Below are 144,179 nucleotides of genomic sequence, written 5' to 3'. Positions count from 1 at the left end.
CACTGTTCGGGAGGCAGACACACTCTGTCAGTTTAAATCTAGATTAAAGACCCATCTCTTTAGCCTGGCTTACACATAACACATTAATACGCTTCTATTATTCAAATCCGTTAAAGGATTGTTAGGCTGCATTAATTAGATCAACCGGAACCGGGAACACTCCCCATAACACACGATGTACTCGTTACATCGTAAGTAGAATGGCATCTGCGCTAATGTTTGTCTGTTTTTTCCTAGTCTGTTTCTCGGTCCGTGTCCGATCAGATGGTGGGTCGGCGCCGAGGTGACGTCTGCGGCCCTGATCGTCGGCGGAGACCAGGACGCCCGGATGACCCCAGAGATATATCCCCAGATATATCAACCAAAAATAACAAAATAACTAAAATATAATAAAATACCTAACTACATAATACTACTATTGTTAGAAATTGCAACAAAATTAAAATAGAAATAGAAACTTTTGAACTGCGGGTTTCGTCTGGTCAGAGGAGAACTGACCCCGACTGAGCCTGGTTTCTCCCAAGGTTTTTCTCCATTATGTCTCAGAGGAGTTTTGGTTCCTTGCCGCTGTCGCCTCTGGCTTGCTCAGTTGGGGACACTTAATTTCTAGCGATTATCGCCGATTTGATTGCACAGATACTATTTAAACTAAACTGAGCTAGACAATGACATCTCTGAATTCAATAATGAAATGCCTTTAACTGAAAATTGAGTGTTTAATCTTATCATTATACATTACTGACACTCTATCCTCCAATTTGATACTGTTAAGTGCTTTGACACAATCTGTATTGTAAAAGCGCTATATAAATAAAGGTGACTTGACTTGACTTGACGTCACAGTTACGTCACTCGCAGCTGCGTGCGCATTGTGGTGGCAGAAACACACGGTAACAAGCGGAGTGAAACGGGGAAAATCCACAGAATCAGAGATAAAATGTACTGTTGTGCCTTTGGATGTCAGAATCGGAATGCAAATATTTTTTTATAGAATACTGTCGTCAAAAACGCCATTTGAAGCTAAACGCAGATGTTTAAACGGACAGACTAATGAATGAAACCTGCTATGATTACTCTACTTTTAAAGCATAAATTTGATTTAAACAATTGCTCAACATAATATTCACATATACAGTTCATAGGGAATATATTATATTTGTCCTACATTTACAGTATGAAATAGTATTTAAACCTATACCAATTTACATCATGTTACCTATTTTATCCCACAATTCTTTTTTGAGAATTTTTTTTTTTTCAACTTTATATTTCGTATTTCGGACTTTATACCTAGATTTAACTCAACAATAGCGAGTTTGTCCATTCTGAGGGGAAAAAAGCCAGATGTGTGGGATAAACTCAAAAGAGAGAATGACCAGTTGATTTTTCTTATCAGACTTGCGAGATATAATCTTGAAATTTCAAGGATAAAGTCAGAATTTTGAAATATTGAAATTTAAATTTGAACGCTGCTGCCACTGCCAGACAAAATAAATAAATAAATAATGAATTTTAAAAAATAAATAAACGACGACAGCTGTGGTTAAACGAGATAAAGAGCGGACTGGACAGAAACAATCATCAGAAAAGCTCACGTTTGCAGGCGCACATTTCTTATCGGAAAAGGTTCAATAAAGTATTGTCTTTAGTTGTTATGAGCGCGTCTAAAGATTTCTTATGGATCTCAGTACAATGTCGTGAATGAAATAATGTCTGCGTGCATGTGTGTAAAACAACAAACTGACGATTTATATGCTTAATCATGTGTAATTGTATATACGTTATGAGTAATTGTGGCTGGAATAATAATGTAGCTGTAAAAATAGTTGCCTGCTGAAATTGAAATATATATTACATCTTCATAGATACACGGTGAGTTTGTCTTTACTATACAAGTTAGTTGTGATCACTCGAGCGGAGGTAATCCTATCAGATCGTCCATGCTTTGAGTGAGTACAGGTCGACCAATTTCGTCCGTTAAAGTTAAACTTTTTAAATAACGCGGACAGTATGCAGGTATGCAGCCCTTACATATGCAGGTAAAATCTGAATTTCTCAAGTTATTGTTAAAAAAACAAGCTAACAGACTTCATAGCTAGCGTTAGTGAAGTGGTCAGGGGGATCTTTCTGCCACCACCGAAGCTCCGCCCACATAAAAACATCACAATGTTTACTAACAGGAAATCGGTCTATAGTTTATGATCCAGGCAGAGCCAATGCAGAGTGGTGAGGAGGAGTTTCAGGAGAACGCTTCTTCTGGCGCTGCTTTTTTTTTTAATTTGCACGAGCATCACCAAAGCATTACGCTTTAGACACGTCAGTGTGCAGTACCGCCACCTACTGACTGGAGGATGTCAACAGTGCCATTTGAATGTAAACCAATCTCATACAATTTAACTAATTGGATCTGAATTGTTTCAGAGCTAGCTTTATTTAAATCCTATTCATAATCTTTAACTGATTAAATCTAATAGTTTTGACAGTTAATGGATTTATATTGATTCTAAGTAATTAGAGTACATACATTAAAAAAAAAAAAAAAAAAAAGCGTATTTAAAAGCGTCTCCGGAGCCCCAGAATCAGACGCGCTGACAGAGTGATGGTCTGAATAAACACTTCAACCCTGCTACAGCTACAGATGCGTATGTTTGAGACATGTTTACCGTCTCAGATTTGAGACATATGGGCATATCTAGGTCATCAAAGATCAGGTTATAACAAAGATGTTTTGAGCTCTACAGTTGTGTCTGCTTCATGACATGCTAATATGAACTACAATATAATTTTGTTTTCAAGGACAAGAAGAAATCTGAATGAATTCTTCAAATTAATTTCTCAATTGCAGGCCAGGATGTCTGAGTTCGACCGACAATACACTAATTAACATTCAGGTTTTCTTCCTTTTTTACATGAACATCTTTGGTATTAATTTTCAGTTTTAGATGGTTATTTCAGCTGATCCAGAGTTATGCTGGCACGAGATATGAGTGGTTATGCTTTTCTTGTACGTGTTGTTTGATGAGCACCTTATATGTCTTTAATTTTATCCAATAGCTTCTGGTGTATGAAATCAATAAATAGTACATTTTGTAACAGTCACTGTCTGTCACAGTAATGTTCATACTGGCCACTAGGGGGACACATGTTCCCCCTGTATTGAATAAAAACAGAAAGTAGTAGAGTAAGTGTGAGGTTCTGTTTGAAGCTGCCTCATGGTTACCTGTGACCTACTTCCTAATCATGTTTGAGAAACCTTTGTGTTTCCTGCTCAAACAGGATTATTTATTCTGTAGCTCTTGCATTACTAAATTGCTGAAGTAACTCCTCAAGTGCATATGGAATGAAGTCTTCATGCTGACCAGTCATCCAAGTTTAGGACATCATCATCAGCCCTCCTAATTCTATTCATCTACAGATAAGACTGGTTTTCATTACTTTATGAACTGTTTATGGTCTCAACCTCCAGTGGACTGTGTTGACCATTTTGACTCCTCTCACAGACACACACACACACAGGAACTCATATGCGGGTCAGATTTATTGAATTGTCTGTATATATATGTATAAAGACTTACAGTATTTGGGGTTTGTATTTCACTAAGTGTATATATTGTTTGAAAACATGCTGAAAGAAACACAATTTTTGCGTGTATGAGTTTATTTTTTGGTAGAACATCAGACTATTGCTAATTACTGCAAATACGGTGACCCCCCCCCCCCCCTTTTTTTTTTTCTTGTAGCTCAACCAGTGCAAAGTAACTGGGATGGTTATAATTTTTGTTTAACGTAAATATTGCTAATATACCCAGTTTCAGGGTTAAATAGCTTAAACACATTTTCACCATCATTTGTAGACCAAAAAAAAAAAAACAACAACAATGTTTTCAAATTGTGAATTTATATTTATACTTACAATACTTAACATAAAATCATGTTGAACTATGTTGTGGGTGAGGAATACAATCCTTCATGTATTTGCTTATTTAGGGTTGAGAGGAAACATAAGTAAGGATTTGTCTCTGCATTGAAAGGATATGTAAACAACATAATAATAATAATAAACTGTTAATATATCATCTGATAAATGAACTGGACTATTAAAACATTTAAAATATTTTTGTCAAAGTTTAATTTTAAAGCTAAAAGTAAAATTATAATTATGATATCTGTGTTAATAACCATACATGTTTATTAATGTACATGTCATGCTTTGATGATGACTGTATTTAATATCATATTAAAGCAGTCTGTACAGTACGCAGTACTGGAAAATGACATTCAGAGCTGTATTCAAATATCTATAATATCCATAAACATTAAAATAAATCTTGCTGTAATCTTTATATGATGTTTATAGAAGGTGTTTCATTGTAATACTGTAGACATCTCTATTTCCGTCGGGTGGTGAGAGGTCTTCCTTCCTAAATAAATAAATAAAAATAAATAATTGTACTGATCTTCTTTGCACTGTAATGATTCAGATTGTTAGAGATCGATGTGAATCCTCAGGTTCTGTGATGTTCAAAACTCACCAGCTCTTCTCACACAGATGATCTGAAGAAGAATCACAGTAGGAGCAGCAAACACTGCGATCTCAACAATAATCACAATCACTGCAGGACAGAACAGAGAGAGAGAAGAGAAGGAATCTGTGAACCTGTGAATTGCTTATTAACAATGAACAATTATTGCCTTGATAGTTTCAGTGCATGTAAAGCCAACATACCTCTGATTAATGATCCAGCACAGACTACAGTTTCTGATATGACAGCTGTATCTGTGGATCAATATTAGTTCAAACATAATGTGACATTAATAAGACATGCAAAGCTGAAGCTGAGCATCTGAAGTCATCTCAGTGTTTGGGGTAATGATCCATTTATCTATATAGGCATTTTAGAGATGCAAGAACCATAGACATAAAGATTAATTTTATCCCCATTGGCTAAACTGCATTATTTAATTATAAAAGAGAAGTGAGAGACTGATGAAGTGTGTCAGAGATCATGTACCTTGTGTTGAGTTTGAGCTGCTGACTGAATCCTTTAGACCTGCAGAAGATGAACGTTCAGGACATAATTAATTATTATTATTATTATTATTATTATTATTATTTTCCCAGACATACAGTAACAGCTGTGAGTAAGACTCAGGCAGCTGTAGCTCACATAAACAAGGAGGAGAAACGCAGTCAGATATAAATGTATAAATGTGAGCTTAGATGATGTTTATTTGTCATGCATTAAATTTGAAAAATTAGCCAATATTTTGCAATTTTTCAAAGGCACGTTTTTTCAGACATGTTTGTTATCTATTTAAAGTAATTAAGGTGTAGATGAGACAAGTGTATCTATGAAGGCATCACTGATGATCTTTGATAATGGAAGTAAGACTTTACTGAGGAACCCTTTTGATCAGAAACAGCGCTGATTACAATATAAATACATGACGTTATTTATACATCATTTATATGAGACTGAAACACAGTGCGCTGCAGACCATAAACCTTCAGTTTGTCTATAAAGTGCAGTATTCAAACTTAAATTGTTATAATTCATGAACGCTTTTGAATACAGACCTAAGGTTGGTCTCTTTTTTAAAGAAGACAATCAGCAGAACAAAAATGAAAGTATAAAAAAGTTAGAAGTTTAAATTTACTGTAAAGAAAATGTACTATACTGTTTTTATTTTATATAAAATAAATATTTTTACAAAATAGGTTTTAATCAAAAACTGATATAAAATTAAAGCCATGTGTCTAAATAAGTAGCTTTTTTCTTTTTTTTCAAATTTGAAGTTGATATAAAATAAATAAATAAATTGAGGTTACGATGTAATTTTGTTTAGGCGTTATCCATAGGTTCCATGTGACGCCATTTTTGTGTCCGAGTCACAGCTGCGCGACCTGTCAGTCTGTGGTCACAGCAGCCAGAACTACCAGATGAAGATCAACGAAACACTCCCAGAAGGTTCACAAGGTTACAGTACACCCGGGAAATGTTGTGCTGTAACAACAGTCGTCAGAAAAACCCTGAACTACAATTTTATTCGATCCCAAAGAGGTTAGATCGGCGGAGTAAATTGTTGGCTTGAATCAGAAGGCACCACTGGCAGCTGACGTACGGTTGCCAACTTCAGAAAAGGATAATAATTGGCTATTGTGATTCTTTATAGGAGAATAAAGGACGTTAAAATAGTTGTATTGTACCACATAGGTTATGTCATTTCCGTGGACGCTCAGTAAAGCATTTTTTTTCTTACAATGGCAAAATTTTGAACTAAATTGTTATTGCAGCCATGTAGCCTATTGTGGCAGGTGACATCTAGGGAGTAAAGTCATGAAATAAGAGGGTGTGGTTAGCTATGTTTGAAGATCAGCGGTAGGAACGAGAGCGGGAGGTGCAATTGACCTATAGGTAAGCCCCGCCCCCCTTAGTTACTGTTGCTCCCTCGGACAAACAAATGGAGTTGCTCACTGTCTTACAATGACAGCTGCAGTGAAAACCTTGTCCCACGATATTTTTGCACAATTTTGGACACAGAAGGCCACCGAATGGGAATTAAATATTCCATGGAGGGATTTATAAAATATTTAAAAATAAATACGGTGGTAACTAGAAGCGAGGGTTTACAGATCACAATGCAAGCGGGAGAAGTCTCATATTACGGTCGGTCATCACGATCGCGGATGACAACATGCAGGATCAACACTGTTCATGTATCGCAGGGTATGATTAAATTAATGTACATTTAATCAGTTTAATATGGAGAGGCACTGAAATGTAGACCTTCGTTTATGTGTTTTTGACCTACACTATAAGACGCAAGAACGGTCCGCTATTTAGGATTGTATGTTATCACTAACTTTAACGTTAGCTAGTTTTAGCCAGAGATACCTTGCTAAAGCACAAGATAACATTAATGCTTGAGCAGATGAAAATTGTAACTTAATGAGTGTATGACAACCAGAAAATGAACATTTTTGTCTTCATTTGTATTGGGGTGAATACTTAGGGACATTTTGCTCTGTTTTGTTTGAATTCAGGAAATGTAATGAAATAAGTGATATTGCCCATCCTCTGAGGATACCTGGTATCAATGTTACAAGTACCCCAGGCACGGCACTTTTCCATTTTTGAAGCATAAACCCCATGAAACCGATGCAAGCTTCGGATCTTCCAATGTTTCTCTCTGTGGCGCTGAAACCTACAGAGTTCCTCTCCCCGTTCAACTGAAACTCGACTGCCATTGGCTAGTCTTACCAATAGGTCAATTGTTTCTTCGATTGACTCTTTTACTGTTTGTTTGTGAGCGGTTCGCAGGTGGATTTTCTTGGATCTTGAAGATAGCTCTATGAAGCCAATTGTTTCGTATGCGAGGGGTTCGCATACGCCGTCTTTTGGATCTTTGACACAGCTCTTGTTGTATTTGAGTTTGTTTATTTTTTTTGGTTTGAATATTTGGTTTTGGGTTTATTGTCTAGTCCGCCCGGGTACTTGAATCGATAATTGGGCCGAAAGAAATGGGAACGGCCCTTTGGGCTGACTAGTTTCTTTTTGGTTTTGTATTTTGTTTGTTTCCCCCATTGTTTATATATACTTTACAAAGAGGACGCTATGCCTAGTGTTTAAGCAGAGTTGAGCTATTTTTGCATGTCATTTACTTTTGATGAATTGTGTGAATCACAAGGTTTATTTGTGTGTTATATTTACTTAATGGGTTTTTTCTGTGATTCTTCGCTTTCTTGTATGGTTTGATGCTCAACTCTTGCTGGCTTAACTCGTGTGTAAGATGTCCTGTGTAATAAGAAAAACTCTGTAAAGCCATCAATAAATCTTGGGGATGTATTTAAACGAACCTGAGTTGTTGATGTTTATTTAGAGGGGGGCCTTGTTAAATGAAAATGCATATCTTTAATTAAAGCGAACTTAGTGTGGGCTGCTTTTGGTGCCTGAATTTGTGCTTCAGTAATGAAATCCAGGTTTAAGAATACACTAGAAATGAAAGACGTCTTCCCTCAGGTAGATTGCATGTTTTCTTGGCTTGCTGGATGTTGGACTCATGATTAGTAATCACGTTGTTTGCATTCACCAAAACTGACTTGCTGAAATCAAAACGCGGACTGAGAAGGGAACCGCCGAGTCTCGCTCGCTGTGAAGCAGGAGCGACCAGCCAGGAGAGGATTCTTAAAGCTCTTGAAGTCTTCAGCAAGCAGCTACCTTCGCAATTCAAACAGTAATGTGTCCAGAAAGAATGAATAATTATAAATTGTGCTAATATTAGCTAACTTGACATTATTCAGATTGTGTAGTAAGCTAGCTAATTAACATTATCTATTAAATCTCATACGGATGTGCTGGTTGTCACATCAGACACAAATATGGCGGCGAGCATAGCGGAAGTGAGGTCTTTGGTACCCATGGATACCACAAATAGCCATCAGGTGCCATCCAAACTCCATGGCTGTATCCGAAATCGCCCCCTATACCCCTTAATGCACTGTGAGAGTCGCGCGCAGAGTGAATTCCGCGTCTCGCCAGAAGATGCCGCCCGCAGCTGAATCATCCATTCATTTATTTTAGAAGCGCTCATCCACGGCGTAATACACAACACAGGTACAAACTGTAAATTGACTATTAGGGTTTATACATAATTTCCATGACAGAGTTCAAGATTAATCCTTCAATCTTACTACTGGAGCTGCCCGTTTAAAATGATTATTAAACAGCAAACAAACTATACAAAAGCAGCAGTCCTTCCGGTAGAGGTCTGCGCGGGACTGTTTTTTAAGTCCCGCTCCCGCGAGGTTATATCCCGCACCCGCCCGCTCCCGCGATATATTTACTCTTTGTTCACCCGCTGTCCGCTTTGAATAATTTTCTTCCAGACCCAAACGTTCAAGCTAAATTTAGATCTCGTTTCCAGAATCACACATTTAAATTTCCTCTACTGAAAGAAAGACAGATAGGCTAACAAATAAAAGTGTAGTCTGCACAAAATTGTATTTGTTATTTTATTCGTCGTCAAGAGTCTTTTATTGACAGCAAAATGTTAAACGAATTTTGTGTCTTAAGACACGAAATTAGTTTAACATTTTGCTGCCAACACAGTAGGGGAAAAAAAAGTGTCACAGAGAAAATAAAAATGTACAAAAATTGTATTCCTTATTTTTATTCGTCTTGTCAGGATACAATTCGTTTAACCTTTACAACACAATAGGAACAAGTGTCGCAGAGAAAAAAAAAAATGTATGTAGGTTGTACAAAAATGGCCTATTATAATTTTATTCGTCTTGTCAAAATACTAAATTCGTTTAACATCTTGCTGTAAACACAGTAGCTAGCCTAGGAAAAGTGTCGCGGAAGAAAAATAAATAAATAAATTCGACATCTGTCATTTAAAATGATAGGCTAAGCAAAATATAAACAAAACCGAGTTGAGCGTTCTTCAAGGACAGCGCATCCACACTTTGCTCCATCTTTATTCTGCTCTGTCACTCATCGACAACCTGCCTGTTCTGTCTGCGGGCCGTATATTCACCACTGGTAGCCTGCCCCTGAGCATCCTTATGCGTATGCTGCGCACAGACACTCGCAAATAAAACGAAGCACTGTTTCATGCGTGCAGCACGTGCATAACAGTCGCCTGCAGGCTGTACCGGTGCTTGAATAAAGCTTAGATATGTTGTTCTGAAAAGACGTCAGGAACGGGATATTGCTAGACCGCCCGCTCCCGTTCAAATTGCACCAGAGTTACCGACCGCAACCGCGTTTTATTCGGGAATTTAATCCCGCGTCGCAAGAAATCTGCCGCGGAATGGAATGCAGACCTCTACCTTCCGGTGCACTCGATGACTGAATTCACTCACTCGTTTTCATTCACTCCTTCAGGTGAACTGTAAGAGTGGACTAATGTAGGGAATAGTGAATGAGGTGATTGTACCAATGACTTGTACATACACTATATGGACTAGTGATGTTACGTTCGTGAACGAATCGTTCTTTTTGAACGAATTTTTTAAGTGAATGAATCGTTCTCGTTCACGTAATCCATTGACTCATATTTCTCGTTCACTGAAATTCCTCTGTCTGCAGCAGCGAGGCGCTATTAGCAGCGCATGCGCACATCAGTGAACCGGGTAGTAGTTGCTGTTTCACCCTGTCAAAGAATGACTAAACCTCGAGCCAATAGCCTTCGAGTATGAGATGTGACGGAGCATGTGATTTGTTGAATGTGCTAGTGAACAAATACGCCCATCACTGACCGAGTCGCTGTTTTGAGTCTGAACGAGAGAGAGATCTCATTCATGAACGAATTGAACGAACTGGTACATGACATGTCGTTCGTGAATGAATGTGTACCGGGTAGGTCGGTCATTTTAGCATGTGAGTAAGTTATGGAGTGAAAACAGTATCAAAACCTCCTACAAATGCACGCGAGAGATCCACACGCGTGCACACGAATCCACAAATGCACACGCGAGAGATCCAAACACATGGCGATCCACAAACACAGGAATCCACACACACGCACGCGAGAGATCCATACACACACACACACACACACACACGCACACACACACACACAAATATACACATACATATCCACACATATCCACACACGCGCGCACCAGAGATCCACACACACGTGCGCGCACACATGAATCCACAAATGTAAGCAAGATCCACACAGGGCAATCCAGACATAGCAAATATGTACATTGCTTCTTTGCTCACAGTATACACAACAAATAGCAAGTCCTTTGCAGTAGTGTTCTGCCTTAAGAATGTCTGTGAATATGCGGTTTTGTATTTGTGGATTGTTTTGAGACTGTCATTCCGCAGTTTAAACTCACAAATGCACACAGGCCTATCTGTACCGGGTGTGTCTCACTCGTCTTTACAAGTGAAGCTGCGGGCTCTTTGATCGCCCCCTGGTGGCTGGCTGCAGTTCAGGTCATAAACCCCGCCCTCTCCATGTAAACGAATGGGACTTCAGTCAAAATAAAAAAAATAAATTACACTTCCAATACAATTTTCATAAAATAGGAGAAATAGAAATAGGAGAACAATAGAGTGAACTTTATAGTTACTTACACGATGTGTATTTGATATTAATAAAACACGTCTGAAACTTATATTTGAATGGATTGTTATTGCTGCTTCCATAAACATCTGAGTGTATTTTACGAACTCTAAATGTAATGTTTTACTAGTACTTATGTGTATTTAAATGTCTAAAGCACAAAATAAACATTATGTGGTTAAAAACACTTCATAGGTGTGATTATATGACAAGTGCAGCGGCATCTCAGCGTCAGACAAAGCACGAAAATGTAGTTTGAATTTGGCAGTTATGCGACGTCACCGAACGTACGTAAATGTCAAATAAAATGTCCTGAAACTTCATCATGTATTGTTTAGTAGGCCTACACCAAACTGTAAATTGAATGAGAATATAAAAAGCAGTGAATGCAAAACATAGTTTGAAGTCAGTTGTATATAAATAAAACAACATGATATACTATTCTATAATATAACATATAATATCATATCATATAATATCATATGAGGCATGAATATAATTTCACATGTAAACACAATTAAACACACAACATGAGCTTTATGTTATGCATTTTAAAAATATATTTTCTAAATGTATTTCAATATATTTAACAGTGTTTCACATGTATGTGAATATATTACCTTTCTGTATGGGAAAACATTGGTGTTTTACTCAAAACTATTGAAATGGATTTTAAATGTGGGTCAAGATCGGCAATACATATGTGGCCCACATATCTACATTTGACATCTGGCCCATGTCTTGTGTGCCATCTTAAACCCGGTACCATCTCTGCCAAACCCTGGCCATGTTTGGCCCACATGCTGTATGCCAGTGCCGGATGAATGCCAGCTGTGCCAGATGCATGCCAAATCTGGGCCAAATTTGTTTGCTGACTGGGCAGGGGGCGATCAAAGAGCCCGCAGCTTCACTTGTAAAGACGAGTGAGACACACCCGGTACAGATAGGCCTGTGTGCATTTGTGAGTTTAAACTGCGGAATGACAGTCTCAAAAGAATCCACAAATACAAAACCGCATATTCACGGACATTCTTAAGGCAGAACACTACTGCAAAGGACTTGCTATTTGTTGTGTATACTGTGAGCAAAGAAGCAATGCACATATTGCCTTTGTCTGGATTGCCCTGTGTGGATCTTGCTTTCATTTGTGGATTCATGTGCGTGTGTGTGTATGGATGGATCTCTCGCGCGCATGTGTGGATTTGTATGTGTGTGTGTGGATCGCTGTGTGTATGGATTGGTATGTGTGTGTATGGATCTCGCACGTGTGTGGATTCGTGTGTGTGTGTGTATGGATCTCTGGCGCGCATGTGTGGATTGGTATGTGTGTGGACTGGTATGTGTGTGTATGGATCTCTCTCGTGTGCGTGTGCGTGTGCGTGCGTGCGTGCGTGTGTCTGTGTGTGTGGATCTCTCGCGCCCGCGTGTGTGGATCGCTGTGTATGGATCTCTCGCTTGTGGATTTGTGTACGCGCATGTGGATCTCTCGCGTGCATTGTAGATTCGTGTGCACGCATGTGCATCTCTCGCGTGCATTTGTAGGAGGTTTTGATACTGTTTTCACTCCATAGTCAGTCTCGTTCAGCAATCAGCAGAAAGTGGATGCAAAGCGCAGCAGGTACTGTGGTACTGTGCACATATACGCTTATTTATATATATTCATATTTAACAAAGGCTACAGAACATAACTCCACGATTTATGAATGTGTAAAAGTCCGACCAAACAATTAAAAATTTAATTATGCAAGAAAACCTTATGTTTTGGTCACCTGAACCTTATTTTATTTATTTAATGAGTAGATTACACATTTTAATAAAGTCAAATCAGTTTTTTGCAACAAGTGGTAATGCGGTACAATCGTTGACTTTAGACATGACACATAAGACACTCTTTTTTCGCTCCCTGCTGGTGTATATATGTAATTTGAAGAAATGGTTACTGAACGAATCTGAACAAATCATTTTGGTGAACGAACTGAAAATGAACGAATCCCTGGAAAGAATCAAAATTTCCATCACTAATATGGACAAACGTATTGGGACACCCCCTTCTTTAGAACAGAAAAAGGCACTTCCAAAACTGTGGCAACAAAGATGGAAACATAAATCATGTATTTAAAAATTTTATTTCCATCTCTGTTGCAACAGTTTTGGAAGTGTCTAAAATGACTGTATCCCATATGAACAAATCATTGGTGTTTGGTAAAGAGTTTCTGGCTCAAGATCTGCATTTAAAGTCACACCAGAGGTGTTCAGCTTGGATTAGGACTTGGCTTTCTGCAGACCAGTCAAGTTCTTCCACACTGACTAAATCAATCATTTCTTTTTGAACCTTGCCTTATACACGGAGGCATTGTCATGTTAGAATAGAAAAGGGTCCTGTCCAAACTGTTGCCTTAAAATTAGAAGCACACAATTCCCTAGAATATCATTATATGCTTAAACATTAAGATTTGTACTCATGGAAATTACTAAAGTAGTCAAACCTGTTCATTAGAAGGGGGTGCCAATACTTTTGGCAAAATAGTGTATGTTTTGAGGTACACTCTTGTCATAAATAAATCTATTACTGATCATAATTTTTAATAACAAACATTGGCAAAATATCTATTTAGGAGTCTTAGACCTTTCCAACAATATATAGTTTGTTTTGATTAGATTAGGATTTAATTGTAATATACAGTATTGAAGTAAACTTGTGACAGTTAAGGGGTTAAATAAATGTAGTTTCTGATCTGAATACTTGTCCGTGTGTCTGACTGAGATCTTCAGTTATCAGTAAACATTCATCTTAACAGCTGATTATGTACCTGGTTGTGTAGGAGCTGCAGCTGATGTAGAGCTGGTGACTGGAGACGGTGACTTTGTTTCGGTCGGAGCTGAAGATGAATGTTCAGATACATCATAGACTACAATCATATTTAAATGACTGATAATTAATTGTTATAAATAATTTACCTGAATACTTGACAGTATATGTGGCTGAGGTCTTCAGCTGGTTTCTCTGTGTAACCTGACATCTCCACTCTCTGTTGTGATCTTCATTCAGGAGTGTTGTAGTCAGAGAGATGAGACACTGTTCTGAGGAGAATATCTGAAATCTGGAGTCTGTCTGCAGATTCACACCAGCCTGATTCACCCAGATCAGATCAATTCCCTCAGAACGAACCAAAGTATCACAAGAGACTCGATCATTATATAACTGACAGGAGAGAGTCACAGAGCGGCCTGATCTGATCTCAGACTGTGAGGATGATGAAGAGACTGAAACAGAAATCAGACAGAGATTACACGACTGATTCCAGTCTTTTCAGGGACAACAATATTACTGTTTAATTCAACATATAATCATAATATTCACAGAAACACTGACCGTGAAGAACATGCAGATAAACACGTGCATCAGTTCCTTTTTGTTCTCCATTCACATATTGTCGGCAGGAGTACAATCCACGATCTTCTTTTGTGACTTTCTTGATGTTCAGAGAGCAGTCAGAGTCCAGACTCAGTCTCTCATGTGTCTCTGTGTATGTCTTCTTTATTCCTCCAGCAATCAGTTCAACTGTCTCTGAACGTCTGTCATAGTTCCATGTAGTTGATGTGCAGCCAGAAAGAGCATTATTACAGGACAGACAGACATTTTCACCAGAACTGCAGAACACATGAGTCACTTCTGCTCCACTGGTATCTACAAATAACAACAACAATACTAATAATAATAATACTAATGTGGGTTAATGACTTGATTATGAAATACAGTTTAAATAAACTCTTTGTGTCCTGTGTTAAGCACAAAATGAACCAAGCAGAGTAAACTGATATTGAACACATGCGTTAACTCAATAACTGAATAACCCAAACCTTATTTCTTTCATCAGTGTTATTAATATGAAAACATTGTATTGCTTATTTGATGTTAAATATATATAAAAAAATAAAATTAAAATAAAAAACCTTAATGGTAATATTGCAGTAAACACACACACACACACACATATACATATATATATATATGTGCCATTTATCTTCCAAATTTGTTATCACATGAGATGTATGAATTTTTTATTATTATGGTAGAAATTACAGAGAATATTCAGTTGAAAAAATCCTTTTGAATGCAGATCCATATTGTGTGAGATGAGAATAAAATAGAGTAAAATCAAATAAACATTGCTTTATGTTACAATTGTGTACAATTATAATTAAAATACATTGTACAATATATATGCCAGATAGCAAGAACGTTTGGGCCAAATGTGGATGATAGCTTTACATTTACATTTACATTTATGCATTTAGCAGACGCTTTTATCCAAAGCGACTTACATTGCATTCAAGTTACAGTTTTTACATTTTATCAGCTCTTGCTTTCCCTGGGAATCGAACCCATGATCTTGGCGTTGCTAGCGCCATGCTCTACTATTTGAGCTACAGGAAAGCCTGTATGTGATAGCTGTCACATTTGGCCTAGGTAGGGCATGGCTGAGCACAGATGGGCCAAACTTTCCCCATACTGTATATGTGTTGCCATAGCTTTAGAATTGGAGGGAATTTTCTTTTGGATGACAATATGTTTTGAGGTATATGGTCCAGATGACAGCACACAAACGAGAGCCATACATGGCTTGGCTATGGCACACCATGTAATGTGTTAACTTATGCTTAACATTTGGCTTTTATTTGGAATAACACATATAAACTGCTATAGTCATGTGTGGCAGGTTAGTGGCAGTCCACATATCAGCCCATTCAACAGTGCTATTGGTTGCTTTGTGTCTTCACTTATTCCTATTGGTGGATTACTGAAATTTTGAAAATGTATCCGTTATTTCCCACCCTGCATCCTCTTTCAACCGCCGTGAAAAATATGACGAAAAAGCTCCCTATTTACAACAACAGCCTTCGCCCAGACACATATTATTCAGGTAAGTGCAGTTTTGGTGTTTTAAATGTTTTCTAGGGGTGTATTGGTACACTTATTCGTACAGAAAATTGTCCGGAACAACTACAGTGTCATTTTAGCCACTGCACGAGCGGAACTTAATCCGTTTCAGTTCATATCCGTGAATAAATCCTCACTATACATTATTACTAGGCTATACATTACATCATGTAATCGCAAGGTTTGTGTTTTGTTCTGTTCGATAAGAAACAAAAATTATGTCTATTTTATCAGGAAATTCAACCCATAAATGCAGTTTTGACGCTCTTTGATATGGCGTAGCAGTGAGCGCGATCATCCTTTCCTTTTAATTCTCTTTTCTACTAGTTACAACCGGTTATAACGCGCAATAAACACGCTCATGTCACTTAATCTCAATCAGTTTTGCAACCGCAGAAAAATGCAAATAAAACAGAAATACCTTTACCTCAGGCAAGTCATTCAGTGTCTACAGCTTGTTGCTAGAAAATTGCAATGTGCAAACTATTTGTTTGCATATTTTGTTTTTGTAGTGTTGGTCATTGTATCTAAAATATTTGAATTTAATAGATTGGGCTCTGTTGTTAATTGCAGCCTTTAATATTTTAGTTATGTGCTCTAATAGGGCTCCCTATTGTATAGCATTATAGCTGAGATAGAATTTTTTATCCTTAAGAAAATTTTAATTGAGTTCATTTAAAAGCAGAGACACAAATTGTTCAGTAAACCACCGTTTAAAAAAAAAAAAAACAATTTTATGTTTTCTCCCCCTGCTGTACCAAAACTGTTTGAAACGGTGACTTCAAAGCTGAGGTACCATTACACCCCTAATGTTTTCATTAATATTATGTATATTATTATTATTATGTCTAAAAATAGCCTGTTATTAAAGTAACTACATTTTTTAAATTTAGAAAAATTAAATTTAAAAAGGGACTTCACAGTAGCACTCATGTCTTGGGTGCAGTGCTGATTTACAGTCATTTATGTGCTTGTCTTCATATAATATCTAATGCATGATACTAATTATGATATACTAATTATGATATACAAATGTTATTTTTTCTCTTCTTTTTTCCTGACAGACTGTGAGTGAGAAAGACTGGCGAGACTTACTAAAAATATCAATTTTTGCACATTTATTCACTCATCTGACTTTTACAAAATAGCACACTTCTGTTATGTTATATGTTCTGTATTGTAAAACTGTTATTAAAATACTATAAACATTTTTTAAAAATGAGTGTGAATCCATTTTTGTGTTTAAGATGTGTTTAAGATTTACTGTGTAATCGGTATTTTAAATAAAAAAGATAGGTGTGGTGTAAATATGGTTGAATAATGGCTTTTGGTGTATCAGCCACATGTGGGCCACATAAGAGCCATCAGCCCTTTACAGAACTCATCCATATAAGAATACCATATAAGGTCCATATATCAGCCACGTCTGTTTTTATTATTTGGCTCACTCTGGGTTGGGTTATGGCACTGTTTTGGCTCAGTTCTGGCTAAAAAGATATGGACCAGATTTGGGCCGGCGAACACAAACTAATCTGGACCACACTTTAGCTGTTGATATGGGCCAGATCTGCGCCAAAGGAAATTTGCTGACTGGGACATATATGGAAATATATATATATATATATACACACACACACACACATATAGTCTCGCGTAGCCAGACCTTCAGACTGATGGCTAAAGGTCTGGAATCTATGGCAGCTTTAATTGGCCAAGGTCATGATGCCGTTTGACCGTCATGTCAAACAACCAATCACAGTTTGTTACATTCAGAGTCACGTTTCGGGGCGTGCAAATGTCGCCACGATAGCAGTGTGTAAAACTCTTGGACGTATTTTAAAGATTCTATACCGCAAACTTTAAATATTTCACTTACTTTTGAAAATCCAGCGTTTATTTGATCCTGATAAGTGTTTGTCGTCACAGTTGTAAACACTACAGCTTTCTTCTTTCGTGAGGAGTTTGAACATTAAACGCAACACATACTTCTCCTGGAAATCCTATATAATTCAACGACGACTTCAAAAGTCTGAGGCTTAGACTAATATTTATATATATATATATATATATAATGTGTGACATCGGTCACGTCAACTGGGCCCTCATTAACAGCGGACGCATGTGCTCAATACCCATTTGAATCAAATGTTGGGTCAATAGCCTATTAGACAAGGACTTGATCGTCCTGTAAGTGTAACAGCAGCAATTACCAGGCCTTTGGCTCCCTTTGCAGGCATTTGTAATAACATGTAATGTTGATTAAAAACAAACAAAAAATAAACATCACAAAATTTGTAATGGTTGTACTGGTTATTGTAATTGGTCACCTTCTAAATCCTAATGGAAAATGTCCCAAAACACATTACAGAATGTTTTTTAATGGTTAAAAGTTGATGGTTTGTAATGTTTGTAATGGTATTTGTGATTCATTTTTTTCAACAGGGTTGCCTCATTGTTTTTATATAATGCATTATAAGTAATTTTAAAGGCTGTTGTTGGCTTAGGTTTGTTTTTATAACCACAAAAATATTATCTTAATACTTCTTTGTATATTATTATTTGAAGTAACAAAACCATGGTTAATTTGCGGTTCCCATGGCTACAAGAACCATGATTTAAAAAAAAAAAAAAAAAAGATTCCTGTTAAAACCATGGCTAACTTTTGTAAGTGAACATGGAAACTGGGTGGTGAAATTATTACCGACATTAAAACACGTTATTGACCTCAACACCCAAAAAAGTTTCACAGGATTTTGAATGTAGCGTACGTGAAAGTGACGCACGGGCTTCGTTTTCATCTTTTTTTCCTTCTCCTGGCGCCAGATTGCTGATGTCTTTTCACGGGCATAGTTATCCATCAATTATGATAATTTGCATTCAGCTGCAAACGTGAGGTGTGAGCTGTTGCGGGTGCAGGAATGGCGCGTAATTTTTTTTTTTTTTGAGCAACTGGGATTGTGTCCTACGCAAACTGCGTACTCTGCGTATAGGGAGCGGCGGTACTGTCAATACCTCTAAGGTAAACTCATCCCAGAACCAGTTGTGTTCACAGAATGGGTTGCTATGGCTACATACAGTTATTTCAGTTTTTTGAGACAAAAGTTGAATGATCTGATCTCTTAAACTAACCTTGGCATGTCACATGCACAGCAGTATATGCACAATTATAAACGTGCATTAAAGAATGAAGGAGTATTTACACCACATGACTCTGAAATAACAACTTAATGACTTTACGAATTTCATCTAAATAAAATTGTGCATATATTCAAACTCCAGACACTATTCCAGAGTAATTCAACTAAATTGTTTGGATAGATGGTTTTTCACATCACACAAATCTTATACACACATTTTTTATAGATCATAACCAGATTTCTTTACCTGAGAGAAGTGCAGAGAGAGTGATCAGTCCCAGCAGACACATGTGACTCTTATCAGACATTTTCTGTTTCTGTCCGTCTTTCTTTTCATTCTATATTTACAGCTCTTTATTTAAACATCATCAGCTCATCCTGTGGGTGTTAACTTCCTCTGATCTGAAACAACTGACCGTTTAGCTGCATTTCACTCACTATACTGATGAAGAAAAGACATTTCTATCAAATATACTGTATATAGCAGTTAGGTGTTTTTTTAAGTGACCACTGAAACTCAACACTATTATTAAGTGCATGAAATAACTTGATACGGTATAACTGTATCTATTAAAAACATGAAATCAAACATGCTGTTAACACAATGTATCTACATCAATAACTCATCCATCCATCCAAACACACAAAATGACTACAAAAAAACAACACACATTCAGGTTTAACAATTTCTTATGAGCAATATTTTTTGTCTATTAAGGAGTTTCAAATGTTGCCTTATTTATTTATTTGTTTCCCCTTTTTTCCTTATCACTGTAATGGCAGTCTTTTGTCCTCTTCACTTTGTGGCATGCTAGTTCTAGTTGTTGTTGTTGTTTTTTAAGCTGTGAGCTGCTGAAGTTTGGAAACACATTACTACAGAGTGTGAGATCTCAGTTAGTTTGCCCACATTTGTACAAACCACAGTGAACAGTACGATAATCTCTGAAGCCAGTTTGTACTGATGGCTGTGCATTCTCATATGTCTGTTGCCAGTTCCTCTTCTTTGAGTGGTTTTCCTTCCGTATTGTTGTAGTTGCTACAAACCTTTTCCAAACGACTGCCAGTTTCAATGGTGCAATGCATCAAATGCTTAGTTCAAGTTGGATCCAACAAGCTAAAAGGCTCAAATTAGTTGATTGAGGTCTGTTTATTAGAGTTGAAATTAAACTCTGCAGTACAGTGTCTCAGGATCAGGAATGATGAACCTGATGTAAAGCGTGATTTTGTGCATGTTTTGCCAATAGTGCTTGAATGTGTCCTTTAAATGAAACAACCTTTTCAGCTCTTGGAGTGTTTATTAATGAGCTGATGACATGACTCAAGTGTGTTCAGTGAGAGACACAGAGTGTATACACTGTTGTGGAGGATCCAGAAACAAGTTCGGAAAACAAAAACGCCCAAGGGTGGGGTAAAATGACAAAGCAATTTGCTTTAAACATTTACAGCAAATTCAGAGAACAGAAAGCTTTTGCTTAAAATTAAAAATAATATAATCAGTAATTCTGAATTACGAAATTGTAATAGCCTATTTGGAAAAATGTGTTTGCTGATGCTAATTGGCTTGCTAACTAGCAGAGGTGTAACGATTCATCGATACGATGTCTGACGATACGATGCATCGATGCCACACGTAAAATATCAATATCTGTAGTATAGGATAGACTGAGTACAGTAGAGACACTTTCTGCTTTTTTCATCACTACACAAAAACTAGATGCTGAAATGAAGTCATTTTTCACGTTTATTTTGCTTGTGTAGTAAAATATCATAAATTGATAATAGCCATAAGTAGTTTATATTTTCCACAATTAGCTAATAACCATGAGGTGCATTTTTGAGACACCCATTCTTAATGCTCTAAAGCTGGCTAAGCATTTATAGCAAATGTAATAAATTACAATATTACAGTTTTAAATAATTACATTTTAAAAATAAATTCATTTATTTGCTTTATTTAATTGAGATTCAGTTAAACAAAATAGGAACAAATATTTAACACTAGGAAATATATGGCAACCAGTACAAATGTAAATATAAAAATAACAATATACATACCCGTATATTCTATAACCCTAAACCTACACATCACTCGAAACTTTCTGCATTTTTACATTTTCAATCATTCTGTATGATTTAGAAGCTTGTTTCATCATGGGGACCTACAAATATTTCCATAAGGTTAGAATTTACTGGTATTACTATACTCGTGGGGACATTTGGTCCCCATAATGTACAAACCCGATTGCAAAAAAGTTGGGACACTGTACAAATTGTGAATAAAAACAGAATGCAATGATGTGGAAGTTTCAAATTTCAATATTTTATTCAGAATACAACATAGATGATATATCAAATCTTTAAACTGAGAAAATGTATCATTTTAAGGGAAAAATAAGTTGATTTTAAATTTCATGGCATCAACACATCTCAAAAAAGTTGGGACAAGGCCATGTTTACCACTGTGTGGCATCCCCTCTTCTTTTTATAACAGTCTGCAAACGTCTGGGGACTGAGGAGACAAGTTGCTCAAGTTTAGGAATAGGAATGTTGTCCCATTCTTGTCTAACACAGGCTTCTAGTTGCTCAACTGTCTTAGGTCTTCTTTGTGGCATCTTCCTCTTTATGATGCGCCAAATGTTTTCTATGGGTGAAAGATCTGGACTGCAGGCTGGCCATTTCAGTACCCGGATCCTTCTTCTACGCAGCCATGATGTTGTAATTGATGCAGTATGTGGTCTGGCATTGTCATGTTGGAAAATGCAAGGTCTTCCCTGAAAGAGATGACGTCTGGATGGGAGCATATGTTGTTCTAGAACTTGGATATACCTTTCAGCATTGATGGTGCCTTTCCAGATGATTAAGCTGTCCATGCCACACACAATCATGCAACCCCATACCATCAGAGATGCAGGCTTCTGAACTGAGCGCTGATAACAACTTGGGTTGTCCTTGTCCTCTTTAGTCCGGATGACATGCCGTCCCAGTTTTCCAAAAAGAACTTCAAATTTTGATTCGTCTGACCACAGAACAGTGTTCCACTTTGCCACAGTCTATTTTAACCCTTTAAAACCTAAGGGTAAAATAGGTCATTTTCACACATTTTGTTTGACTGTAAAATTCTAACAGAATGTGCTATTTTCAAGTGCAAGGTGTCATTTTTTTCAGAAAACAAATGGCTTTCAAAAAAGTACAGTTTTTGACCATTAATCTTGTTTTGAGTTTGTAAACAATTTAAATAGACAAAAATAAAAAAAACTGAATATTTGTTTTTATTTTTATTTAGAAAAAAAAGAGAAAAATCATGATCGAAATAATCCAACACTTCTTACTTCAAAATTCAACTATAATACATATATACAAGTAGTTTTGGGACACTGGGTTGCACAGTTTTCATTCAGGAGGCTTTTTTGTTCATACACGCACACATTTACACATGCATGTACATGCATACACCCATTCATTTACATGCACAGACTCATTATAGCGACGCACACACCACATGTGAAAAAGTCTCACTCAGCCTGCTCCCAAAGTCTCATCAAAAATCATCCTAATCGACTCTTATGCTGTTTACTCTTCCTTGACCATGTTTTTGTTCATTTTGTTTATTAATTTATGCAATAACAAACTCCGCGCTCCCTATCTCTCCATTCAAATTCTCCCTTCCCGCTCTCCCGGAAATCTGCCGTCATTTGTTGACGGAGCGCAAGAAATTACCGTAATAAGCCATATATTGCCGAAAAGCACATATTGTCTGCTGTCAGGAGCAATTAGAATTATTTTGATAGTGCAAACGGTAGAAGAGTTATGGTAACATGAATACAGCTTGGTCTGATGTGTCGGCGCCGACACAGCCGGTTTAAAAGGAATAAATGAGCCTTGGCCCAGAGAAAATGCCTGCGCTTCTGGATCATGTTTAGCCGGCAATGGCAAATGGCACGGTGGATTGTGTTCACCGACAATGTTTTCTGGAAGTATTCCTGAGCCCATGTTGTGATTTCCATTACCGTAGCATTCCTATATGTGATGCAGTGCCGTCTAAGGGCCCGAAGATCACGGGCATCCAGTATGGTTTTCCGGCCTTGACCCTTACGCACAGAGATTGTTCCAGATTCTCTGAATCTTTGGATGATATTATGCACTGTAGATGATGATAACTTCAAACTCTTTGCAATTTTTCTCTGAGAAACTCCTTTCTGATATTGCTCCACTATTTTTTGCCGCAGCATTGGGAGAATTGGTGATCCTCTTCCCATCTTGACTTCTGAGAGACACTGCCACTCTGAGAGGCTCTTTTTATACCCAATCATGTTGTCAATTGACCTAATAAGTTGCAAATTGGTCCTCCAGCTGTTCCTTATATGTACATTTAACTTTTCCGGCCTCTTATTGCTACCTGTCCCAACTTTTTTGGAATGTGTAGCTCTCATGAAATCCAAAATGAGCCAATATTTGGCATGACATTTCAAAATGTCTCACTTTCAACATTTGATATGTTATCTATATTCTATTGTGAATAAAATATAAGTTAATGAGATTTGTAAATTATTGCATTCCTTTTTTATTCACAATTTGTACAGTGTCACAACTTTTTTGGAATCGGGTTTGTAGGTAATACCAGTACACAAACACGCAGCCTCTGTATGCATTTTATTTTCTATGATTGAACTGTTACTGTATACAGTACATAGCAACCTATAAAGGGTGTCTCAACTCTACCCACTTTTCCACCTTGTATATTGCTTAAAATGCCATGAAATCCTTTTACCATCAAACACACCTGAACAAGCTAATCAAGGTCTTCAGAATTTCTAGGGCTACAGGCAGGTGAGGTTTTTTTTCAGGGTTTCATCAAATTCTCCAAAACTGTTCCCCAAGTTTAAGATTAAATTTCATATTTGAAATCACCAATGAAATCAGACAACAACTTCCTCATAAATGTTGTCCCTTATGCTCCAATAGCCTTAAAAGAAAGCTTATATTTCAGGCTAGATCAGCCAGTGCGCATGCACAGTCCTAAACACATGTTTCAGAACGCTGATTGTTTTCATAGCAACATGGACGCTTCTAACAGTGACCCGCTGACTTTACAGATTAGCGATTGGCTCTTTTACTCAGGGGCTGGGCTTCCTTCGATAGCGCGGACATATTGAGTGTTGCATTTTTCCCCATTCAAAACTTTACAAGTGACACGTCTTGGGTATTCTATAGTCTTTGGTTTTACATACATTCTAGTTAATACAAATGTATATGTTTGTTTAAAATAGGTATATAATAATAATAATAATAATAATAATAATATACTCCTGTATCAAATCGAATTGTAATCGTATCATATAATTTTTTGAGGTATCAGCAAATATCGTATTGCTGGGTATGAGAATCGATATGATGTCGTGACGAAACACCCGATTTACACCCCTACACTGTAAACCCTAATAAGTTGAGACTATTCAAATTATTTGAGGAAAGTGATTGCCTCAGTTCCTTTGAGTAATGGAAAATTGACAATTTAATTTAGTTGACCAAATGTGATCTCTTCATTGAATTAACTTAAATGTTTAAGTACAGATAACTTAAAAGGGCAAATAGACTAAACTCAAAATTTCCAGTTTATATATTGTTTACTTGTATTGAATAATTAAAAAAAAAAAAAACATTGAAACAAGTATTGTTTTTCACATCAACCACTTTATTAGGTTTATACTACATTTACATTAATTTAACAGAAACATTGCTCTTAACAGTAAGTTCCTATAACAGTAAGCTCACATTTTTAAGACATGAACAAAATCATAAGTTAATTTTTATTAGTAAACTCCTATTTTTGACTAAGTTCACATTTTTAAAAGACACACAAACTACAAAATAGTAAGCTCATTTTTAACAGTAAACAGCTATTTTTAACTGTAAGCTCATATTTTTAAATCACATTTTTAAAAGACACATGATCAACAAAATGGTAAGGTCATTTTTAACTGTAAGCTCACATTTTTAGTCATATTTTCAAAACAAATATGAACACATGAACAACAAAACCTTAAACTCATAGTTTTAGTGTGAGACATGCCAGTTCCTTGCAATGTGTGTTGTAAATACCATGGTATTAATCTGGTACTGCCACAGTGTTTTGTAAGGGAGGTTTGTGGTCATTCCACAGAATCATGCGACAAATTTGAGTTTCCTGTCATCGAATGCGACCACACTACGCCCCCATGCAAGAAAAAGACGTTTCCACTCTGCTGGTTAAAGTCTTACTGGCTGCGTCCGAAACCGCCTACTTCTCAACTATATAGTAGGGGAAAAGCAGTAGGCGAGCAAATAGGTATGTCCGAAACCTCAATATTCATAAAAGAGTAGTCGAGAAGTTCCCGGATGTTCTACTGCTTCTGCCCAGATTCTTGAGTACTCATCAATGGATACTTTTCAATCCCAGAAGGCCACGGGAGATCAATACGTCATCAGAGAACGTGATGGAGAACAGCGACGAGGGTATTTACAAATGTGAGTATTACAAACCAAAAACACGGTTCCTTGTGTTAAAATCGTATTTGTTGAGCTACTGTATAGTAAACTGTACAGATTTGCTGAAGGTGTAAAGACGCTAGACAGTAATGTTACAGTATATTTGTGATGTTGCTGTAAAAACACATTTTATTACGTAGCCTATAGCGAACAGCGGAGCTCCAGTAAACACATGCACGTCTCCAGAGTGCATTTACTTAAACCATACATCTTAAAGATGATTACTAAATGCTTATTTAATATGAGACAGGAACATTTTCTAAACAAATTACAGATGAGCACATCACAACATGAACACATCTGAGTGAGTGATGTAACGTTATGTGTGTTATGCAGAATTCACTGTCAACACTGATTTAGATGAATGTAAGTAATGCAAATAAACAATTCTACATGTAGTAACTAAACATAAGTTATCTAGTTCATTAGTATTGTTGATAAATTGAGGAACATTTGTGTTGGATAAAAAGTGAGTTAACGCATAAGCATCTACCTCAGCATGTAAATAAATGCAGTATTGATCAGATAAATCACAGAGGTGACTGAATCTTAAGTTGTAGTTTATTTTAATTACTGTAATTTCAAACAGAGCTATTACAGCACTTTTCTGATTCTTGATTTCTGTGCATTTGATTCAGAGCTTTTGTGGTGGAACATGGTGAAAAAGACGTAGTATTAAATGTATTAAAAATATACTTGAAATTCAAGTAGTATGTTTATAATACATTTGTATTCCCAACATGCTTATTTGAAGTGCATTACAAATATATTGAATTACATTTTAATATATTTCTAAAAAGTATACTAGAAGTACTTTTGTATTAAATATATGCTTAGTTATACTTTTAAGGAATATGCTAAACACAAGCACACTATTACTATATGTCTAAAAAGTATAGTAGAAATACTATGTTAATAAATATATTCTTAGTTACACTTTTAAGGAATATACTAAACACACTTTAGTGAAGGTGTAGAGTATTTACAGAAAATATAGGCTATGTTACCCTTAAAGTATATGTACTTTGTGTAAGAACATAAAATGCTTACATTTTTAGTAGGTTTTTAATGTACTTTACTGTATATTGCAGTAGGACTACACATGGTTATATTTTAAATAGCCTATTTATGTATTTATAATTTTAATATTTGGAAAAGTACAATATTTTGAAAAACATTTTTAACATTTACAATGTACAAACCTTTGTCAAATATTATTAACCATTGCAATATTTAAAATATGTTGTTTAATATGGGTTATGCTACTTTGGTTGATTAGGCTGTTGTTCAGTATGATACATTAATTGTTATAAGCTAGGTGTTTATAAATTTGTTCAAGCTTGGTGCCTTTATTTTCTAATATATATTTCTGAAATTCTCACAAGGATTTCAACATCATATCTGAAAAACAAAAAACAAACAAACAAACAAAAAAAAAAGTTATTTGTGTTTAAATTCAAACAACACAGACTAAACCTGATTGGTTCCAGAGCCATTAAACGGCTCTGATTGGTTCGTATGATAATGAGCTCGCAGCAGAGAGCTTTATAAATCAAATATGATGTGCGAGCAAATGTCCCTTGAATGTGCATACAAGTCTAAATTTAAACAGTATTCTATAGAGCGATCGTGTCTCTTTAGGGCGCTTGGAGGAAACCACGCAATTCATATGGATTAATTTGGAGATGTTTTTTCGCGATGAACTTTTTGAAACGTGAACATCTTTGATGAATCTTTTCATCAGAGGAACATAAATCTCTCAGATTTCATTAAAAGATCTCCACTTTTCTTTCGAAGATGAACGAAAGTCTTAGATGGTTTAGAGCATCTTAAGGGTGTGATGACATAATTCAAATTGTTTTGGGGAAACTATGAAATTAATTGGAAAATATGTAAGGGATAATCAACGGCTAGCTGTGCATTAAAGGATTTGAATGCACCACGTGGAGGCGAAGAACCACCCGACGCGCAGCGGAGTGCATTCAAATCCTTTAATGCACAGCTAGCCGTTGATTATCCCGTTTATGCCATGGTCATTTGCCAGCATTCACATATTAAAGATGTTAATCATATTTGGGCTGCAATATTTGACCGGAACGATACAAATGACGGTTATTTTCGTCTGTATTACTATTCAACTGTAACTGTATGTTACTATGGTTACCAATGTTTATAGGAAGCGCATTAATATAGAACGTGAGTAAACTGACCTGGAACTACCTGTGCAGTTCAACGAATTTAATCAACACCTGCCAGCTAATCAGAATCGAGTATTCAGACAGACCATGGCATAAAGCAGTATGTTCTTATTTTTGCCAGCTTCTGCAAGCGTGTATGGTGTCTGGCTGTTGGAACCTCACTGTGACTTCAGGTAAGATTTGTATTTAATTAACGTTATTTGTCTGTACCAGTCATGTTTTTGACAAATGCATTGGCAGAAAAAATAAATTAAATAAAATTAGTCGTTATAACATACAACATTAACAGTTTTTATTTGCAACATGAAGTGTATTTATTTCTGATTTCCTGAACAATTTGGCTTCATTGTAATCAGTTTAATGATCTTTGAAAAACCATGATTATGAACATACAGTTACTTTGTCTTGAGCTGATCACCCAACTGTGGTAGTGTTGGTTGATTGGTGTTTATATTTGTTCAAGCTTGACAACCTTATCGACTTTATTTTCTAATATATAGTTCTCATTACAGATAAGAACAAAGATTAAATTGTAAGAAGAGCTGCTTGTAAGAGCATACAGTACATCTGAAACTGCTGAGGCTGGGAAGGTTTTTGACTATATTTCCGACCAGGTACATTGTTCTGTCATTCTTAAATAGAAAACAAATCATCAATCATCATTTGACTTTTTTTTTGTGCGTGTGAGAAATATTAACATTTGTTGTTTTTCAGATCAGCTGCTATAGAAGACACACTGAAATCTGAGTGCAGAGACAAGCAAATGAATAGTAAGTATATTTGGTAACACTTTATTTTGATGGTCCCTTTTGAACATTCTGTTGACACTAAGTAATGTTGCAATTACATTTCAACAAACTCTCATAAGAGTATTAGTAGACTGTCTGCTTCATATCTACTAACTCCTTATTGTGTTGGTCTCCCAACAGATATTCTACTGACTATATGTAACTTTGCAAGAACGTGTCAACTTAATCTAACCCTAACCCTACCAGTCAACTAATACACTACTAACAATCTAATGAGAGTCAGTAGAAATGTAGGTGCAACAATACTTATAGTCAATAGAATGTGTTAAAGGGACCATCAAAATAAAGTGAAACCGTATATTTTATTATCGTATCACCTCTGTTATAGAGATTTTTGAATCAGGCCTAATGGAGGATGATTCGGCCAATCTTGGAAGAAAAATGTTAGCAATGTGTCCATTCCAGGTGGCTAATTTGTGCTTCCTTTCAGTCATTCATGTAAAAATCCATTATCTAATTTTGTTTCTGTTTTGTTTTTTCTAAAGCTGCAAGGCACTTGTGCAAAATATTGTATGTCAGGACGACTAGGCTGCGCCCAGGTCTCCGGAACCTGCGACGACACTCAGGTCCATCGGCCCTCCATCTACATCTTGGCTCCTTCCTCCCTCGTCTCCTCCGTGTATTGTCAGCACTGGGATGCTCTGGGTCTGTGCCATGTGCCAAACTCCATCTAAGCCGCCAGGGCATCATCATCACCTTTGCCTCTCAACATTCCTACACCATCTCCTCGTCCACCTCCAAAACCCCCTCCATCCCTCCCTATTCTGTTGCTTGAACTTTATCATATTCAGTCTTTGCACACACATCTATTCACTTCTGCACTTAGTTTTATGTAAATTTTTATGTTTGTTTTTTTTTTCTTCAGAAAATTGCATTGTAATTTTTATTTATTCATTGATGTAAAATTCTTAACTTTTCAGTAATAGAGGTATAACTGAAATGTTCAAGTGGATAAGATAGCTTTTCCATATCATTTGTCTTTTTTTTTCATTTATTATAATGTTTTTTGTATAATGTTTTAAAATGTACTTGAGTATGTTTGTAGTAATACAAATATACTATAAACATACTTGTATTTCCAGTACATTTGTAATACATTTAATAGTATGTTTTTTGTTTTTCACCACAGTATATATGCTGCTGTACTTTTTTTAATGTACTTATGAATGTATGAATTTGAATAATGTACTTATGAATACTGTATGAATATTTGTAATGTACACAATATGTAATAGATTAAAGTTTTCTACATATCAAAGTGTACGTGTGTATATACTGAAAAATATAATACTAATAAATATAATATAATATACTAGTAGTGTAATGCTAATGCATTTCTAATGAGCTGAAATAAAATTGAAATGTACTTGAAGCACATTAAAACGATGCTTCAAATATATTCTACCTGTAGTTCGTGAAGTATTAAAAGTACATTTTAAATGTATTTTAAGAAATACACTTAAATTGCACTAAATATACTTAGTGGTTCCAATTTAACACAATTTCAATATATTAAATATATTACAAATAGATTAAAATTGAACTTAAACATATCTTGAAATACACTTAATATACTTAAAGTTGTTTCAAAACAACACATTTAATATGCACTTAGTATAGTATAATATAAATATAGTAAGTGTGTCTGAAAAAGCACAATTTAAATTTATTTATTTTTCACCTGGGGTGACAGTGGCATTTGTGAAAAGAAAAACTTAAAACAAAAATATAAAGTAAGAAAAAGTACGAAATCAGTTTGTTACTTCGGTAACACTTTACAATAAGGTTCATTAGTTAACAACATTAGTAAACATGAACTAAGAATGAACAATACTTCTACAGCATTTATTAATCTTAGTTAATGTTAATTTCAGCATTTACTAATGCAAGTTGTGTTTGTTAACATTAGTTAATGCACTGTGAACTAACATGAATAAACAATGAACAACTGTATTTTCATTAACTAACATTAACAAAGCATGCAATAAATGCATTGTTCATTGTTTGTTCATGTAAGTTAATACATTAACTAATGTTAACAAATGACACCTTATTGTAAAGTGTTACCATTACTTCTAATACAGAAATCAAATGACACCGTGCTGCTTTTGTTTTGTGTTTGTGCATTTTTGTGGGTCGTGATGGACAGCAGGGACAGGTGAAGGTGGGCTCAGTGGTCAGCTCCTTCATCAGAATAAAGCTGCAGAACTGGCTCAGCTGTGTTGAGATGGCAGTAGGTTTTGGGTTCACCGTCTGTAAATACATGATTGTCAGAACAAAATGTTTGAATAAAGCTTTGTTTCATGTGTCCTTGACTTGTATTTATTTATTGTCATGATTACTTTTATTTATTCTTTTACTCATGTTTCCTATTTTTTTCAGTAAATAAAATATAATTGTTTCATTAACATGCATTAATTCATTACTCGACTGAAAACTGAGATGTATTCACCTTGGCTGAATTTGTCTAGTGTGTAGTCATGCATAGCTATGGCCAACCCATTCTCACTCCCAAGGCTTCTAAAAACTGAAGCATGGTCAAACGCCTTTCGCATCACTATGAAGACGCCAAAAGTGCCCCTAGGCGTCAGTATATGACAAAATAGGAGCTCCATTGCTTTGAATTGCTTTTCTAAAAAATATAAATAATTTTATATAAATTTATACTTTTATTGGAGCACCTAACCCCACCCCTACCCCAAACCTACCCACTTCTGAACAAAATAAAACACGTGACAGGCAAATATAAGTGCAGTCACAGGTATTTATTGCAAAAACTGACCATAAACAAGCAGCATAAAAGCATTACAAGTCGTGTTGCATTCCAAGTCTTCTGAAGCCATACGAAGTCTTTATGAGAAGAAGAGAGCAAAACATAAGGTTGTAATCGCTGAAAATGATCCCGCTCCGCTAACGTGCTCACATCTCATTCAAAAGATACTCCCGTCCCATAGCATGACGCAATCGGTCACAAGACACACAAGAGCCAATAGTATTTCACAACCAAGGCTGACGTAAGGCTTCTTCTGGCGGCATTTTTTGAATTTGCGCACTAGTGATGGAAATTTTGATTCTTTCCAGGGATTCGTTCATTTTCAGTTCATTCACCAAAATGATTCGTTCAGATTCGTTCACTGATTCGTTCAGTAACCATTTCTTCAAATTACATATACGCCAGCAGGGGGCGAGAAAGAATGTCTTATGTGTCATGTCTAAAGTAAACGACTGTACTGCATTACTACTTGTTGCAAAAAACTGATTTGACTTTATTAAAATGTGTAATCTACTCATTAAATAAATAAAATGGGTTCAGATGACCAAAACATAAGGTTTTCTTGCATAATTATTTTTAAAATTGTTTGGTCGGACTTTTACACATTCATAAATCGTGGAGTTGTTCTGTAGCCTATGTTAAATATGAATATATGTAAACAAGCGTATGTGCACATTACCACAGTACCTGCTGCGCTTTGCATCCACTTTCAGCTGATTGCTGAACGAGACTGACTCACATGCTAAAATGACCGACCTACCCGGTACACATTCATTCACGAACGACATGTCATGACTCATGTACCAGTTCGTTCAATTCGTTCACGAACAAGGGGTGTTTCTCAAACAGAAGGCTGGATCCTACAGAGGCTGCGTCATTCCTAGTTCAGTCCTTCAGAGTCTTGTAGGCTAGACTCCTCATCGGCATATAAACGCTAGAATGAGATGCTCTAGTAAGTGCGCGTGGCTAAGTCACATATGTTCCCGTCCTTACCGTCACGGCACAAAAACACTTATAAAACTTAGTTTTGGAAAAAAAACCTTTGTATTACAAATCTTTATATTATTTGGCTTTCTATTAATGCAATACAATGAAAAACCGCCATCTATGATCTCCCTGTGGCATAATGGCAGTTTAGCGTTTAGTAAGTAATTTACACCAAAACAAAAGATAACATCTATCCTTTCATGTCCGAAAACATTATTTTTGTCTTAGATTTCATAATAAATTCAGACAAGCTCAGTACTGACTAGTTTTTCGTCAGTTTATTTTCATGAAATGGAATGGGTACAAATGATTGTGGGTGATTTAAGGTCACGGAGGATACAACCCATGCATCCTTCAAATTCAGCTGAAAGAAGGACGCGAAACGAAGGCTGTCTTCCAAGGATCCTTCCGATTGAGATGGCCTTCAGCGACGTTTGATGATGTGGCAACCGAGATGTGCAACCTTTGTAGGATGCAGCTGTTGTGAACTTTTATCTTCTAAAGTTTAGGCAACTCAGAAGTGAAGACCATGGAGACTTGGTTGTATCTTCAGCAGGATTCTTTTATTGAGAACACAAGCTGTTGGTAGCTGTAGTCATCGAAAATCTCAACTGAAGCAGTGATACATTGTAGTTTAAATACATTTAGGGGGCAGTGCTTAGGAATGGAAACAAAGCACCTGGGTGAGGACCTTAAAGCATGCAAATGAGGTATTCAGGTATAGCATCCTGCCCCATTTAACCACTCCTAATCTAATCAGCCTAACTGCCCAAAGATTGGGGCAGGGACATCAAGAGCAATTACAAACAAAAGGCAAGAGTCTCCGTCGTCTGGCTCATTTCACTTACAATAAGAGAACAGGAACTGGCAGGGACCTCTTGAATCGTTCATCTGATGTTATCATCTTCACCATAAATGCTAAATAAAATGTATATAACTTCTTCAGTTTGTACACTATTACATTGGAATCTAAATTAAACATTTAAATAAATTTGTAATCCCACTCAGCCTTCCGTTTGAGAAACACCCGAGATCTCTCTCCCATTCAGACTCAAAACAGCGACTCGGTCAGTGATGGGCGTATTCGTTCACTACATTCAACAAATCACATGCTCCGTCACATCTCATATTCGCAGGCTATTGGCTCGAGGTTTAGTCATTCTTTGACAGGGTGAAACAGTCCACACAACTACCCGGTTCACTGATGTGCGCACGCGCTGCTAATAGCGCCGCGCTGCTGCGGACGGAGGAATTTCAGTGAACGAGAAATATGAGTCAATGGATTACGTAAACGAGAACGAGAATGATTCGTTCAATAAAGATTCGTTCAAAAAGAACGATTCGTTCACGAACGTAACATCACTATCGCGCACAGACTGCAGCACACAGGATGAGCTTGACGGCGCACAGAGACAGCGACCGCGTCTATTCCTCTCACAAATCAATCGTTTTGCCTCGGAAGACATGCAATATTAATATTTTTTAAGTGAATTATGACGGTAGTTGTATCTGCCTGTTATATCTTGTGTTTTATTGACAAATTGTAGGTTTATATAGGGGCAGTGGTTGGGTTATGTGCTCATAAAGGCTTCCTGACCACTGTGAGGGGGGTGATTTTTTTTATAACTCATCCGTTTAAATTATATTAAGCCTTAAGTTCTGCATAATTAAGGGTGCGACCACTTGAGTGACAGGTGGACTGCCGCTCGGCTCCAGAGTGTGAAACTCGCTAGAGTGTGAAACTTAGAAAACTAGCTTTAAAGATTTGTATTTGTACAGAGAAAATAATTATAGGTGGGACACTGGGAATCTGGCAATTAGATGTTTTAATCGTTCCCAGCAGGCACGCAACGTCAGAAGACGTCAATATTTGGTTAGATTTAGGTCGCGACGTCAGGTAACCAAAATTCAATGTCAAGCCAACGTCTAATGACAACGTTACTGTGACGTCCAATACCGACGTCAGCTGACGTTGATATTTTGTTGTTTTTAGGTTGTGTTGTAAAGTAACCAAAATCCAACGTCGAGTCAACGTCTCAAGCCAATGTCACATTGACGTCAAATACTGATATTTAGTCGTCAAGTATGGCAACCAAAACCCAACGTCTCCTAGACGTCATTATGGTAACGTCCACACAACGTCAAATTCTAACATCATTAGACGTTGATCTTTAGTTAGTTTTAGGTGGGGGAATTAACTAACCAAAATCCAATGTCGAGCCAACGTCTCAAGCCAACGTCACATTGACGTCAAATACTGATATTTAGTCATCAGGTATGGCAACCAAAACCCAACGTCTCGTAGACGTCATATTGGTAACGTCCACACAACGTCCAACTCTAACATCATTAGACGTTGATCTTTTGTTAGTTTTAGGTTGTGGCATTAACTAACCAAAATCCAATGTCAAGTCAACGTCACATTGACGTCAAACACTGACATTTTGTGGTCTGGTATGGCAACCAAATCCAACGTCTACTAGACGTCATAATGGTAGCGTCCACTCGACGTCAAACTCTAACATCATTAGACGTTGAAATTTAGTTAGGTTTAGGTTGGGGCATTAACTAACCAAAATCCAACGTCAAGGCAACGTCTTAAGCCAAAGTCATATTGATGTCAAATACTGACATTTAGTCCTCAGGTATGGCGACCAAAACCTGAAATTTAGTCGTCAGGTATGGCAACCAAAACCCAACTTCTCCTAGACGTCATAATGGAAATGTCCACACAATGTCAAATTCTAACATCATTAGACGTTGATATTTAGTTAGATTTAGCTTGGGGCATTAACTAACCAAAATCCAACGTTGAGCCAACGTCTCAAGCCAACGTCACATTGACGTCAAATACTGATATTTAGTCGTCAGGTATGGCAACCAAAACCAAACATCTCCTAGACGTCATAATGGTAACGTCCACACAACATCAAATTCTAACATCATTAGACGTTGATATTTAGTTAGATTTAGGTTGGGGCATTAACCAACCAAAATCCAACGTCAAGCCAACGTCTTACCCAACGTCACATTGACGTCAAATACTGACATTTTGTGGTCTGGTATGGCAACCAAAACCCAACATCTCCTAGACGTCATAATGGTAACGTCCACACAACGTCAAATTCTAACATCATTAGACGTTGATATTTAGCTAGGTTTAGGTTGGGGCATTAACTAACCAAAATCCAACGTCAAGCCAACGTCTTAAGCCAACGTCACATTGACGTCAAATACTGACATTTACTCATCTGGTATGGCGACCAAAACCCAACATCTCGTAGACGTCATATTGGTAACGTCCACTCAATGTCCAACTCTAACATCATTAGACATTGATCTTTTGTTAGTTTTAGGTTGTGGCATTAACAACCTAAGCATTAACAACATTAAAATCCAACGTCAAGCCAACGCCACATTGACGTCAAACACTGACATTTTGTGGTCTGGTATTGCAACCAAAATCCAACGTCTCCTAGACGTCATATTGGTAACGTCCACACAACGTCCAACTCTAACATCATTAGACATTGATCTTTTGTTAGTTTTAGGTTGTGGCATTAACTAACCAAAATCCAATGTCGAGTCAACGTCTTAAGCCAACGTCATATTGATGTCAAATACTGACATTTTGTGGTCTGGTATGGCAACCAAAACCCAATGTCTACTAGACGTCATACTGGTAACATCCACTCAACGTCAAACTCTAACATCATTAGACGTTGATATTTAGTTAGTTTTAGGTTGGGGCATTAACTAACCAAAATCCAATGTCGAGCCAACGTCTCAAGCCAACGTCACATTGAGGTCAAATACTGATATTTAGTCATCAGGTATGGCAACCAAAACCCAACGTCTCGTAGACGTCATATTGGTAACGTCCACACAACGTCCAACTCTAACATCATTAGACGTTGATCTTTTGTTAGTTTTAGGTTGTGGCATTAACTAACCAAAATCCAACGTCAAGTCAACGTCACATTGATGTCAACCACTGACATTTTGTGGTCTGGTAACCAAAACCCAACATCTCGTAGATGTCATATTGGTAACGTCCACACAACGTCAAATTCTAACATCATTAGACGTTGATATTTAGTTAGATTTAGGTTGGGGCATTAACTACTGAAAATCCAACGTCAAGCCAACGTCTTAAGTCAACGTCACATTGACGTCAAACACTGACATTTTGTGGTCTGGTAACCAAAACCCAACGTCTCGTAGACGTCATATTGGTAACGTCCACACAACGTCCAACTCTAACATCATTAGACATTGATCTTTTGTTAGTTTTAGGTTGTGGAATTAACTAACCGAAATCCAACGTCGAGTCAATGTCTTAAGCCAACGTCATATTGATGTCAAATACTGACATTTAGTCGTCAGGTATGGCGACCAAAACCCAACGTCTCGTAGACGTCATATTGGTAACGTCCACACAACGTCCAACTCTAACATCATTAGACGTTGATCTTTTGTTAGTTTTAGGTTGTGGCATTAACTAACCAAAATCCAATGTCGAGTCAACGTCTTAAGCCAACGTCATATTGATGTCAAATACTGACATTTTGTGGTCTGGTATGGCAACCAAAACCCAATGTCTACTAGACGTCATACTGGTAGCGTCCACTCAACATCAAACTCTAACATCATTAGACGTTGATATTTAGTTAGGTTTAGGTTGGGGCATTAACTAACCAAAATCCAACGTCAAGCCAACGTCTTAAGCCAACGTCATATTGATGTCAAATACTGACATTTAGTCATCAGGTATGGCGACCAAAACCCAACATCTCGTAGACGTCATAATGGTAACGTCCACACAACGTCAAATTCTAACATCATTAGACGTTGATATTTAGTTAGGTTTAGGTAGGGGCATTAACTAACCAAAATCCAACGTCAAGCCAACGTCTTAAGCCAACGTCACATTGACGTCAAATACTGACATTTAGTCATCAGGTATGGCGACCAAAACCCAACATCTCGTAGACGTCATATTGGTAACGTCCACACAACGTCCAACTCTAACATCATTAGACATTGATCTTTTGTTAGTTTTAGGTTGTGGCATTAACTAACCAAAATCCAACGTCAAGCCAACGTCACATTGACGTCAAACACTGACATTTTGTGGTCTGGTATGGCAACCAAAATCCAACGTCTTGTAGACGTCATATTGGTAACGTCCACACAACGTCCAACTCTAACATCATTTGACATTGATCTTTTGTTAGTTTTAGGTTGTGGAATTGACTAACCGAAATCCAACGTCGAGTCAACGTCTTAAGCCAACGTCATATTGATGTCAAATACTGACATTTAGTCGTCAGGTATGGCGACCAAAACCCAACGTCTCGTAGACGTCATATTGGTAACGCCCACACAACGTCCAACTCTAACATCATTAGACGTTGATCTTTTGTTAGTTTTAGGTTGTGGCATTAACTAACCAAAATCCAACGTCGAGCCAGCGTCTCAAGCCAACGTCACATTGACGTCAAACACTGACATTTTGTGGTCTGGTATGGCAACCAAAACCCAACGTCTCGTAGACGCGTCATATTGGTAACGCCCACACAACGCCCAACTCTAACATCATTTGACATTGATCTTTTGTTAGTTTTAGGTTGTGGAATTGACTAACCAAAATCCAACGTCGAGTCAACGCCTTAAGCCAACGTCATATTGATGTCAAACACTGACATTTTGTGGTCTGGTATGGCAACCAAAATCCAACGCCTTGTAGACGTCATATTGGTAACGCCCACACAACGTCCAACTCTAACATCATTTGACATTGATCTTTTGTTAGTTTTAGGTTGTGGAATTGACTAACCGAAATCCAACGTCGAGTCAACGTCTTAAGCCAACGTCACATTGACGCCAAACACTGACATTTAGTCGTCAGGTATGGCGACCAAAACCCAACGTCTCGTAGACGTCATATTGGTAACGTCCACACAACGTCCAACTCTAACATCATTAGACATTGATCTTTAGTTAGTTTCATGTTGTGGCATTAACTAAACAAATTCCAACGTTGAGCAAACGTCTTAAGCTAACGTCATACTGATGTCAAATTCTGACATTTAGTCATGAGGTACACTGTAAAAAAAAAAAAAAAAAAATCTATTTTACGGAATATAACTGTACATATTTACAGTATTTTTCTGTTATTTTAAATTATAAGTAAAATTCTGTAAAACAACATCTATAAATTAAAAATTTGACTGTTATTTTAAGTAAGCTATTATATCTTTAATGACAAATTATAGTAGTTCTCATTTTTTTAACACAGGAAAATTGCTGTATTATTTATACTGTATTTTTTCTGTATTCTTAAATTGCATATAATTTAAATGTGAAATTACACAAATAATCTGTAATATGTAGCTCATTATATTAAAGGTTTATGCCCATACTAGCTGTTTAGCATTTTTCTTTGTAATTTTAAAGTACATCATATTAGTTTTATATTTAGGTGTTTTTACATTTAACAATTCTGAACACAAATATAGCTGACTTACATCAAATAATGCATAGTCTGTTTTTAAAGAGTAAAGCTGCACTACTCTCCAGGTTGAAACTTTCAGGCCTCTGCCCACACACCAGTTGATCCAAATTACTTTGCAAAGGAAATTGTGAACAGAGAAGAGTACACATAATCTTTAAAAGCTCAAACTCTCTCAAAAAAAAAAAAAAAAATCCATTGATTTTCACAAACATGGCATACAGCCATTGTAAATTATTGGTATGTTATCTGATCAGAATGTGCATTTGTTATTTGTGTGAGAGAAAACCTATACCTACGGAGAAATTTGAAATTAGAAAAAAACAGAGCATGGAGAAAAGGGTCTGAAAGGACTGGAATGCATACCATAAAATTTTGAATCCTCGATTTGTCAAATGTGCATATCTGCATTATGGAAACACCATAATTTACCATAGTTTACATTTTCCCATACCATGAATGCTGTAACAGTATTACCACTGCAGTCAACAGTTTAATCTGTAGACTAATGTTGCAATTATGACAGTATTTGCAGTAAGTGTTACTGTGGACAAAGGAATAAACCTAAACCAACAGGTGGTGTAACACTGTCTGCAATACAGCAAAGGGTCAGATACAGAAAATGCCACAGTTGTATGCACAGCTGCATTTAGGCATAAGAGTGGTTATACAGTTGAGACAAGGGTATTTGCTAAAGTTCAAAAGGGTCATTATTGGTCATGTGAATGTAACTGTAATTTGTGAGTATAGACAGACATGTACACACTGTCTGTACTCCTAAACCTAACCCTATTTTAACTCTAAATTCATAGGGAAATTATAGGTGAATAGTGAATAGCACACATAGACTTGTAAGCATAAGTGAAAACACCTTATTTACCAATTAATTACATGTAACAGCCTAAAAAAATACAAATCAATATACATACATATTTTCTATATTTTGTTTAAAACTAGTTTTTTCTACAGTTGCAATGCTATTTGATGTCTCTCTTTGTTGCTTTGGTCGTGATTGGTTAATCTAAACGTCATCCAGGAATCTGGCCAATGACAACTGGGCACGCCTCTTACCGCTCAAATTTGAATTTACACACCAGTCCGTTGCTGCTCTGTTTATCTGCAGTCATGCTCCGTTCAGTGCAGTAGTAATGGCTTTTACATGGATTATCACATATCTGACAGATGAATTCTTATTTTGACCGATTTTGAGTTATGCGGTGCAGATTGAGAACGAAAAAGCGTGAATATGAACACAGACACAATGGCTAATGGACACATATTGCAAACGGCAGAAGGTAAATACCATTTATAATTTTTCTACTGTTACTGTTAAAGTGATATGCTAATCGCGATGACATAATCTGTTACTGTTTTGATATTATGTTTTAATAAAGATAAGGCTGTGTGTAATGACCATGTTGTGGCCATGATTTAAAGTGACTACTTTGTGTTTTTAAATATTTGTTTATATCGCGGAATGTAAATATATCTAAGTAACATAGTGCTATGAGTTACTGACGTTTTAATAGAGAAACATGCATGAATGACAGAATAAATAGCGGGACATGTATGATGTTAATACAGAAGGCCGCCGTTTACTGATCTTATTTTTAATAACAGTATGAAATAGTAAAAATAAATCAAGCATTCTGCGTTAGTTCAGGCAGGCTTAGTAGTCAAGCTCTGCTATTAGCTGATGGGAGAAATCAAACCCGGCCCCTATCAGCTGATCCAACTCAAGCTCTCAATTGGCAAATCTCAAACAGGGCGCCTTACTTAAACACTGCTTCTGTCTGCTTGCTTTGCTGCTTCCTTCGTACGCTGCCTGCAACCCACCTCCTCCCCATCTCCTCCTTTAACTTATGTGTAACTTAAAACAATGTAATTCTGTTTTCATTGTTGCTTGCTCTGTTCTGGGGGGTTTTGTCCTACTCTTCCATTCTTAAAATAGGAGGGTTGCCCCTGAAGCGGCTGCTGTTTCCCTGTCTTGGCTTTCATGGAGCTCATGAAAAGGACAAGGAACTTGGAACAGAGCCATACCGCCAAATGTAACTTAGTAAATATGCCAATAAAAAAGTTGACTTAAAGGCTCGTCTATGGTATTTCTTTTGACTTAAGAGGTCCTGACTGAACTAACGTTATATTGTTATTTTATTGTAAAATAAAATGTCTCACGGTGGAACATGAAAAACACATGGCATATACACTTGTTCAACAGAGAGGACATGAAACCACCACTCTTGGACTCTGAAGAATACTATGCAAACCATGCTTTTGGATCTACTGTTAAGTTTTTGTAATAAAGCTGGTGAGTAGGCTAAATTTCTGTAAGCCCATGTCTCTGTCAGTAAGTCAACAATATTGTTCTATTAAATCTGTTACTATTCATTTGTGTGTGTGTGTGTTTTCCCTCTCATGGTCCAGAGGTTTTGGGATTGAAAATCTTCTGCCACATGATCTTCCGTAAAAGTGAGTATACATGTCATGCTAACATTAATTCTTTAAATGATCATGTGCTATTATATGTGCTGAAATGTGAACACAGCAAAGCAGGTAAACTCTGCACCAAGGCACCACTCTGATTCAAAGTTCATTCCTGAGTTTAGCTCACTCAACATGAAAACTCCCTCATCATTTTCTCACCCTCATGTCTTTTTTGATCTTCTTTTGTGTTCCACAGAAAAAAGTCAGTTATGCAGATTGGAAAAGATATGGGTGAGTAAATGATGACATATCCACCTTATTCTTCACATAAAAATGGGCCATTTTTAGATTTTAGGGGTCTTTCTTCCGGTCTCTTTTACTTCCAAATATTTGTAGCTGTACAGAACCATAGTTTTGCTGCTTGATATTGCAAATTGGTGTGTCTTACCATGTTATTTTAGTGTATTAGCTTAATTATGAACACACTGGTTTGTAATGCAAACAGTTTTACCGTTTACTGCATGTTGTTATTCTTGTCGTTGTTTCCCTATAGCGGCTAATGAACTGGAAGTCTCGCCCATAGGCTTACTTCTGTGTTTAGGAATAAGGTGGATAAGTATGATATCTTGAGTAATTTAATGATCTCCTCAAGTAGATTTGTTAGACATTTCACCCCCTTGTGATAGAAAAACAGTGTAAACCGATTAATAATTATATTAGTTATAAATATAAAGGTATTAGCATATTAGCAATTGATACAAATATTAATTATTTTTATTTTTTGGTGTACTAATTGGCATTTTTCTGGGTACAAAATTTATTTACTTTGATACATCTGAGAAAAGTTGTTCATTGTTGTGAATACTAATTTCTTTATAACTACCATCTCAAAGTAGAGTAGACACACAGCAGTGAGTAAAGAACACACACCCAGAGCAGTAGTCAGCCATTTTTATTGTGCGGCCCGTGTGGGTAACGTGCCTTACTCAAGGGCACCTCAGGCCCCGTTTACACTAGTGCATTTTTTAAAAGAGCGCTGTTCATTCACTCATCTACATTTCCTGCCAGTATTGAGACTCGAACCCATGACCTTCAGGTTACAAGTCTGACTCTCTAACCATTAGGTCACAACTAGATCATTAAATTAGCCAGAATGTCTCATAATGTCAAATGTTGTTTATAGAAAAGGTACACAAATGAAGTCCTTTTCAATAAATCTCTTTTTTTATTTTATTTTTTATTTAACCCCCAGATGCAGCTGATTACTTCAGATTTGATGGACTGCTCTTTATCTGCTGTGACTGTCACTTCTGGTGCAGAATCATGGACCTTTATTTGTATGTTTTGATTTGACTTATTACACTTGTGTAGCTAGTATTCAGGATTAAAATACAATGTAATTTTTGTCCACATATATTATCAGAGCTATATGGAATCCAATAGGGTCAGTCAAATATTGAGAAAAAACACTATAAACCTGATTGGGAAAATACAAGCTAAAATACAGTTCCCTCCGCAATCTTTTTCAAAGAAAAAATCATGATACTATAACCCTAACTTGTAAGATAAAAATTTAATTTTTAGTTTTTCAATTGCTCCTCAAGAATTCCTCCTTAGGAATTTGTTTACATAAATTTACATCTAAATAATGAAACAGTTTTAAGCATGGAATACACTATACGACTTCTGAACAGATTTTTAAAACAGATTTTTGACTTACTGACTTTGTAAATAATGACAAAGGAAAGCTGGGCATCATATACTTAAGCCTGGAATACACTACACAATTTTTGCCCTGATTTTCTGCCAATTTACAGTCAGGAGAAGTTGACGCTAGTTGCCGAAAGTCAGAGCCAGTCTGCAGATTTGAGATGACAGATTCCATAGAAAATTGCATAGTGTATGATAGTCACAGACTCCGGTTTTTTAAGCTTCAGACTCTGATTCTATCCAGTCGGAGGATATCAAACGTTTGATATTTTCAGACGATTTTACAATGCATATTGTTTTCATTTGTCATGCGTCTCCTAGCAACAAGGCTCATGTTTCTGAGTGAGTTTGTTGTGATCGGAACAACTTTAAAGTCTGGTAGTGTGTAATCCTCAGTCATATAGTGTATGAAGCCCAGTTTTCCTTTATCGCTATTTACAAAGTCAGTATATGTATGATGCCTAGTGTTTTAAAAATCTGTTCAGATTTTAAAAGTCATGTAGTGTATTCCAGCCTTTAGAATTAACAGTCATTTGAAACAGTGGCAATCTTGTAGATGTTTTGTATTTCTTCTTTTGAGAATATTTAATTCAACTTCTGATCAAACTGTTCTGTTAATTTGTACAGTATTGTAAATGTTGAAATGTATTTCCTTTCAAATATGTACTTTTTTTTTTCTTCAAAAACTGAATGATTACATTTTCAGTTTTGTACAGTATATGTACAGACTTTGTATTTTGTCTTTCAAAATAAAACTTTTAAATTTACAATCTTGAGCATGCTTTAACACTTTCATTTTTTTGTTTGTTTTTTTAATGACCTGTAAAATAGCAAGTGTTTCTCTGCAGAACTTTTGGGCTAGTGCTTTCAGCACTTTATTGAATGCGTTTCATCAAAATAATCTTGGAAAAATCTGTAAAATAATAGTGTTCCTCTGTACAGTGTTTAGTTATGTCACTTTATTGAATTTGTCAGTAATAATCTAAGACAAATCCATAAAATAACAGTTTTGCACTGTAACAAAAAAGAAGAAGAAAGAGTCCAATGACTGGCAGTAGCGGCTGCCAAACAAAAACCATAAAACTGAAGTAATTTTTTTTTTAAATGGGACAAACCACGCTCATATAATGGTGGAATACCATTCATAGGCCTTAAATACGGGACAATTCTATGTTAATGTCAAGCCCTGTTTGCAAATATGTGCTAATATTGCCAACTTCTTGGAAAATTATGGCAGACTGCTGATATTACTGAACTCATAGTGTGAAATATCCCAAAACATTGCTTTTGGTACCATATACAGGTGCTGGTCATATAATTAGAATATCATCAAAAAGTTGATTTATTTCACTAATTCCATTCAAAATGTGAAACTTGTATATTATATTCATTCATTACACACAGACTGATATATTTCAAATGTTTATTTCTTTTAATTTTGATGATTAGAGCTTACAGCTCATGAAAGTCAAAAATCAGTATCTCAAAAGAATATTACTTAAGACCAATACAAAGAAAGGATTTTTAGAAATCTTGGCCAACTGAAAAGTATGAAAATGAAAAGTATGAGCATGTACAGCACTCAATACTTAGTTGTGGCTCCTTTTGCCTGAATTACTGCAGCAATGCGGCGTGGCATGGAGTCGATCAGTCTGTGGCACTGCTCAGGTGTTATGAGAGCCCAGGTTGCTCTGATAGTGGCCTTCAGCTCATCTGCATTGTTGAGTCTGGTGTCTCTTATCTTCCTCTTGAGAATACCCCATAGATTCTCTATGGGGTTCAGGTCAGGCAAGTTTGCTGGCCAATCAAGCACAGTGACACTATGGTCATTGAACCAGCTTTTGGTACCTTTGGCACTGTGTGCAGGTGCCAAGTCCTGTTGGAAAATGAAATCAGCATCTCCATAAAGCTTGTCAACAGAAGGAAGCATGAAGTGCTCTAAAATTTCCTGGTAGATGGCTGCGTTGACTGTGGACTTCAGAAAACACAGTGGACCAACACCAGCAGATGACATGGCAGCCCAAATCATCACTGACTGTGCAAACTTCACACTGGACTTCAAGCAACATGGATTCTGTGCCTCTCCACTCTTCCTTCAGACTCTGGGACCTTGATTTCCAAATGAAATGTAAAATTTACTTTCATCTGAAAAGAGGACTTTGGACCACTGAGCAACAGTCCAGTTCTTTTTCTCCACAGCCCAGTTAAGATGCTTCTGACGTTGTCTCTGGTTCAGAAGTGGCTTGGTAGCCCTTTTCCTGAAGACGTCTGAGCGTGGTGACTCTTGATGCACTGACTCCAGCTTCAGTTCTCTCCTTGTGAAGCTCTCACAAGTGTTTGAATCGGCTTTGCTTGACTGTATTCTCAAGCTTGCAGTCATCCCTGTTGCTTGTGCACCTTTTCCTACCCAAATACTTCCTTCCAGTCAAATTTGCATTTAATATGCTTTGATACAGCACTCTGTAAACAGCCACACCTTTCAGTAATGACCTTCTGTGACTTGTTCAATGTCCGTCTTCTGGATCATTGCCAAGTCAGCAGTCTTCCCCACTATTGTGGTTTCAAAGAATAAGAGATACCCAGAATTTATACTGTAGGGATGGTCATTTATTCAAACTCAAATGTAAATATTCTAATATTTTGAGATACTGATTTTTGACTTTCATGAGCTGTAAGCTCTAATCATCAAAATTAAAAGAAATAAACATTTGAAATATATCAGTCTGTGTGTAATGAATGAATCTAATATACAAGTTTCACTTTTTGAATGGAATTAGTGAAATAAATAAACTTTTTGATGATATTCTAATTATATGACCAGCACCTGTAATAGTTATAATTTGCTCAGTCAGTTGTTCTTTGTTCTCTCTTTTGTGTACATGCAACAGACCCAAGTAAATGTTAAGAGATGTGTTCACATCCTCACTGCCTTTTAGCATCAACATCAGGAAGGTTTTAGGTTTAGAAATTGCGTGATATCAGTTGTGTCTCCAGAAGATAAAAACCTAGCAGTTTGGGTGGGCCCATGATCTTCCGTCTAGCACCACAGTAGAACCAATGTGACTTCTACATTAGATATGACAAACTTGACACAAACTATAACAAGCGGTTCATAATGTGTAATGTATAATCAATTATTTGGACATTTAACTCCTCTTCCTTTTGTGTTCACAGGTTGACAAATGTGGTAATGGCCAGTTTCAATAGGGATGTAATGCAATGTCTGTCCAACGTTGAAATCAATTTAACTTTGGTTTCTGACGTCAACCCGATTTTCATTTTCAACCAAAATACAACGTCTCTCCGACGTTGGAGTCCAACGTCAACCTGACGTTATATTGACATCCGGTGCCTGCTGGGGACACTGCACTTATTCGCGATCGCAAAAATACATTATTTGCATACAAGCCTTGCCAGTTAAATATTTCGTTCGCGCGCTGGTCAGACGTGCGCTTTTAAAGAGCGCATACACCATGAGCACGCGCGCTAAAAAGCCTGTCTAACAGCGCCTGATTACTGAACTAAGTTATCTCTTGCACTAATACTGTCAAAACACACAAGGTTTACAGTTGGTTATGTCTAAAATTAAAGTAAACAGACGATAGAGAAACTGATGCGTGCTGTATATTACAGTAGATGCGTTCAGGGTCTTAAAGGGACAGCCGACTGTCATTAAAGGGATAGTTCACCCTAAAATTTAATTTCTGTCATTATTTACTCACTCACATGTTGTCCCAAACCTGTATTAATTTATTTCTTGTGCTGAACACAAAAGAAGATATTTTGAAGAATGTGGTTAACCAACCTGTTGCTGGTCCACATTGACTTTGATAGAAGGAAAAAAACAAATCATATGTAAGTCACTGTGGAGCAGCAACTGTTTGGTTTTCCCACGTTCTTCAAAATAGCATTTATGTCCAGCAGAAGAAAGAAACTCACTCAGGTTTAAAACTAATTTTGAGTAAATGATGGTATAAAAATAAAACACTTTGACAGAATTGACAGACAGATGACAGAATTGTTGTTTTTGCGTGAACTATTCCTTTATCGTTAATAAAACAACAAAATGCAAAGAGAAAAATCACTCACTACTCCTGACTGAAACACTTTAATACATTGCTTTAGGAATCAGTCTATATAGTGTTTTATTTTATATTTGTTCATTCATGCTAAATACACCTTTTGTACCTGAAAATAAAGCACTGTTTGTTTTATTTGTATTCTATGTGTATTTGTAATGTGTATATTTGTTCTTATTTTTTTAATAAGAAAGATAATATAATGAAAAAGATTTTTATCTTCACCCACTTTGGCCTAAATATCTACCATTCTTTTTTTTCTTCTTTTTTTTTTTTTTTTTGTTACTTTGAAAGGCTTTGTCTTTATAATAGGGAAATTAGTTTGGCTGTAATGCTCAGATAACTTGCAAAATAGTAAAACCGACATGACAAAGAATCGTGATTAAATCGTGAACCGTGATATTTCTAAAAAAAAAAAATTGTGATATGATATTTTTTTCCATATCGCCCACCCCTAGACTGCAGCCATTAACATTTTGTCAGAACTTCTAGTAAATTACATTTTATTTTTAGTTGTCTGTTCAGAATCGTGATTTCTGAAACTAAAAAAATTGGAATTCTCTATGCATCCAGAATCATGCAGCTCTAACTTATGTCGTCATTTAATCACCCTCAAGTTGCTCCAAACCTGTATGAATTTCATTATTCTGCTCAACACAAAAGCTATTTTGAAAACGGTTGTGGGGTACCATGGACGTCATATTATTTTTTTCAAACTGTGGTGGTCAATGGTGCCTCACAAAAAAAATAAAAAATAAAAATAAAAAAACGTATTATGCATTATTTTGTCGATCTATTCCGTCCATGTCAGATAATCTGAACACGAGAAACTACCTAACAGAAAAATATCTAAATTGCATATGCATACATTATAAGCTGATTTTGTGATTACAAATTGAAATCAGAATTGTCTGAATAAATAAACAGTAATTATCTGTTAATTTGCCCTTCCAGTAATATTCCAATACATTGACCATTCCAATTGAAGTTTTTTCTTATCCTATGTATAAGTTATTTCATATACCATATATTTATATATACATATATTTATGGTAAGTAGCATAATATTTCACGTTTACTAAACACATCCTAAAAAAGTTGAATGGCATAAACACTTTGGTTTTTACTCTGTTGTTTTCCTTACTGTAGGGGAGGGCAGCATCCTCATACATCATCTTCCTGAAAAATGTTAAAATATCCTTTCTTTTTTTTAAATCATTTTAGCATAACCATGATTCAGCTAAGCACAAAAGTGCTAATTTAATGTTATCTTGTATAGCTGTATATCTAAAAAATAATAATAAATATGTGTTTTGCAGAGGCTCTTTAGAAGACTGCACTGATGTCAAAGGTCAACCGGCAAGAAGCTGAGGGGGAACTCTCAAAATTGGTACAAGAGACAGAGGAGGACTGAGGGTGTCTAGAATGCACAAATGTCTGTCTGCAGTGTAAGCAGTATTGAAAAATGTATAGTTGCTGCTGCTTCTAACTGTCCCCAGTTTTTTATTTTTTTTTTTTTCTTGTGCAAATGTTCAAAGCTTTCAGTAAACACTGGTTCAAATACAGGTTCAAAATGTGTGTTAACTTTAACAGTTACATTAATTTTAACAATTAGGTATCAGAATATAGCATAATATGATGGGTAGTTTCAATAAATTTGAAATTAAGCATATTGTCTTGTTGGGCCCGCCCTAACACCCAGATAGGTTTTGCATATGATCCCTAGTTGGGCCCCACCTAAAACCCAGTGAAATCCTGCATAAAACCCACATGGATAAGTTGCATGGGGCCAAAATGGAACCCGTGGACAAACCCACTTACAACCCATATTTCAGCCCATGTAGTAACTCTGTAGTACGCCCATAAAATATAAAGCTGGGGCCAAGATGGGTCTTGTGCATGTTGCCCAGTTGGGGCCCACCTGTTGGCAAGTACAATCCCACATGAAATCCATGTGGGCAATTGGCATTGGGCCATTATGGAACCCACGGACAATCCCATTTTGGGCCCACTTTTTCAGCCCATGTAAAACCTACATGGGCCCCACATACAAATGTTGGCTGGGATAAGGTGGATAACATTAAATAAATATTTTTTTTCATCGGGTTAGACATTGATTGTTTATCACTCACTTGTTTATTTCTCTACCTGTCCGTCGGTCACGCATATCTGCCATGGTTGTAGTTTTTTAACACTTTATACGTGTTTGTAGTTCTGATTGAATCCGCGTCCACAGCGCAATGTGTTGTGGGCAATATTAGCCGTTAGAGTGTGCATCGATCTGCACTTCGAATTCTAACCGGAAGTAGTAGACCATCCGGGAATCTTTGGCATACTTTTTTAAACATACTATGATTTGGGACATACTAATTATATTTTCGAATACTATTTAGGACGTATAGTATGTAGTCTGACGCATCTTGCTCTTCTTCTTCTTTGGGGTTTCATGGCAGTTGGCGTCGCACTATACTGCCACCCTCTGGATGTAATAATTTTTTTACTTAACATAAATAGTTTGTGTTCAGACAACGTGTTAGGATTTTGCACAGGTAAGTTGAGACATAATTACGTGGACCTTAAAAAAAAAAAAAAAAAAAACATTTCAAGTCAACAAAGACAATTATTATAAGTAAACTGAATATAAATATAGTATGTAAAGTGCACAACCTTCCTTGTTATTTTTTTTTTGAGTGTTATACTAGTAGTGTAATGCTAATGCATTTCTAATGAGCTGAAATACAATTTAAATGTACTTGAAGTACATTAAAATGATGCTTCAAATTTACCCTAACTGTAGTTCATGAAGTATTAAAAGTACATTTTAAATGTATTAAGAAATACACTTAAATTGCACTAAATATACTTAAAGTGGTTCCATTTTAACACAATATATGAAATATATTGCAAATAGATTAAAATCGAACTTAAACATATCTTGAAATACACTTAATATACTTAAAGTTGTTTCAAAATAATACATTTAATATGCACTTAATATAGTATAGTTTAAATATATTACGTGTATTTCAAAAAGCACAATTTAAATATATTTATTTTTCACCTGGGTAGTTTCTATAAATAAAGTTGTGTTCATTGACATTTAATAGGTAATAAAGTTTAATAGGCAATGAGTACAGTTATACCTGTTTAAATTAAGTTGCTTTCTAAATCTAGTGTTAAAGTAAGAAATGATTTTCTAAAATATGTATGTTTCTATCTGCTTGAGAGGACTTCAGATCAGTCGCGTAGTTACGGGTGGCCCGGGCCCACCCACTTTCATCTGTGGCCCACCCAATGAGAAGTTTGTAATTTTCCAAATGGATATAATTTTTTAAACAATACTAATAAACGTCTTATTTCACTGTAACTTTATTTATTAACAATATTAAACGCTTGTTTTCATGATCAATTACAGGTCGTTTCTTAGTTCCTACTTCCTATAGGTGCATATCATACGCTTGTCAAAATGATGATTCGTCTGTTTCTGTTAGTCCCACCCACAATGTTATGTTTACGACCCATGTTTATGACGTAAGGATATAATAGTAAAATGCGCGCGTTTGTGAAGTTAAATTTGAAAATAGCCTAGTGAAGCAAACATAAATCAGATAAATTATTTTAAAAAGTAAAAGTATTAGCAATAAATCCGGACCGTCTACAAATGAAACCCGACAGACCACCTGAGGGCGCTGGATTTATCGATCGGAAACTTCTGAACCAAGTGTGTTTGAAACATCATAGCATAGGTACAGTTTGATCCGCTAAACAGATGTGTCCTCTGAGGAAAGAAACACATAACTGTGCTAGATCCTGGTCGCCACAACAAACTGCATAATTTGCAGCTGCGCACATTTCTGCGGTCCTCGATGCGCGTGAACTGACAGAGACGCTTGATTATGAAATCATCAGCGAAGCCCCGTTTTTTCTCACTGAGGTAATGATTTTTAATAAACTTCCTTTAGTTAATGTTAGTTAATGCATTAACTTACATTAGCAGTACATTTGTTACCGTGATTATTCATCTTTGTTAACCAGCTCAGGCAAATGTTAACAGATACAACTTCTAATTTTAATAATGTCCTATTAGTAAATTTTGAAATGAACATTAATATAACAAATTACTAATGTTAATGCATGCTTTAGAAGTACTGTGTAATGAACCTTGGTGCTGTATTTTTTGTTGGCAATTTGACATGCAGTTTTCATATACACACCTGGCCCACCCAGTTTTATGTAGGCCCACCCACTTAAACATTTCTGGCTACGCTAGTGCTTTAGATGAAGCTGACTCTTACTCTGAATAAACATACAAGACTGCTAAATTTTCATTGAATTGTAATCAACATGATCAAATCACGTAACCATTGCTTTAATTTATTCATTATTTCTGAACTCATGATATTAATTAACTGCATGATTTGTAAAGCCTAATTTTAGAACACTTCTGCCATATGAGCATTACTTTGACACAGTTACACCTGTTAACAGAACTCTTATTTGTAATGTAGAAACATTCATTTTCTGTAAAACTGCTTTGAAACAATGTTTGTAATAAAAAGTGCTATACAAATAAATGTGAATTGAACAAAACTTGATGCATAATTTTTTTTTTCTCCTCTCCAGGTCAGTAGAAAAACCATACATTCACACTCCTTTCTGTGAGTGACTGGAGCGCTCCCATGCAGCACAGCAAACTATAGTGGAGACTGTTCAAGGACAGCATGCGTTATAGTACGTAAATAAGTGCATAACAAAAGTTAACATACATAAAATATATGATTAAATGGGTAAAACTGTTTTAAGTAATTTTAAATTTGAATATACTACAAATATATATTTATGTATTAATAACGGAGGGGTGAACAAGAATCAAAAACATTAAAAGAGATTAATTCCCACTTAATCTTAAAATATCTTCACTTATTTGGAATGGATTTTCAAAGACAACAAACTTAACATTCACCATGAGATTAATAAAACGACAATGAACATTAAGCTGTGATTGCACTTGACTAACATAAAAGTTGTTAGAAAACACACACACACACACACAACTATATTTATACAGAGAGGCTGAAGTTACCTTGGTAAAAGACCACGATGTTGTTTATATAGCAAACATGGACTTTTACCATGGTAACGTCAGCCTAAAATATGTTAACATGGCAGGTAAGGATAGCTGACCACATTAATCCTCAAATATTAGCGGATTTTATCTTTTAAAAGCAATACTGATACAGCTACATACACTACGTATACATTATTTTATAAATAATGTAAATAAAGTATTTTATTGTCTACTAATTACCAAAAATCGCAGTTCTGTCTCTCTAACTCAATGCATTCCAATCGCCCGCTATTAACTTCCTGGAACTATTGAGGTCTACGCAGGGGCTGACTTAGCAATTTGGGGGCCCTAAGCAAATTCCAGGTATGGGGCCCCCATACAATAATTATGTGTCCTTTTATGCTTAACCCCTATTTTGCTTGCTCGCTCTAGTTTTTAGTTTATCCCTTTACAACCAGTAATTAGTCAACTTGCTGCTGTTCTAAAGCCAAATTAGGTTACCTTATTTTTTTTTCGGATCAAAAAATAAATAAAGAAAGAAAGAAAGAAAAGAAAAATGCGTGCACTTGTCCATTTAATAAATCGAAAACAATTTCAATCTTTTTATAAACATAAAACTATCCCATGCAACTCATTCCATATTCCAAGTGTTTATAACCCTCATTTTGCTCACTCGCTCTAGTTTATAGTTTATTTGTACCGTCACAACCAGTAATTTGTCAACCTGATGCTGTTCTAAAGCCAAATTTGGCTACCTTATTTTCTGAGATTACAAATGAAGACAGTAGCCAAAAAAAAAAAAAAAAAAATAAACCTTGCACTTGTCCATTTAATAAATTAAACCTTTCCAATATTTCTACACACATAAAATTGTCCCAGGCAACTCATTATATATTCCAAGTGTTCTGAAGGCATACTGTAGGCTTTGCCGAGAAACAAATCTAAAATCAAACCTATTATTAAGGGGAAATCTCCAGTCATTGCATTCATGTATTTATACGAGTACGCGGCAGTTCGCTGATGTTTTGAAACATCAAGATAAATAAAATTGTGACTTGAAATACAGTACTTTCTTTACTGAGGTGAATATCTCTGTTCTGAAACAGTCAGACAGCCTAGCATGCGTGCAAATTGCGCTCCCTCATAGCTGTCTCTCACTTCAATTCATTGCGATCTCAAGACGTTCTCAAGCTCTACACTGCACATTGAATCTCTTATTTACATCGTATCTACATTTTGTTATAATGAGATGTTCCCCGAACTTGCAGAACTCTGCACATGACAAAAACTCTGCATTTTGATCGGTAAGTGGATTCTAACTTAAACACTTCTGGTTTAAACACATCAGCGCACATGTCTGTGAACGGCTACATTGCTCAATGCTGCAAATATGTTTCGCCAATATCAGATGGGGCCCCCTGATTCCCCGGGGCCCTAAGCGGCAGCTTACCTCGCTTATTGGTTAAGTCTGCCCCTGGGTCTACGTGAATCACGTGATGATCCTTCCGTTGTCGCAACTCTGTCTCTCTATGCTCTGGTCGGAGCCAGCTGCAAATGGGTGGGACTTAAGCTGCAAGTGGGCTGTACAAACCAACAGAAGATTTTGATTGGTTTGTTTAATGTCAAGGGGGTTGTAGTATCGGTTCGGGCTCCTGGTGGCGGTAGTGGGCGAATTTTTTGCGATCCGTCAAAAAAACGAAGAAGACGGCGGCACGGTAGATGAGTGGAAGAGTGTTTGTTTTGTTTGGTAAAAAATATTACAAGCTGTGAAAAGTGCATTTGAATACTATTGAAATATAGTATTCAAATATTGATCCACTACTATTTCTTTAGGCATACACCTTTCCTTTTTGTTTATTTCAAAACGCAAAGATCTACCATTGGCATTTGGAACAGCCAAGGGGGTATTATTGGTATTGCTACCGTTGGGCTTATTTTTATATCATTAATTCCTATCTTCTTAGCATCTGCATCGGCATTCCATCCAAAACTACTATAATTTACACACTCATATTCCCAACATTTTTGTAATACATCTTTGACTGGATGGGTTTCTATGCCCCCTAACAGAACACCAGTATGCCATCTTTAACTTAAGTCTCCGGAGGTCTAAAGGCAACTCCGCCATTTCCACCTGCATCACTGAGACTGGCGATGTTCTAAACGCCCCACTTCCTATTCTTAGTGCTTGAGATTGAATACCACTTACTTTCTTTAACATAGATATTGATGCCGAACTATATACTATGCTGCCATAATCAATCATAGGTCTAATCATGATTTGCTGGATAAAATCTATGAATGAGCTTATAAGAAACTTCTTTAATCTTATTTCTAAGAAAATATTTCTGTGGTAACAACCACACTTTTCTCCAGCAAATCAATTTTCCATTTAATAAAGAGGTCCAATGAGACAAAACATAAGGTACAGTAACAATTTATCTTTGGAAAAGAGTACGAATAGCTCTATTATTACTCTTGGGATTTAATGAAAAACAATTTTTTACCAATATAATATTTAGTAACATCAAGAGAAGCTGAATCAGGAGAATGGTCTTTATTAATACCTCTACATAACATGTGAGTGCATGAAGAGATTGAACAAATAACAATTGAGTAATTGGTATTTTACAATAAAAAACAATTTAATATTGTTCTCAAAATAAACTTTGCTTTAAAATGCTTGGCAAGATCTCCTAAGTGAAGATCACATGATCACAAACGGAAATCACTTCCGTAAAGTGACCATGGCATGTTCCCTTCACTAACGGACTTCTGGAATAAGTCCGTTAGTGAAGGAAATCAGTTGCTCACTTTCGTTTGGAACGTCCCTACAAATGGCGTCCCCTTCCTGGCACAAAAAGCCGTTTGGAATTCACCCTATGTCTGCAGCCAGACCCTCTTGCAATCTTTGCGCGTGTGTAGTCTGACACGTCTTGCTCTTCTTCTTCTTTGGGGTTTCATGGCAGTTGGCGTCGCACTATACTGCCACCCTCTGGATGTAAGATTTTTTTACTTAACATAAACGGTTTGTGTTCAGACAACGCGTTAGGATTTTGTACAGTTAAGTTGAGACATAATTACGTGGACCTTAAAAAAAACATGTCAAGTCAACAAAGACAATTATTATAAGTAAACTGAATATAAATATATTATGTAAAGTGCACAACCTTCCTTGTTCATTTTTATGAGTGATATACTAGTAGTGTAATGCTAATGCATTTCTAATGAGCTGAAATACAATTGAAATGTACTTGAATTACATTAAAAGGATGCTTCAAATTTACCCTAACTGTAGTTCATGAATTATTAATAGTACATTTTAAATGTATTAAGAAATACACTTAAATTGCACTAAATATACTTAAAGTGATTCCATTTTAACACAATATATGAAATATATTGCAAATGGATTAAAATCGAACTAAAACATATCTTGAAATACACTTAATATACTTAAAGTTGTTTCAAAATAATACATTTAATATGCACTTAATATAGTATAGTTTAAATATATTAAGTGTGTCTGAAAAAGCACAATTTAAATATTTATTTTTCAAACGCAGGCCGCTTCTCAATATACATTCTTGCCTGTTCTTGTGTACTTGTGAAACGTCATCAGTCGCCGCCCAAGTACTTTTCCAATTCAGAGTTCACATCTAGCCAAGTACAGTCCAAATCCTCGAGGATGCATCAAGATGTGACTTGTGCGAACTTGAGGCAGCCTGATATCCGAGAATGCATTTTGCACCAACCAGCAAGCGTTAATGTCATAATTGACAGGAGAAAACCTGCATAATTTTCAAAACCTCACTGTTATTGTGTCATGAAATGTAGTTTGAAGACAATTTCAGGCGAGAATGTTATTGTTTAAAACTCTAATATGCAATCTATTTATAAAGATGAAAATTTGCTTCACTGATTTAGGAGACGTGAGCTCCAGGCGATCACCGGGCGCTCAGTGCTCATGTTTCCCGCTGAGAGCAGCCTCACCTCGGCTACAGCTTCTGATATTTGCCGCTGGCTCTGACGTCTCTAGTGGTTAAACATGGGATAACAATTGTTTTGGGATATCTAACACAAACTTATGTTTCATAACTCTATATATTTAATTGCTTAACTTAATTGTAGTACAGTGCTGACTTTGTTGACTGAATTGTTTGCTTTTGTCTTTATTTATTTTTTTTATAATGGCGATTATTGTTCATTAAAACTGACTTTTAAAAAAAAAAAAGAGTTGTACTTTGTCATATTTCATTTTATTACAGTGAAGATAATCAGAGTATATGTGGACATATTTCATAAGAAACAAATTAATATGTTCTATATTTTTAAAATGAAAACGAAATGTTTTCATTTTAAAATTACACGCATGATTTTGAATAATTATGGCAAATAAACATTTCTGTATTTCTCATATGTTTTGCTATATTTCTGTTCTTTACCCTCTACCCTATTCACAACAACATTATGGTTTCATCTCTGCTTACTTGATTGCTTGTTTGAGCCTATTATATGATGATATCACCATTCTCTCTTTTGTTTGTTTGTGTGTGTGTGTGTGTGTGTGTGACTGACTGATGTTTGTAAACTGCTGCTGTCATTTGAAAACTAGAAATTAGCCACAGTGATATCATATTTCATCTTATTGTAATTATACATGTTATACATACTGTGAGGATAAAAAAGCAGCCAAGGAGAGTTGACTGACTTTATCAAGTACGCTGCTGTTCCATTTGAAGAATTACCCGACCGCACTCCCGAGTCAAACTTGTGAAGTCCAAACTTGCACACTTGGTACTGAGAAATGGCTTCATGCAAATTGAAAAAAATAAAAAATAAATAAATAAAACACCAACGATTTAAGAAAATATCTTTATCAGACACTTTTAACAACACATGTGCTGCAAATACTCACAACACAACCAAATACATAAATATGCTGCAAATTCTTGCAACACAATCAAACAGAGAATGGGATCATGATGTCAGCAACGCAATGCATTATGGGTCTTTAGGACACCAATAGGCTAGAGACTGGGTAATAGTGGAGGTAGATGTTCAAATTTATATTAAAACACATTTGAATGGAGAAAGCTTGCTGTGTTATGAACGGCCATATCGGCTCTAATGATCGGAGTGGAAAACGGATCTGAAATGAAGTGCTATTTCCTGCTTTTTAGCTTAGAAACAACACAATAATGAAAGTGGTGAAAGTATAGCTCAATGAAAATAAATAATTGGGCCAAAATTTGGGGATCCGCTTGAATTTGGAAGTGTTCACACCATGAATAAAGTACAAAAACACGTTTGGAAATGTTTTGTGTGATATAGTTCATAGAGCAATATGCTCCTTTTGATTAATTGTTAAGGTGGCCATATGTGCCATTTATACGGGACACATCCTGACCAGGATTTTTATATTGCCTAAAACATCTAAAGTAGTTTGACCAATAACCAGTGGTGTAATGTAATACTTCATTACAATACTTAAGTATTTTTTGGGAGTATCTGTACTTTACTTGAGTTTTTATATTTCAGCCAACTTTTACTTTTACTCCACTACATTTCCTAATTAAAATGTGTACTTTTACTCTGATACATTTCCACGAAGCACATTCGTTACTTATAACAAAATACACTGTGTGCAGAATTATTAGGCAAGTTGATATTCTGGTCATATTTTTTTTTTCCAAGAACATTTTACCAATTCCAAACCACATCAATCTTAATAACTACTATTGATTTTGTATTTAATAATTTATAAGTGATATATAATTGTCCATGAAGGCTGATAGTCAGAAACTTCTTATTTCAGGTGTGCAGAATTATTAGGCAGGTTTTCCTTTACAGATAAAATGAGCCAAAAAAGATTGAACTCAAGAATAAAAGTTCAAAAAATTATTAAATGCCCATGAGAAGGATGCAATACTAATGCAATAATAGAATTAGCAAAGTTAAGGCATGACCATTGGGCAGCAAAATGCTCATTGGGTCAGCACGGTCAGAAAAAACAGGTGGAGAGGAAAAGACACATACAGGCAAAACAAGAGTGGTGCAAGAATTGAGCCTTGTGGGACTCCGCATGTCATGGACATCCACTTAGACTTATGCTCTCCTATACTCACATAATAACCTCTCCCTTTTAAGTATGACCTGAACCATTTGAGTACCATCCCAGAAAGCTCGACCCAGTTTTCCAGTCTCTCTAGAAGTATGTTATGATCAACAGTGTCAAATGCAACACTAAGATCTAGTCGTACCAGCACTGGTATTTTGCCAGAATCAGAACTGAAGCGAATATCATTTATTATCTTAATAAGCGCTGTCTCTGTGCTGTGATGCACTCAGAAACCAGATTGAAAATTGTCCAGGTATCCATTTGAGTTTAAATAGTTGTTCAGCTGATTATAAACTACCTTTTCAATAATCTTACCAATGAAAGGAAGATTTGATATTGGTCTATAGTTGCTCAATATGGTGTTATCAAGATTGCACTTTTTCAGAAGGGGTTAAACAGCTGCAGTTTTCAGGGAGTTTGGAAAAGTCCCAGAAATAAGTGAGGCGTTCACTCAAATTATAGACGGCTAAACACTTCTGTATGCTTTTTTATATTTATATAATTTAATATAGTTAACTTAATCTATATCACAAAAAGAGTACAATTTTTCTGCAGATATCAGCATAACACATTTTATAATCATTTTATACAAGTTCAGTAAAGAAATAAGTGACTTACATTTTAGACATAATATTGCTTGTTTTTGCTCAATTTTGCCAATTAAAATATTTTTAAACAAAGATCACAGCACTGTTTTGAGTCTCTGAGCAATGGACGGTGTTAACTTATTGAATGAATCAGCTTTTTGAACGAATCAGTTGATACAAATGATTCAGTGATTCACTCATTGACACATACCCTGCATCCCAATGTGCATATTATCCACCCTATCTGCCCTAAATAGTATTGAAAATTACTACTATCACAGATAATTTAGGATGGATAGTATGCACATTGGGATGCAGGCAGTCAAATGCTGTGTTTCTGAATGAATCAGCCGTTTGAATGAATTGGTTGAATCTCAATGATTCACTAATTAACAGTCACTTGCTGACACCTACTGGTGTCAATTTTTAATTTGACATTTCGGCTGTTTTTTTTTCATGTCTAAATATTTAAAATATCAGTATTCAAACTTTTAAGTTAAAAAAATTATGCATCTGTAACTGCAGTTTAAATGCATCCAAGTCCCTCTGAGATACATTTAACTGTGTAAATACATATAAATGTTATTTCAGATACAAATTCCAGAAATGTTTTCTTATGTTGGAATGAAAGACACTAAGAACGTGATGAAGTGCTTATTCTTACCCAAAAATACAAAATGGAAGAAAGAGTTTTACATATATATATATATATATATATGCTTCTTTTCCATTTTGCATTTACTTGTACTTTTACTTTCAATACTTAAGTACATTTAAGATTTAAGTACAATAAATATCACATACTTTAAGACTTTTACTCAAGTAATATTCTAAACGGTGACTTCAACTTCTACCAAGTCATTTTCTGGTAAGATATCTGTACTTTTACTTAAGTACGGCTTTCAGGTACTTTATACACCACTGCCATTAACATGCAGGCATTGTACACAATTGACCAATCGTGGCACGTTGAATCTATAAGGTGGGATCTGCAGAGAAAGATCAAAGTGATGCAAATATGAGCACATCAGGTGTGTTTGTTTGACTTGAAGCAGTGCTGTGCAGACCGATTTTGCATGACATCAAAGAACCATGAGAGCGATTCAAAAGCATAAGGAGCTGTCTGTTCTGTTCTCTATAGCTCTCGCGAATGTCGTACAATAATCCACCCTGCTGGTGATAAAGGCATGAACAAGTTTCTCCAAGTCTTGACTGGAAACAAAACATCTAATTCTTGCAATGTTTTTGAGATGATAGTATGCTGATTTAGTTACTGCTTTGACATGACTACTAAAACTAAGGTCTGTCTCCAGAATCACCCCAAGATTTGTGTGTGTGTGTGTGTGTGTGTGTGTGTGTGTGTGTGTGTGTGTGTGTGTGTGTGTGTGTGTGTGTGTGTGTGTGTGTGTGTGTGTGTGTGTGTGTGTGTGTGTGTGTGTGTGTGTGTGTGTGTGTGTGTGTGTGTGTGTGTGTGTGTGTGTGTGTGTGTGTGTGTGTGTGTGTGTGTGTGTGTGTGTGTGTGTGTGTGTGTGTGTGTGTGTGTGTGTGTGTGTGTGTGTGTGTGTGTGACTGACTGATGTTTGTAAACTGCTGCTGTCATTTGAAAACTAGAAATTAGCCACAGTGATATCATATTTCATCTTATTGTAATTATACATGTTATACATACTGTGAGGATAAAAAGCAGCCAAGGAGAGTTGACTGACTTTATCAAGTACGCTGCTGTTCCATTTGAAGAATTACCCGACCGCACTCCCGAGTCAAACTTGTGAAGTTCAAACTTGCACACTTGGTACTGAGAAATGGCTTCATGCAAATTGAAAAAAATAAAAAATAAATAAATAAAATACCAACGATTTAAGAAAAGATCTTTATCAGACACTTTTAACAACACATGTGCTGCAAATACTCACAACACAACCAAATACATAAATATGCTGCAAATTCTTGCAACACAATCAAACAGAGAATGGGATCATGATGTCAGCAACGCAATGCATTATGGGTCTTTAGGACACCAATAGGCTAGAGACTGGGTAATAGTGGAGGTAGATGTTCAAATTTATATTATAGAGTTAAAACACATTTGAATGGAGAACGTTTGCTGTGTTATGAACGGCCATATCGGCTCTAATGACCGGAGTGGAAAACGGATCTGAAATGTTGAAAGTGTTATTTCCTGCTTTTTAGCTTAGAAACAACACAATAATGAAAGTGGTGAAAGTATAGCTCAATGAAAATAAATAATTGGGCCAAAATTTGGGGATCCGCTTGAATTTGGAAGTGTTCACACCATGAATAAAGTACAAAAACACGTTTGGAAATGTTTTGTGTGATATAGTTCATAGAGCAATATGCTCCTTTTGATTCATTGTTAAGGTGGCCATATGTGCCATTTATACGGGACACATCCTGACCAGGATTTTTATATTGCCTAAAACATCTAAAGGTGTTTGACCAATAACCAGTGGTGTAATGTAATACTTCATTACAATACTTAAGTATTTTTTGGGAGTATCTGTACTTTACTTGAGTTTTTATATTTCAGCCAACTTTTACTTTTACTCCACTACATTTCCTAATTAAAATGTGTACTTTTACTCTGATACATTTCCCCGAAGCACATTCGTTACTTATAACAAAATACACTGTGTGCAGAATTATTAGGCAAGTTGATATTCTGGTCATATTTTTTTTCCAAGAACATTTTACCAATTCCAAACCACATCAATCTTAAGAACTACTATTGATTTTGTATTTAATAATTTATAAGTGATATATAATTGTCCATGAAGGCTGATAGTCAGAAACTTCTTATTTCAGGTGTGCAGAATTATTAGGCAGGTTTTCCTTTACAGATAAAATGAGCCAAAAAAAAGATTGAACTCAAGAATAAAAGTTCAAAAAAATTATTAAATGCCCATGAGAAGGATGCAATACTAATGCAATAATAGAATTAGCAAAGTTAAGGCATGACCATTGGGCAGCAAAATGCTCATTGGGTCAGCACGGTCAGAAAAAACAGGTGGAGAGGAAAAGACACATACAGGCAAAACAAGAGTGGTGCAAGAATTGAGCCTTGTGGGACTCCGCATGTCATGGACATCCACTTAGACTTATGCACTCCTATACTCACATAATAACCTCTCCCTTTTAAGTATGACCTGAACCATTTGAGTACCATCCCAGAAAGCTCGACTCAGTTTTCCAGTCTCTCTAGAAGTATGTTATGATCAACAGTGTCAAACACAGCACTAAGATCTAGTAGAACCAGCACTGATATTTTGCCAGAATCAGAACTGAAGCGAATATCATTTATTATCTTAATAAGCGCTGTCTCTGTGCTGTGATGCACTCAGAAACCAGATTGAAAATTGTCCAGGTATCCATTTGAGTTTAAATAGTTGTTCAGCTGATTATAAACTACCTTTTCAATAATCTTACCAATGAAAGGAAGATTTGATATTGGTCTATAGTTGCTCAATATGGTGTTATCAAGATTGTGCTTTTTCAGAAGGGGCTTAACAGCTGCAGTTTTCAGGGAGTTTGGAAAAGTCCCAGAAATAAGTGAGGCGTTCACTCAAATTATAGACGGCTAAACACTTCTGTATGCTTTTTATATTTATATAATTTAATATAGTTAACTTAATCTATATCACAAAAAGTGTACCATTTTTCTGCAGATATCAGCATAGCACATTTAATAATCATTTTATACAAGTTCAGTAAAGCAATAAGTGACTTACATTTTAGACATAATATTGCTTGTTTTTGCTAAATTTTGCCAATTAAAATATTTCTAAACAAAGATCACAGCACTGTTTTGAGTCTCTGAGCAATGGACGGTGTTAACTTATTGAATGAATCAGCTTTTTGAACGAAAATGATTCAGTGATTCACTCATTGACACATACCCTGCATCCCAATGTGCATATTATCCACCCTATCTGCCCTAAATAGTATTGAAAATTACTACTATCACAGATAATTTAGGATGGATAGTATGCACATTGGGATGCAGGCAGTCAAATGCTGTGTTTCTGAATGAATCAGCCGTTTGAATGAATTGGTTGAATCTCAATGATTCACTAATTAACAGTCACTTGCTGACACCTACTGGTGTCAATTTTTAATTTGACATTTCGGCTGTTTTTTTTTCATGTCTAAATATTTAAAATATCAGTATTCAAACTTTTAAGTTAAAAAAAAAAAAATTATGCATCTGTAACTGCAGTTTAAATGCATCCAAGTCCCCTCTGAGATACATTTAACTGTGTAAATACATATAAATGTTATTTCAGATACAAATTCCAGAAATGTTTTCTTATGTTGGAATGAAAGACACTAAGAACGTGATGAAGTGCTTATTCTTACCCAAAAATACAAAATGGAAGAAAGAGTTTTACATATATATATATATATATATGCTTCTTTTCCATTTTGCATTTACTTGTACTTTTACTTTCAATACTTAAGTACATTTAAGATTTAAGTACAATAAATATCACATACTTTAAGACTTTTACTCAAGTAATATTCTAAACGGTGACTTCAACTTCTACCGAAGTCATTTTCTGGTAAGATATCTGTACTTTTACTTAAGTACGGCTTTCAGGTACTTTATACACCACTGCCATTAACATGCAGGCATTGTACACAATTGACCAATCGTGGCACGTTGAATCTATAAGGTGGGATCTGCAGAGAAAGATCAAAGTGATGCAAATATGAGCACATCAGGTGTGTTTGTTTGACTTGAAGCAGTGCTGTGCAGACCGATTTTTGCATGACATCAAAGAACCATGAGAGCGATTCAAAAGCATAAGGAGCTGTCTGTTCTGTTCTCTATAGCTCTCGCGAATGTCGTACAATAATCGATCTGCAAAGTGCAAACACCCAAAACTTGGATATTTGTAAAAATGGGCCATATAGTCATCCTATTCATGCTCAGCAACTCTTGGTAAGAAATTGTGTATTTGTTCCATTTAAGTCCAGTAAAAGATGAAGATGAAGTCAGAAGTCAGAAAGAGCTTTATTACCAATTATGTTTACACACACAAGGAATTTGACTTGGCGACAGAAGCTTACAGTGTAGAAAGAAAATATGGACATAGTGAAAACATAAATATTTTTAGGATAGTCTGGGCCTAATGGTTAGAGAGTCAGACGTGTAACCCGAAGATTGCAGGTCCAAATCTCAGGTCCTGCAGGTCCTGAATTGTAGTGGAGGGAGTGAATTACCAGTGCTATCTTCCACCCTAGATATCACAACTGAGGTGAGACCCTTGTAGGGGAATTTACAGTTAAACCCAAGGACCAGGTGTGTTGAATGAAGACCAAGATTTAGAGATGCGATCAATTAAATAAAAATGTACTGAAGAAAATAGTTAGCAGTTTCATCAGCAGAAGCCAGCTTCATGACTCGCGATGGAGTTTGTAGGCCGTTTTGCGTACATGTTCAAGACACCAGTAATTATACTCTAACAGAGGTCACTAATTACGTCAATACATAGGTAAGCAAGATTCTGGTTGGTCGAAACATAGATAAACTAAGAAAATCTCCACACATGGACATAAAACTCAAAGCATATCTTCTAGTGATTCATTTGGTGACAAATGATTAGAGGTCAGATGCAATAGGTCTCTCCAGAGACGTATATCTGTTACCCTGGACATCAGGGTGACGGCAAATGACAGTTTCGTCCTAGGGCTCTCTCTGCATCTAGCTGCAAAGATAGACATTCACACACATACACAGAGAACATTTATCTGTACTTCAAGGTTGCCAGGTTCTGCCCTGAATCTTATCAAATATGGTTAACTACACAAACACACAATGTGTGACCCTACCATAGACAGCAACGTAATGAACACGATCAATGTCCAGAAACATAGCAAGGAGATCGGTAAAATAATCCATGTGACATCAGGGGTTTTGGAGAGTATCCACTGAACGGAAACAGTGTACGCTGTTCTGTGTCAGCCACACCACATGGACATGCTGTTTTCGTTCAAATCAAAGCGTAAGTGACGTAGAAAATGTGTCCATGTGGTGTGGCTGACACAGAACAGCGTACCCTGTTTGCGTAGGGTCACACACGCATCAGAATGCATCAAAAATATCTTTATTTGTGTTCCGAAGATGTACAGAGGTCTTACAGGTTTGGAATGACATGAAGGTGAGTAATTAATGACCAAATTTTCATTTTGGGGTGGAGTAACCCTTTAACACTAGTGCCCTATGACTATGTGTGCATGGGCTACCACGCCAGCCAGATTATCGCTAGTGGCCTATGGCTATGTGAGCCTGGGCTACCACACCGACCGGCTTAACAATAGTGGCCTATGGCTTACCTCTCTTGTCAAGCCCCTTTGGATACTGTTGCTGTCAACTGACCCTTGCCCGTTTTGGATGACTCTTTGCCTTGCCTGTGATATACCCGTTTGCCACTGCTTGACCCTTGCTTGTTTTCCGACCACGCCTTTGTAATAAAGCTCACACATGGATCCGCATGTCTCACGTCTCGTTGGCTACGTTACAGACATAATGGATATCATTGCATGTATCAGAATTAGGCTACCTATTTGCTCACGCACGAGCAGCTCCGTTTCCTCTCTGGAGACGTGTTCATTCTTGGTGCAAAATTCCACCGTGTAAATAACGAATCTGAATTGTTGAAGGGAATGGTTTACCCAAAACACACCCTTTAATCATTAAGAGAATAGGGATAACCATTTTAGACCATGCGCACCGACCATTTTTCCAGTCGTTATACTAGCAAAAGTGGATTCGGACCCGCTCTAAGTGCACCTGCGCCGTGCGCTTTAGACTATGTGCTTAGATCATTGAAATAGGGCCCCTAGAGTTTCATGCTAGAACTTTGGAATTAAACCATGGTCCCCTTGTAACATTTCCATTGTGTTCTGTGCTCCTTGCAGTGCTTTTCTGTATTTGGTTGTGTTGTGAGTAATGCTCTCAATTTGCTGGTGTTTTTTTTTCTATTTGCATATGTTTTCTTAAGTTGTAGTTTGGCATGTACAGGACATTCTGTTCCCAGGCCTAACTGAGTCAACAAAGGTGGTGCTGGCAAATAACATTTAAAGAGCTGTGAAGTAGCAGCTTACTGTGGCCTTTCCATGTTTTGTTGTTTTACAGCACACACACGGATTTACTGTAATTTGGCAACATTTATGCCATCATCATGATATCTCAGGTATTTTTTATTTATTTTTTATTTTTTACATACAATTAGTAAATTCACAAATTGTAAATGTGACATAAGCAATGCACATCGTACCTCAATGAACAGTATATGACATCAACCAAAGCAGATTTCAGCTGAGGTTAAAAATTGATTATCTGAAATAGACAGGGACAAGATAGACATGTATTTTCAATAATGAAATGTTTTATTTAAAATTAATAAAAATGTATCATATCCATGTCACATCTTGTTTTGAGGAATGAGACAAGGACTCAGGTGCAGGGCATATCGGGCTTTTATTAAACAACAACTACCCCATGATAATAAGTTACATTTATATAGCGCTTTTCTGGGTACTCAACACACTTTACATGGAAGGGTGTGCAGCATCCACCATCCTACCCCCCAAAAAATATGGGCACGAGAGAAGGGGAAACACAAGAGACAGGATGACAGGACTGACATTATGAACTATAAAGCAAATTGATTCTTTGCAGTTGTTGACACTGCAGTAATTATTATTATTTTTTTTTTATTAAACATAATTTACAGTGTAACTTTTTTTGTAATTATTGTGATTCAGTACCTCCGTGCAGGTATAAGGGAATGATATGCTAAGTTTGGGGAATAAAGGGGTAATAACCTGTAAAATTAAATATATATATACTGTAAATATTTAGAAACTAAGTGTCACGGCCCTGCTGGTGTGCCCCGGTTGGCCACCAGATGTCACTGTGTGTGTTAGCACATGGCTTATTGTTTGTTGTTTGTGCCATGTGCTTTCCTGTCTATTGTCTCACCCCACCCTCCTTGTTATCTCATTATTGTTTCATTTACTTCACCTGTGTCCTCCTCGTTTGGCTCCCCATATAGTCTCCTGGTGTCTGCAGTCCTGTGATGTTTCGTTGTTTAATGTCGGATGGTTCATGTCGTGTGTGAGTTCGTGTACATGTACTGTGGTCTCTGCCTGCCTGCCTGTTTTTCCCCTTCGGGGTGGTTTTTGTTCTTTTTTGTTTCTCTTTTATTAAAAAGACCCATTTTCTCCTGCACTTGAGTCCTCGCCTCATCTCTCGACCCATCCCGTGACACTAAGGGGTACCTATTCTAATATTATGTGGTATGTACTGTATGACCTAACAACAATCTTATATTTGCAAGCGATTTAGCAAAAACATACACTGTGTAATTTTTTATAGCCTACAAATATAAAACACGCTAGTAATTGTTTCAATCCAAACGCTTTGTTGAGACTGCTGGGTTAGGAAGCTGACTTGATTTGACCTAATTTGGGTTGATATCAGTAATAAGTAACCCGACGGTCCTGGGTTAGGAATGTAGAGGACGTGAAAGAGAGCATGCAGCAAGTTTTTGTATTTTTATTTTCTATTTTAAAGATAAAAATAAAATTGTAATTATGATATCTGTGTAAATAACCATACATGTTTATTAAGGTGCCTGTCTCGCTTTGATGATGACTGTATTTAATATCATATTAAAGCAGTCTGTACAGTATGCAGTACTGGAAAATGCTGTACATTCAAAGCTGTAGCAAATATCTATAATATCCATAAACATTAAAATAAATCTTGCTGTAATCTTTATATTATATTTATAGAAGGTATTTCATTGTAATACTGTAGACATCTCTATTTCCGTCGGGTGGTGAGAGGTCTTCCTTCCTAAATAAATAAAAATAAATAATTGTACTGATCTTCTTTGCACTGTAATGATTCAGATTGTTAGAGATCGATGTGAATCCTCAGGTTCTGTGATGTTCAAAACTCACCAGCTCTTCTCACACAGATGATCTGAAGAAGAATCACAGTAGGAGCAGCAAACACTGCGATCTCAACAATAATCACAATCACTGCAGGACAGAACAGAGAGAGAGAAGAGAAGGAATCTGTGAACCTGTGAATTGCTTATTAACAATGAACAATTATTGCCTTGATAGTTTCAGTGCATGCAAAGCCATTCCATACCTCTGATTAATGATCCAACAGTCATAGAGGACACAGTTTCTGATGCTGCTTCTGTGGATCATGAATATCAGTTCAGTTCAAACATAACGTGACATTAATAAGACATGCAAAGCTGAAGCTGAGCAGCTGAAGTCATCTCAGTGTTTGGGGTAATGATCCGTAGGTATTTTAGAGATACAAAAACCATACAAGACATACAGATTAATTGTATCCCCATTTGGCTAAACTGCATTATTTAATTATAAAAAGACTGATGAAGTGTGTCAGAGATCATGTACCTTGTGTTGTAGGAGCTGCTGTAGTTTGGCTTGATTTCTCAGAGTTTGAGCTGCTGACTGGAATCAGTGTTGAATCCTTTACACCTGCAGAAGATGAATGTTCAGAGCTTAATTAATTATTATTATTATTATTATTTCCCCAAATATACAATCTGAATGTAAGCTGTGACTAAGACTCAGGCAGCTGTAGCTCACACAAGGAGGAGAAACACAGTCAGCCAAATGTATAAATGTGAGGTGAGATGATATCACTGATGATCTTTGATAATGGAAGTAACAATTTGCTGAGGAACCCTTTTGATCAGAAACGTGAATAATAAACACATGAAGGTATTTATACCTCATGTATATGAGAGTGAAACACAGTGAGCTGCAGACCATAAACCTTCAGTTTCTCCTGAATCAATGACATATATTCTCCTGAAATTGATTAACCTCTTAACTGCCCCCTCCTTTTTTTTTTTTTTTTTTTTTTTTGAACATAGACAATAAAGTGCAGTACTCAAACTTAAATTGTTATAATTCATGAACGCTTTGGAACACAGACCTAAGGTTGGTCTCTTTTTTAAAGACGACAATCAGCAGAACAAAAATTAAAGTTTAAATTGAAATAAAAGTTATAGAAGTTTAAATTTACTGTAAAGACAATGCACTGTACTATTTCTATTTTATAAAAAAATAATATTTTTGGACAAAATAGGTTTTAATCAAAAACTGATATAAAATTAAAGCCATGTGTCTAAATAAGAACTTGTGTGTGTGTGTGTCTTTCAAATTTGAAGTTTATATTAAATAAATAAATAAATAAATTGAGGTTATGATGTAATTTTGTTTAGGCATTACACCACAAATAGCCACTGGGTGCCATTCAAACTCCATTGATTTATTTATGCCTTTTTCTGTCACAAATGTATAAATTTCTCTCTAAACATTACTTCTATCAAAAAATAACCACCAAATATGGAATGTTGAGACTCAGATCTTTCCAACGATATTTATTTTGTCAAGATTATAAAAGTTTTGATTCTGAAAGACAGCAATACATTTTGTAATATGACACTAAGGAGGAGGAGCCTGCTAGAAGATTTTAAAGTACCGTTTCCAGGGTAATGCAATGTCCCATTTGAAAATAGTTTTTGCAGGCTGAATTTTGAGGTTTTAAGCTTTCAAATTATATATAATTTATGATGATTACTAAAACATGTGATAGGCAAAAAAGTAAACTCTTGTCATAAATGAATCTATTACTGTTCCTACAGTTTTTTTTTTTTTAATAACAAACGGTGGCAACATATCCATTTAGGAGTCTTAGACCTTTCCAATGATATATAGTTTGTCTTGATTCGATTAGGATTTAATCGTAATATATTGAAGTAAACTTGTGACAGTTAAGGGCTTAAAGAAATGTAGTTTCTTACCTGAATACTTGACAGTATATGTGGCTGAGGTCTTCAGCTGGTTTCTCTGTGTAACCTGACATCTCCACTCTCTGTTGTGATCTTCATTCAGGAGTGTTGTAGTCAGAGAGCTGAGACACTGTTCTGAGGAGAATATCTGAAATCTGGAGTCTGTCTGCAGATTCACACCAGCCTGATTCACCCAGATCAGATCAATTCCCTCAGAACGAACCAAATAATCACAAGTGAATATATCATAATATAACTGACAGGAGAGAGTCACAGAGCGGCCTGATCTGATCTCAGACTGTGAGGATGATGAAGAGACTGAAACAGAAATCAGACAGAGATTACACGACTGATTCCAGTCTTTTCAGGAACAACAATATTACTGTTTAATTCAACATATAATCATAATATTCACAGAAACACTGACCATGAAGAACATGCAGATAAACATATGAACCAGGTCCTTGTTGTACTTCCTTCACATATTGTTGGCAGGAATACAATCCACAATCTTCTTTTGTGACTTTCTTGATGTTCAGAGAGCAGTCAGAGCCCAGACTCAGTCTCTCATGTCTCTCTGTGTCTTTCTTCTTTATTCCTCCAGCAATCAGTTCAACTGTCTCAGAATGTCTGCTATAGATCCATGTAGTTGATGTGCAGCCAGAAAGAGCATTATTACAGGACAGACGGACATTTTCACCAGAACTGCAGAACACATGAGTCTCATTCACTCCACTGATACCTACAAATAATAATATAATATTAATAATAATAATAATAATAATAATGTGGGTTAATGACTTGATTATGAAATACAGTTTAAATAAACTCTTTGTGTCCTGTTTTAAGCACAAAATGAACCAAGCAGAGTGTAGCGTCAGAACGAGTCAGACAAAACTAAGATTCATTCAGAACATCGAAACATGAGGAGCTGAAATTCCAGGAGAACAGGACAACATCGTAAAGATTCCTATCTCCGATTTCTGGAGCAAGCCTAACCAACAAGCCTCTTCCAGAACAGCTTGCAACATTTAAGACAAAAGAACACTTATTGATAAGTCCAACGTAGGAAGGAGATCGTCAAATTTGGGGTAAATAATCAAGATTAATGGTCAAAGAGATGGCCATCACATGTGTTCCACAAGAGAAATCACAAGCTTCCTTAGATTGACTTTTCCCCCACACATAGAAGACAAAGAACCAGACTGAAATTCCTCTGTCCAAAGAACATGTCTTTTGGTCTCCACAGAACTATACAGAGACTTTCTTTTCATATGCACATAAAACCATCCTAAAGGACATTGCTAGACATAACACTATATTATGTATGTAACCACACATTAGACTATCATGTTTTAAGCACATATTATGTATGTCTTTTTAATAACTATTGAATGACTTTAAGGTTTATTCATGTTTGGTATGTATGAGCTTGACAATTCTAGCTTGAAACGTTTCTTCCAACTGATTCTTTGTCAAATGTATCATATTCTGGTTATAGAAATCACATCCGAAATTATACTTTGCAAGAGTGTGAAAAGTCAGACCATATGACCAGATAACATGCTGATTTATGATGGAAGGAACAACCCTAGCTAAGATAATAGCCTATCTAATTGGTCAAGACACCAGATGGGATGTGTCCAAAAAGCCGAGTTTAAAACCTCAGGACACCATCAAATCGCCCCTTCTTCCCTTCTTCCTTCTGCCCTTCTCCTCTTCTTCTTCTCGCCACCGCGTTTTGACGCTGTTTTAGCGCTCTTTGAGCGTGCTCTGGCCTACAGGCCAGTTGCTACTAACACCATGATGAGAGGAAAACCACCTAGTCTCGTTACTCATTTTATTCTTTTACTTTAGTTTCTTTTCTTTCCGTTGAGTCTCGTGTTCAAAAGTTAAGTTTGCCGCAAAGTCCAGCTCCGACTGCACCCGCTTCAAACTTCAACCAGCAACTGACTCAAGACCATCCTCAGCCAACGCCCAACCATTGGCTTCCCAAGACATCACTTCAAAGACTACTGAACTTCCAGCCAATCACCAACTCGGAAAACCCCTTTCCTGCAACGACGACGAAGACAGAAGGGAATCCCTGTAACACAAGGCAACGCAAGTAAAACAACTCCAGATTCTAACTGAACTGGTGCATTTAATATAAATTTTAGCCTCATTGAGAAACTCAATGCGAGGTTAATTACGTGATTGATGGTTTGTTCAGGTCTATGCAATAGCACATATTGCTATAAACTTGGGATTTCACATTCTCATTCTCTTAAACTCATCCTTTCTCTCTATCTGCAACGTGTGAATGTGTGAATGCGTGTGTTCATGTTAGATTAGCTTATGTCTTAGGTTTATATAAATAAAGTCTTATTTATATTCAAAGAGAAGTATCTTGTGTTTTGTGCTTACAAGTTAATGTCTTAATCTGCCGATCTTGTTACTGTGCTTATTAATAGTGTTTTCACTATATTTTGGATTTTAATATCCAGTGCAGAGTTGATGTTATACGGCTCGTTCAGTGAATCGCTGCCGACTCAGTGATCAGCCGCAGAACAGTGATTCTGTTCAAATTACCTATAAAATCATAAATGATTCCCTTTGAGCTAAATTAAAATTATATTTATGTATCAAACCCTACACAGAGTAAACTGATATTGAACACATGAGTTAACTCACTCACACAAACCCTGAAATCTCTGCTGAATAACACAAACCTTATTTCTTTCATCAGTTGTATTACTATGAAAACATTGTATTGTTTATTTGATGCTAAATATATAAAGTAAAGAAAGACTGATTGAATAAAATAAAATAAAAAATAAATAAAAACCTTAATGGCAATATTGCCATAAACACACACACACACACACATTTGTAAGGAATAATTGATGACGGGCCATTGAATTATTAGAAAAATAATGCACACCCGAGGTGGTGATGCGGTCACGATACAAAGCGGAGTGGCCGTTACACCTCGGGTGTGCATTATTTTTCTAATAATTCAATGGCCCGGAGTTAATTATTCTGCTTATACTATGGTTACCACACCTCAAGACATCGATCAGATGATATCTTTAAAGGGATTCGTCCGGTTTTTCTACTTAAATCGCTATTGTGAGTAGGATTATTTCCCTTTCGAGGGAACTTCGAACTGTGTCCTCTAGGGGTCGCTATGGGGAACGCCGTCAGCGTGACCCGTGTCTGAAACATATATACAAAAACACCACATGTTGGCCGGCGACAGCCTATGACATCACTACCTGCACGACCACAGTATAAAGGGGCGTCGGGAAAATACGTCATTCTCTTCTTCGTCTACAATGACTGTTTTATTTGAAGCGTGCATTCTACTGGTAAGAAAGATTTTCTATTGTTAACTATGGGGAGCACTAGCAAGGTGTTTAAGAGATGTGTGCATCCGTGTCCTCGTTATTTGACACCCGATGACACACACGATCTTTGCGTCTTTTGTTTGGGCGAGGAGCACGCACGCGATTTCCTCGAGGGGGCAATCTGCGTGCACTGTGAGCTTTTTTCTATGAGAAAGCTCCGCTCTCGTCTGTCTCTCTATTCAAGGAAGGAGGGACAGCTGTCTGCTTCCCGCAGCTCAAGACACACTGTTGCCGAGGCATGATGGAGAATGAGCTTGTGGGGATTGCAGGTGGATCTGGCCGGTGAGTTAGAGAGGGGGCTTTCCTTCTCGCCCTCGTCGGCCGCGAACGAGGGTGAGTCGCTGGATGACGATGATGCAATCTCTCTGACATCGTCTGATCCAGCGGCTAGTGCTCTGCTGGGTTATGCCCAGGAAGAGCAGGAGATGTCTGAGGGCGATGAAGTTTAGACTGAGCCTCTCAATCCTCCTGCCCGGCGTATGACGAACTGTTGGAGTTTATGGAACGCGCCCCCCCAGCTCGAGTGAGCCTCCCATTTCTTCCTGATCTCCATGCGGAGGTTGAGAGAGAATGGAAAAAGCCGTTTTCCTCTCGCATTCATAGGTTTCAGCATACCAGTTATGCTAACATTGAGGGGATGCGTGAAAACGGCTATGAGGGGATGCCCCCAGTGGAAGAACCTTTTGGGTTGCTCTCCCTGTTGGTAGAGCTAGCATTGCTCCCCTTATCATAGAGGGTCACCTATGAGCATGCCACTCCCATCTGAGCGTCTGAGTTCCTTCTCATGCTGAGAGTTGGGTTCTACGCTCCTCTAGAGCTCTGTGACCTCTGCTCTTCAGCAGTGGTTTTCAAACCCTGGGTCTTGACCCTCGGGTGAGTCGCGAGACTTAAAAAATGGGTCGCCAGGATGATTTAAGGAAAACGTATGTAACCAGTTCAAGACTCAGGAAAGAAGCAATTAAATAACATAAACAACAAAACAAAAGTAACCGGCAGCCGCCTCAGGTCAGAATCAAATGTGTATTTGTGTTTGCGCTCTGTTTTTGGAGCGTTGTACATTGTAGCAAATCAGAGACATATCTGTTGAACGCAATGGCCAATCAGAGGAGCTTTAGTGAGTCAGAATCCACTCACCGCTCAGAACGCGAGTGTTCTGTTCAGTCCAGAGATTATAATAAACAAAGTGTAGGTGATGTAAATAAGAGATTAACTGTGCTGTGTTTACAGATTCCTTGATTATAGCGGAATTAGAGATCGCGATAAACTGAAATGTGACCGCTTTTTAAGGAAGCACACTTTGCATTTTTTTTTTTTTGTTGTATTCAGAATTTGAATAAAAGTTTGTTTTTTCATGCTGATAAGAGGACCAATGTGGCGTACTAAGTTGCAACAAACTTTCGGAAGTGACATCCACATATTCTCTCGAAATCGCAATGACATTGTGATAATCATAACTATGGACTGCACAAAATATGATATGTCAGAATAGATGTGCATGAAGGCAAGCACCTTCACTAATTGCAGAAGCACCGACAGTGATTTGATTTTGGAACAGAACATCCTTCCGGAGCTCTACTGTGGGACTCGAGATCGGTCTGTAGCGCAGTTGTCTTTGCTTCCTTCCTTCCTTCTTTCTTTCTATATAAATATATATACATATATATATATATATATACACTGTATATATATATATATATATATATATATATATATATATATGGGTCGCGTCAATTTAAAAAGACAAAAATAGGGTCGCTCTGAAAAAAGTTTGAAAACCACTGCTCTACAGAACAATCCATGTTATGGTAAGTGGGCACGCTAGTCTCTGTGCACTTTCTGAAAGCCACGTTGTGGTAAGATCGCACACTAAGTGTTTTGCGGTCTTTCTAAAATCCTGTATGGTATGGGTTACGCGCTGCGGCTTCGTGCCCTTTTTTGGAGTCGGTCAGGCCCCGGTTTCACCTTGGACCCCACTCTACTTATGTATCCCCAGTGATACTGACTTGAACAGGGTGTTGCTACCAAGGATCTGTTGAGACAGTTCCTTCAGCAAGCTCATGCAGAGCAAGCAGTAGCCCCTGGGTGACAGGCCAAGACCGAGTTACTATCCTATGTGCTTGGTCATATCCCCTTAAAGGAATCTCTGCTTCTGATTCCAAGCCCTTGAGCTCTGCCCTGGGTCCAGGAGGCCCGGCCCCTAACAGGTAAGTTCTGGAGTACCCCTAGAAGACACAGTGTCTCGTTCCCTACTCAGGGAACCATGGTTACATATGTAACCTGAGACGTTCTTCCGCATCTCATCCAACGCCTCTTTTGCTAGTTCCAAAATGTCATTTTAAACCATAACGGAGGCTTGAGCCGTTGATAGCAGACTAATGCAGTTAATAATGAAGTTATTAGAAAGAGAGCGAGAGAGACAGCGACACACAGAGAAAGAGAAAGAAAGAAAAAGAGAGAGAGAGAGATTTTTTTTTTTTTAATTTTAAGTTCACCTTTATTTTTACAATTAGTTTACATTATATGATAACATTTCTTTTTTTTCAAAACATCAAAACAAACTCATCATCATGCAATGTACATAATACTTAATTTATTCCCCATAATTCCATAAACTTTGTCAATTAATCTATCAGCTTTTAGTATGCATACTCCACTCTCAATCGAGATGCTACAAGCCCCAAAAACATGGGTACAACACTTACTGCTCCTTGCCCCAACAATTTATTGTTCCTTGTCTTCCAAATGGCTAATTTTGCAGTACCAGATAAAAAAAAAATCATTAAAACCAACACATTTTTCTTTCTCTCACTTGTGGATGTTTAATACGCCACATATCTAAAAGTTCTCTCTCTTTAATTATTTTTGATAATTGAGATGAAGATTGCAAATGAGGTTCTTCATTGATACGGTCAATGGTAAATTCTTCAGTACAATTCCAGTCACCTCCCATAATTATGTTGCCATCATTCGAACACTGTTTAAGAACATTACTCAACATACTGAAAAAAATACTCGCTCCTGCCCCACATTGGGTGCATAAACTGACCTGCTGTAAAATGGTGCTGTTAAAATCACTGACATCAAGGTTCATCGTTGACTGCATGTTTATTTTCAGTATTTGAATCTTCTTTGCTGCAGGGATTGAAATAATCAAATCAGTCATTTGCAACAGTGGCCACTGTAGTAGGATCACGTAAACAACAGCAAACAAAGAGGTTTTCTTACCAGTGCCACAGAGAAATTTGAGTTTCTTTGAACATGATACATCAGCCCATAGATTATATAGCAAATCCAGTTGCGCACAATATTCAACTCCCCGTCCATTATTGGGTTCGTGGGTCCCCCAAGCCGTGAATACAGAGCTACTCTGATCTGACCACTTCCAGCTGTCTCTGTATAAACCCATGAAAGCTGATTCCTCGTTACTGTTGAGCAGCAGCTGCTTTAGTTTTGTGTTCTCAGCTTGGTTTTCTATTGTAGCCAGATCCGTGTGAAACAGTCTGCAGTAGTTTAAAGCGTCTCTCCAACTTTTCTTCTCTCGGATGAAGACAGTTTTATTGCTTGTGGCTGAGGACATATAGTTAATTTAGATATTCTGTTTATTTAGTTATATATGAATATCCAAAATACAGCAAAAAATAATAACATTTGGACATATTTTTACTATTTCAAATAGCTGTTTTCTATTAAAATACATTTTAAAATGTAATTTATTCCTGTGATTTCAAAGCTGAATTGTAAGCATCATCACTTCAGTCACATGATCCTTCAGAAAACACTTTAATATTCTGATTTGCTGCAAAAAAAACACACTTGAAATATTAATATTTTGTAACATAATAAATATATTTATCATCACTTTCGATCAATTTAATGCATTTTTGCTAAATAAAAGTGTTAATTTTTGTTTTTGTTTTTTTTAAATGGCTCCAAACATGTGAATGTTATAATGTATAATGTTACAAAAGCTTTTTATGTCAGATAAATGCTGGTCTTCGGATCTTTCTATTCATCAAATAATCCCGAGGAAAAAAAAAGCAAAAAAAAAAAACAATGTACATAACTGTTTTAAATGATGATGATGATGATACAACAACTACTACTACTACTACACGATACTTGAGCAGCAAATCAGCATATTAGAATGATTTCTGAAGGATCATGTGACACTGAAGACTGGAGTAATAAGGCTGAATATTTAGCTTTGACAACAGAAATCAATTACAGTTTAGCAGCTATTCAAATATAAAGCAACTTTTTTAAACAGTAAAAAAAAAAAAAAAAATATATATATATATATATATATATGTGTGTGTGTGTGTGTGTGTGTGACCCTGGACCACGAAACCAGTTTTAAGTTGCTGGGGTACATTTAGCAATAGCCAAAAAAACATTGTATGGGTCAAAATTATATTTTTTTATTTTATGCCAAAAATCATTAGGATAATAAGTAAAGATCATGTTCCATGAATATATTTTGTACATTTCTTACCAATAAATGTATCAAAACTTCATTTTGATTAGTAATATGCATTGCTAAGAACTTTATTTGGACAACTTTAAAGGTGATTTTCTCAATATTTAGATTTTATGCACCCTCAGATTACATATTTTCAAATAGTTGTATCTCGGCCAAATTTTATCAGATTCTAAATATCTCATATTTATCATAAATAAATCTCAATTTTGAAAAATTGACACTTAAGACTGGTTTTGTGGTCCAGGGTCAGAGAGAATTATTATATTATTATTATATTGACTAGTAGTGCACATATAATTAGTGAAGTTAGAAAAGAAAATTTAATTACCATTGTAGCACAAGAAATCAGAGAGAGGTTCACATTTCTGATCAATCCAAAATCCTGTATTAGATAAACCAGCACAAGCCTCTTTTGATTGATAGCTGTCCGGTTCGTTTTGTGCCCAGTTGGTGTATGTCATGTGTTTTTCACCATTGGACCATCTCCAGCTGTAGCGGTCATCATACATTCCTATCCAAACGTTGTCAGCGTAACCCTCTCTCACCAGAGTTTGAACGATTTGGTTGTGTTCCTCTTTGTTGTCAAATGTTGCTAAATCATAGTAGTATGTCCTGCAGTGATCCTGAGCCTCAGTCCAGTTCTTTAACTCATCGATGAAGTATATATTATATAATATATGCCATATTCTTTTTTGACGCGATCAACCAGGGTTCGAATCTGCCTTTTTTAAATATCGTGTCTATCACATCGGAAAGGCATTTATTTTGAATCAAAATAAAGGAAATAATTGAAAAGCTGAAAATAAAGTATCGGCTAGGGATAGGGTAGGTGCAGGGAGGGCTTTAATGAGGTGGCATCCTTTTAATAATTTGAATTAAAATTATAATTTGCACTCAATACTACAATACTGAGGTGCAAATAATTACCACTATTTGCAATAAGTATAAATAGCAGAAAATCCTGCTATTTTAACATAGCGTAAATATAATATACAGCTATTTGCACTTAGTGTAAATAGCATCTATCGCAAAACTAGTGAAAATGTGGATTTTCATTTAATTTGAGTTTTTCACACACACAAAAAAAAAGAGTTCATTAAGCCCTCATCTAGCGATCCCAATGCTCCAAATACACTGCGTGCATACGTTGATATTCTGATTATTTTTTTGTTCTTTCAAAGCACATTTTATCAATTCCAAACCACATCAATCTTAATAACTACTATTGATTTTGAATTTAATCATTTATAAGTGATATATAATTGTCCATGAAGGCTGGAAGTGAAAACAACTCCTTAGGTGTGCAGAGTTATTAGGCAGGTTTTCTATTACTGATAAAATGAGCCAAAAAAGACATTTAACTCAGACTGAGATGTTATCCCATTGAGAAATATTCACAACTAATGCCATACAGAAATTGCAAAGTTAAGGCATGACCATTGGACAGCAAAATGCTCATTAGGTCAGCGGGGTCAGAAAACAACAGGTGGAGAGGAAAAGACACGTTAACTGCAAAAATCACTCTGTCACTGTCGGCATCTTCTCTGACTGGGGCGGTGAAATAATCAATAATATAGTCACATCACTGTTTTTACTGGGTGTTTATAGGAAATATTAGCATTTATTCAGCAAAGATTGGATTAGTCACTCATGTGCTGGACTGTCATGATTTTGGCTAATGCAAGACACTACTGAATGATGAACATTAGAAGGGATTTAGAAATGGCTATACGCAATGCTGACTTTATTTATTTATTTAGAGGTGGGTATATGGGTATATATCATATATACCCTGCACTACACCATTGAGTGTTGTAATTTGTGACCCTGGAGCACAAAGCAAGTCATAAGGGTCTTCTTTTTTTTTTTTTTTTTTAATTGAGATTTATAAAGGTGAATAAATAAGCTTTTGATGTATAGTTTGTTAGGATAGGACAATATTTGGCTGATATACAACTATTTGAAAAATCTGGAATCTGAGGGTGTAAAAAAATCCAAATATTGAGAAAATCACCTTTAAAGTTGTCCAAATGAAGTTCTTAGCAATGCATATTACAAATCAAAAATGAAGTTTTGATATATTTAAGGTAGGACATTTATACAATATTTCCATGGAACATGATCTTTATTTAATATCCTAATGATTTTTGGCATACAAAGAAAAATCTATAATTTTGACCCATACAATGCATTTTTAGCTATTGCTACAAATATACCTGTGCTACTTATGACTGCTTTTGTGCTCCAGGGTCACATTTTGTAATGATATCTTCCAGGGACTGCAGATGCAAGCTTCATAGCTAACTCTGGCACAACACTTGTGCTGTGCATGGTCCCTGTTAAATAAATGAAATAAACTAAACTAAAATCTGATGCCCTCTGCCAGAAAGCTGTCAATGGGAAGAAGGTTTACCTTCCAACATGACAATGACCCAAAGCACGCAGCAAAACTGAGCACACAATGGTTGAAGGAGAAAAAGGTGAATGTCCTTGCATGGCCTAGTCAGAGCCCAGACTTCGGGTGTTTTCACACTTGGTCCTTTTCAGGGGTCTGAGCGCAGTTCACGTGATTTTCTGGCCCATATGTAAACAGTCCAAACGATCTCAAACCCCTCAGAAGCTAACCGAACTGAGACCATCTCGGGACGTGGGCTGAGTACGGTTCCCTTTCGGCTAAAGGTATGGTTCGCTAAAAAACGTCCCCGACTCATTTGTGAATAAGAAATAGGCCATCAGATGTCTCCATACAAATCAGCTGTTCATAATTGCTGCTTCTTCTGCAGATCACTACAAGTTATTCGCTCAACGTACACTCGTTTATTTTAATTTCAACTGCTTCCAAACTGTGTAAGAGACACGCGGCTGTGCGCCTGGCCAGTTTAAACTTCTTGACATACGAGTGCGCATCCCAGCTAAACTTACTCCAGAGTTTATTGTGTTTCAACTGTCAAAAACACTCATGGTTCACATAAACAGTTGGTTTTGTCTCAATCGCATGAAAACATCTGAGAAAAAATTGCATGTGTATCAATACTAGTTCTAGTACAGCAGCCTAATATGAGAATCAGTAGAATCTACCAATATTATTCATACTATTATAATATGCTATTTATTTATTTATTTTCATTTGATTAGTACATTTCTTAATTACATGGTGCATTTAATGATACCTGTCAGACTACTGTACCTGAACTGTATTAAATAAAGAAATAAATAAATAACACCGTTTCTAATCATGTTGTGACATGGGTCTTCAGCTTTTAGACATGGCTGATGACAGCACAACAAATCAACCAACCCAGTATTGTGTGATAATTGTGATCATGTAAAAAGTTCATACATTTACCATATTTTTACCATAGTAACTGTTGCTCGACCATGTCATGTGTAGTCAATACACATTAACTACAACATATACCATGTCTCTCATCACCGTAACTGTAGTTTTACTGTGGTATTTGTAGTTAAAACTCAATAACCACAACATGTATTATGAGTTTACCACAGTAACCGTAGTTTTACTGTGGTATTTAAAGCACAATAACCACAACACTTACTATGAGTTTACAACACTACAGTAGCCGTTGTTTTACTGTGGTATTTGTAGATAAAGCATAGTTTTACTGTGGCATTTGTAGTTAAAGCACAATAACCACAACAACATGCTTTTACCACAGTAACTGCACTGTATACTATTTGTAAAGCAGTAACCACAATGCTTGCCACGCCTTTAATATGTTTTTTGTGAAGACATAGATCAGAGAGAGAGAGAGAGACACACACACACACACACACACAACATTGAATTTTCAATTGTTCATGGAATTCTAAAATGTTGATTTGTTCTACTTTTTAAATGTATCTACATGCATGTTTTTGTTGCATATATATCTGTTCTAGATTCAATGTAAACACTACGCTTTGGCAATACATTGTAACAATTGTCATGCCAATAAAGCACATATTGAATTAAATTGAATTGAGAGAGAGAGAGAGAGAGAGAGAGAGAGAAAGAGAGAGAGAGATGGCTTCTTAAAAGAGCTGCTGGAGTATGTGATCTGGCGTTAACTGCAAGACAGAAAAAAAATATTGAATTACTTCTCAAAAAACATATTAAAGGCATGGCAAGCATTGTGGTTACTGCTTTACAAATAGTATACAGTGCAGTTACTGTGGTAAAAGCATGGTGTTGTGGTTATTGTGCTTTACCTACAAATACCACAGTAAAACTACGGTTACTGTGGTAAACTCATACGTGTTGTGGTTATTCTGCTTTACCTACAAATACCACAGTAAAACTACGGTTATTGTGGTAAACTCATAGTACGTGTTGTGGTTATTGTGCTTTAACTACAAATACCACAGTAAAACTATGCTTTATCTACAAATACCACAGTAAAACAACGGCTACTGTAGTGTTGTAAACTCATAGTACGTGTTGTGGATATTGTGCTTTAAATACCACAGTGAAACTACGGTTACTGTGGTAAACTCATAGTATGTGTTGTGGTTATTGAGTTTTAACTACAAATACCACAGTAAAACTACGCTTACTGTGGTAAACTCATAGTACGTGTTGTGGTTATTGTGCTTTAACTACAAATACCACAGTAAAACTACAGTTACTGTGTTAAACCCATACAAAGAGTAGACAGTAAACACAGTTACTTTACTATGGTAAAATCATGAAAAGATGTTGTGGTTACCATACCTACAAAAAATACCACAGTAAAACTACAGTTACGGTGATGAGAGGCATGGTATATGTTGTAGTTACTGTGTATTGACTACACATGACATGGTCGAGCAACAGTTACTATGGTAAAAATATGGTAAATGTATGAACTTTTTACATGATCACAATTATCACACAATACTGGGTTGGTTGATTTGTTGTGCTGTCATCAGCCATGTCTAAAAGCTGAAGACCCATGTCACAACATGATTAGAAACGGTTTTATTTATTTATTTAAAACTGCAACAGGTCTATAATATACAGTAGAAGTTAGCTTAGGCTAATGTCAATGGCAGGCTACCAGTGATAGCAAAACTTTTAGATGAATTACCACTATAACCCTATAAAGCTACTGTATCATATTTGATACACACATTTATCTAAAATAAATTTAATATTAAATTCGATAAACAAAATGATAAACAAGAATAAAGAAACCAAGACATTCATATAAAGAATAATAAGTTGTACAAACAAATCAGACAATATTTATTCAAGACACATAATTACAAGACATGCCTGCTACATCTTCAAGAAAGAGTGGACTAGAAACCACAGAAACTAAATCAGAAAATGTGCAGCTGTAACAATCTCAATAACTATTTATGTTTTGGCAAAATGGTGGCTAATTCTATGAATTCAAATTAAAATTGAAAGTGAAAATGAAACTCGTATAAACTAATTCATAACTTTCCGAACTGAGATAGTATTATTATTATTATTATTATTATTATATATCTGGTGACCAGACATGAGTCTCAAACAGTCTCGAAGCCTCCAGATGTTTGTGCTTCAAGCCGCCCAAAACAGCAGCTGTACGAAACACTACACACGCCCTTCACTGATGATCATTTCATTATATTCACTTTCAAACTGTTTCTGAAACACAAAGAGGACGATTTTAATCTTTTATCGACTTTTACACTTAAACAAGGCATTAGATTTACACGCGGCTGTGTTCCGTGGCTGATGCTCGGCTTGAGTTTGGTCTGACCGGGGCAAAACAAACATCTCCTCGCCGCGTATTTTAGTCTCCACAGAAAGCCAAGAAGCTCTGCCTGGTGTTCACTGTGTTTCTGCTGCGCTAAACTATTTTAGCACTCGAGTTTAGTCCTTAAATGTAGGAGAAGAAAACACACGCGCGAGGGGCTCGCGGAGGCGCGCAGACACCGAGCGGCGGGTTGAGTCTGTAAGGTTCTCATGTGTTGTTTAAGAGCGCGGCGCCGCGCGAGCGACAGACACTCATTGAAGTCAGTGTTTGAAAGCCTGTAAATCCGCTCCGAGAAATGGCAGAAACCGCTCCAGCTGCTGCCGCTCCGCCGGCCAAAGCGCCCAAGAAGAAGTCCTCCGCCAAAGCCAAGAAAGCAGGTCCAGGCGTCGGTGAGCTGATCGTCAAAGCCGTGTCCGCGTCCAAGGAGAGGAGCGGCGTGTCCCTCGCCGCGCTGAAGAAAGCTCTCGCCGCCGGCGGCTACGACGTGGAGAAGAACAACTCCCGCGTCAAGCTCGCCATCAAGAGCCTGGTGACTAAAGGCACCCTGCTGCAGGTCAAAGGGACCGGCGCCTCCGGCTCCTTCAAGATCAGCAAGAAGCAAGCCGAGACCAAGAAGAAAGCGGCTCCTAAAGCCAAGAAGCCCGCGGCCAAGAAACCCGCTGCTGCCAAGAAGCCCAAGAGCGCAGCGGCGAAGAAGCCCGCCGCGAAGAAATCGCCCAAGAAACCCGCCGCAGCCGCCGCTAAGAAGGCGACGAAGAGCCCCAAGAAGGCGAAGAAGCCAGCGGCGCCCAAGAAAGCAGCCAAGAGCCCCAAAAAGGCCAAGACTGCCAAACCCAAGACGGCGAAGCCTAAAGCTGCAAAGCCTAAAGCTGCAAAGCCTAAAGCCGCTAAACCTAAAGCTGCTAAACCTAAAAAAGCAGCTCCCAAGAAGAAATAAACATCTTCTGTTTTATTCCCCAACGGCTCTTTTAAGAGCCACACACAAACTCTAAAGAAAGAGCAAAATAAAGACCTGCAGTTTGACTCTTAGTGGAAGTGAAAAACAAAACAAATATATATATATATATATATAAATATAAAAGCTTCTCTTATCTTTGTATTCTATCTGTTTGTATTCTTATACAATTTTACAAAAGCAAATAAAATAACACTAGCTTGCTCTATTATTTTTTTTTTCTATTATATCATTTTTTTTTCTTTTTTATAAAAATAAATACCTTGCTATGTATACTAACAGACTTGTGATAGCACTTGCATATTATTGCTCTTTTGTTGATTTTGATTGCTTCCATTGTCCTCATTTGTAACTCGCTTTGGATAAAAATTATCTGCTAAATGACAATGCAAATGTAAGTAAATTATTATAAGACTGTATCTGAGTTTACCTCGACTGGTAATGTTTTACATGTTGATCTTGCACCTGCATTGGTGTTATATTTTGCTTAGACTATACATTGTTTAACAATATTGTACAGCAACTGTATTTATTACCATTGTTCTTCATTGCTGCTGTTCATACTGTACATATAACCCTACACAGCTCTCATATTCATTTTCTGTACATACTCTGCTTAATTTTGTATATAACTCCACTGTACATACTATAAGACAAGTTATAGCTTCACTTACTCTGCACTTATCTGTGTATAAAATACTATATTCTTGCACTTCTGGTTAGATTCTAAGTGCGTTTCATTAGCTCTGTACGTTACTTGTAATGACAATACAGTTTAATCTAATTTAGAAAAAAAAAATACTTATTCATGTCTATTGATATAAACAGCTTTAATGGGTCACCGATCTAAATTGAATTAGTTCATTTATATATATATATATATATATATATATATAAACTTATTCAGCACCCCATCCCAATTTATTTAATATTATCTGTCATGTGTGTTTAGTCTAAATGCAGCACACTCCGGGTCGCAGCTGTGGAGGCGTGGCTTTGGCGGATTGTGTTGGAGGGAAGTTCAGTGATTGGTTTAAATTTTACAAGGCTCTAAACCAATGAGCGACTGGCACGCTCTTTTAAATATAGCGATAACAGAAATCTCGTTTTTAATTATTTCCTCTTTACAGACGTAATAATATTATCTAATCGACAATGAGTGGCAGAGGAAAAACCGGCGGCAAAGCGAGAGCGAAGGCCAAGACTCGGTCGTCCAGGGCAGGGCTGCAGTTCCCCGTCGGTCGCGTTCACAGGCTTCTCCGCAAAGGTAACTACGGAGAGCGCGTCGGTGCCGGTGCTCCCGTCTATCTGGCGGCTGTGCTCGAGTATCTCACCGCTGAGATCCTGGAGCTGGCTGGAAACGCCGCGAGGGACAACAAGAAGACCCGCATCATCCCCCGTCACCTGCAGCTGGCGGTGCGCAACGACGAGGAGCTGAACAAACTCCTGGGCGGAGTGACCATCGCTCAGGGCGGCGTGCTGCCCAACATCCAGGCCGTGCTGCTGCCCAAGAAGACCGAGAAACCCGCCAAAGCCAAGTAAACGAGTCCGGTCTGCTTCTCCAACACAAAGGCTCTTTTCAGAGCCACCCATTACATCTGATAGAGAGCGCTTTTCTATTAAATTAACTTAACATTGACAAACTCTTAAATAAGAAAAAAAGATCAACCGAATAATTACACCGATAATAATGTGGGGAGCTACACAAAATCAACGGCTGGAAATTTTTACACAAAATAAATTTTCATAACTAATGAATAAAACGTTAGTGGGAAACTTGTAAGGAGTCTTTAAGTAACGTTATGTGTTTGTGGCCTAAAAGTTTGACTGCGTGACAAATATTAATGTTGGAGTTGACTGTTGCTGTACAGGTAAGTTATCCTTCATGTATGCTTCTGGGGTTTGGGCTTCGATTCTGAAAGCAAAACACTAGACAACCAAACAACATATGTAGGCTTTTACTTGAGTTTCTGACAATGTTTTATTTAATGTCATAAAATGATCCATTTATAAAGGTCTAAAATGCCATCTAGTCTTTAAAATATTTATTAATTTAAATGAATTATGTAAAAATCATTTTAAATAATTGAATGAAGACTTGTTTTTATCCAACATTTCTGACATCAAACACATAATGGCATGAAACACAAAGTATAATCTTTATTAGAAGCGTAACATTAGTTCTAAAAGTCAATTACTGGTTTTGATTGTGGCTGCCACAACATCAGTCTATACCCAGACTATACGATTGTATCCCAATGATTTCATTATTATTTCATGTTTGCAATACTGTGAAGCTGTTTCAGACACAAAGCTTGCATAATGAGCTGCTCTTTCTGGATCAGAGACTGTGCGAAAGCAGGTTTATTTTCAAATATGATTGTGATTTCAAAGGTTTAATAGACATGGCGGGTATGATCATTCAGGAATAAGATTGAGTTTGAATAGATATCGCGTGCATACACATGTAGCCTATGTCATATTTGTACAGACCTCAAAAGTAACCCGGGCCCAGGCTCAAAAGTGATCCATGTGCTCAGGCAAATATGTTGCTGTTTGGATCAGATAAAGATAAACCTTTATAGACCATATTGCACATTTTTATACTGCTGCCTTGTGGATTAAGTTTAAAAAAGAGCCTACATGAGCTTTATGTTGCTCACAGTGACTGTATGAGGATCCTGATGGAGCATCTGTTCTGTAAGACAAAAGTACAGTGAGTTCAGGCTTTAATGAGAAGTTTTATGAATGAATGACTGAATTAATAAACAGAACAAAGCATTTTGAGCGGGAAACACAAACCGCTCGTTTGAAAACAGAAGCTGCGCAGTCATTGGCTAGCAGTCATGAGCAGACGTTACACATCAGCCAATCACAAGCCAAACCTCTATGACATCATAAGCTCGTGACCCTATGAGGGTTTAAAAGCAGACGCGGAATAAAGAGCAGTATATTCTCTACGTACTCGCAGCAGAGGAAGAGGTTAATCTTCGCGATGGCAAGAACCAAGCAGACGGCTCGTAAATCCACCGGCGGCAAAGCCCCGAGGAAGCAGCTCGCTACTAAAGCCGCCCGGAAGAGCGCCCCAGCCACCGGCGGCGTCAAGAAGCCCCACCGTTACAGGCCCGGGACCGTGGCTCTCCGAGAGATCCGCCGTTATCAGAAGTCCACCGAGCTGCTGATCCGCAAACTGCCTTTCCAGCGCTTGGTGCGAGAAATCGCGCAGGATTTCAAGACGGACCTGCGCTTCCAGAGCTCCGCCGTCATGGCCCTGCAGGAGGCCAGCGAGGCTTATTTGGTCGGTCTGTTTGAGGACACCAACCTGTGCGCCATCCACGCCAAGAGAGTCACCATCATGCCCAAAGACATCCAGCTGGCGCGCCGCATCCGCGGAGAGCGCGCTTAAACCCGCCGCTGCAGCCGCACCCCAAAGGCTCTTTTAAGAGCCACCAACACCGCACTGAACGAGACCGTTTCCACTGTATCTGAACCCAAATATAACTTATAGCAAGTACAATTGTGCTCACGAGCTTAATGAATGTAGTCTGGGTCTTATCTTGTGCCATTTTATTTATTTTAGTTCCTTATCACAAAGGTTATGTGTGTGTGCGTGTGTGTGTGTGTGTGTGTATTAGATGTGCTCAAATGTATTCATACCCTTGGTTTGGCAAATATAAACAATGGCTGTGAAAGTAAATCTACCATTATTTAAAACTAAACCACTTTGGTCATGAATATTCATACCCTTTTATTCAATAATTTCTGCAATCTCCTTTTGCTAAAATAACAGCTGAGTTTTCTCTTTAATGTCTGATGAGTTCAGAGAACAGGAGACCCTTCCTTCATCCAGAATCTCTCCAGATCCTTCATATTCACAGCTGTATGCTGCTGCTTCTCTTCAGTTCGCTCCACTCGTCTCAGGTCATCAGGCTCATCGTATTAATATTCATAAGAACAGTTTTAATGTGTTATATTTACTTATTTGTGGTTATAGCTTTTATGAGTAGGATGATTTATAACACCGTGAACATGTTGCATCCACTTGTTACAATGGATTACATTTCTCGTAATTTTATTGTATTATAAGTCTCATATCTTGCCATCGTTCTTATGCTATTTTACTTAAAGCAATCAAAGACCACTTATAAGTATAGTAATAATAATAGTAATATTTTTATTCTCTCAAACAGCCATAAGATCAGATCAGATGAATGTGTGAAAGTATTTTTACTATAATTTGTTATTATGATTATTTATAAAACGATAAGTTTTTTAAATTTATTTTTTTTTTTTATAATGCATTACACATTCATTATAATGCCTTAAGAATACCATCATAATGTATTATAAAAATGTTCTTCATAGAAAGTGTTATCATGGAGAGTCATGGAAAGCTTTTATTGGTATTTAATAGAATGAAGCCATGAGTCTGAACAAGATATCCAGGATCTCTGCAGAAAAATAGGCCCACAACATTACAGATCCAGCTGTGTATTTCATCGTACAGATGGGGTAACTGTTAAAAAAGCGCTTTTTACTGTAAAAAAACGCATAGACTGTAAACAACATGGACTTAGTGTCCGTGACGTCACTCGTAGGTTTCTGAAGAGCATTTTTGAAGCCTAAAGTGGGCGGAGCCGACCGCCGCCATCTTTGCAGCGCGTCACCGAGCGTCACTCCCGGATACTCGAAAATGGGCAAAAAGGCGGGACGTGGGTGAAGCTGAGGTGCCTGGTTGCAGTGCTGCCATGCAAAGACAAAACACCATAACTTCGTTTTTGGTCTAAAATGAGTCATTGATCATTTTGGGACGTTATGACCTCCTTTAACATGTGTATATAAGTATCATGGGGAAAAGGCAAATGCCGTGACAGCGTATCACACGTAAAATCAATAACTGTTTGCAATTAAATCCTTTTTCTATCTTTTCTTGTAACTCGTGAATTTTAAAATCTATTGCAATGAACTTCATCGGAGATGTTTAATTCACAATAATTCTGAGCACTTTAAGTCATTTTAATTCAGTTTGATGTAAAAACAAGGCTATCTTGCATCCTTTAATGTTAGTTAGCGAACATTGCAAATAAATCGGTTCCAAACTGGTATCCACTCGTGTTTAACTTTTTGTCTGGTTGTTATGGTCAGAAAAAAAACAAGAAAAAAAGAATCACATTACTAGATGTTATAGTAATGTTATATGCCAGTGATCACTAGATTTTATCCAGATGTTACTATAATGATTCTGTAAATGGTGATCAGAACCCAAATATTGTTTATAATGTGGAAGTTACTGCCTTTTGCCTTGGCGTGACATCTCACTTTCTGCAGACAGTGCAGAGTACAATATCAATATAGGCTATAGCGGTAAAAATCAAGTTTGAGATCATTTTCATTAAAACATCTCATTTCCAGATTCCCAGTATCCTAATTCATTTTTCTGTACAAATACAAATCTTTAAAGCCAGTTTTATGAAGTTTCACGCTCTGGAATCAGGAAGCCAAGGCTGGATAACTTCATGTTCCTACTAGCCCCCTTAAAATAAAATAATAAAATAAAATATTTGTTTTTTAACCCTGGAGAACCCAAGAAACAAAGCGTCGAAAGTAAACCAGTGGCGTGTCTGTCGTGTCATCCTGGTTAGAGGTCTGCAAGCCCGTCGGGTCCCGACACGCCGAGTCCATTCGGGCCGGGCTCGGGCCATTTTTTTTTTTTACAGGTCGGGCTCGGGCTCATTTAGCTTCTTTCCTTTTATTGTGCCCATATACGCGCAGAGCACACATGGCTAATTAAATACTGATTATTTTATAAATATTATACATCGCCTAAGCAATACGCAACGCATACGCACACATTAGCATACAAGTGACCATGCAGAGCATCAGGGAGAAGTTGGAGCGTGGAATTACAAAAAGTTCCCAATGCTTCAGGAAAAGCTGCATTTTTGATCAGCCATGCATTTGATGATGATCCACGCCATCTCCTCACTGGATGTGCCTTTAGAGAGAAATGCATCTTTAGGGATTTTATAATGAAAGAGTTTTTGTTTTCGATTCAAATTATTTCGTTTTAAAGTAGTTATTCAAAGCTTTCTATAGATACTATATTTATCAAGTCAGTGAGGCAAGTATATGCTGTGTTTCGGTTTTTCAGAAGCGCTCCGATTGCTCAAAACCGAAACTGTTTTTTTTTTTTTTTTTTATGAAAGCACGTTTTGTTGATATTGTGAGTGCAGGCAAATAAAAGTAGACCCTTTACGGTTCCGAACAACGTAGCCTTTTACTCTTACGTTTATGAGCAAACATGACAGCTTATTTCGAAATGTTTCCAAAGCAAGTGATCGCTCTGGCGCGTCCAGTAAAGCGCGCTTCAGCTTCCATTCTCTGCACACACTACTGGATATGCATCAGTGCACATTAATCTAGCTCAAGCGTTTAAACTAACATTGTGGAGCTGTTTTATAATTATAGATTTAATTTTAGAGAAGTCGTGATGATTTGAGAAAGCTAAATTTATCAAACGTATGCTATGATCAATTCGCTGTCTGCCGCTGGTCGCTTGGTCGTAACTTTAAAAAACAAAAACTTACATTTAACGAATAAAAAAAAAAAATGCTCCAAACGTTTTTCTAAATTAACTTAATAAAATAACTAAACGAATTACAATCACTTTGCCATTTCATACAAAACTGAACTATTTTAATAGCTGAAACGGTAGTAGATAAGCTGTTTTGGGAGAAGGGGGAAAAGAGACGGGCTCGGGTCGGACTCGGGCCGAGAATTCTGATGAGCTGTCGGACACGGGCCGGGCTAGGGCCTCAGCGTCTCGGGCCAGGGCCGGGCTAGGGCCTAAATTTTAGGCCCGTGCAGGGCTCTAATCCTGGTACGACTCAAACTGTTCACCTTGAAAGTTCACGTCAGGCAACTCACAGCCTTTCTTTCGCCAACTGTAAATTTTTGCGGCACGATTTGGCTCCATCTGTGGGCTAGCAGTCTCGGCAGACGGCACATCTTCATCGCTGGAGGAGTCATTGGACGAGTCACTGTCTTGGGCAGAAGATTCACCGCCATCCCTTTCATGCGGTTTAAACAATTCATCAGAATCGCTATCGCTGTCCAATTCAGGGCCAAAGTCACTATCATCAGCTTCAAGTTGCTCCAATACTTGTCTTACAGTGATCTTTCTCTGTTGCTTTCCCTGTCCTGAAAAGGGAGCGGCCATACTCCCTGAAAAGATATACTACTTTATTAGTCTCTGGCCCTGTACTACTGAGGTAACTTAGTAAAATATATTATACAAATTAATTTATTTCAAGGCTTTAGCCAAATACAGGACTGTCACCATTATCCAATGAAGTCACTCAAAGAACCAAAGGGTCATTTTTGACCCAGTTTTTTAACCCATACACCCAGAGGGTCATTTTTGGCCCATAGTTTTTTTTAACTAGCTCAGAGTTGCTAATTTATCCAAAAATTATATAAAACGTACTTCTAGGCATTCTGCAAGCTAATACTAAATAGATTAACAAAAATACACAATTTTACCAACCGCTGGTTTGCTGAGAAGACGATTTTGTTTGGGTAGGTTTCCAGCTCAACAAAACAGCATGTGGTCAGCCATCTTGTTACTACTACTTTGGCACTTGTGAGTTCAATATTCATCCACTAGGTGTCTCTATGCAGGGGCCAGAAGTGGCACTTTTAAATTTGACAAAATTTTTAATTTTTTTTTATTTTGGGTAGCAGCAATTAACAGCGGCCAAATTTGACCCCGTGGGTTCTCCAGGGTTAAATGAAATATCAAATGGATAAACAATGCAGATTTATTTTCACAGTCTTCTTTGATCACATTTACGAAGGGTATGGATAATTTTGAGCACAACTGTATACATATACACACAAAATGCTGGTGAATATTATAACAGTAAATGCACGTAATTGCTTGTGGTTCTAGACAAAGATAATGATGATCTGCAAGTCGCTGGTCTGTCAAAGGCGTACATTTAAATATTATTTAGATATTATGCAATAAAGTATATTTGTCAAATGAATCTTATAAAACATGCATTTTAATACGAAACAATGCACAAACATTGTTAGATCAGGGTTGGGGTTAAACCACATTTCGTGCTGGAACTAGCGGGGGAGGGGCGAGTCATGTGACGCGGAGCTGGTTTCAGTTAGGTCCTGTAAGCAACTCTAAAAGGCCTCCCTGGAGCACTTGCGCCTTATTCTTATTCGTCGCTTAGATTGAAACAAGAAGCATCTGAATCATGTCTGGAAGAGGCAAAGGCGGGAAAGGACTCGGGAAAGGAGGCGCTAAGCGTCACCGGAAAGTGCTGCGCGATAACATCCAGGGAATCACCAAACCCGCCATTCGTCGTCTGGCGCGCCGCGGCGGCGTCAAGCGCATCTCCGGTCTGATCTACGAGGAGACCCGCGGGGTGTTGAAGGTGTTCCTGGAGAACGTTATCCGCGACGCCGTCACCTACACCGAGCACGCCAAGAGAAAGACCGTCACCGCCATGGACGTCGTGTACGCGCTCAAACGACAGGGACGCACCTTGTACGGCTTCGGAGGATAAACGCCTTCAATCAGAACAAACCCAACGGCTCTTTTAAGAGCCACCCACACCGACACAGAAAGAGCTCATGTTGCTGGTTTATGCTGGAGATAGAAATAAAAACGACACGCAACGCTTGTGCATAAACGGTGTTAGTAATTTAGTTACTGTAATATTACTTTTTGCAGTAAATAGTGTTAAGTGCTAATAAGATTACTTTACATAAAACAGCTTACTAACTTCTGATGCATAAAATCTAACAATCAAATAATTTCTAGGTTGATTTTCATAATTTGCACATGTATGTGATGTCTCCAGTGCAGCAGATGAACTAAAATTAGCTCCTAAAACTTGCTGCCAAATTCTAGAAGATGCATTCTTCAAACAGTGATAAAAGAGGATGTGATGCTGGTCCTTCAAGAGTCATTCTCAACTTATCTGTCCATAAAGCCTATAAAAAAATCAGTCTTCGTGTATTTCACAACACTTCAGCATGTTATTCTTATTAAGTGAGGGCCATTTAAAATAATTTTTTACCCAAGCAAAGTCTCGGAGAACCTGACACATTGCACTTCTGGAGACTCCAGGAAGGTTGCAGTTCTGTAAAATGATGGTGCTGGAGACTAAATGGTTCTTGATGGTTTCTAACCTAATTCTTCACCTTAATTCTTGTGCAGTTAACGTGTCTTTTCCTCTCCACCTGTTTTTTCTGACTGTGCTGACCTAATGAGCATTTCGCTGCCCAATGGTCATGCCTTAACTTTGCTAATTCTATTATTGCATTAGTATTGCATCCTTCTCATGGGGATTTAATAATTGTTTTACTTTTATTCTTGAGTTCAATCTCATTTTTGGCTCATTTTATCTGTAAAAGAAAACCTGCCTGAAACCTGCCTAATAATTCTGCACACCTGAAATAATGAGTTTTTAACTTTCAGCCTTCATGGGCAATTATATATCACTTATAAATGATTAAATACAAAATCAATAGTAGTTATTAAGATTGATGTGGTTTGGAATTGGTAAAATGTTCTTGGAAAAAAAAAATATGACCAGAATATCAACTTGCCTAATAATTCTGCACACAGTGTACATTATTTGAGTAACTTGCCTAACACTGTATATAAACCTGTTATAGAAAGTGAAACTAGTTTAATGTTGGTGTGTGTGTTGTACCGAGAATATCCGTGTTTTCATAATGTTCAGCCGGAACTGATGTTTATTTTTAAGTTTTTGAAAAAGCTTTTATTACTAAGTTCTCGAATCTGAAAACACACCTGTTAATAAAGCTCTTACTCATTCTGATCCTGATGTTGGAGCTCGTATAAAGTCAGGTGTTTGAGGCACACAATCAAAGCATGTCTTTTTGCATTATACAGCGTCCTGATTCGCTTTTTTTAGCTGGTTCTTTGAATTTAAGTTATTTATAAAAACAAATACATGATATGGCGGTGATACTTAAGTTAGAGCAGAAGTAAAATTGGCGGGACAGTAGAGGAAAATAAAGTGTTTAATAATTATTTATCTTTTCTCCAAACTATTTCAATCGGTCTATAAGGGTTTATATGATATTTGAGGCCCATTTGTTATAAAAAAAAAGAGCGGGAATTAAAACAGAGGAAGCTCAGTGGTGGGGGCTGATGTCGCTCAAACATGGAGCGATGGGCGGGGCTATCATTTCACCGCCTGTGATTGGCCCTCATTCCGCTCGTGGTAATTGGAGTTGTCCAATCACAGTCGAGTTTATGGGTGTGGTCAGTGGAAACACGCAATCAGAAGCCTCCACATCTCTGTGTAAATTAGCATAGGTGAGTGAATAAACGGCTCTGTGCGGCTCTTTCTAATCATTGTTTCGTCAGCAGCATCATGCCTGAACCAGCGAAGTCCGCGCCTAAGAAGGGCTCCAAGAAGGCCGTCACAAAGACCGCGGGGAAGGGAGGAAAGAAGCGCAGAAAGACCAGGAAGGAGAGCTACGCTATCTACATCTACAAGGTGATGAAGCAGGTTCATCCCGACACCGGGATCTCTTCCAAGGCGATGGGGATCATGAACTCTTTCGTCAACGACATCTTCGAGCGCATCGCCGGTGAAGCGTCTCGTCTCGCTCACTACAACAAGCGCTCCACCATCACTTCCAGAGAGATCCAGACCGCCGTGCGTCTGCTGCTGCCCGGGGAGCTGGCCAAACACGCCGTGTCTGAGGGCACCAAGGCCGTCACCAAGTACACCAGCTCCAAGTAGAGCAGCCTGAGGCTGTTAAACACCCCCAAAGGCTCTTTTAAGAGCCACCCATCTACTCGCTTAAAGAGCATCTTTTGTTGTTAGTTTAATTCATGATTGAACTATGCACTAAATGAAATTATGCTGAGCAGTGTGTTGTGGTCTTTAATCACAAACGTATTCAAAAAAAAAAAAAAGTAGCGGCAGAATAACGCATTTAAGGTTCAAATTACAGCAGTCGTTGTTTTTAGAAAAGTATTATATTTTAGCATCAAACTTTATTCACTTACCTGTAGCCAGATGTACTCAAATAATTAGTCTTGTATTTGAGGCTTTTTTTTTTTTTTAGTTTAATGTGCTTAATTTTAGCTTTAAATTAACTTGCTCTGTTGAAATTAAAGATTTTTCTCATCAGACTTTATTCAATGTGTTATTATTGTCAGTTTCTTAGTATGGGCTGCAGTCAGAACATTTGACTTGTACTATCCTCCAACTGACTGTTTCATCTCTTTTCTTTTGAGATGATAAACCGCTCTCAATATTACCCAGGTTATTAATATACTGCAGGCTACGTAGATCAACTAAAAAAAAAAAGTTAACATGTAAGACATGTCTCTATGAAATATATATTCAGGAATAAATCCCCAAGACTGAATACATGGTATGCCGTTTTTGGTTCTGTTACTTTGTCGTCTTTATAATCCAGATTTTGTGTTGGTGTTGTATTTCTTCACTCTTATATTCTTGAAATCTACTAGGCATGCATTCTGGGTTTGTATAGTTGATTTGTGTTTCGTTTAAAAGAAAACTTAATGAAGCTGTTGTTAACAACCCATCAATCCTTATCCTTTTGTGTGTCTCCAAATATTTCAATGGAAGTTTACTGCAAAAAAAAAAAAAAGCTGATTTTTAAGTTATTAATCTATACTTTATTATACATTTTCTTACACAATTACTAACAGTTGCAAAAAGCTATACATTTATTTTTTTCCTCCCACCATCTGGATGAAAGAAAAATCAAAATATACTGGAACCAACTTGGAAAAAAAAAAAAGTGCAAATGGAGCCCATCCCAAATTGCCATTATGTACCCTGAACTTTTAAACATACCCAACTGGAATTTTTTTACATTTATTTATTTATTTATTTTATTTATACCCCTCCCCCTCCTCCTCCTCAAACTAATAAATACTGTTATAAAGACATTATTAATATCTCAGGAAGTCGTTTTCATCCACAATTTGTCAGGTTCAACACTCAAGTGTGACCTGTTGTCTATAATATTTTGTGTTATTGGAAAATCTAATTTTCTGTTTAAATAATGGCAAAGCAAGCATTTCACCGAAACGTCAAACAGCAGTCCACTGCATGATGAGCTCTGTGTGTAAGATCACCCTCGTATGAAGACTTCGGCTCCGGGAACTCAAGTGCAGATCTTCTTCTAGTCCTCCTCATCCTCCTCCTCCTCCGGCGTATATTCTTCATCTCCAGAGTCAGTGATGTTCTGCTGCTCCTCTTCCTCACTCCTCATCTCCTCCTCACCCTCTTCATCCTCATTATCATCCTCATCAAAACTTTCTTCTTCTTCATCATCATCTTCATCATCTTCATCGTCGTCGTCGTTGTCATCCACCTCCTCCTCAGCATCTCCCCCGTCAAATTCACCTTCAAAACAGGAACGACATGCTCTTAATGCTCAAGACTGCATGTTCAGATTTATTTATTTTGTAAAATTGCAAAAGGCATTAGAGATTTGACTCTTTGATGAATAAGCCCCACTAACACTTGGTATTGTTTGTCTGTTGCTGGTTGTTGTTGTCAACATTTGAAGTGGATCAAAAAAAAGTTCAAAGATGTCTTGAGACAAGAACACATTTTGGTTTTAGGACAACTTTGATGAAAGGTTTTGATCCACTTCAAATGTTGACTACTGTATATCACAATATAGTTATTTTTGCTTCAAATAAGGTCTTTAAAACATCAAAATTTTTGATACCATAGAATAAAGTGACCAGATCTCTGAAATGAAAAGCGGGGACATTTCCTACATCAGTGGTCAAAAACTGACATCTCACTTGTGATTATCTACAAATCTGCATCTGCATCCAAATTCAAACTACCATCAACTGTGTATATTTGTAGAGACAAAAAAAAAAAAAGTTATATTATTAATATTTCAGGCAACACACAAAAATAAATGAATAAATGAATAAACATTAATTAATTAATGGTTTGTCATGTTCTGACCATAAAGAATAGTTTAAAACCACAATTAATCATCTGTTTTTTACAACTTTCACATTGGAGCAAAAATCTACCTTTAAATTTGAAATAACTTTTTTTTTTTAATAAATCGTGATAATTAGTGATATCAACTGATATGGAAAAAAAAATAATAATTGACCATATCGCCCAGCTCTGCATGTTTACATTGAAGAAAAATATGTTATGTTTATATATTAAATATATTTATACTATATATTATATGACTATAAATATATACATGTAAACATTTTCAAAATATATACTGTATGTGTGTGTATTTATATATACATAAATATACACAATGCAAACATTATGTAAACAAACTTTTATTTTGGATGTGATTAATCATGATTAATCATTTGGTAGCACTAAAAAATAAATTAATATGGATACAACGTAGAACCCACGACTTCATCTTTAAACGCTTGCTACAATTATTTCATTATCCTCTTGTTTTCTTTGTACGAGTGAAACACACACGGACAGCAAACATTATATCAATAGCAGGTACAGTGTTTATCTCACACTACGAGGATGATAGCACACATCAAACAGTGCAAATCAGAGACTCACAGCGGCCTAAAGTTTCCACGGTTATTCATATAGTTCCCCAGGCTATTCGACAATATTATGTGTCTAATAGAAACAGACTGTAAAAGCAGGTATGAGACTCACAGATGGTGCTGATGAGTGTGCTGGCGTGTTGCCGCAGTTCAGCAATGAACTCGCCCATCTTTCCTTCCATCGTTTCATACAGCGGCTCTGTGTCGACTGTGGGCTCATCAGGGTAAAACAGAGGCTTTCTCAGCAGCCGCCGGTACCTGACACACACACAGTGTTTTAGAAGATAATGTAACTGAGGACAAACCGAACACGCTCATGCAAATGTGTGAAAGAATCTCTGAATCAAAGTATGTCTTACCTTTTTATAGATGAATTGTAATCCTAAAAGAAACCCAAGAGAAACCAAAACAAATTAGGATTTTGACTTTTTCAAATGTAGGTTTTGTTCAAAATGCCTAACAAAGAACAAGTTCTAGATTATACAAATAATGTGCCATAATTAGAAATAATCTGCATTTTCTATAACTATTCACATACTCTTATGGCCAGTTTACACCTGGTCATTTCATGTGTTTTCGCTGATCGGATATCTACCCGATTTGTTAAAATGCTTCCATTTACACTTGGCCACATTAATGTGTCGACAGATCTTGTAAAATGTGTGGTAAATACTGCCGCTCCATAGTATAAACACGGAGGTGCGATCGCCAATCTCGCAAGTGAAAGTGAAACTAAAAAGCAATCGTGCATTCAAAAGCAGTTGCAATGCATAATAGCGGCTCCCTGAATCCCGGAATTTTATATACAGTATGATGATCACCCAATGATAAAACTGCAAGGGAAAGAAATAAACATTTTCCTCCCATCTTGTATTTATTCTCGGCAGTGAGTCAATGTCATGGATGTAAGGGCAGAGCAAGTTTAAATATCTTTCTAGTCTATATTTCCATTTTGTAATCCCGCTGTTTTGGGTATTAAAAAATGAAAAAGTATTTGTAATAGAGCAGACACTGACTGTTGTTCATGTATTTATGTCCTCATTTGGCCAGACGGCAGACGCTGAAATGCTTCATTATGTGTAGTAAACTAAACTGCGCGTCTGTGCATTCATTCATAACGAGACACGCAGGATTCATGTTTAAATGGTATTTTTGCAGCTTAACATTTCCAGATACTAGTTCATATCGCGATTTGATTTAAGTATAATAGCTACTTTTGATTTATTCATCCAAACTTTGACAAATTCAATGACATTCCGCGTTTTTATAACTAGATTCCGCGATTCCGTCCGCATCGCAGAAATCATAAAGCCCTGATCGCACCGTGACGCTCACGACCGGTGTAGACACAGTGTGAGTTATGTTATAGCCCTGCTTGTTTTTTTGTTTTTTTTAATGTTTTTATGAAATCTCTGTTTTGCTCATATCATCGTATTATTTACTGCCATGCGAGCCACAAATTAAAGCTTGGCGAGTCTCATGAGACGCGCAATGAGTAAGCGATCCGCATTCCGCAGTACAAGTCATTTTCTTTGCGAACAAGTTGGGATGCGGCGGATAGCGGGAGGATCACGAAACTCTAATATGGCAAACGCGCAGGGGGGAGGGCTGAGCCCATTCGGGACTACGGGAACCCAGAGGGGAGCATCGGCGGATGTTAAAGGAAAACCGATTTTCATTCAAACAAATCGACGTAAACTACACATTCGAGTTAATCGATTTATCGCCCAGCCCTATGCGCTATATGCAAATTTAAATTAGTTCACGTCAACGAAATCAAAAGATAAGCGCTGCATTTTATTAATTATCAGCTCATTTCAAGATCAAAGACCACAATAGGAGAGCTCACATCAGCAATGGAAAGATGTGTTTGTATTACTACTGTCTGAACAACAGTTTGAAAAATGAATCACCACGAGAATCACAAAGATCTTCTTTCTATTCAGAAACAAACTTCACAAAGATCCTTCTGTAGAGTGTTTTTCTTGGTTCTTCACTGATGACCAGGTGTATCTGATTGGCCATGTACAGTATTTTACCAGTTACCACAATGTGATTTTGATAAAGTTTCTTGTTCCTAGATTTGCTTGTGAGGTTGGTGGCATGAATTCTTATTTTCACTTAGTACCACATGATCTAGATACCCATGAGAGAGTTATTAATTTTGCTTTGGCTGCATTTGCACAGATCCAATCTTTTGACCATATCAGGTTTTTTGTCTAGTCTGTTTACATTACACTTAAAGGTGCAGTAGGAGATCTTGGAAAATGCTAACTTTAGCCTGATAGCACTGAAAGTGAATGTCCCACCCTCCCTGCAATCGCCGTCCAAAGCCATGCCCCCTGAACGCTCACAGACCAGAATAACAGAGACAGCATTACTACAATAGGCTACATCAGCGGTTCTCGCTCCCCCCGCTCTGCACATTTAATGTGTGTCTCTTATCACGTGCGACCTCTGTTCTATTCGACCGTAAGTGCCCCGCGAAGTGGACGTCACCGGATATTCTGCCATGATTCCAGTTCAAAGCGAACGTATATGTTCCATACAAAGGGCATTAAAGTGTGCGAGACGTAAATTTAAGTAGTATTTACGCTGTGCAGCGCAAATCCATGAATGCATTTTCCGAAGCTAAGTAAACTTCAATGGATTTCTCCTGCTCAGGGAGTAGAGAGCAATGAACACTGTGTAGGGAGCATGTCAATCGGTACACAGTTCATGCACGGAGCTCTCTTCTAACGAGCTGGTCATCTGAACCGCGTGTGTTAACTAAGAGAGACATGCAAAATATGCAGAGCGAAGAGTGCGAGGACTGGAATTGGGAACCGCTGGGCTACATCATGTGTCATTCACCGGTGAGAAAACTTTACAGCACAGTTAGTAAAAGTACTACAATACCAGGAAGGAAGATCGGGTCCTTGATGTTTGCCTGCACAGCATATCTGACATATCTGTCTGCGCAGTTATGCTAATACAGACACGTAGGGAAAGACAATTAAAATGCTCGGACCAAGCGTTTTGATTGGACGAACATTTCTTCCACAGAATATATAAATACATTTAGACCACTTAACTTAATGATTGCTATCGGGATGTGAAGAGACTTTCAAACAGAATAACAAAAAATGTTTCTGAAGACAATCACCTATTGCACCTTCAAGTCATGACTGAAGGATTCCATTGTGATAAGATTTGATAAAGAAAATGTTTGAAGCTAGAATAAAACTGATTTAGTTTGTTAATTTGAAAAGTAGAGGCTCTCTTCTTTATTTTGATGCGTTGCATGTTCAGATATTCATACAACAAAATATTCTGGGGGCCATGAAAATTTTGTGAAAATGATCAAAAACGCTGGCGGTGGCTGGCAACTTGGCGGGGAAAGAGTTGAAAACTTGAAAAATGGTGTGTACTGACGCATTTAAAACCAAGATACCGTTTGATATTCATTCATGTTTATTTCCAGCTATAACTAGTAAAGAGGAAGAGATGATCGGTTCACATGCCGCTTGAACTGAGGAGCAGATCACGCTGCGAAGGGCTATTTACGTGTTTAGACGCAGTTCAGATGTCAAGATATCGGATTTTTTAAACAACATTAGGAAAAAGGGTTTTTACACATGCAAAAATATCCGTTCTATTTCACATTTGTGTAAAAAAAAAAAAAAACATTGAAGATGTAGTCCGTCTGTGTAGTACAAAAGCAGTGTTTTCTGTAGAGCCATTTGCAGATTAACTTCCCATCACGTCGGTCTACTATTGTTGTATAAACCATTTCAGATAAACCTGCCCCTAAATTGTTATGCAAAAACTAAAACTGTAGTTGGTTGCTTTCCATTTTCCCCTTTTAAGAGGTCAGTTCTGGGCCAGAATTAAATGTAAATGGACCAGACTTCACGCTTCTAGACACAGACTAGGTTCAAATGACTGCAACCAATCCGACAACAAAACAGTTTAGGTTTGTGTGAAGAACAGTCACAGATCATTTTAAGAGTTCAGTATTTGTGTGTGTAAAAGCTACCTTAATGAACTGGAAAGCGTCGCTCTCCTGTAGAAGCCTCTCGAAGCCCGAGTGAACCTCTTGTAGACGGGTTTGATCTTGTGTTATTCGACTCAGGTTCTGCTGGATTCCCAAACACTGCTCACCGTCGTAAGTACGGAGGCACTCACGCAGCGAGGACAGAAAAGCATCCAGATGTGCAATAGAAGTCTCTCGGAAAGCATCCAGGTGTTGGTCTGTGTCGTCACGGTAGGCCTAGAACACAACATTTTGTAAGACTAAAAACTTCATAGAATATTAACTCTTTCCTGCCAAACACATAATTTTACAGGTTTCCGTGTTTATACTGTTATACACTTGAGGGCGCCATTACGCACCTCCTGAATGAGTCTAGAATCACTCGATCAAACACACAGGTGAGGAAGACGCAGAAGCGAGCGATCTCATATATAAGCATATGCATATGGAATATAATGCGATTATAAACACTAACCGCATATAAATAAAAACATAGTGAAATGTGGATCCAGGAAGTGGTAAATGACTGAAGCTTTGAGAGTACTGATGGAAATGATCTACTCCATCTATGTTTTGATCATCATACTGAATATGAGCCAGATGTAGGGTAAACGTAAATATTTAAGGAGCCCCTAAATGTGCGTTTTTTTTTTTTTAGATGTTTAAGCCTTTATTTTAGGTAGGTTTCACTACTTATTGTAAAAATAAGAGATTAATGTCCAGACTTTAGCATATTACAACCTGGAACTTGGATGTGGGAAATTACATTAGTTCCAAAAGATAGTTTTAGCAACACAGCGCAGATGCTGCAGAACACAGTTAGCTGACTAGCTGTATAAGATTGTGTGCGACGCTAATATATTACTTCACAGGCATTACTGGCTTGTACTTTTACATCCATAGTATTATAAATTGACAGTTTATTGCTGGTCTGTGGTTTTACAGAGCTGTAATTTCTAAAGATTTCATATTTTAAGGCAAGGCAAGTTTATTTATATAGCACATTTCATACACAGTGGTAATTCAAAGTGCTTTACATAAAAGGAAGTGAAATAGTCATTAATAATAATCATCATCATCATCATCATCACAACAACAAAAACAAAGTGATTTAAAAAGAATTTAAAACATTTAAAAATAGAAAATGATTATACAGGTGCTGGTCATATAATTAGAATATCATCAAAAAGTTGATTTATTTCACCAATTCCATTCAAAAAGTGAAACTTGTATATTATATCCATTCATTACACACAGACTGATATATTTCAAATGTTTATGTCTTTTAATTTTGATGATTATAACTGACAACTAAGGAATATCCCAAATTCAGTATCTCAGAAAATTAGAATATTTACATTTGAGTTTCAATTAATGACCATCCCTACAGTATAAATTACGGGTATCTCTTGTTCTTTGAAACCACAATAATGGAGAAGACTGCAGACTTGGCAATGATCCAGAAGACGAACACTGAAGCCCTCCACAAAGAGGGTAAGTCACAGAAGGTCATTACTGAAAGGTGTGGCTGTTTACAGAGTGCTGTATCAAAGCATATTAAATGCAAAGTTGACTGGAAGGAAGAATTTGGGTAGGAAAAGGTGCACAAGCAACAGGGATGACCGCAAGCTTGAGAATACAGTCAAGCAAAGCTGATTCAAACACTTGGGAGAGCTTCACAAGGAGAGAACTGAAGCTGGAGTCAGTGCATCAAGAGTCACCACGCTCAGACGTCTTCAGGAAAAGGGCTATCAAGCCACTTCTGAACCAGAGACAATGTCAGAAGCATCTTACCTGGGCTGTGGAGAAAAATAACTGGACTGTTGCTCAGTGGTCCAAAGTCCTCTTTTCAGATGAAAGTAAATTTTACATTTCATTTGGAAATCAAGGTCCCAGAGTCTGAAGGAAGAGTGGAGAGGCACAGAATCCATGTTGCTTGAAGTCCAGTGTGAAGTTTCCACAGTAAGTGATGATTTGGGCTGCCATGTCATCTGCTGGTGTTGGTCCACTGTGTTTTCTGAAGTCCACAGTCAACGCAGCCATCTACCAGGAAATTTTAGAGCACTTCATGCTTCCTTCTGCTGACAAGCTTTATGGAGATGCTGATTTCATTTTATAGCAGGACTTGGCACCTGCCCACACTGCCAAAGGTACCAAAAGCTGGTTTAATGACCATTGTGTTACTGTGCTTGATTGGCCAGCAAACTCGCCTGACCTTAACCCCATAGAAAATCTATGGGGTATTGTGAAGAGGAAGATGCGATATGCCAGACCCAACAATGCAGAAGAGCTGAAGGCCACTATCAGAGCAACCTGGGCTCTCATAACACCTGAGCAGTGCCACAGACTGATCGACTCCATGCCACGCCGCATTGCTGCAGTAATTCAGGCAAAAGGAGCCCCAACTAAGTATTGAGTGGTGTACATGCTCATACTTTTCAGTTGGCCAAGATTTCTAAAAATCCTTTCTTTTTATTGGTCTCAAGTAATATTCTAATTTTCTGAGATACTGAATTTGGGATTTTCCTTAGTTGTCAGTTATAATCATCAAAATTAAAAGAAATAAACATTTTAAATATATCAGTCTGTGTGTAATGAATGAATATAATATACAAGTTTCACTTTTTGAATGGAATTAGTGAAATAAATCAACTTTTTGATGATATTCTAATTATATGACCAGCACCTGTACATAGTGCAATCTGTACATCGTGCAATCAGTTCGGACGTAGCACAGTGCTCATTCAACAAATGCACAGCTAAACAGGTGAGTTTTGTGTCTGGATTTAAATAGGCCCCAGATGTGCTAAAACATTAGGCACGTTTCATAAAACAAGTTTACCAAATAAGCCAGGCTTATTTCAGTTAGTCTGACTTATGTTGAACCAAATCAACTGGCAATAAGTCAGACTAACTGAAATAAACCTGGCTTATTTGGTAAACTTGTTTTATGAAACAGCCCCCTGATCTCTTCTGGAAGCTGGTTCCAACTGCGGGCGGCATAATAGCTAAAAGCGGACTCCCCTTGTTTTGTGTGAACCCTTGGTATTTCTAACTGAATCGATCCTAATGATCTGAGTGGTCTGTTAGGTTTATATTCGTTGAGCATATCTGCAGTGTATTTAGGTCCTAGGCCATTGAGAGATTTATAAACGAGTAAAAAAAAAACTTTAAAATCAATCCTAAATGTGACTGGAAGCCAGTGTAAGGACCTGAGGACTGGTGTGATATGCTCATATTTTCTGGTTCTAGTCAGAATCCTGGCAGCAGCATTCTGGATGAGCTGCAGCTGTCTAATGGTCTTCTTTGGAAGGCCGGTGAGGAGAACATTACAATAATCCACCCTGCTGGTGACAAAGGCATGAACAAGTTTATGCAAGTCTTGATTGGAAACAAAACATCTAATTATTGCAATGTTTTTGAGATGATAGTATGCCGATTTAGTTACTGCTTTGACATGACTACTAAAACTAAGGTCTGTCTCCAGAATCACCCCAAGATTTTTGACTTGGTTTTTAGTTGATTGACCCCTAGAGTCCAGGTATGCATTCACCTTGAGAACTTCATCTTTGTTTCCAAATGCAATGACTTCAGTTTTCTCCTTATTTAACTGAAGAAAGTTCTGGCACATCCAGCTGTTAATTTCATCAATGCATTGGCAGAGGGAGTCAATGGGGCTGTAGTCATTTGGAGATAAGGCTAGGTAAATATGGGTATCATCAGCATAGCTGTGATAGAACCAAATTGCCTTTCTCATTATTTGACTTAGTGGGAGCATATACGGGCTAAACAAGAGTGGTGCAAGAATTGAGCCTTGTGGGACTCCGCATGTCATGGACGTCCACTTCGACTTATGCTCTCCTATACTCACATAATAACCTCTCCCTTCTAAGTATGACCTGAACCATTTGACTACCATCCCAGAAAGCTTGACCCAGTTTTCCAGTCTCTCTATAAGTATGTTATGATCAACAGTGTCAAACGCAGCACTAAGATCTAGTCGTACCAGCACTGGTATTTTGCCAGAATCAGAATTGAAGCGAATATCATTTATTATCTTAATAAGCGCGGTCTCTGTGCTATGATGTGCTCGGAAACCAGATTGAAAATTGTCCAGGTATCCGTTTGAGTTTAAGTAGTTGTTTAGCTCATTAAAAACTACCTTCTCAATAATCTTACATATGAAAGGAAGATTTGATATTGGCCTATAGTTGTTCAACATTGTGTTATCAAGACTGCATTTTTTCAGAAGGGGCTTATCAACTGCAGTTTTCAGGGAGTTTGGAAAAGTCCCAGAAAGAAGTGAAGCGTTCACCACTTCTAAGAGATCTGCTTCTAAACAGTTTAAAGTGGGAATTTGACTTGGGGGGGGTTTGTCAGACTCTCCACAGTAGCAAAAAGAGTGCGAGAGTTGTTTATGTTACTGTTTTTAAGGTTTGAGAAGAAGGTCTGTCTAGCTGTGGCTAGTTCCACATTGAAAGCATGAAGGCTGTCTTTATAGATGCTGTAGTGAATTTCATGTTTTGTCTTCCGCCACATCCGCTCAGCTTTTCTGCATTGTCTTTTCATACTCTGAACTGCTGTTGATTTTCTCCAAGATGAGTTTTGTATGCCATTCTTCTTGCAGACCCATGCTGGAGCAATATCATCAATAACATTCTTTACTTTTGAGTTAAAGGAATCCAGGATAAGATCAACAGAGTCTGCAGAAATGCTTGGTGTTAAAGATATAGCCTTCATTAATAGCGCACTAGTGTTCTCGTTAATGCATCTCTTTCTGACAGAGACAGATCTAGATTCAGTGGTAACAGAGATCAATATATCAAAGAAAATACAGAAGTGATCAGATAGTGCTACCCCCTTTTAATATCAATGGATGAAATGTTTAGACCTCTACTGATGAGTAAATCTAGAGTGTGTCCACGATTGTGTGTGGGTCCATGCACATGCTGGGTCAGATCAAAAGTGTTTAAAACAGTTATAATTTAATTTATTTTGCAGTTTTGGTTTCTGCATTATCTATGTGAATATTAAAATCCCCTGCAATAGTAAAACAGTCAAATGATTCATTTAGAAACATAAAATCCAGGTTGTTTGTGGTTATTAAATCATTGATCAGAAATTATTTATTTTTTAGTGAGCAAACTTGATGAAATTACATTTTGTCTCTACAGCAATCTTAGATTTATGCATTATAGGCCGCAGATTAGATGGGTCAGCCGTACGGCTTGAGAAGGCCTTAGGCTTTCTATCACGTGATAAAACAGAGATATAGAAGGCTACAGGCACACTGGGTTCCCACTTGTGTCCGGCCTGCTGTCTTTGGTGGTTGTGGGGCCCGCCGTTTTTTTAGTTGATATCTGGGGGCTTGCAGCGAAAGAGTGGGAGAGTTTGGTCCCAGCATACACCAGTTCCTCCATTTTCTGTGAGAAGCTTAGAAGTGGAGATTCTGGAGAGAGGGATAGTGTGTCTGGTGAACGGGGCTCTGGCTCTGGTGTTTCTGGTGGCTGTAAAATGTCCTGGCTTCCCTGGCTGTTTTTCAGATAGTTGTCCTTGGGTGCTGAGTCTTGGAGCTGTTGTAGTTCGTCAAAGTCTGTCTGTGAAGAGCTCGTTGGACAGGGCTCAGCCGGGATAGTTCCCATGAGGAAAGCTTGTTTTGGCTGCGTGGTGTTATCAGTGTCCTTGTGGGATGTGTCAACCATAAGATGACTCTGAGGCTGACATGAAGTCCTGTGGTCACTCATATTCTGCCCAGGTGTGTGTGTGCCATTGAGGCCGAGTGGATTGGCACACACCACTGAAGGATGACGGAGGGAGAAATAGATATTGTCCTTTAGCACTCTCGCACCAAGTTTGTTTGGGTGGAAGCCATCCAGTTTAAACAGTTGTCTATGGCCCCAGAAAATATTCATCAGAATGTTCCGAAGTTCCTTGTTCACATCAGAGACAGTTGCTTGAGGAAAGCAGCATGTAGTTGTAGTCCTGCTACTGATGTTTCTGATAATAGAGTCGCCCACTATCAGAGTCCTGGGCTCGGCTGCGCTCTGAGCTGAGTGCCGCTGTCTGCTCGACCTCGAGCGCCTGTTAGTAGCGATGTTAGCTGCTGGCTGATTCGATCCATGTTTTGTCACATTTGGGGATTCCTCACCCACATTCATTAATGCTTCAAATCTGTTCTCAAGATGTATAGGGGGTTGTAGAATGCCAGTGTGCAGAACAATGAAAATCACACAGCTTCAGTGTGACATCAATAACAAAAAGTATAATTTCACAGATATTGTTAATAATAGTTGTTCATATTAAAATATGTGTGAACTTAATACATGACCTAGACCATTTATTTAGCAAAATATTGTTATTTTAATAATTACTACATGAAATGTATTAAAAATTGTTGCTGCTCCCATTAAGCTCAGTGTGCTCTCTTCAAGCTCTTCCACATTGAACGTCTATATAAATATTTCATAAACACAGCAAAATCTCCAGTGTTGAAATCCTAGTGTTAAGGACTTTTAGAGTAAAGTGATAAAGTTGTGGTGTTGAACTTTAGGGGAGTAACACTAGCTAGTGTAGACAGCACCCTCTGGCCGGTGTAAATACGCAGAGAAACTCTTATAACACTCTGTTGAATGTTATTAGTCACATCCGGGACATTTGCTCGTGTGCACGCTTGACTCATCTGGAATATTTTTTCACAGACGCCATTTTCTTAGACTCATTTTCTCGGAGCATATGAGGATGGAAAACAGCGAAATTAAGTGTTTAATCTTACTCACAATGTTTTTTTTGTAATATCATATCGTTTTATAGTGATATTTATAAGATGTGTGCGCCTAAACCTTTTTTTAAAGACATTTCTTCCACTCACAAGGTGGACCAGACGAGGACGTTCCTTTTTAAAAGGGACACGCCGAAAGTTAAGCGTTTTATCTCATTTATATGTATTTCACAACATCATATTGATTTATAGCGATATTTGTGTGATGTGCACTCCTAAACTTTTCCTCAGAGAGATATTTTCCTTCACTCATGATGCGGAGAAGATAAGGAAATTGGTTTTATCATGGAAAACACCGAAAGTAAGTGTTTTGTATTTTATAAAATAATATTACTTTATGGTGATATTTTTATGCTGTGCGCGCCTAAACGTTTCTCACAGATGCATTTGAATGGCTATGCATTGACGCGGAAGTCACTTTTAACAGGGGAAACATAAGTAGTAAGTGTTTTACCTCATTTAAAAGTATTTTTGCTGTGCAGACTTTAGCCCTCTGGCCCTCTTCGTTTAAGAGTCACACTTGCCTCCTTCGCGGTCAAAAGTGACCAAAGCCTTGAAATGTAACTTTTCTTTTTTTTTCCTCAGGAAAATCTATGTAATATATTTTTGTTCAATAATATTTTTTGATCATTATTTATGATTTTTAGGGAATTTTATGATATTATGCAATATTTATACAATTTTAATGAGCTATTATGTCCACTAGAATTGTATTTATTTATTTATTTATTTTTATTTTATTTATTTTTTTTTATTTACTACAGTGTGTGCAGAATTATTAGGCAAGTTGATATTCTGGTCATATTTCTTTTTCAAGAACATTTTACCAATTCCAAACCACATCAATCTTAGTAACTATCAATTTTGTATTTAATCATTTATAAGTGATATATAATTGCCCATGAAGGCTGAAAGTTAAAAACTCCTTATTTCAGGTGTGCAGAATTATTAGGCAGGTTTTCTTTTACAGATAAAATGAGCCAAAAATGAGATTGAACTCAAGAATAAAAGTAAAACAATTATTAAATGCCCGTGAGAAGGATGCAATAACAGAATTAGCAAAGTTAAGGCATGACCATTGGGCAGCAAAATGCTCATTGGGTCAGCACGGTCAGAAAAAACAGGTGGAGAAGAAAAGACACCTTAACTGCAAAATAATTAGGAATTAATGTCACAAATTAGGTGAGAAACCATCAGGAACCATTTAGTCTCCAGCACCATCATTTTACAGAACTGCAACCTTCCTGGAGTTTCCAGAAGTGCAATGTGTCAGGTTCTCAGAGACTTTGCTTGGGTAAAAAAAAAATATATATATTTAAAATGACTCTCACTTAATAAGAATAACATGCTAAAGTGTGAAATACACGAAGACTGATTTTTTTTATAGGCTTTATGGACGGATAAGTTGAGAGTGACTCTTGAAGGACCAGCATCACATCTTCTTGTGCCACTGTTTGAAGAATTTATCTTCCAGAATCTGAGAGTAAGTTTTAGGAGCTAATTTTTAATCAATCCTGCAAGACAGACTTTTCAGGATAGGAGATGAACTAAAATGAGCTCCCAAAACTTACTCCCAAAGAATTTTAATAAAACATGATGTGGGCTTAATGGGAACAGGGGTGTGCTTAAAGAACACAGAAATGTACCCATTAAGCACAGCCGGACTTTTTTAATTTAATGATGTATATCTTAATTTAAATGTTTTTGTCATTTAAAATAAAAATAAATATTTGTGTGTGAGAGATTAATATTTTATTTTAACATAACTTACTTTACTGAAACCAATCTCTTGTGCACTAAAAATGACTTGATGTAGATTTTGGGGAGCTTAATAGGTACATTTACCCTAGTCTTTGATTAAAAGACAAAAAAATAATAATAAATAAATAATTCTCTCAGCTTTTTGCTAAAAATGCTGCTTGAAGCTAGAATAAAACTTATTTATTTTCCTTAAAGTAGAGGCTCCTTTCTTTATTTTCTTTGATGCATTGCATTTTCAGATATTCATACAACAATATATTCTAGAGGCCATTACATTTTAGTGAAAACTGTGTCTGGCAACTTGTTTTTTTCAAACTGCTGTCGGGGAAAGAGTTAACCTGGACGTGAACTAATGCCACAGAATGAACTTCACCTTGTTGTGCTGTTCAATCTCCTTTTGTTCCAGTCGATTTTTTTCTGCTTTAAGGATCTTTCTGTTCGTCTTCTGCAGCTCAATGTCAAGATAGGTCTAGAGAAGACAACGGAGACAGAGAGAACAAGAGTCATCTCATCTGAAATGTGAGGGCAGATCATGCAAAACTTGAGGCGTTTCACTTCCCTTTTAGACACTCATGAACTTACTTCCCTTCAGAGAATCCCCAACGCCATTTTGAAGTGTGCTCCACTTTATCAAATGGATGAGGAATGTTTATATTGAGGACATTTTGTGTATTAAAATGGGATTTTTTTTTTGCTCAGCAGTGGTGTTTACTAATGAATCTGCACATAGTTTGTCTTCATATTAAAAATACCAGACATAGAGAACGTTAATTGGCATGCAAACAATATTAAAAACTTGGAGGGTCTTTAAGCACACAATACTTCTTGAAGCACCTGAAGTCATAATTATGACTTGCCAAATCATCAACTCTGACAACTCTTCAATACAAACTTCCCAGGAGGACTTGAACACACCATTAGGTCATTTCTTTTGAACCCGCTGCACGGATTCCACCAGTAGTTGGTGCTCGTCCAACATAATCAATGGCAGACATTCAAATCAACAAGAAAGAGGGAAGTTAGCAAGTGGAACACAGTAGTGATGGAATAAATCTTTTCAAAGCTTTGAATCAATTGCTTCACAAAAAGATTCACTGTTACGAAGCATTCAACACACTGATGATGGCTGCTGGTCAAAATAGTGTAAATGCAACAAAAATGCAGGCCAAACCGGCATAAAAACTGCTTTTACAAACCCATTGCTTATTGAAAGTATCATATTTTAAATTCAATTAATCAATCATATAATGCTCCTAAATATTAAGTGTCTGTGCTTTTATCTTTATCCTTCTTATTTTCCAGGGCTTGGTTTTTTGAAAAAAACTTCTTGAATTTGAAGATCAGGGTAAATTTAACGTATTTTGTCTTCTGGGAAACATGCAACAATCTTCTGTAGACTATGAAGGGCAGTACTAAATGAAAAATATTTGATATTTAGGCAAAATAAGAAAAATGTACACATCTCCATTCTGTTTGAAAGTTTTCACCCCCTGGCTCTTGACGCTTCTGGAGCATCAGTGAGCGTTTGAACCTTCTGTAATAGCTGCATATGAGTCCCTCAGTTGTCCTCAGTGTGATAAGATGGATCTCAAAACCATACATTCATTGTTGGAAAGGGTTCAAATACACAAAAATGCTGGAAAACCAAAGAATTTGTGGGAGCTGGGGGATTTTTCTGAAGAACAGCAGGCAGTTTAACTGTTCAGGACAAACAAGGGACTCATGAACAACTATCACTAAACAAAAACCACAGCTGTGGGTCATTCAGCTAACACCACAGTATTAAGAATCAAGGGGATGTAAACTTTTGAACAGGGACATTTTTATAAATTCAACTATTATTTTCTCGTGGACTAATATTCAGGTCAGTACTAAATAAACAATAACATGCATGTTGTATGATCCCTCTTATTTTGGTAAAATAATTAACAATTTGCAGATTCTGAGAGGCGGATGTAAACTTTTGACAATCATCTGTGTATATTATATCAGAATCCGCAAGATTCATGGGTTCACAAACAGACAGTGAAACATTGACATTTCAAAGCATTTTGAAACAATGATGACGTAACAAAGCCTCGATTACTGAAATCACATGACAGTTTGATACACGCTCTGAATTAGTGATTCGAAATGAAAGATTTGTAAAGGCTTCAAAGCTTCACGAAGCAGTGTTTCTTAAACAGCAATCAGTAAGAATACAGCCTTGTATCACAATGCTTGAGACTCCACTGCTATGAACATCCACAATGTATAACACTAAATGGCGTAAAGAGATTCAAAGCGCTTTGGAAACGATTAGCGAAACCACAATCGGAGGTATAAGTGTGAACCGATGTGAGAAGAGTGATTGGGCCTGGACACGTCACACATACCTTGGAATCCTTCATGGTGTTCTTCAGGGTTTTGATGGAGTGTCCACAGTGCGTTCCCTCAATGGTGCAGGCGTTACAGAGGAACAAGCGCTCGTCCAGGCAATAGTACCGAAACATCTCGTCGTGCTCCAGACACTTCCTCTTCCTCATGTCACCGAGCGGCTCCACCAGCGGATGCTCTCTGAACGCCGGCAGCTCCAGATGAGGCTGGACGTGCTTCGGGCACATGGACACTTCACACTTCAGGCAGGTTTTAACCGCCACCGGACCCTTCCCGTCATCGCTGGCGTCCTCGGGACAGTAATCGCAGCGAACCTGGGTGGGTCTGCGAGACGCGTCGCTCCGGCTCTGGGCGGAGCGCTCTGATTGGCCACGACGGCGGAAACCGTCAGCGATGTTGGCCAGTTTGAAGTTCTTCTGCCAGCTGGCGGAGCTGCGGTGAGTCTGTCTGCACTCGGGACATCGCAGACGGCCGTGGTCTGCACGGCTCTTGAGTCTGCGCAGGCACGGCAGACAGAAGTTATGTCCGCAGGGCAGCAGGTGTGGATCACGGTAAAGATCCAGACACACTGGACACGTCAGCTCCTCCTCGAGAACGCTGCTGTCTCCGGCAGACGTCGCCATGATCGGTAGACCTGTGGGGAGACGGACCACAACAGTTATCGTTAAAGCTGCAGTCCATTAGTTTTGCCTCTTTGTCGTCATCTCGGTTTGAAACCTGCAATTGCAGATATTTGCGGAATTATCTTCATTATGTGGGTTGTGCACCGGCACGCAAATTAATCTATTGTTTTAAGGAGTATGTGTGGCTGTCAGTCACCGCACCGGTGTGGATACTGTACTTAGGAATCACAGATTTAATGTCTTGGAAGTAGGGCTGCAAAACGATTAGTCGTGATTTATCGATTCAACATAAAATGTATGTTTACTCATTTGATTAAAAGATAACTGAAACATGTTTTATGGCTTCATTTGCACTGCACTGTAAATTAAAACTAATTGAAATTACGGTCACATAGGCCAAAATTAAGGTACTGTCACACAGGCCAAGATTAGGGCGACATTTCATTAGGCTATTGAACCAAGTGTGCCTATAACAGGCTATTAGTGTTATAGTTTAATTAAAATAGTTGCAGTCTTCTTCACAACTTCTACAATGGAGCTATGAAGACAATTAAATTATTTACACTTATTATATTATAATTATGAGAGGTTATGCTATTACACATACATTTCTAACATGTAAATCATTGAAGCTAAATACTTACATTTCCCCAAGCTGTTTAGATGTAGTACAGTATTCATAGGAAAAACACATATCGGTCGACCCCTAATCATGATTAATCGCAATTAATCCCACATAACATTAAAGGTTTTAAATATACTTTCATATTGCAATAACTTCACATTACAATGTTTAATTAATGTACAAACAACATAAAGACAGTATATTTTTAAAATTTGTTTAATGGCATCTTTTTTTAATGACTGAAGGCCAGTATCACTGATACCAATACTACTGATGCCTCTATACCATTGTTTTTTCCTCTAATACTTAACTATTGACTATACCCATTCAACATTACAGTATAATTGAGAGGTATCAATTTAACATTAGACTTAAAAAAAAAAACTTCTAATTTAAGTGAACTTTAAACAATCTTCACATTAACCCATTACAATAAATGTAATATTTACCCGTGCCCTTCAGCAAAAATATACATACATTGAAATTGAAGTTATCAAACACTAAATTAAATATAGATGAATCCTTAAAGTTATTAATTTCCTCTTTTTTTCTTTGATTAACAGACATCACAGCAGCTGGTTATTAGGTTGTTTTGGCTGTTATTTCTCTAAGAGCTGCCGCTGCTGAATGTGACGCGGATCTGACACGCACCGTATTTTCTCTGAACTCTCATCACCTTTTCTGACAGACTTCAGGTCTCCATTAATTAGCTGATGAGCTGAATCAGGTGTGATAGAGGAAGACAGCACTTGGCTGTTCCAGGACAGTTTTGAAAACCATTTCAGAGACATGTTCTTTAAATGTGACTCATATAAAATATATTACATGCAGGCACAGTTTTATGGCAGCTTTACAGCTTTTCATTACTTAACTGACCAGGACAGTGCATGCACGTAGTTTATTTTGCACTTTGATATGAAATGATAAAGGCTACAGGGCTCGCTGGCACTTACAGATTGTCTCAAATATAACAATAATAAATTTAAAGAACAATATTTCAATTATGCAAACAGAATACAACTCCGCTGTGGAGCAGCTTTAAAAAGAAATGGAGTGTATTTTTTCTAAGTACAAATAGCCAAATTTGCTGGCAGATGCTATTTAGATTAACGCCGCCCACCAATGCCTGGCTGCCATAAACAGCAAAAAACACCTGTGTATCTTGCTTTTGACACGATCGATCCGAGTTAGAGTCTGCCTTTTGCCAAACTCGTTACAACACAGCATGGTTTACTAATATGAATCCTTATTAACAAGCCTTTGTAGAAAGAAAGGTTAGCACATTTACCTTCAGACAAAAGCTGCAAACAAGTGAAGTTTTGACTCTACAGCAGCATATGGCTTGTGTTCTTCTGTGGGGAAGTGAATAATAATAATAATAAAATAAAAAGTGAAAGTACAGTAACAGTGAGGTGATCAGAGCAACATAACTCAAGCTGTTTGGACGAAGTACGTGCAGCGTGGTCACGTGGCACGTGTTACTTTTCTCAGCGCTGCCGAGTCTCTTCCAATCACAGTTGAGAACCACTAATCGATTAACCATTTATAAACATGCAGAGGCTGATTAATATTTGCATCTCAGCAAACAAAGTTTGGACTTGAAATATTAACCATAACGTGTAACTACTAAACTATTATACTGTTAAACTCAGAATATTCAGAACACTATTTCACAGCTTCGTTTAACATATATTCCCAAAAATGTCAAAGTGACCCAGTCGACAAAGCTCTCACACAGACACACAAACCTGGCATGTGCACAATGAAGATCACACCGCAAACGCTTTTCATTCAGCCAGCCACACAATACACACGATTCTGTTGTTCCCTCGATAGTGTTCCAGTCACTTAGGGAACAGGCTTCAATATATAACAAACTCAAACAAACACGTCTTGGTAAATAATAAAAACAACGGACCAAGGCCAACGAAAACCAACCCTGCAAAGCAGTGCTCCCTTAACTGCTCTTAATTATCTTATAATAGTAAGATAATGCCGCCACTTCAATTTAATTAAAGAATCTGTGCAGATTTACTTTGACCCACTTGTTGCGTGAGTTACTTGACCTACATAGACGAATAAACTAAAGATGACACCCGTGTACAAGCATTTGCGAATCATATATAAGCGTTTATAGCCGCACATACCTAAGAATCGCTGCCGTGTAAAGCCTCCAGTTGATAATTCGTGATGTTTCCTCTTTTTGTTTAGAAGCGCATTCATTACGCGATCCGCCCACTCTCCAGCATTTCCGCACGCGAGGTTTTAAACTACTGCCAGCTGTGACAGCGTCGTAAAACACCACACGGAAACATGCGTGTTTGTTTTAAAGCAAAATCTAAAAATATTTATTTTCCAGGCGCCGTATTTAACTTAAAAATGTTTAATAACAACAGTGGCGCTGACTAATGACGTTACCCAATCAGAAGACTCGTCTAATACCACGTGACCTAGGAAGCTGCGTCATGACGGAGACGCCGTGTGAAGCGTGATCTGAGGCGCTGATCTCGCGGCTGCTTCTGTCTGAGTGTTTAGGAGTTAAGTGTCTAGTGTTTAAGGCTGTTGTGGACATGGCAGATGCCCGAGTGCTGGGAGTCTTCCAGGAGCGAGTGAAGTCTCTGCTCGGCTCGTTACTGGAGGTGCTGCTGCTGGAGATAACAGAGGCGTTCAGAGAGAGTTTGTGCAGGAGCCACTGTAAGTGTGTAATGCTGACTACAGAAACCACAACTTTACAAAGTTAGCCTGGTGCTGTGAGGAACATGATTACCGGAATAAATGCTTGTAAGCTCTGTTGCCAAACTGTAACACAATAAACATGAAGTAAATATGCAAACATAAAAAAAACTCACCCATAGTTCACCCAGAAATTAAAATCCTGTCATTATTTTCTACCTTCATGTTGTTTACAAACTTGCATGGCCATCAGCAGCTGCTTCTTTATATGAGCAATTATAAGCATTCACAGAAATTGAGTTCACACAACGTCTGGTGTACACTGTGTATATAGTGCATTCATCTTATTACACTTCAAAGGGGTAGTTCACCCAAAAATTTAAATTGTGTAATTAATTACTCACCCTCATGTCGTTTCAAACCCATGGGACATCTGCTCATCTTCGGAGCACAAATTAAGATACTTCTGATGAAATCCGAGAGCTCTCTGAGCCTCCCATAGACAGCAATGCAATTAACACGATCAACGCACAGAAACATAGAAAGGAGATTGTTAAAATAATGCATGTGACACATCAGGGGTTCAACAGTAATTTTACAAAGCTACGAGAATACTTTTTGAGGTGTGGAATGAAATCAAACAATATAATAATAATAGGCATATAAATTAATTTGTTATCATTTGTAAATGTTGTGCTGTTGGTCTGAAATCATTGTGTTGTGTTGTTTGCAGGTGAACGGTGTGCCAGTGACTGGCCTGAGAGCAGGAACGTGAAGGTAATTGTGTTTGACCTGTTTTACAGTATATTTAACATCCACAGTTTTCAACTGTTGTTTTATGTTTTGTGACAGTTGTTCATGAGTCCCTTAAACTACTATTTCCTCAACATCCCATAATACACACTAGAGGGTGACACTGGAGTGGATTTTCAAACCTCTCCCGTCTCACTCCCACAAAAAAAAAAAAATCTCGTCCCGTCTCAATCCTGGAAGAATGACCCATTCCTTCCCGTGTTGTGTTTTTATTTTATTTTTTTAACAGTAAAAATGCGGTACAGACCACCTTAGTTGAATAATGAGTTTTTTTTTTTTTTGTTATTATATTGAACTGAACTACATACAATAATATTAAAACAGTGCATTGGAGTAAAAAAGGAAATTTACATTTAGCAGATGATTTTATCCAAAGCAACTTACAAATGAGGACAATGAAAGTAGGGCTGGGCAGTATATTGAGTTTGTATGATATATTGATATATTTTGTATAAGCGATACGTTATGAGGCAATATCGTTTCTATCGATATACAGTAAATACGAGATATAAAAAGCAATCAAAAATCAACAAAAGAGCAATGATATGCAAGTGCTATGACAAGTCTCAGTTAGCTTAACACAGTACACTTAGAGGTTTATATATATATATACATAAAATAAATAAAAATAAAACTGATAGAACAGAAAATGAACAGAGAAAGCTAGTGTTTGGATTTATTATTATTATTTTTATTTTATTTTTTTTGCTTTTGTTAATTGTATAATAAATAAAAATAAAACAAAGAGATAGATAGAATACAAAAATATTAGAAAAGCTAGTATTATTTTTTGTTGTTTTTTTCTTTTCTTTTTCTTTATGAAAACAAGCAGTTAGTTTCTCTTGCCTTTCCCTCTTTCCCTCCCTTTGATTGGACTTTGAGATATTGAGTATGTGTCTGTTGTTGTTTTTATTTTATTTTATTTATTTTTTTTTTATTTTATTTTTATTGGATGTTATGTATAAAAATAAATAAAAATGTTGATAACAAAAAAAAACAAGCAGTTAGTAAATGAATAGAGAGCAAGTCTAAAAGGGGCATTTTTTTTTATTTTTAAGAATAGAATTAGAATAGAGAGTGCTAGAGTTAGAGCAACTCAGTTCCTGGAGGGCCACAGCTCTGCACAGTTTAGCTCCAACCCTAATCAAACACACCTGATCCAGCTAATCAAGCTCTTCAGGATCACTAGAAACCTCCAAGCAGGTGTGATTTGGAGCTGAACTGTGCAGAGCTGTGGCCCTCCAGGAACTGAGTTTGAGTCGACTGGGTTCGAGGGTCAAATAAAGATGGAAGAGATGTGTTTTTAGCCGATTCTTGAAGATGACTAAGGACTCAGCTGCTGGGATTGAGTCGGGCAGGTCCAGGAGGGAACAGTTAATGTAAAAGTCTGTGACAGTGATTTTGTGCATCTTTGGGATGAACAATAAAGTGACGTTCACTCGCAGAACACAAGCGTCTAGAGGCACATAAGTCTGAACTAATGAATTTAGGTGGTTTTGCAGGCAAACATTAATGCCTTGAATTGTATGCGAGCAGCTATTGGTAGCCAGTGCAAACTGATAAACAGAGGTGTGACGTGCATTCTTTTCGGCTCATTAAAAATGTACTTTTTTCCGCCTCTGTTTTCGCAGGACAGAGTCATGTCTGGAGATTCGCAGCCGATGATGAGCTCTCAGTGCAGTGAGCCGGTCAATGAACCTGAGGAGCTGGAATCAGACGCCCAGAAAAACCCCAGTCCGCATCCAGCGCAGGAGACGCCGCCTGTCTCAACAGATCCGCCAGAACGGGAAGAAACACAGTTAGCCGTTGCAGAAGATAAAATTACACAAACTACCTTATCCGTGAGCGACAACAAAATGCAGACGTTTCCCAGCGTTTCTGAAGAATATCCGCCGGAAGCATCGAGCACGAATGAACCAGAGCTGAAACCAGACGTTAAACAGGAATACGAAGACGTAGCAGTGACGACTGCAGAAGACGAATGGGAAATCAGACGTCTCGAGGAGACGCAAGCGTGCCAGACTTCAAGTGAAAGCGCCGGAGCTCAGCTGAAGCCTGAGAAGAATGAGCTTCATGAACCAGAAGAGTCTTTCCAGCCGTGTCCTCACTGGAGCCCGTCTTCCTCCGGCGGGTATTTCAGCTCCGTGCGGAGCCAGATTACACAGAGCTGTCTTGTAAACGCAACATCAACAGAAAGGCTCGGACCTTTACAGAAGCAGGAGGACTTCGATCCGCCCGATGCTCCTTTAAGACCCTGCTCTGTGCGCCTCCAGAGGGCTGAGATACTGCAGAGAGCCATCAGCCGGTTCCACGTTTGCAGCGTCTGTGATAAGATCTTCATGTACAGACGAACCTTGAGGAGACACCGGCGCTTCCACACGGGCGAGAGACCCCACGGCTGCTCGCTGTGCTCCAGAGCCTTCATCCTGCGCAGGACGCTGCGGCAGCACCAGAGAGCTCACTTCAGGAGGCCCTACAGCTGCACGCAGTGCGGGAAGAGGTTCAGACACTGGAGGAAGCTGCGGCTGCACTGGCGCTCTCACGCCGGAGAGAGTCCCTTCATCTGCAGCCGCTGCGGCAAACACTGCAGGACTCTGAAGAGCCTCGACCGCCACCTGGCTTACGTCGACCACGACTGAGAGAGCAAGCGTTCATTAAAACAGATTCAGATCTAATGGCTGTTTCCCACGAGATTCAGGTGCACGCTTCACTGTGCACTTACGTATTGCAGTTTGTGTTGGTGAATAGTGTGCTATTGTAACATTTCTTGTCTCAAACATGCATTAAATAAACTGAGTCGTATGTGTTCTTTATGACTGCTAATGATTTCCTTGAAATGACAAGTGACGGAAACGTACAGTCAGTACATAATATGACCTTTCTTTCTTTCTTTCTTTGAGCCCTTAGAATAAAAAATAAAAAAAAAGTTTTGGCTCAGTAAAAAGTTATTATTATTATTTTTTTTTTTTTTATGACAAATTCTAATGGAGTTATGTTGAATTAACAAATTACATTGAATTAGATGCAGTGTAGGATAAACACGGATGGATGGATGGATGGATGGATAGATAGATAGATAGATAGATAGATAGATAGATAGATAGATAGATAGATAGATAGAGCAGGTAAAATAAGTATTAAACACATCACCATTTTTCTCAGTAAATATATTTCTAAAGGTGCTGTTGACATGAAATTTTCACCAGATGTAGGTAACAACCCAAGTAATCCATGCATACAAAGAAAACAATACAAACAAGTTCAGAAATTAAGTTATGTGTAAAAAAAAATGGAATGACAGTGAAAAAGTATTGAACACATGAAGAAAGGGAGATGCAAAAAGGCATGGAAATAGAAATGGTAAATGGAAATAGTGTAATATTGTATGTATGCATATATATATATATATATATATATATATATATATATATATATATTTTTTTTTTTTTTTTCTCTCCAAGTGTCTCAAACATTAATTAAATAAACTGAGTTGTATGTCTTCTTCCTTTTTGTATAGTCTTTCTTTTCTTTTATTTCCTTATTTTCTTTCTTTCTTCCCACTGTTTTTTTTTTTTTCTTTTTTTTTCTTCATAATGCATGCTTTCATTGTAGAAAACCACCAAAGTGCAGTCAAGCTGGTCATGAGGCCTACACAGTCAGTTAGTTTGGTCGTGAGGCCTTCAAAATGCACCCAGCTCACACATGAGGCCGACTGACTTTCACAAACATGCAAAGTATATTATTCAGTTGTATTCTATAAGAGAAATACAATATGTCATGACTTTCCTCTTTTAAGAGCCCTCAGAATCTTAAAACAATCTTTGGCTCAGTAAAAACAGTTTGTGCGCACGCACACACAGCGCCGTGCACAGACATTTTGAGGAGCAGTGGCCCAAACCAAAAAAGGGGCACTAATAAGGGGGTGGGTGTTTGTTAACAAATTATCCAGTTGTTACATATACACACTACCAGTCAAAAGTTTTTGAAGATTTTTAATGTTTTTGTTTGTTTGTTTTTTTGAAGAAGCCTCTTCTGCTCACCAAGCCAACATTTATTTGATCCAAAATACAGCAAAAACACAAACATTTTGAAATAAATTCTGATTTCTATTTGAATATTTGAAATGCATTTTATTTTTGCACCCTCATATTCCAGATTTTCAAATAGTTGCATATCGGCCAAATATTGTCATGTCATAACAAACCATGCATCAATGGAAAGATTATTTATTCAGCTTTCAGATGATGTGGAAATCTCAGTTGCGAAAAATTGACACTTATTTTGTTTTTGTGGTCCAGGGTCACATTTTACAGATACATTTGATTCAGTGAATTCATAAGTGAAATGTTACATATTACAAAATCACATACATAACTCCAAACTGTGCATAATATCATCGATTATAAAATTATTTTAGTTTCCTCTCACCAACAAAATGTGGTCTTACATGTGTGTCATAAAGTCAAAATCCCAATTTAAGCTCTCATACAAGTTTAATTCTGTCAAGATATGGCTTCATACATTCAGCTGTAGATGCATTCCTCATCAAACATGTTTAAGATGCACATTTAAACATCCAAAGTGATCATAAAGGTTTGGTGATATATGTGTGGCTTCGATACACATCGATAAACATTTTCCTTGACCTATAGAACAAGCTGGCCGTGTCTAAAGCCTCTTACATTATATAATTCATAAAATGATGATAATCCAGTAATCAGGCAGTGTTTCTTTCAATGGTAATCATCTTCCCTATTGTTACATATTTCAGTTTACTCATCATCATTAGGCTAATAAGATAAAGGGTGAACAATTGTTGTGTTCGTCTGTGGTTTCAAACCAGCATTTGAGTCCAGCCGAACACCAAAAATAGCCGATAAGATTATGATTATGAACAATACCAATCTAATGACCATGACTCATGAGACATCATTTTGTTCGGACTTGCTGTACATGGTTGTGCCAAAGGTACATTGTCAATGCAGAAGGACAACAAGGACATTGCAATGCAATTGATATAAATGTAGCCACATCTCAAAGTTATATATTGTGGATATGAAATAATCAACTCAGTGGTAAAGCAGTGCTCACTTGTTGGCCTGTTGTTGCGAAATTACTTCTATTAGAATGCATAACAAATGCATCTCAAATGTAAAAAAAAAAAAAAACAGCATTGTGTCCAACAGCATTTATTTTCCCTAAACACTTGAAATAATAATTTGAACTTACAGGTCACCAAAATCATAATTAATAATATAATGCAATTTCCAGTTTTCTTCTTCATTCCATCCCACGGTCATCTCCAGCAGTTAAATCACTAAATCACGCAATTCAGAAATGACCTCTGCAGAGAAAAAGAGAATACATTTTTCACTGAGAACAATAAACAGCTGACACGGTACTTCTGAGAAATGTTTGATGAATATGACAGTGTTTTATGAGTCTGGAATATATAGCATTGATTTACTTACAGTTCTCCTCATATCTGATGTTGTAGGCAACAGGTCCTCTGATACTGAAGCCAAGGTAGAAAGACACCAGGCCTGGTTTGCACACACTGGCCCGATTGTGAGGAGTGACTGGAATCTGTTGCGCCTCTATAACAACAAACACTTTATGATCCTCGATCTTCCCGCTGATGCGCTGAAGACATTTGACTTGTGCATTTTCATGTCCTTCACTGAGGAGCTTCAGATCAGTTTGTAGTTTTGAAGAATGAATCAGTCTCTGCAAACCATTTCCGTTCCCGAAGAAGAACAGAGGCACCAGACAAGTGTGAACCTGGGACATATGAGTTTATCAAAGCCAGAAAACTGAGAAGTCTTGTGCTGCTGGACTCCTTGTGATTTTTAACATGTTTTATCATTTCTTCTGTGATCAGTCTCTCAGCATCCTCTTCCTGGACACCTCCCTGCATTATGTTAAATGAATGAAACTCCTGTGACATGTCCTTGTGTTCAGTCTCCTGCGCAATAATAATCAGCTAAACTAGACACAAATGACAAACACAATCAGTAACCATAGTGATGAACAAGGACATATCAAAGCCACTGAAAAGCAAGCCTGCAACCTTTAGCCAAAAAAAGTGTAACGGCTAATGCTAACGCTGCGGCTTTGGCAATACAGGGAAGAAGACCAGAGGCCTTTTAATGAATCGACAGCGTATTCGCTAACCTTCAACATGTTTAACACTTTCATTTGGAACTATTTGTAGATTTTGCCTTGACAAAAATTTTATATTTTTTTAAGAGAAGGGAATGTTGCGACATATACAGTAAGACTTATTTATGGCAAATGTGTGTCGCATTACTAATTAAAAAAATATATTGTGTAATATTGTGTATTTTCTAAAAAAAATAAAAAAAAATTCTGGTTTTACATGAAATAAACTTGTATTGTAATTACTATTGTGTGACCATATGCCTATGTTGATATAATGAATTTTAATTAATATTGTTATGTTATTTAATGTTTAATGAAAATAAAATATTTATCTCTTCCTTCAAATTAAAGCAGTATATAGTTGAAGAATTTTAGTGACAAAATGACCAGACTTTTGCAGCTACTTAATTATTATACTTAATTATTAATTATTATACTAGAGTGGGGGGAAATGCCCCCCTTAAGGACTGTGTGTATTCTTCTTCTTCTTTCAAAAGTTAAATGTGTCCAGATTAGTAATCATAGTTTTATTGAAAATGACATTAATCATAAACCAAGTATAAAACATGTCCAGAGTTTTCATGTTATTACATTTTTGACAAAAAATTACATTTGTATTTACAAAGCAATTTGTTTCATACATTTATAGCAAAATCAGAGTACAGGCAGTTTTAGCTTAAAATTAAAAAGGATACAATCAATAATTATGAATTACAAAAATGTAATAGCGTATTTGAAAAATGTTAACTGGTTAGCTAACTAGCTACCTGATGCTAACTTGAGGTATTTAGTTATTTATTTTTTTTAAATATAAAGTCCAAATATTTTCATTCAATCACTTAGTTAGAATACATTAGATGGAAAAAAAAAACAACAAAAAAACAAAACAAGAATTTTATGCTCCATGCCCCCTGAGGGCGTTTCACCCCACATTTGAAAAAAAGAGAAAGAAAAAAAAAATACATTCTGATGTCAATGTCATTTTGAAACATTAGAGGAGTGCTGTGCATGAGGGGGCCCAAATGAGCATTTGTCTTCTGTCTGGGCCGAGCCCAGCCACAGACAGACAGCCCAGTCCCAGACTGGATGTGCCTGACTGTCCTTCCTGTGAGTCAAAACCCTCCGGGCCAGGATTTCCGTAATCCTAAACTGCGCACCGGCTAATCCATTGCCTCCACCCTCCATCGCCGTCAAGCCGCGGGAGGAAAGGCTGAGGCAGCCACGTGCAGTAGGCCCCTCTGATGAACGCATGTCGACTCTGTTCCTGAATGCTCATCACTCAAGAGAGCCACCTGTTTCCTACACAAGGTCCAGCCACCGCCCCTCGGATGATGCGCGGTCTCGTTTGGTGCTGCAGAGGATGAAGTCGATGTCGACGACTGTTAAATTATATCATGCTCTCTGCCAGATGTTGCTGTGAGTTTGCCTCTTTGCAATCCCTCCTCCCTTCTCACTCCTTTTCTTCTGTCTCGCTCCCTCCTCTCTTCTGTGTTCTTTCTCCTCTGGATATATTTGCTCTTTTATGAGCGCATGCGCATATAGGTATATCTCCACATCAGTTCAAATGGTGAAATAGTGGAGGGGGTCTGAAGTGCTCCAGGTTATTGAGTTTAGACTGACCGAACTGTATAGTTCAGTCGAGAAAAGGTATCCTCGGCCAAGAGTACGCCTAATATGTCCAGAACTTCCTGGCCAGACTTCTATTTTATATAACGTATATTTCTTGGCCTGTGTACCACACAGTGTATAATTCTCATTGGATATACCACTGCACCACCCCTTGCAATGCAACTATATAATGTATGGATGTAATAATAAACTTTGAAGAAGTTTGTGAACAGACAATTGGCTTCATGTTCATAACTCTTTCCATAGGCCCATATCTTCATGAACGATAAGGAACTGAGAGTGTTGAGCTGGCGACGAGACATAAAGGGGTTCATTAATTAACAACGACGACGAAGCTATGTCGACTGCAGCCTCTGGTTCAGGTGACTGGTCCGCCTACCAGGAGTTGGAGGCTTCCCACAGTGAGGTGCACGAGCTCCCGGCCCCGATCAACGAAGAGCTGGCGAAGATCTTGTCTGAGGCTGTACAGGATTTGAGTCTTGATTGGTCGCCCCCCGAGCAACCAGCTAAGAACCGGTTGGACATGCGGTATCTGCAGTAGGGCCGCCAGGTTGCTGCCCCCCAAAGACCAGCTCCCTTTTTCCCTGAGGTCCACGAGGAGCCGCCGCCAGTCGAAGAAGCAGTTGCACTTGCAGCACACCTTTGTCCATCCGCACGTGGGTGGAAATCTGCGCCATCGCTTCCATTGAAGCCGTGCCGTACCACGAGCCACATCACGGGTAAGGCTTATATGGCAGCCGGCCAAGCAGCATCTGTGATCCACACTATGGCCGTTCTCCAGGCTTTCCAAACCAAAATGCTGCAGACATTGGATGAGGACGGCCGCCCGGAGAGACGGACGACAAGCCGCTTCGCAAGAGAGTTCATATTGCAGTGTTTAACCTGCCTGTCCCCTCGCATGTTGCAGGCGACAGGGGAAAATGTTTGTTGTCAATAAAGTTTGCACAAAAAAGCACAAAACAAACACTGTTCAGCAAAATACCTCTTTTTCCCCTCACAATTGTTCCCATTTTTGAACGGCGCTCTGCAGGGCGCAGGCCCCATGCACCCTTTCAGTCTAAGCACGAGTGTTCCCCCGGCTCATGCCGGCGGTCCAGCCGGTGCAGAAGACATCTACGATGCCCCTCGGGTGGTGGGCGGCTCCCCGTCATCAGACGACGAGCCGTCCCAGATGCATCATGGGGCGCTTCAACCCCTTTCTCACTATTTGTTTCGAGCGGGTGTACACTTCAGTTCGCACACAGACCACCCCACTTCAGCGGTGTGATGATGTCAGATGTGCAAGACAGAGATGCACCGGTTTTGAAAGCAGACATTCTTTCTCTCCTTGCAAAACAGGCAATAGAAGAGGTTCTCCCGGAGAATATGGAGTGTGGCCTTTACAGTCGCTACTTCCTAGTCCCCAAAAAGGACAGGGGTCTTCGCCCTATTCTGGATTTGATTTCTGCAAATTGCATAACTGTGAAACAGATCCTCACGTACATTCAGCCCGGGGACTGGTTTATCTCGGTAGACTTGAAAGACACCTATTTTCACATTCAAATAGCCCCTCATCACAGGCGCTTTCTAAGATTTGTGTTCGAGGACAGAGCTTATCAATTCAAAGTTCTCCCATTTGGCTTGGCGTTGGCCCCGAGGTCTTTTACGAAGTGTATCAATGCAGCGCTTTCCCCTCTCAGGCAGAGTGGAATTTGTATCCTGAATTATATGGACGACTGGCTTGTTATAGCCCAGTCACGGGACACACTGGAAAACCACAAATGTCAGCTTCTAAACATCTGAAGCATCTAGGACTGACAATCAATGTGCAGAAGAGCAAGCTTCACCCCACGCAGGCCATCACATTCTTAGGAATGGATTTGGACTCGCAATCGAGCGAGTCCCTCTCAAAAGCGAATGCAGGCTTTGATCAGCGCTCTCACCTCGTTCAAACCGGGGAGAGTGGTGATTCTGAAATGTTTTCAGAGACTGTTAGGACGTATTGCAGCAGCAGCTGTGGTGTGTCAACTCGGGCTTCTGCATATGAGACCACTTCAGCTATGGCTGACATCCCGGGTGCCAAGCAACGCGTGGAAGAAAAGTCAGCTGCGTGTCTTGGTGACTCGTGGAAGCATGCAGACGTTAGCCCCCTGGTTCAACACGAGGATGTTCAAGCAGGGAGTCTTGATGGGCAGAGTGGTCATCAGAAAAACTGTCACTACAGAAGCGTCATTGATGGGCTGGGGAGCCCTTTGTGACGGCAAACTGGCTTATTAGTGCTTGGACGAGTGCGCAAGCGAAGTGGCATATAAATTGCCTAGAGCTGAAGGCAGTATTTTTAGCTTTGCAAGGCTTTCTTCCACTGATAAAGGATCGACACATCCTGGTTCGGACAGACAACACGACAGTGGTATCCTATATCAACCATCAGGGAGGTATTCGTTCATGCTCACTTCAAAAGCTAGCGGAGTGTTTCCTCCCTTGGGAGGACAGAAATCTTCTGTCGATTCGAGCAGTTCATGTTCCAGGCAGTCAGAACTGCGGCGCAGACATGCTGTCCAGGGGTGGTCCAGTTCACAGGGAATGGAGGCTGCACCCGCAGACCATTCAGCTTATTTGGAGCCTGTTCCAAGAGGCGGAGATCGACTTGTTTGCCTCAGAGGAGAACGAGCATTGGCAGCTGTTCTTCTTGCTGACGAACGCACATCTGGAGGCTTTTTTGAATCGCTGGCCCAAGCAGTGCAAATATGCCTTTCCCCCAGTGAAGATTATGCCGCTATTGCTGCAGAAAATCAAAGAGGAAAGGGGTATGGTGCTTCTGGTTGCGCCGAATTGGCTCAACCAGCCATGGTTTTGGAAAAGGAAACTGCTCTTTCTTTGAAAACAGAAACAATAGAAAACCAAGGATTCTCCGCCTGGCCCTCATTAGGGGGAAGGAGCGGTGCTGTCTTCAACACCTCCTATAGAAGAGCAGTTCCTCGCCTCTCCAGGCCATCCATGTCAGGGCTGCTTCGTCATCTTCTTGGAGGACTTAGGGGCCGGCTGTGATATGGGGGTGCTGCACTCCTGTGGGGGGCTTGACACGCCGGCCTCGACTGGGTCTCATCACAGGGCGGGTCTCAGATGAATTGCCAGGAAGCTGTACGGGATAGTCGCTGCGGGAGGAATGAGAGGTCTGCGGGGACGGACCCAGTGGAGGAGCTCTCACCGTAACCCTCAGATCACCCAAAGCACCAGCCGGCTGTCCTCTGCTCGTGGCAGAGAAACCGGGACGCTTAGTGACAGTAGGTGCCCCTCCTCTCCCCTTGAGGAGAGAGAGGTGCGATCGCAGCGTTGTTATGGTCACACGCTCAGAGTGAACGCATGAATCATCCATGAACACATCCTCACCTTGCTGGATGCCCAGACACTGAAGACAACGATCGTGGCCATCAGTAGAAGACTGGTAACGACCACACCCAAGAGGACATGCCAGAGCGGCATCTTTAAAAAGACGCGGACCGACCGTGATCAGAATGCTTTTTTAGATGCAAAACCCAGGGGAATTGCTGAATTAACAGGGACACCGCTGAACGTGTCGTAACCAGTGATGGGAATAACGGTGTTATAAATAAACGGCGTTACTAACGGCGTTATTTTTTTCAGTAACGAGTAATCAAACGAATTACTGTTTCCCCGTTACAACGCCGTTACCGTTACTGACAATAAAATGTGGCGTTACTATATTATATTATTAGAATTTATTTTTTCAGTTCATCTGAATGGATGCGCAGTGTGTAGCTGTATTTGACGTACCATAAACTCTAGTGTGAAGGCGCACGACTCGCCGTCGCTTTCTCTCACAGACACGCACGCAAACAAAGATACACAGCAAGAGTCTTTCATAAGATGCAGAATTGACGCGCTACATGTAAACGATATTCTTTGTTGTGTTTTCCCGTCAAAATAACAGAGTTCCTTTGGAATTCTTCAGCTTTTAAGAACTGTCGCGTTCTCTGGTAGTGGGCGGAACTAATGCGCAAACGACAATCTCATTGGCTGGCGCTTACCTATTATCGTCCCTGTTTTGATTTCAGCAAATCAATTCGACGACATGAACAACGTGATTAATATTCATGAACCCAGCAGCTCATTAATCCTTAGTGCGTTTTATATTGATGACAAATATGCATTCATACTTGGTTATTCTAATTACTAAAGTTCTATCATCATATAATATTACATTATAATGCTTGACTGACTGATACTAAGTGTCAGTAGATAAATAGTGTAGGTTAATGCACAATGTTTCATAATAAAAAATGTATTCTTTTTAGTGTCCATTTCATTAATTTAACATATTTAATATTGGGGGCATGCAAAGTTATTTGACATTTGAACTTTTTTTTTTTTTTTAAGTAACGCAATAGTTACTTTCCCTGGTAATTAGTTACTTTTATAATGATGTAACTCAGTTACTAACTCAGTTACTATTTGTGAGAAGTAACTAGTAACTATAACTAATTACTTTTTTAAAGTAACGTGCCCAACACTGGTCGTAACGCTACCCAGAACAGCCTCTTCTTCCAGCAAACATGAGAATTCACCTGGTGAATGTCGACTTTCCTTTATTTACTCTGCTCCGAAGCAATACTCTGATGAGTGGATACACCTATTGCCTATTTATACCCGTATGCACGGGGAATGGCTCAGCATGCAAAATCCACTAGCCAAATTTAATTGGCGTTTTCTCTTAATTTGTGATCCCAAGTAAAACCCCTAATGTCGTCACGACATAACTCATAGTTAACCACAGAAAGGGAACTTGTTATTGTTGGATGAACTGCTATAGTAGAAAATGGGAGATAATAATAATAATAATAATAATATCATTATTAATAATAATAATAATAAATATAGCTGCAAGCAGCAATTAAGGGACCAAGCACTCCAGAAGCAAAATGAGGAGCTAAGCATGGCATGGATCATCAGACCAACTGCAACAATAAGTAATTAAATCAAGTTTAGGATGATTTGAAGCAAAATTGCTGAAAATTCATAAACACAATTTGTGGTAATATGATTTAATGGCTTATTACTGTTTACCAATAGATGGTGCTGTTATCAAATCAATGTGGTGTGTTCTGTGTGAGGTAACAATGGCACACACAAAGTTTGGTGTCATTAGGTCAAAGTTTTGCAGAGATACAATCTCAGATTATGCCTAAAATTTGTTGTGGCGCTATACAAAAACAGTTGTCTCTATCAACAGGAAACCATAACTTTTTTGTCAGCATGGTCTGAAGATGATTTGATTAAATTTTGGTGAAAATCTTACCAATGGTCGAGGAGGAGTTCTTAAAAGTAGGTTTTCAACATAAATCAAAATGGTGGACAGGACAGGAAGTTCGCTCCCAATGGCATAATTGGTATCTATGCAGTAGGCATGACCCAAGGAATATTTTGAGACCAGTTTCAGTATAATTGGCTAATGATTTTTGGAAATGTCATAATTAATGGTTAATGAATGCTTTACTACTTTTGACCAATAGGTGGCGCGGTTACAAAAATTATGTGGCCTGGTCAATGTGAGGTGACAATCAACATTTTTGCCAGCTTGGTCTGAAGATGATCCGAGTCAAATTTGGTAAAAATCAGACTAACGGTCTAGGAGGAGTTTAACATGAATCAAAATGGCAGGCAGGAAGTTCAGCCAATTATGACAAAATTGATATCAATGTTCTCGACATGATCCAAGGAATCTATCAACATCAGTCTCATTACAATAGGCTATTGTAAGCAAAAGTTAATAGCATTTTTAAAAAATTCATTACAACTTTTGACCACAAGGTGATGCCCCAAAACGTTTTGAGTACTATCAGGGCATGGTGCTGAAGACACATACTGAGTAATGATACGTAAATTAGTTCGTAAAATGTAGCATTTTACAACAAAATAAAAATTTGGTATGGTTCGGCTCGGCATGATCCATTGAATCTAAAGAGACAAGTTTTGTGATTTTTGGCAAAACCATTCAGAAGTTATAAGCAAAAATAACAATTTTTCATATCCCCTAACCACTAGGTGGCACTGCGCCGAAACACAGTCGGTAGCCAATCTTGGTGAAAATCAGACAAACCGTCTAGGACGAGTTCTAAAAAGAACGTTTTTCGAATTATTAAAAAAAAAAAAAAACCTTGTTATTTTTTAAATTTTGGTGTCCATTCGACTCGGCATGAGCCAAGGAATCAATATATATATATATATATTCCTTCTGTGCCTTACGGTTCAAAAGGTTTTTAGCATACACACAAGTGAACGTTTGGACAAGTGCTGCTAGAGAGTTTGAGTTAGATACTATAAATTTGCTATGGTTAATGTTAGGACTGTCCTCAATCAGTGTGCCAAATTTCACAACTTTCCCGCAAGCGGTTCTATGGGCTGCCATAGACTCAAGAGCGGAAGAAGAAGAAGAAGAAGAACGGATACAATAGGTGACATTGCACCTTCGGTGCTTGGCCCCTAATAATACAATCCACAATAGTGTTTATGACTTTCCAATAGAGGAAAAAAAAAAAAAAAAAACATTCAGATTCAGTATTCAGTATAATCAATTAAATGTTTTATGTATATAAACTTTGTTCAAAGTTAATAACTGCGGAGACACATCATCACAATATGTGAACAGAGCTCATTAGAAGTACATGTGTAGTTTGTGCGATGCCAGTATCATAAATAAACTTTAAGTTAAATGCATAGTCTTACCGTTCTGCAGACAAGTCAGCTGTTGTTCAGTATTCAACAGCAGATAAGGCAATGCACATCTTATATATGCCAATAAATTAGTGTGAAATCCTATCTTCTTTGTGTCATAAACCCGTTACACCTGAAGTCATTGTTGTGTGTTATGAAATGATGACTCATTTACAAAGAGAAACCAATATTAATCTTCGGTCGTTATATCGTATGCCATTAACTTATTTGTAATACACCAATTCATTTGTCAAGTTGATATTAATAATCAGAAACAGTCATCAGCAAGCTTACACACACACAAATATGTTCAAAAACATGTTAAAATGTACCAAACTCTCTGAAAGCATATAAACATAGTAAAGTATTTACATGAAAAAAAAAAAAAAAAAACGTCGAGGAGGTTGTTCCAGAAAGCAATATTCAGGAAAGTGATTTAATTTCTCTGAAAATGAAAGTTAGGACACAATGCCTGCTATATAAGTGTGGCATATTATTATACAATACTTTGGTAGTTCTAATGATTGGATCAGAAAACAGATTCCATTATCCCTAAATAATGAGTTAGTATAGTAATTATTTTATCACACTAAATAACTGATGAGTGCAGATTATTATGTATTTGCACACTTTGAAATTGTTCAAAGTGAAGGGCAACAGGTTACTTTTCTTTCCTGTAAAATGAAAGTTTACCGCACCTGATTCTAAGAAGTGATATTTGTATCAATAATGCCTGCAAACTCTCAAAGAATCTCAGGCAGTTTCAATATTCTGACTGTGGTTTAGAGCAGGGGTCTTAAATGTTTTTTTTTTTTTTCAGGGCAAGGACCCCTTAAGCAACAGAGACATGGATTAGGGACCCCCAATACAATATGTGTCAAGCAAGCAGGGCTACATATTAACCATATAGCCTTCAATAGAAACTAACCATATTGTGATTAAGAATAAATTATATTGTTATGCATATTAAGACAGTAGATCAGAACTATGCACATTATAGTTGTTGCACATGCATCACTATCTGTATATTGTGTATAATGACAATAAAAGGCATTCAAAAAAATAAAAATAAAAATGCAAGTATGTAAAAAATGTGTGCTTCATGTTTTTGTTGTATGTCCACATATGATATACTGTATATATATATATATATATATATATATATATATATATATATATATATATATATATATATATATAACTGGCACACTTTATAACACATTCAGCCAAAGTAATCACACAGAAAAAAGTAATCACCTTACAAGAAAACTAACTTTGTTTTTGTTTTTTCCCACCAGCGTCATTGTGCTGTGAAAGTGTAAACCCTTTGAGCAGAATACAATCAAACTTAAATGTCCCACTTTTAATGTTTGTTTTATTTTATTTCATTTTATTTTTTGTTATATTTATTTATTTTTGCTAATGTATTGGAATTTTTCTATCCAGCCCTCAGAATTCACTCAAATCAAATGTTGCATCAAATGTTGTGGTTCAGTAAAAAATATTTATTTATTTATTTATATATTTTTTTCTGAGTTACGACTACTTTTTTTCTCCAACTACTTTAACATAATTCACTCATGAGTGAAATTAGTTTTGTTTTGTTATTTTTCAAAAAATGAAAAACGAGAATTCAGCTTAAATTTTCATTTTCATTCAGGGGTAGAAAAATTAATAAACAGCTTGAATATACGATTTCTACATGTGGGCGGGAATTAAACGCCCCTGCCTGCTAATTGGTCAGCCGAAGATCAAACCGTGCCGTCATCAGTTCTTCAGCAGTATCAAGCAGCAGAATAATAGTCCTCTGCTGCTGCAGTTGAACTTCTGAAGTGTCATATTTTTTCATCAAACAAACAAACTAATGAATAGCTCGACACAACTCGTACGGGGGCAGAGCCTAGACAGGGCTTTCTTCTGTGTAGATATAAAGTCTATTCTTTGCATCAGCTGCATGGCAGGGTATGATCTGACGGCTATCATAGCCTACCCTGCTCACCCAGTAAGTATGTTTGTTTAATGAAGTTAGCAATTAATTAATTGATTTATTTCAAAACAAATGTTTTAAACACGAAGACAAAAAAGGAAATAATAATAAATTGGCTTGGATATAGCTATATAGGCCTATAATGTTCATGCAAGAACTGTCATTCTGACTGCCCTTCTGAAAAAAAACAATAGAGCCCTGCCCAAAACACAATAGAAAATGTAATGGTTTTAATGGTTGTAATGGGAATTGTATTGGTTTTAATGGAAACTATAATGGTGTCTACTGGTATGTGATGGATTCTATTGGTGGGATGTTAAATCATATTGGAAAAATGCCCAAAACACACTACAAAAAGGAATTTTGTATTGGTTTTACTGGAAAAAGCTAATGGTTCATAATGGTATTTTAATGGAAACCATTAGAATTTCTATGATGGTTTCTATTGGGCTTCTATTGTTTTTGGTTTTTTAGCAGGGTGACAACCAGAGAACAACAGATAGCTATAGCCGACTGTTAAGAGTTTTATAATGTAGACTTGTGTTTTTTAAAAATTGATTATAATTGATATCTCAAAAGGATGCTCGCACACAAGACTGCAATACAATATTTTCATTAAAAAACTTGCCAAGCAGGACAATTTTTTGTGTCTTGAAAAAAAAAAAAAAAGAGTAATAAGCCTTTATAACAACATTAAAGTGAATAGTTAGTCTAGTTCACACAGTTCCAATAAATTGCAATGGGTTAAATAATTACTCAGTAAGCAGACAGACGCAACTACAGTCAAGCGCAGACCAGTATTGAAGTGCACAGGAAATAAGCAGCAGTCATAATTAAAGCAGTTTAAATTAATACAGGGCCAGTGCAGAGCAGGCGATTGCCTAGAGCAGTTTAGCCCGATTCAGATGGTAATTGTTTCTCATATGGACGTCTGTAAAAATAAATTTACATATCACCTCAGTGATAAAACTCATGGATTCGGATGGCGATTTATTCACAGTGGAGGAGCGAGTTCTGTGATCCTAGGAACCCGGGAACACGCTGCGTGGCCAGTCACATGATTGTATGCCGTAAATAAAATTAATTTAATTTACAAGTTTATTCTTATTATTGTGTAAACTGTATTTAAAAAATACGTATATAAAATGTATTCTTATTATTCCAAGCATATTTCATAATGTAAAATCCTATTCATTAATTGATTATTTAAATCTCCTGTTTAAAAATAGGAAAATAGACGTGCTATACTTGTATATAATTATAGGCGATATATATCTGTTTATAATACACATTTTAAAATTGTATTGCATACCTGCTGCTGCCATAATAAAGACCCATTTCGAATGTTTACATGCTTTTCTTCTCCTTCTGCCCTCACTCGCTGTGGTGGAGCAGTTATGAAGTATTGTTCTTTTAAATAGTTTTCAGCATTTCAGAAATAAATATGTATGCAAATTACACCGAAGTTACCATAGCGTGTTCGGGAGTGCTCAAAAAGGGTTTAAAACACTGAATTTTGAATCGATTTATTCTAGTAAACTCAGAGATGTGGATTTGGACGGCAATTAAATTATCACACGACACTTGGTGTTTGTCAAAAAAACAGTAGGTAATTCGGCCGAGGATTTTTACGAGGGTGGTGAGAGAAAAACACCGACATTCTGGATTCGGACGGCATTAAAATCACCAACTACCCCCTGTAAATGGTGAAAATCACTTACGTCCCCCTGAGAAACAATTACCGTCCGAATAGGGCTAAATTCAGTTCCTGGAGAGCCGCAGCCCTGCAGAGTTTTGTTCCAACCCTGCCCCAACACACATACCATGTAGTTTTCAAAGAATCCTGAAGGACCTGATGAGCTGGATCAGGAGTGATTAGTTAGAGTGTGAGCTAAACTCTGCAGGGCTGTGCTGTGGCCTCCAGGAACTGAATTTGACACCCCTGCCCCAGGCAATCGCCTGCTCTGCGCCGGTGTTACGGATCAACTGGGGACCTGCGTTTCCAGCAGATGTTGGACCTCCACAGATTCGTCACAGGGAATTTTTCAAACGGAACTTATTTCAAAGCTTTCCACATTATTTGTGAATGTTTGTATCATTATTGGATTATTGTACCATTATTGTTGTTTTCCCTGTCAATGTCCAAATGTATCAGATGCCTTATAAGAGATTACTATAACTAATTAAGTAATCTTACTATTAGAGATTACCTACTACTTGTTTCACTTCTGTTTCAGTTTTTATAACCATTTCTTGCTATGTGTAAGTTGTTGTTTTTTAGCATGTGTGTTAGCATTTTTTTAGGATTACTGATCAACTACTGTCCTTTGATTTGTATTTGTTATCTATTTTAATTTTAGTTAAATTATGTCTGAATTTATGATGTCTGTATAGGTTTTTTATTAAGTTTTAGTTTTATTTAATCAGCAAACTAAATGGAAATGAAATATACAATTTATAAATGTGTATGTATATGTATGTGTGTGTGGTTGTACATACACATAAATGTAGTTGATTTTTTGGTGTTTGGCTTCGCTAGTGTTATGTTAGAATCATTATACTCTTATACCCTTTGTTCTCATAAAAATAAGCATGTTTTCCATAAAACATATGGCACTTTTAGAGGTAAAAAACCCCCACCAAAAATCACAAAATATTGCATAAAGTTATATTTTTATTTTATTTTATTGAAGACAGTGATATGACATTTATCATTAAAAAATAATAATAAAATAAAATAAAACAAATTACTGTGTGCATACTGTGAAACCTTTCGCAAATCACAATATTGAAGCCAAGGACTCAAGGAAAGGTACAACAGCCAAAACTTTGTTGTGAAATATTACACAAATCACAATAGTCTAGAGCTGTGTATAAGCACTTTTATGTAATGGCTCGGACATGGGCATGTTTAGTGTTTTGATGGCTCTTAACAAGTGGTCCTGGGCGGTCCCCCTTGGTAGAAATAGATTGATTCCCATCAGAAGAAATTGCGTTCTGCAGGTTATGTGATGCCTAAACACGCTATTGGGCTTGGAAAGAGAAACACTGATACGCAATAATAAGCATCAGAACCCACACTAGTTACAAATTCAGGAAAGTAAAGGAAAAAGGAAAGGAAAGGATACAACATACGTGTGGCCAAGTGATGTCCCATACTCGAGATTTGTTCTCTGTATTTACCCATCGAAGTGCACACACACAGCAGTGAGTAGGGAACACACACCCGGAGCAGTGGGCAGCCAATGCTGCGGCACCCGGGGAACAGTTGGGGGTTTGGTGTCTTGCTCAAGGGTCTCACCTCAGTCGTGGTATTGAAGGTGGAGAGAGCGCTGGTCAATCGCTCCCAATTATTTGTATTGGCTACCAAGCCAAATCATGCACCTGCTTGCTTTACTGTTTAATTTAAGTGTTAGACTTCTGCCGAGTCTGCACTGAGGGAAGCTTCCCAGCAGACTTCTACCCGACAGTCATAGCGGCATTACGTCACGAAAGTGTGGACTCAGAGAAAGACTGTGTGGGTTTAAGGTGTGATTTGGGACAGGGCCAAATTCGCTTTCAGAAGCTTTAAGACAGGTTTTACGGCAGTGAAGTCAAATGATCTTTAGCTCTTGCCTATCGTCACAGATTGTGACATACCGTGCTTCGGGGGACGTGTGATTGCATCATGTGTGATTGATTGAGAAATGCTCACCTTCACAGATCAGGATAGTTTGACAACATAAACTCTGCTCTGAACCTTATACAAAACTATTGGTTTATATTATATTTAGCATCAATTAAAATACAAAAATGTATGTTTTACACCTGAAAATGTTACATAATGCATACAACTATGTATAAAGAGTAAGACCAGGCTGTAGATATGTACCATATACATTTTGAGCACAATTGCACTTCATCACTGACACATGCTTGGTAAATATGTGTTTCATGAGTCTGTGATACAAAGTACTGCTTTACTTAAAGTTATCTTCATATCTGATGTTGTAGGCAACAGGTCCTCTGATATTGAAGCCAAGGTAGAAAGACACCAGGCCTGGTTTGCACACACTGGCCCGATTGTGAGGAGTGACTTGAATCTGTTGCGCCTTTATAACAACAAACACCTTATCATCCTCGACCTTCCCGCTGATGCGCTGAAGACATTCAACTTCTGCTTTTTCATGTCCTTCACTGAGGAGCTCTAGATACATTTCATCTAGTTTTGAGGAATGAATCAGTCTCTGCAAACCATTTCCGTTCCCGAAGAAGAACAGAGGCACCAGATAGCGACTACGAAGGTATTTCTGATACTTATTCTTGTACGACTGATTCATATTTTGGACACACTTTTCAAGGTCTGGAGGGTTTGCGATCGCTGGCTGTGCTTCTTCAGGCCAAAAGAGCAAAAGCATCAAGAGGTAAAACTCTGGGCGTCTGCCTTCAGCTTCTGTTGCCCAAAGCTCCTGTAACCTGGCCTGAAGATCTTCTGCTTTTTCACACGGCTCACCCGACTGACTCAAGATAAGGTTGGCAAGAATGTAGAGAACGGTTTCATGTTCAGATTGTGGATTTTTAAGTGCACTCTGATTCTCTTTAAGCACATTGATGTCTGATTTTAGGAAATGAAGCAGTCCTCCAAAGGACTTCATTTTTTCTCATTCAGGGCCATTTTTTTTCTCTGTGTGCAATATAGCTTGTAGCACTTTTCAATATCCCTACGAATGTAGTCTGGGTCCTCATCTTCAATGTTTGGTCTTGAGAATGCAAGGAACCATTCAAAGAAATCATATTTCTTCTCCACATCACATCCAAGGCTATTGATGTATTGATGAAAATTCATTTTTGGATGTATGATCTTGCAAACCTGGAGGAACCCAAAGAGACCCCTGTTACTGAATCCGGTGTCATCTTCAGACTCACCTTCAGCTGCTTCCTCTTCATCTTTAAATGCTTTAATGGCAGACTGAGCAATGGCCAAATACATGTTAATGTCTGAGTGTTGCTTTTTAGTTTCATTCAGCAGGTGGTTTTTGTGAACTTGTCCCAAAGTATCCCTGATATGTGAATTTTTGGGATCTCGTTTAATGGCCAATGTTGCCCATTTTCTTGCCTCCTCATATTTGTTGTCTTCTTTAACCTTAATGTAAAACAAACGTGCAAGTGTTTGAGGATAAACAGGGTCTGTGGAGAACAAATCTGAAGCCAACTCCAACAAACAAATGCACTGGTTAGCATTATTTTCTCTTTCATTTATGATGTCAAGAATCAGTCTGGAAAACGTCTGCTTTCCTTGTTCTGTCTGAAGTCTTCTGACTAACATGTTGTTGCAAATTCGCACATAATTACTCTCCTTTCCTTTCACCAAACTGTTCAAGAAGTCCTTAGCGATGTCAAATCTTGTCAGTTTGCTCTCAGTGAACAGTTTGAGACAGGCATCAGCAATCATTGGATGTGCCAGGCGTATGCAGTTGGCTTCTTGTTCTTCTTTTGAGAAAATGACTATGAGATCCATGAAAGGCTTCATGATTGTCTCCAGTGTGGGCTTTTCCTCATCGGTCGGCTGTTCTGTCTGATCCATGAATTCCTGACAGAAAAGCTTCGACAAGTGTGAACCTGGGACATATGAGTTTATCAAAGCCAGAAAACTGAGAAGTCTTGTGCTGCTGGACTCCTTGTGATTTTTAACATGGTTTATCATTTCTTCTGTGATCACTTTCTCTGCATCCTCTTTCTTGAAACCTCCCTGCATTATGTTAAAGGCATGAAACTCCTGTGACGTTTCCTTGTGTTTCTTTTTCAACTCCTTCTTTTTCTGCTCAAACCTCTGCTTTTCATGCGGTGAGAGCTCCATTTTAAGCTTCACGTCAGCTGTTGCTTCAGCAGTGGTAAGACAGTATGCAGAGCTGCAATTAAAAATGATCACAACTGGAGTGTTTGTAGTGATATCCCTCTGATGTATTTCTTCATTCAGGTTTTTCCGGAGACTATTCTTGATTTGCAGATTGTCATTTGTGTTTTCCTGGATGTCTAATAACAGCAGCACAGTTTTCTGACCTTGTTCTTCACTGGACAGCAGAAAAAGGTCCACGACTTGTTTCGACAGCTCTTTAGTGTCTAGTTTTGAAGCGATCACTCTGACACATCTGAGGTCTTTCCTGAAATGCCAAAGCACCTGCATGGCCAGAGTTGAGCCTCCACTGCCAGGCTGGTATCGCAAGGAAACTTCAGTGATGAGACGGTGTTTTTTCTTCTTTCTCTCAATTAACTGTATTAAATCTTTAAAGCAATCCCTTTCGACCAAAGGTGAGTTTGCAGATGTGTAAAAAATTAGCCACTGTGGTGGGTCTCCTTTAAGAAAGTCAGTCTCATGCTTCCTACAAACTTTAGAGTTAATTACAGAGTCTTCAGACTCAAACATATCAGACCACACGATGTCGAGGCATGATAGTGAATCTCTAAGTTCAGCTGTAATTGAGATCGGTGTTTCACCGGATGAAGGTATCAGGTACATCATCGGTCCTGATTTGTTTTGTCTTTTTCCAAGAGAGCTTTGTGGAAGAAATGTTTGCAAATACCTGCAAAATAACAAAACACATATTATAGAGAATAATGAAGATCATGCCTAATACCTGGCAGAGGTGTGGAAGGTATCTCGAGCGAGAACAAAAGACACATGAAGAGGCAGACATTTGACAAAAATCACTTGACAAAGGTTTCATAAAATTCATAGTATTAGGGATAATATCCTCTGATTTGAAATGAAGCAAGACCAGACTTATGGCTTCAGTTTCATTCATTCAGTCAGTCATTTACTTATTCGGTTGGCTCACAACAGCCACATACAGATTTATATGTATTAAGCCTCTATTTCTTGAATGTCTGCTTTCTAAAAATATGACGTTAGTTATCTTGGTAATCGATTGTTATGATTTGGTAAGGAGGATGAAGGAGAAAGATATAATCATAACCAGTCTTTTTTCAACATAAGATTATTCTATTCCACAAGAGACATGATCCAAATCCACAGGGTAAACACAACAGCTTAACATACCAGCTAAAACACAAAGATTGACTATGAACAAATGACAACCGTGAGTAGAAATGCACAGAATAATGATCAGCTAAACTAAGTGACAAACATAATCAGTAAAGTGACAAAAAAGGACATATTCAGAAACCAAGGGAACAGCAACGCAGATGCAGGAACTGAGAAACCAGGAACAGCAGAAGTAAATAACATCAAAATCAGAGTTTTAGGAAACAGAGACCCAGAAAAATGTGACATTAGTACTACTAGAAACACTATGGACCCTTTTCATAGTTCAGTTGTGTTTATGTTTGTGCGTGCAACATACTTTCTGCTCAGCTGTTGTGTTAGAAACAATCAAGCAGCAGCATGTTTTTTATTTATTTATTTTTTTCTGTAATGCAATGGCACGGTAATAGAACACAAAACAATGTTATAAATATATAATATTTGCTAGATTTACAATGTTACAAGTAACTGTGAAAACACATCATCAGTCTGTGAAAAGTGTGCATTGGAGGTGAATGTGTATTTCCTACAATATTACTACTTTAATCATGAATATACTTTTATAAGACAGAGAAATACATGAATAGTTTTACCGTTCTGCGGACAGTCAGCTGTTGTTCAGTATTCAACAGCAGATAAGGCACTGCACACCTTATATAGGCTAAGAAATGCGTGTGAAATCCAACCCTCTTTGTGTCATAAACCAGTTTTACCTGAAGCCATTGTTGTGTATTACGCAACAATGACTCACTTAAGAAGATTTTTATTTTTTTATTTTTTTCTCCAAAGAAGAAATTTTCACAAAAGTAATTTCCTTTCTCTTGTGTCAGAATAATAAACAATAGTATTATTACTAATGATTGGATTAGAAGACATCAGTTGCCCCAGTAAATGAGTTACGTGTACAAAAAACAAACAAACAAAAAAATCCTGTAAAACTGCTTTGAACCATTACAGTCACTAAACTTTAGGACTAAGGAACTGCAGTATATAGTGTATGTTTATGCATTTTTCCATTTTCATAAGGACATAGATACGTCCAGTTCTCTGTGTAAATATCTATCGTCCACCGCATATTAACAATGCCTTTCTAAATGAATCCTCTGATTTACTAGGAGAACCGATTCCACAATTTGATTACATTTTAGTGTTGGGTGATTTTAACATCCATTTATGTTGCCCCACTAAACCCCTGGTAACTGAATTTAAAACATCTTATTGACTCATTTGATTTTGTGCAGTGGGTGCAAGAACTCATGCTCATGGTCACACGTTGGACTTGGTTCTTTCATGTGGATTCCAAATACTGGACATTGAAATCAGTGAAACTTGTTTTTCTGACCACAAACTGGTACTTTTTTCCTCTCATTTTCCCGATCCAGTAGCTGCTGCACCTTCAGGGACTCGTTTGAATCGTTATTTCTCCACTCAGTCATGTGAGAGATTTGCGGGCTCTTATGCAATAACTGATTCACCTGTGCCTGAACTGTCCTCTCCTATGCAGGATGTCAACAGACTTTTTAATTGCTTCAATCAAAAATGTTTGTCTACTCTGAATCTTATTGCTTCGTTAAAACCCAAACATATTATTACTAGATAGATTCTCTCTGGGGTTCAGGTATGGTGAGTTTGCTGGCCAATCAAGCACAGTAACACTATGGTCATTGAACCAGCTTTTGGTACCTTTGGCAGTGTGGGCAGGTGCCAAGTCCTGCTGGAAAATGAAATCAGCATCTCCATAAAGCTTGTCAACAGAAGGAAGCATGAAGTGCTCTAAAATTTCCTGGTAGATGGCTGCGTTGACTGTGGACATCAGAAAACACAGTGGACCAACACCAGCAGATGACATGGCAGCCCAAATCATCACAGACTGTGGAAACTTCACACTGGACTTCAAGCAACATGGATTCTGTGCCTCTCCACTCTTCCTCCAGACTCTGGGACCTTGATTTCCAAATGAAATGTAAAATTGACTTTCATCTGAAAAGGGGACTTTGGACCACTGAGCAACAGTCCAGTTATTTTTCTCCACAGTCCAGTTAAGATGCTTCTGACGTTGTCTTTGGTTCAGAAGTGGCTTGGTAGCCCTTTTCCTGAAGATGTCTGAGCGTGGTGACTCTTGATGCACTGACTCCAGCTTCAGTTCTCTCCTTGTGAAGCTCTCCCAAGTGTTTGAATTGGCTTTGCTTGACTGTATTCTCAAGCTTGTTGCTTGTGCACCTTTTCCTACCCAAATTCTTCCTTCCAGTCAACTTTGCATTTAATATGCTTTGATACAGCACTCTGTAAACAGCCACACCTTTCAGTAATGACCCTCTGTGACTTACCCTCTTTGTGGAGGGTGTCAATGTTCGTCTTCTGGATCATTGCCAAGTCAGCAGTCTTCTCCATTATTGTGGTTTCAAAGAACAAGAGATACCCAGAATTTATACTGTAGGGATGGTCATTTATTCAAACTCAAATGTAAATATTCTAATATTTTGAGATACTGTTTTTTGACTTTCATGAGCTGTAAGCTCTAATCATCAAAATTAAAAGAAATAAACATTTGAAATATATCAGTCTGTGTGTAATGAATGAATATAATATACAATTTTCACTTTTTGAATGGAATTAGTGAAATAAATCAACTTTTTGATGATATTCTAATTATATGACCAGCACATGTGTATCAGAGAGCTGTCAAATATCCAAATATCAAATAAAAGTCCAAATATCTATCTGAGTTAACTGGTGACAATTTACACAGACCTAAGACCCTATTCTCTGTTATTGATTCTGTGCTCAGTCCCCCTGTCAACATTTTTCCTGATGCTTCCGTATCACTGTGTGAACCAGTAGTGTAGCCAGAAAAGGGACTCTGGGTGTGCATCAGAAAAACTGGGTGTGCTACATTTATTGTCAGATTAATGTGCACAAAAACAGACTCTGCGTATTACTAATGTTACAGAACAGACTGGGCTGATATAGCCTACTCATAACTCAGGCTCGCTGTGTGCCCCTCTAGATTCAGATT

The 144,179-nt window shown here is 37.5% G+C and overlaps 8 protein-coding genes and 1 pseudogene across 9 annotated transcripts; 5 read left to right on the top strand and 4 right to left on the bottom strand.

Annotated features, from left to right (window-relative positions):
* Positions 1-4,228: 4,228 nt before the first annotated feature.
* On the bottom strand, positions 4,229-19,534 carry LOC131543470 (uncharacterized). Its single transcript, XM_058780850.1, has 8 exons — positions 19,412-19,534; positions 14,459-14,773; positions 14,044-14,349; positions 13,896-13,964; positions 5,013-5,051; positions 4,727-4,777; positions 4,533-4,613; positions 4,229-4,421 (listed from the first exon to the last, which is right to left on the bottom strand). Exons 1-8 carry the CDS (start codon positions 19,470-19,472, stop codon positions 4,366-4,368), a joined length of 978 nt encoding a protein of 325 aa, XP_058636833.1. The 5' UTR covers positions 19,473-19,534; the 3' UTR covers positions 4,229-4,365.
* Positions 19,535-67,787: 48,253 nt separating this feature from the next.
* Positions 67,788-71,906, bottom strand: LOC131543506 (uncharacterized; the record flags this gene model as incomplete). Its single annotated transcript, XM_058780892.1, has 5 exons — positions 67,788-67,843; positions 67,951-68,085; positions 69,843-70,148; positions 70,258-70,565; positions 71,893-71,906. Coding segments are annotated over 5 exons (819 nt in total), but the record flags the coding sequence as incomplete, so codon positions are not given.
* Positions 71,907-83,330: 11,424 nt separating this feature from the next.
* LOC131543472 (histone H1-like) lies at positions 83,331-84,444 on the top strand. Its single transcript, XM_058780855.1, has one exon. It carries the CDS (start codon positions 83,721-83,723, stop codon positions 84,360-84,362), a length of 642 nt encoding a protein of 213 aa, XP_058636838.1. The 5' UTR covers positions 83,331-83,720; the 3' UTR covers positions 84,363-84,444.
* Positions 84,445-85,515: 1,071 nt separating this feature from the next.
* LOC131543482 (histone H2A-like) lies at positions 85,516-85,969 on the top strand. The gene has a single exon (XM_058780865.1). The coding sequence runs from the start codon at positions 85,536-85,538 to the stop codon at positions 85,920-85,922; it is 387 nt and encodes a 128-aa protein (XP_058636848.1). The 5' UTR covers positions 85,516-85,535; the 3' UTR covers positions 85,923-85,969.
* A 1,381-nt stretch (positions 85,970-87,350) lies between these two features.
* LOC131543508 (histone H3-like) lies at positions 87,351-93,006 on the top strand (annotated as a pseudogene).
* A 1,769-nt stretch (positions 93,007-94,775) lies between these two features.
* On the top strand, positions 94,776-95,230 carry LOC131543487 (histone H2B 1/2-like). The gene has a single exon (XM_058780872.1). It carries the CDS (start codon positions 94,808-94,810, stop codon positions 95,180-95,182), a length of 375 nt encoding a protein of 124 aa, XP_058636855.1. The 5' UTR covers positions 94,776-94,807; the 3' UTR covers positions 95,183-95,230.
* An 873-nt stretch (positions 95,231-96,103) lies between these two features.
* zgc:92594 (uncharacterized protein LOC436996 homolog) lies at positions 96,104-116,468 on the bottom strand. 2 transcript variants are annotated; one of them, XM_058780846.1, is made up of 7 exons: positions 115,456-115,580; positions 112,919-113,553; positions 110,917-111,012; positions 102,008-102,241; positions 98,349-98,371; positions 98,102-98,247; positions 96,104-96,826 (listed from the first exon to the last, which is right to left on the bottom strand). In XM_058780846.1, the coding sequence occupies exons 2-7, from the start codon at positions 113,540-113,542 to the stop codon at positions 96,603-96,605; spliced, it is 1,347 nt and encodes a 448-aa protein (XP_058636829.1). In that variant the 5' UTR covers positions 113,543-113,553; positions 115,456-115,580; the 3' UTR covers positions 96,104-96,602. The 2 variants fall into 2 exon arrangements, with proteins under 2 accessions (XP_058636829.1, XP_058636828.1); XM_058780845.1 differs by lacking the exon at positions 115,456-115,580 and adding an exon at positions 116,315-116,468 and having other exon boundaries at positions 96,243-96,826.
* A 148-nt stretch (positions 116,469-116,616) lies between these two features.
* On the top strand, positions 116,617-120,572 carry LOC131543466 (zinc finger protein 777-like). Its single transcript, XM_058780847.1, has 3 exons — positions 116,617-116,861; positions 117,574-117,617; positions 119,285-120,572. Exons 1-3 carry the CDS (start codon positions 116,738-116,740, stop codon positions 120,290-120,292), a joined length of 1,176 nt encoding a protein of 391 aa, XP_058636830.1. The 5' UTR covers positions 116,617-116,737; the 3' UTR covers positions 120,293-120,572.
* An 18,194-nt stretch (positions 120,573-138,766) lies between these two features.
* LOC131543461 (sterile alpha motif domain-containing protein 9-like) lies at positions 138,767-141,783 on the bottom strand. The gene is made up of 2 exons (XM_058780835.1): positions 141,757-141,783; positions 138,767-140,702 (listed from the first exon to the last, which is right to left on the bottom strand). Exon 2 carries the CDS (start codon positions 140,639-140,641, stop codon positions 138,773-138,775), a length of 1,869 nt encoding a protein of 622 aa, XP_058636818.1. The 5' UTR covers positions 140,642-140,702; positions 141,757-141,783; the 3' UTR covers positions 138,767-138,772.
* Between the last annotated feature and the right edge of the window lie 2,396 nt (positions 141,784-144,179).

Source organism: Onychostoma macrolepis, chromosome 07, assembly GCF_012432095.1.
Source record: "Onychostoma macrolepis isolate SWU-2019 chromosome 07, ASM1243209v1, whole genome shotgun sequence".
In the NCBI taxonomy this organism is placed as follows: domain Eukaryota; kingdom Metazoa; phylum Chordata; class Actinopteri; order Cypriniformes; family Cyprinidae; genus Onychostoma; species Onychostoma macrolepis.
This window is presented reverse-complemented; position numbering and strand designations above follow the sequence as displayed.

Coding starts and splice junctions, on each gene's coding strand:
- LOC131543470 (XM_058780850.1), bottom strand. CDS start 19,472: ATGTCTGATAAGAGTCACATGTGTCTGCTGGGACTGATCACTCTCTCT. Junction 14,774..19,411: donor TCTCTCTGCACTTCTCTCAG/GTAAAGAAATCT, acceptor TGTTATTTGTAG/ATACCAGTGGAGCAGAAGTG. Junction 14,350..14,458: donor TTATCTGCATGTTCTTCACG/GTCAGTGTTTCT, acceptor TTTCTGTTTCAG/TCTCTTCATCATCCTCACAG.
- LOC131543472 (XM_058780855.1), top strand. CDS start 83,721: ATGGCAGAAACCGCTCCAGCTGCTGCCGCTCCGCCGGCCAAAGCGCCC.
- LOC131543466 (XM_058780847.1), top strand. CDS start 116,738: ATGGCAGATGCCCGAGTGCTGGGAGTCTTCCAGGAGCGAGTGAAGTCT. Junction 116,862..117,573: donor GAGTTTGTGCAGGAGCCACT/GTAAGTGTGTAA, acceptor TGTTGTTTGCAG/GTGAACGGTGTGCCAGTGAC. Junction 117,618..119,284: donor CTGAGAGCAGGAACGTGAAG/GTAATTGTGTTT, acceptor CTGTTTTCGCAG/GACAGAGTCATGTCTGGAGA.
- LOC131543487 (XM_058780872.1), top strand. CDS start 94,808: ATGCCTGAACCAGCGAAGTCCGCGCCTAAGAAGGGCTCCAAGAAGGCC.
- zgc:92594 (XM_058780845.1), bottom strand. CDS start 116,390: ATGAATGCGCTTCTAAACAAAAAGAGGAAACATCACGAATTATCAACT. Junction 102,242..110,916: donor AGATTGAACAGCACAACAAG/GTGAAGTTCATT, acceptor GTTGTGTTCTAG/GCCTACCGTGACGACACAGA. Junction 96,827..98,101: donor CACACTCATCAGCACCATCT/GTGAGTCTCATA, acceptor CCTGTTTTGAAG/GTGAATTTGACGGGGGAGAT.
- LOC131543482 (XM_058780865.1), top strand. CDS start 85,536: ATGAGTGGCAGAGGAAAAACCGGCGGCAAAGCGAGAGCGAAGGCCAAG.
- LOC131543461 (XM_058780835.1), bottom strand. CDS start 140,641: ATGATGTACCTGATACCTTCATCCGGTGAAACACCGATCTCAATTACA.